The sequence below is a fragment of the Panthera tigris genome, chromosome C2 (assembly GCF_018350195.1).
Source record: "Panthera tigris isolate Pti1 chromosome C2, P.tigris_Pti1_mat1.1, whole genome shotgun sequence".
Taxonomy (NCBI): Eukaryota; Metazoa; Chordata; class Mammalia; order Carnivora; family Felidae; genus Panthera; species Panthera tigris.
In genome coordinates, this window is record NC_056668.1 from 157287924 (window position 1) to 157432102 (window position 144179).

The window sequence follows — 144179 nt, forward strand, 5'->3', positions numbered from 1 at the left end:
AGATGAGGTCAAATCTTACACCAGAAAGTCAGAAATGACTGGTTCCTGGACTATAACCTGAAGAGACTTTGTGGCATTATAGCTTGAGAAGCAGACACAAAACAGTATAAAGTTTAATTTGTACATATGGTTATGAAGCTGGGCATCTGGTTCCTGGACCTGCTTTGAAAGCATAAGCAGAACTATAGTTATATCATTGCATTATTAATTTAGCTCCATGTTTCGTTTGGTTCTCCACCTAATTACCTCTTAACCTCCTGCACAGTCATTAACTTTGCCCTTTTCACTTCTACTCCTTGTTTACCTACTGATTTATTCTGACATACCTGACATACCAGGTCACATATGTCACCTCATTGTTCAGAAGAACACATACCTCCAGATTATTTCAAGGCATCCCCGCTCAAGGCTTCAAGGAACCCCTCACCCTCCTCTTATGTATTCACCTCCTTCCCCAAACATATGTAAGCTATCCCTAAGCTCAACAGGGTGAGGCAGCTTTGGGAATGATCCTCTGCCTTCTCATTGGGTTGCCCTTCTGATAATAGTTTTCTTTGCTTCAAAACTGGTGTCTCAAACATTGTCTTACTAGGTATTGATTGGGTGCACAGCAAAATTTGAGTTCAGTAACAGTTATAGCAATTATGGTTTTTACCATTTTTATCTTACCTTTTTCTTAAGAGTCCATATACCAATTGGTAAATAGCTACCCTGACCCTCCCTCACCCAACTGTGGTCCTCCTGAATCATTTACATGATCCAACAACTAAAGGGTTAATGCCATCAAGGGTCCTTCAGACTTACTTTTGTCCACTCAGGCTGGTACAAATTGTTAATATTCTAAATATCACCCCTGTTGCGACCGGCGCAACAAACACCGAGATCAGGGTCCTGAAGGTAGGGGAATGTAAGAAAAAAAAAGAGAAAAGAAGCCAGTTTGGGAACAGGAGGGTCCCCTGGGCTGATGGCCCAAGTGACGGCTTTATTGTTGCTGTACACAATCTTTTATATCAAGACTCTTATGGATCAGGTCATTCTAAGAATAAACAGGTTTCACATGATCGCTGCCAGCCAAAACATTTAGTTCTGTGTACCTTGTGAACTTTCTAAATGGGTCACAACAAGACCTTGTTGATAGATTGCTAGCAAAACACAGTTCCCATATTTGTTTCTATTTGACCCGGGGTAGAAAAAGGGGGGTAACATTACTGCCAACACCCACAGACCACAGGCTTCAGGAATTAGATTTCTCAGCCTTGACAAGGCTTTAGTATGCCTTTGTAAGTGGGGGAATGGGAGGGGGAACCACCGGGTTGGCTGAGTCAACAGGGAGCCATTGCTCGACCGGGTCTCAGCCTAGCACTGGGTCCAGCCTCCCACACACCCCTGAGGGGAATAGAGACCTAAGTAGCCCTTTCAGTTCTGTCTGTGGACTGGGAGTCATTGAAGGGGCCAAAAATCCCTCCATCCCTGCAACTGGTAGAATGAGACCAGGTAGAAGAGACCTCCTTCAGCTCCTCTCCCCATCCCCTAATTAATCCTTTCATTTAGATCATATATATGATTCAGTGTTGGCATGATTATCGAGCAATGAAAGATGAGGTGGATTCACAAGGTATGGCCAGCTGGTTTCAGAGTGCCATGGTGTTAAGGACCTCTTCCATTCTTAACAATGTTCTCTGCATGGGTGGGAGATGTAGCAGTGCATGCTAGGATAGCTGGATGTGTTTCATGCTCATGGCCTCCTACATGACCCGGTTCTGGTTATCTTACTTTCTGGACCAGCAGAAGGTATAGATTCTCTCGTGTGGCCTGGCTGCCAGGGTGTTTGCAGGGCTAAGAGTATATAGAGCAGGATTATATAGTAGCCATAATTGTTCTGTTGAGCATGCTGGAATATAAGAAGTTGGATGCAAACTTGCACGAGGCAAGATGAGAAGACCAGGGGACTTATTAGGAAGATGTTCTCAAATATACAGTTGATACTTCATACACAAGAGTGTACAGTGTGGTCATTGATCAGTGGAAAGTGGGCAGAGAATGGGTAAATACATAGTCAAAAGGCCTCAACTCTTTTTTCCCAAATCGGGAGATAGACTGCAGACAGTAGTCAGAAATCAACTGGCTGGGGAGGTAAGTCATGGAGGCGGAACATCTCCATGATGAACAGGTGGGCCATAACTGATGGGGACAGGGGACTCATATGAAGAGTGTCAATGCTACCTGCTGTCACCATATGAGGGACATAGGTCAGTGATGAGGTCTGGGATAACCCATCTGAGGTTGGTTTGGGTTCTGGAAGAAGTGTTATAATCCCTAAGGGCTTTCAGACTTAACCATGGCCAAGATGCACATTTCATGAGTGGAAGAACATGGGTGTGGGGTGCCTGGGTGGTGCAGTTGGTTAAGCACCCAACTCTGGATCTCAGCTCAGGTCATGATCTCAGAGTTTGTGAGTTCAAGCCCTGCATTGAGCTCTGAGCTGATGGCACAGAGCTTGCTTAGGATTCTGTCTCCCTCTCTCTCTGCCCCTCCCCTGCTTGTGCACATTCTCTCTCTTTCTTTCTCTCTCTCTCAAAATCAATAAATGAACAAAATAAATATATGGGTGTAATTCCTGACAGGAGTAGTGGGTGCTAAAGGCTGACATCAAGATCTTCAAAAGAGGCAAGGGTGGAATGGTGGTATGGATGGAGCAATGGGGCTGCTGCTGTCTTTACAGCCCATGGAGGAACAACACAGTGTTGTGTTTCTCAAGTATGTCCACAACTTGTCGCTACTCCTCCCTTCAAGAGGTAGAACTTAATTCCCCTCCCCTGGAGTGTGGGCTGGATTTAGTGACTGTAGTTTTCCTGCCCTACAGGGCCAGTGATGATGGGAAGAGATATCCAGCTGAGGGAGCAGCATGCAAAGGCCCTAAGGTGGCCATGAGTTTGGTATGTCTGCACACTGAAAGATGGCCAACATGGTAGGAAACTTCCAGAGAAAAACAAATCTACACTTCGTAAGGAGAGACTCTTATTCAAAAGAACTCAGAAGGGGGACTATTGCAACAGGGAGAATGTGACCATAAGGCCCACAAGTGTCTCAAAATCAAACAGAAAACAGGCAAGTATCTTCTTGTGGTCAGCCGATTCCCAGGAGAAGCTGAAAAGGGGACATGTTCCACATTTTTGTGCTTGCTCTACTTTGGGGGCAAGCAGAGTTCAGGGAAGGTGTATAGGGAAGAGAGAAGCCTGGCTAAAATTTGGCTAACAAGCGTTTTGTTCCAGTTGATCACTAGGATAAGCAGTACAGCTAATGGGGTACAGAATGGACATTTAGACAGGCTGTGTCTGGTTTTGTTGTAAATGAAAAAGGAGGGCACCTGCAAATCTTATCTAAACTGTATGGGGAAGGGTGGTTCTTTGCAGTAAGCTGTTTTCTTGAACACAAAAGAGTAAGGGGATTTCTTAACCATCACTGTTTACTAGGATCACAGGTCTCAAGCAAAATTCAACATAGCCACAAAAGAAAATAACCATGGCTTCACAGAGGCTATTACAAATCCAGGAGCTGTTCATGAATGACACCTTTACAGATTACCTTTCTTGGGCAGGAGAACAGAAGAGTTAGAAAAACACAATTTAGTTATAGAAATGCCTTGCATTTTCATACCAATAGCTACTTTTTTCCATATTTGTTAAAGATATGTTTAAAGGAAGATTAAAATGGTACAAATTTAACTTGTACTTTGAAATTACACTTTATCAGTCTCTGCTTAACTCAGTACTGGTTTTCTTTTCTTGCTGTCTGAAAAACCTTGGGCTTACTACATTGGTGTCACTTGCCCACAGCTTCCAGTAGCTGCCTATTTCTGCCTGTTTCAGCTGCAGAGTCCTGTCCTCTTACTATCCATTTGCAGGTTATTGCAGATGCAGGCAATTATGTTGCATCTCCTGTTCTCAAAGAAATGTTGGACAGGAAAACTTCCCAAGGAGGCAAAATAGGTAAAGTTAATCAAATAGAGGTTGAAGGCTTTAATTAGCTGATGGGCATCTGGGAGCAACTCAAAAGTAGGTAACTCCCTAAGCCAAAGAAATATTGGAGTTTTTATAGACAAGGAGAAGAAGTGGTACATGTGTGTTCCTGGCTACAGTTTTCTCTGTAACTGCTATAAAACTTGTGGATGGAATAGTAGCATGTATTTGGTTTTTCATGTTCTTTCTCAGGATCTTTGGTGCAATCTCATTTTGGCAACTGTCAGAACAGTTATTTGGAGAGCTTTCTTTGTAAATCTTGTAGGTTATCTGTTAATGTTTTTAGGTTCAGGGGAGGAGAGGATGGAAAAGAAAAATGAGAGAAAAAAAGAGAGAAAAAAGAAAGCAGGCAAAGATCTGAAGCAAGGAAAACTGAGTCTGTTTTTGTTCTTCTACAAAACAGAGACATTCTCGAGAGGCATGTTGGGCCATTTGGCCTCTGTCACTGCTGAATGCCAGCCACCTGAAGTGCCCAGCTCCAGGCTCTACTCTGTTCCAATGTGGGGACATACAAGTGGGGGGTGGGGGTGGAGGGGCCACGCGGGGAACCATCCCCTAGTGGCATTATATTGGTGGCATGGACACCTACACCATTAGGGCTCCATGGTATAAATGTAAAATAGGGTTCAGGAATAGGGGAATGGGGCACAAACACACAGAGGAATGGAGCTTACACAAATATCCTGTGGAGCTTACACAAATATTCCTATCATTCCCCACAGAGCAGGGCTTAAGCAGAGAAATACCATGATTTCACCTGTCATAGGAAAGGTTCCCAGAGAGGTACCCTGCCACCACAATGTGCTATGTATGAGTAGAGACCAGGGAGATGACTATGTGAATGGGAGCATCCTAGGAGAGTATGGCTTTTGTTAGAAACAGAGCCTTACATCCCAAGGCTAGTGTCAGCCTGTTCTTTGCTAAGTTGATTCAGACCTGCTGAACCATTTCTCTATGAGGGGAGGAAATAAGCCCCCTGAGCCAAGTGGATTTCTCTCTCCATATGGATTTGTGAAAGGATTACCAGTGACATGTCAAAAGGAATGAGGGGTTGATAAAGGGCTGGCAATTTAGGTCCAGGTCTCACTGAAGAGAAAATGGATATAAGGGTAATGAAGGGGATGGGGGGTAGCATAAAAGAGTTTCTTTATGGTAATGGAAGTTTTATATACTGATCATGGTGGTATTTACATGAATTGATACATTTAATAACATTTCATACTATACACTGTGGGACCCAGAAAAGAGGAATAACTGAAATACAACAAAAGCATTTATTTGATTTCTCAGAATTGAAATTCAGGGAGCACTGATTTGGGTAGCAACCCAAACTGTGTCCCACTGAGGAGTAAAAGCCAGGCTTATTTATCAGCAAATTGCAGAGGTATCAGGAAACTTACACAAGTTGTTTTCCAAAGACTGTGATTGGAAGGTACAATTACGTTTGGCCATCCATTGGTTTTCTGAGTACAGTGTGACAGTGACTAGGAAAACATTTTTTTGCAGAGTGTCCAATTTTTATCCAGAATGTGAGTGTAGCAGTCCTCTGTTTAGTCATATGGTTTTGTCCAGTTCAATATCCTGTTTCAAAAACAGAAAGAAGTTTTAGCTCAAATATAGTCTCTCACGCTCAGAGGTTTTACACAGGTTCACAACACCTGATATTGGTTTCTTGTGGCTGGTATAACAATGTATAACAATGGCTTAAAACAGAAATTTACTCTTGGGGCACCTGGGTGGCTCAGTCGGCAAAGCACCGACTTCAGCTCAGGTCATGAATTCACAGCTGGTGGGTTTGAGCCCCACGTTGGGCTCTGTGCTGACAGCTCAGAGCCTGGAGCCTGCTTCAGATTCTGTGTCTCCCTCTCTCTCTGCCCCCACCTCCCCTGCTCACACTCTGTCTCTCTCAAAAATAAATAAACATAAGAAAGAAAGAAAGAGAGAGAGGGAGGGAGGGAGGGAGGGAGGGAGGGAGGGAGGAAGGGAGGGAGGGAGGGAGGAGGGAGGGAGGGAGGGAGGGAGGGAGGGAGGAAGAAAGAAAATTTATTCTCTTACATGTAACTTCCAGACACTAGAAGTCCAAAATCAGTTTCACTGGACCGAAATCGAGGTGTTAGCAAGGGCTGTACTCTCTTGGAGGCTCTGAGGCAGACTGTTCCTCGCTTCTCCCAGTTTCTGGTAACAGTCATTATTGGTTTGGTGGTTTGTACCACTGGCTTTGTGGCTGCACCACTCCAATGTGCCTCTGTGTTGACATTACCTTCTCCTCTTCAATATGTGTCAATCTTCTGTTGTCTGTCTCTTAAAATGATATATGTGATTCTATTTGGGGCCCATGTGAATAAACAAGGATAATCTCCCTATCTCAAAAATCCTCAATGTAATGGCATCTGCAAAATGTTGCCACGTAAGGTAATATTCACAGGTTCCAGAGATTAGAATGTAGATATCTTTAAGGGAGCCATTATTCAGGTTACACCCAAAACCCTCCCATAAAAAGATCGCATGTAAAATCTGGTGAAATCCAAATGAGATTTTTGCTTAGTTGATGGTGTTGTGTCAGTGTCAATTTTCAGGTTTTGACAATGAATTCCAACTATACAGGGTGTTATCACTGGGGGAAGCTGGCTGAAAGGTCTATGAGAACTCTCCATACTATTCGTATAACTTCTTATGAATGTTAAATTCTTTCAAAATGGGAAGCTATTTTTAAGTGGTATCTGTTGACATAGGAGAATGAAAATTACTGTAATTGTCTTCCAATCTATTTACTTTTATAAATAAACTTCTGAAGGTACTAGACTACTAAGATTGGTCAGTGAAATGTTGAAATCTGATGAAAACAGAGAACTGAGGATTGGAAACATTGTGGGTGAAAGATTAACAGAAATAGTTCTTTTAACCATTTCAATTTTATTCTATAAGGATTTCTTTCACATGCCCTTTTTTTTTAAATTTTTTTTTTCAACGTTTTTTATTTATTTTTGGGACAGAGAGAGAGACAGAGCATGAACGGGGGAGGGGCAGAGAGAGAGGGAGACACAGAATCCGAAGCAGGCTCCAGGCTCCGAGCCATCAGCCCAGAGCCTGACGCGGGGCTTGAACTCACAGACCGCAAGATCGTGACCTGGCTGAAGTCGGACGCTTAACCGACTGCGCCACCCAGGCGCCCCACATGCCCTTTATAAATAGTCAGAGATAAACAGACACCCTGCTCTGAAAGTGTTTGTTTGCAAAATGACTACCTGTGTACAAAGTTACAAGAATGTCAAAAATGGCAAACCGACAGCACAGATGCTGCCCCCTGCCCGTGCTATGAATGAGGCTGATCGCGGCAATTCATCACATGTTCTTTGTTCTCACTTGGTACAGGGCTTCAGCTGCTCCTGCATCTCTTGTAACATACTCTTTGCCATACTTTCCTCAAATATTTTTGATATTTAACTTGGTTAGGGAAAAACATTTTTGCTGGCTGATTTCACTTTTGGTGGATTTGGCACATGGTAAAGTAAGATATTGGCTTTCCATATATACTCCCACAGGCCTCTGAAAAATAGGAGTCCAAACTCTCTCCTGAAGCCTCCCACACACTTTTTCTTGCTTGCTGGACAATTTACTTGGATGTCCCTCGGCACCATAAAGTCAACGTCTAAATTTCATCTTCTTTTCCTATAAAACTAATCCTCTTTCCTCACGCCACAGTTCCAACGTTGGCATCCTCACAACTACCTCTCACAACTGTGATCCCCTCCTCCTTCCCACAGACCATTCCTTGAGAATGCCTCTTATATCCTCCCTTTACTTCACGCCACTCCAGTCCAGGCAGTAATCGTCTCCTATCTACTCCACTGCACTAGCTTCCTACTAAGCTTCCCTGTTTTTGGTTTTCTTACCAACTTTTACTATATCAAGGAGCAGAAAGGAGGAATGTAGGAGAAAGCATGGGGTGTAACAGACGCTAATGTGGTGGCACAAATTCCAAAGGTATCAGCTGATCTTAATGTATGTAAGTACATTAGAAGATATTGTAGGTTGGCTTACTCATCTTTTCCAACCCCTTTTCTCCTTGACTTCTTTTATTTTAAAGCTGTAGCTATACAATATGGTAGCCGCTAGGCATACCTAGCCACTAGGTAATTTAAATAAAATAAAATTCAATTCATTTCTTCAGTCATACTAGCTAGCTACATTTCAAGTGTTCAGTTACCACATATGGCTGGTGGCTATCATATTATTAGAACAAATATAGAATACTTCCATCATCACAGAACCTTTTATTGGATAGAGCTACTGCTCTAGAGGCAAGAAAGTGAGAGTAATCAGTCTCCTCACTTCTCTTAGAATTAAGGGTGACCATATGCATAGTTCTAAGATATAAGAGAAAGTTCTGGTGAAGTTGTCTCTTATAACATAGTTTTTTGAAAGCCTCCTGGGCCCACAATATATGCTCAACTAATCTTAAACAAAGCAGGAAAAATATCCAATGGAAAAAAGATAGTCTCTTCAACAAATGGTGTTGGGAAAACTGGATGGTGACATGCAGATGAATCAAACTGGACCATTTTCTTACACCATACACAAAAATAAATTCAAAACGGATGAAAGCCCTAAATGTGAGACAGGAAAACATCAAAATCCTAGAGGAGAAAACAGGCAACAACTTCTTTGACCTTAGCTGGAGCAACTTCTTACTAGGCATGTCACCAAAGGCAAGGGAAACAAAAGCAAACATGAACTATTGGGACTTCACAAGATAAAAATCTTCTGTGCTGTGAAGTAAACAATCAACAAAACTAAGAGACAGCCTACAGAATGGGAGAAGATTTTTGCAAATGACATATCTGATAAAGGGTTAGTATCCAAAATCTACAAAGAACTTATTCAACACTCAAAAAACAAACAACCCTCATAAGAAATGGGCAGAAGACCCTCAACAAATACAAAAAGATCAAGATCATACCATGCATATTTCCAGACCATAATGCTATGAAACTGGAAATCAACCACAAGAAAAAATTTGGAAAGATAACAAATACTTGGAGACTAAAGAACATCCTACTAAAAAATGAATGGGCTAACCAAGAAGTTAAAGAGAAAATTAAAAAGTTCATGGAAGCCAATGAAAATGATAACACCACAGCCCAAAAACTCTGGGATGCAGCAGAGGTGGTCATAAAAGGGAAATATATAGCATTCCAGGACTTCCTAAAGAGGGAAGAAAGGTCTCAGATACACAACCTAACCTTACACCTATAGGCTCGAAAAGAGCAACAAATAAAGCCCCAAACCAGCAGAAGATAAGAAATAATAAAGATTAGGGCAGAAATCAATGCTATTGAAACCAAAAAAACATAGTGGAACAGATCAATGAAACCAGAAGCTGGTTCTTTGAAAGAATTAACAAAATTGATAAACCACTAGCCACTTTGATCAAAAAAAAAAAAAAGGAAAGGACACAAATAAATAAAATCAAGAATGAAAGAGGAGACATCACAACATAGCAGAAATAAAAACATAATTAGAGAATATTATGAGCAATTATATGCCAGTAAAATGGGCAATCTGGAAGAAATGGATGAATTCCTAGAAACATATAAACTACCAAAACTGAAACAGGAAGAAATAGAAAATTTGAACAGACCCATAACCAGTGAAGAAATCTAATTAGTAATCAAAAATCTCCCAAAAAACAAGAGTCCAGGGCCAGATGGCTTTCAGGGGAATTCTACCAAACACTTAAGGAAGAGGTAACACTTATTCTCTTGAAGCTGTTCCAAAAAATAGAAACAAAAGGAAAACTTCCAAATTTTTTCTATGAAGCCAGCATTACCTTGATTCTAAAACCAAAGACTCCACTTAAAAGAATTATAGACCAATTTCCCTGATGAACATGGATACAAAAATCCTCAACAAGATTAATATCTTAATAAATATCATTAAAAAATTATTCACCACGACCAAGGGGGATTTTTACCTGGGATGCAGGGCTGGTTCAATATCCACAAAACAATCAATGTGATTCATCATATCAATAAAAGAAAGGACAAGAACCACATGATCCTCTCAATAGATGCAGAGAAAGCATTTGACAAAATACAGCATTCTTTCTTGATAAAAACCCTAAAGAAAGCAGGGATAGAAGGAGCATACCTCGAGATAATAAAAGCCATATATGAAAGACCCAACACTAATAACATCCTCAATGGGGAAAAACTGAGCTTTCGCCCTAAGGTCAGGAACACGACAGGGATGTCCACTCTCACCACTGTTATTCAACAGTATTGGAAGCCTTAGCCTCAGCAATCAAACAACACAAAGAAATAAAAGGCACCCAAATCAGCTAGGAGGAGGTCAAACTTTCACCCTTCACAGATGACATGACAACTGTATATGGAAAACCCAAAAGATTCCACCAAAAACCTGCTAGAGCTGATCCATGAACTCAGCAAAGTCGCAGGATATAAAATCAATGCACAGAAATCGGTTGCATTCCTATACACCAACAATGAAGCGACAGAAAAAGAAATCAAGAAATTGATCCCATTTACAATTGCGCCAAAAATCATAAAATACCTAGGAATAAATCTAACCAAAGAGGTGAAAAATCTATACACTGAAAACTATAGAAACCTTATGAAAGAAATTGAAGAAGACACACAAAAAAGGAAAAATATTCTATGCTCCTAGATAGTAAGAACAAATATTGTGAAAATGTCAATACTACCCAAAGCAATCTACATATTCAATGCAATCCCTATCAAAGTAACACCAGCATTCTTCACAGAGCTAGAACCAACTACCCTAAAATTTGTATGGAGCCACAAAGACCCCTAATAGCCAAAGCAAACTTGAAAAAGAAAACCAAAGCAGGAGGCATCACAATCCCAAACTTCAAGCTGTATTACAAAGCTGTGATCATCAAGACAGTATGGTACTGGCACAAGAACAGACACTCAGATCAATGGAACAGAATAGAGAACCCAGAAATGGGCCCAGAAACGTATGGCCAACTAATCTTTGACAAAGCAGGAAAAAAATATCCAATGGAATGAAGATAGTCTCTTCAGCAAGTGGTGCTGGGAAAACTGGACAGCGACATGCAGAAAAATGAACCTGGACCACTTTCTTACATCATACAGAAAAATAAACTCAAAATGGATGAAAGACCTCAATGTAAGACAGGAATCCATCAAAATCCTCGAGGAGAAAGCAAGCAAAAACCTCTTTGACCTCAGCTGCAGCAACTTCTAACTGAACACGTCTCCAGAGGCAAAGGAAACAAAAGCAAAAATGAAGCATTGGGACTTCATCAAGATAAAAAGTTTCTGCACAGTGAAGGAAACAATCAGCAATACTAAAAGGCAACCGATGGAATGGGAGAAGATATTTGCAAATGACATATCAGATAAAGGGTTAGTACACAAAATCTAGAAAGAACTTACCAAACTCAACACCCAAAAAACAAATAATCCAGTGTAGAATTGGGCAAAAGACATGAATAGACACTTCTCCAAACACGACATCCAGTAGGTGAACAGACACATGAAAAAATGCTCAAAATCACTCATCATCAGGGAAATATAAATCAAAACCACAATGAGATAACCACCTCACACCAGTCAGAATGGCTGAACTTAACAACTCAGGCAACAACAGATGGTGAGGATGCAGAGAAAGAGGATCTCTTTCGCACTGCTGGTGGGAATGCAAACTGGTACAGCTACTCTGGAAAACAATATGGAGGTTCCTTAAAAAATTAAAAACAGAACTACCCTACAACTCAGCAATTGCACTACTAGGTATTTATCCAAGGGATATAGGCGTGCTATTTCAAAGGGGCACATGCACCTCAATGTTTATAGCAGCGCTATCGACAATAGCCAAAGTATGTAAAGAGCGCAAGTGTCCACTGACAGATGAATGGATAAAGAAGATGTGGTATATATATAGAAGGGAGTATTACTCAGCAATCAAAAGGAATGAAAACTTGCCATTTGCAACTACCTGGATGGAACTAGAGGGTGTTATGTTAAGTGAAATTAGTCAGAGAAAGACAAATATCATAGGACTTCACTCACATGTGGAATTTAAGATACAAAACAGATGAACATAAGGGAAGGGGAGCAAAAATAATATAAAAACAAGGAGGGGGAGAAAACATAAGAGACTCTTAAATACAGAGAACAAACTAAGGGTTATTGCAGGGGTTGTGGGTGGGGGGATGGGCTAAATGGGTAAGGGGCATTAAGGAAGACAGTTGTTGGGATAAGAATTGTTTGTTATACATAGGGGATGAATCATTGGAATCTACTCCTAAAATCATTATTGCACTATATGCTAAGTAACTTGGATGTAAATTAAAAAATAAATAAACAAAAATTTAAAAATTAAAAAATATATTAAAAATAAATAAATATTAAGATATAGTTGGGCTATTGGGAACATAAACTCAGACAAAAGGGAAAATTTTGATCCAACATGTCTTTCTATTCTCAAAGGAAAAAAAAAAGTGCTCTTATTGTGGTGAGCCCTGAGCAATGTATAGAAATGTTGAATCTTATATTGCATACCTGAAACTAATATAGCACTGTATGTTAATTATACTTTAATTTAAAAAAAACCCCAAAAATATTTTTAAAAATATTTTTTTTTTAAAAGAACAGGATCAAGAGACATTATATTATGGTGGTTTAGGGGCATAGAGATTTTACACATAAAAACTAGAGATTGCATCACTTTTTTGTTAATTTTCTACAGCTTATAACAGGAAATAGCCTGAATGGAAATAATGATTACCCCCCTCCTTAAAATGTGTCTCTCTCAACATTTGATCATGTTGTCTCCTCTCCCTCAACATCTGTCCAAATCCAACTTCAAGGCTCAACTCAGTGCTGTTTCCTTTGAGGCTGTCTGTGATCCCTTTCAAGATCAAACCTTCCCTTGGCTCTCTGCATTTCTCCTATGTTTGGTTTCACATATTGCCTTTTGCTAGTCATCTCTATCTGCCTTGATATTTTCAAGGTCCAGTCTTACTCCCCTATCTCCCTCCTAGAATCTGACGTTTCTTACATAGATGTTTGTATAGGACATGCCAAAGCTCACAACTTACCTCACTTAATCCTCCTAACTTGGAGATGTCAGCAGGCATCGATTTTTTTTTTCCATTTCACACATAGAGACTTAAGACTAAATGGATACATAAGTTGTCACAAATCCCAGATGGTAAGTGGCAGAGCTTAGGTCCGTCATACAGGGCTGGAAAGAAATTCCAGTCTATGTTTGAGACACTTCTGGAAGAACTTGGATTTCAAATCTGAGGTCCAACAAACTCAAAAACTGAAATATTATAACCAACAGTGTCAAGTTTATTATTTCCAAGACCAAATGGTGCTTCAGGAGAATCAAGGTCATGGACATTGGCTCAGAAAAAGAGACATCTTTGGAATGAGAGGCAGGAAATTTTGGCTCATATCGCTTGTGGTCCCATTTCCCCACCTGTAAAATAAGAAGGTGGTGGCCACACCCCCCAAAAAAATAATCCAGTGAAGAAATGGGCAGAAAACATAGACACTTTTCCAAAGAAGACATCCAGATAACCAACAGACACATGAAAAGATGCTGAACGTCACTGATCATCAGGGAAATACAAATAAAACCACACTGCTATACCACCTCACGCCAGTCAGAGTGGCTAAAATGAACAAATCAGGAGACAATAGATACTAGAGAGGATGTGGAGAAACAGGAACCCTCTTGCACCATTGGTGGGAATGCAAACTGGTGCAGCCACTCTGGAAAACAGTGTGGAGGTTCTTCATAAAATTAAAAACAGAACTATCTTATGACCCAGCAATAGCACTGCTAGGAATGTATCCAGGGGACACAGGAGTGCTGATGCATAGGGGCACATGTACCCCAATGTTTATAGCAGCACTTTTCAATAATAGCCAAATTATGGAAAGGGCCCAAATGTCCATCAACTGATGATTGGGTAAAGAAGATGTGGTTTATATATACAATGGAATACTATTTGGCAATGAGAAAGAATGAAATCTGGCCATCTGCAGCAATGTGGATGGAACTGGAGGGTATTATGCTGAGTGAAATAAGTTGGTCAGAGAAAGACAGACACCATATGTTTTCACTCCTATATGGATCTTAACAGAAGATCATGGGGGAGAGGAAGGGGAAAAAAAAGTTACAGAGAGGGAGGGAGGCAAACCGTAAGAGACTCTTAAATACTGAGAACAAACTGAGGGTGGATGGGGGATGGGGGAGAGGGGAAAGTGGGTGATGGGCATCGAGGAGGGCACTTGCTGGGATGAGCACTGGGTGTTGTATGGAAACCAATTTGACAATAAATTATATTTTTAAAAAAACCACTTTTTTAACAGGAAAAAAAAAAAAGGTGGTGGCCAGACTACCGACTCTAAGGATCCCTCGTGCAATCCATTGGTCCTTGCCAACAACCTTGGTGGCTGGGAGCTGTGGGTAGGATGAGACCTGAAAATGCTCTTTGCACTTTGCAGATTTGCAGCAGGAAGGGCCAGAGGGTGAGCTGGAGGTAGGCTGAGAAGGCTGAGGTCAGAATGACAGGCCTGGAGCAGGGATTTAGCCAGAACAGAGTACAGGGGGTATAGCCCCTGCTCTCCTAAGACTACTGGGTTGGATTCCCAGAAAGGAAACACAGTGAGTTGGGATGGTACTAGGCATGGAGGCAGAGGTCAGCATTCCCATTAAATGCCTTTGCTAATGTGCTGGGATCCCTGCATCGTCCCCACCGCTTTCTGGGTGGGTATCCCCATCTATGTCAGTTGTGAGGGTCAATATCAGCACCAAAAAATGGGTGGACACAATCCAAGACTGCAGCTCCCACTGCAGGGCTCCGAAATGGCACACCCAGCCCAGCCCAGCCCAGCCCAACCACCACACTACCAGCAGTCACCTGGTTAGAGTCCTGAACCAAGGAAGCACCGGGAAGTGATCCCTTCATGTTCTTCGGGCCCCTGAAGCAACTTCCAGTTCCATGTAGGCAGCTCAGAGACCTGCTCATCTCCTTGGTCTTCCTGCCTGGGATTTGCTTCCGGTAAGTAGGACTGTGGGCCTCCCTGAGGCCTCTACTCGAGGAAAACAGTTCATGCAGCGCCCCTGTGTCTACCTCAAAGCTATGTTTTGTTACTGTCACTGCTCCCCCCCCCCCGCCCCCCACCATGCTCCTAACAGGACCTGGAACTCCATTAGCAGGAAGGAATAGAGTAATAAAGAACAGGAATGAATGAGGGTCAGAGAAAGATAGCATCTTGCAATAGAAAGAGGAGGGGATGACTATAGACCTGAATTCAAAGTCTTCCTTGCCCTTTTTAGCCGGTAAAATATTTCCCAGATAGCAGGACGTTTGCCAAGCCTCACCTGCAAACTAACGATTCTATCTTACAAAGGCACTGGAATTGCAAAGCAGATATAAGGGATGTTCCTGTCTCTTTCCCTCTAAGCCTCTCAGTATAGCTGGCAATCACAACCCAGCCCTATGATTTTCCTTCTCTGATTAAAAAGTCTTCCACAGCAAGCCAGATCAAGGACATATTTCTTAGTGGTTAGACCAGGCTCTGTGCTGGACACCAGGGAAACAAAGGTGGCCTGACCTTTTCTTCCAACCAAGAAGACAAATACTAAAACCAGCCAAGCCTGGAGTTTGTGCCTGGGGACTCAACTATGAACATGGTATCAGGTCACATAGGGCTTACTGTACAGTGCAGGAGGCTGACAAGTAAACAGTGTTAACACAGTGTTACAAATATATGGCAGGCCATCACAGGAACACAAAGGAAGGGGCACCTAATCCAGGTGGAGAGATGGGATATAGGGGAGTCTTCCTGGAGAAAGGGATTTCTCGGGCAAGTCTTGAAGAACAAGTAGAAGTTTTCAAGGTAATAGGAGAGTCTCTCTGCTCTTGGGCCCCATCCACTCCCATTCAAGCACAGTAGCTGGATGTTCCTGCCCATGTTTCTAGGGACACACCTTATTTTTAAGATGTATAAGAGTTCTTGGCTATTGAAAAGGAGACTGTCCACATAGATAATGTGACAAGGTCTGAGCAGTTTAGGGACAGAGAATCTCCAGACCTGACTGTGCTCCTCTTTTTGTGGTCTCCTTAAATCAAAAGGTTGTTATTGTCATCGCTGTTGTTGTTGTTACATACAAATGGATCAAAGACTCAGCAGGCCTTGGCAGTAATCTGGATACAGTGGATGAAGAAGTGGGAGGAAACATACTAGAAAACACCTATTATACCTATAATCTGCCAGGCACCATTCTAAGTGCTTTTTATATGTTATCTCATCCAGTCCTGTTATTAACTCTATGATTTAGCTACTGTTATCTTTATTTTAGAGATGAGGAAGATGCAGCACTGTAGCACAGAAAGGCTAAGTAACTTGGCTATGGTCACCTAACCCATGGTATGGCATCCAGGGTTCTGGTTTGGGGTTCTGGGTGAATGACAGTGTCTTTCACGGTGATGGGAACATTCGTGGAGCTTCAGAGATGATGAGTTCTGCTTTAAGCATCTAGAATTTGGGTTACATTTTCTGTTAGCTCTCATAACAAAGATAGTGTGATGGTTTCTCAAAGAGGTCAGGGTAGTGTTCCCTCAGATCTCCCGAGTTTTTTGGCCCAAATGCAAGTGTCCAAGATGCTATATGGGAGGCAGCATGGAGATGTCTTCCTCACTGGGATTCAATCCAGTCATGGTATATCAGTCCCACACTGCTGGCTACAGAGGGACCTATGAAGTTTAGACACACTGTCCTGATAAAGCTGACTAGGAAAGCCAACCACCTGGGCATGAAACAGCTCTGAGGAATAAAAGAACTCAATCTTGTTTTCCAGATTCTTGAGTCTCCTACACACTCCTAAGCAGCCAGAACTGCAGGACAACACATGGTCAGGGAAACCTGAAAACTGAAGCTGACGCATTTGGTCTGGAATTAAGAAATTTCTTGTTTAAGAACCCTGAGTCTCTGAGGACTTAATGGACCAATGGGCCACATCCAATGGCAATGCCAGGCAGAAGCTAGGATGAGATGGCCAAGTCCTCCCTGTGAGGTTTCCAAATGTAGAGGATGATCTTGATATCAGAAGGCCACTCTAGGCCAAGTGGGCAAAGACTACTTCAAAAGACTTCCTTTAGACTTTGCAAAAACTCTGCAGTAGGTCTTCTGATGTCTTTTTCTGTTCTGGCTTGTTCATGGAACTGAGGGACTCATATCGAGTCCAGACATGGGCCCAGAAACTCTTGAGATATTGGTGACGCTTGGATAGCCCAGGAGACTGTTACTTTGCACCCTCTAAATGACCCACCTGTTGGGCTACAATAAGCTACATAAGATATAGCTAACTATATGGGAAAGGGCCTGATCTTATCTTCTGCCCCTCACCCATGGCCATTACACCTAGAGATTGTGGCTTCAGGGCCTACTCAATCATGTTAGCAGCAGGACCTGTTCACAACCTGCTTCTATTGCAAACCATTCTTCCATGTGAAGACCACCTGGGTAACTCCTGCCTCCCAGATGCTAGACTAGAGAAATGCATCTATATTATGTTGTCTCCATACCTTTCCACCTTTTACCTGCTGCTCCACACTCCCTAAGGACCTTTCCATGGACATAGATTGCCAGGACTGTTTTAGGAAAGATTAACCACTTCCATAGACCAAAATATCATTCACTGGGCCTGTTTCTTCATTAGTAAGATGGAGATGCCCTGTTGCTCACATCAGTGAAACTCAGATTGGGTGAAAATGCCCTGGGTATCACATATAATGTAATAATAACTGAACGCTCAGGAAACGCCAGGCCGTTTGCTATGTAGTATCTGTATGTTACTCCCGTCAGCACTCCTAGCCCAGTGAGGCACACTTTACGCTCTACATTTTTCGGATGACAAAAAGTCTCAGAAGTTGGGTCTATTTCCCAAGGTCAGCAGAAGGGGTAGGGGCAGACCCGGGATGAATACTCTGAGAGGAGCAAGTGCGCAGCCTGAGCCCTCATTTGAGTCTCCGCCCTCTCTCCCTTCTAAGGTGGCCCGGCCTGGCCCGGGAGCAGCTTGTACTGGCGACCACGGTCCCGCCACGCCTCCCCCCCCCCCCCCCCCCCCCCCCGACCCTTCCCAGCCCCCCTTCTCCGAGGGCAGGGAAGCGGGCCCACCTTCGCCAGAGAGATTTCCGGGATCCTGGAGGGGCCGGAAGTGGGCCTTGTTCTCGCTTCCGGCTCTGCCATTGTTTTCGCTTCTGCGGGCCACGGCTGTGTCCCGCACCCAGGGGTCGCCGCCACACTACCCCGGTGAGCGGACCAGGGACGGGGAGGGAGGTGCTGCCCGGGCCGGGGTCGCTGGGTTGGAGCCGCGGCCGCCCGCAGCACTGATCGGCGACGCCGGCCCGGCCCACGCTTCGCCCCCGCGGCCGGCGGCGCGTCCCTGTGACGGGAAGCCGCCGGTTATAGAGCCTCCTCTTTGTCCAGTGCCCTTGATCAGCCGTGCCTGGCCAGGAGCCGGGCACCTGCCGGTACAGCGGTTGAAAAGGGCAGACGTGGCCAGGTGAGCGGCGCCGCAGAAACCCTGGTTTAACGCGAAATGTAGGTGGATGTTTTCCCAACCTTGCATTGAAAGACAATAGGAAGCGTCAGAAGTGAGAGACAGTCTCGAAATTTCAAACGTCAAGTGACACTTGGAGACTCAAAAGTGCAGACGAGATTAGCTGCTGAGCATTCGGAGCTGTTAGAGAAGTAGGAAAATGATCAGAACTTTCTACAGGTGTGGGATTTCAGAGCGGAATTAACGGATTGTTTTAAAGTGTTTTGTTTGTGTTTGTTTTTTCCTTACAGGAACTGAAGCCTAGAGAGAAGTAGCTTACCGAGGTTCCTGAGTTGCGTGGTGACTAGCCTAGACGCTCTGGTTACAATGAAGGTGCTGATTCTCAGAGTTTTGCATATATAAACTGGATACAACTTTCCCCCCCACTTCAGTATCAGCTGAATGAGTCACATTCATTTGTCTAGCAAATGTTTACCACTGTATGCCCTGTACGCACACCTATATACAAAGAAGACTGGGAAACAGCCTTGCCGTCTGAGTCCTTCCACAAAGTGGGGAGACAGCAATGTAAACCACAAACACAGTGTGAGAAGTGCTCTAGCAGAGGTTTGAATGAAAAAGGTGCTGTGGGCCCACTGAGGCAATAACGACACTTAAGCCTCGAGAGATCAGGAAGGTTTTCTAGGGGAGGTGGTTGAGTAGAAAAAGGTCTGGCATTTTCTGACTCCGTTCGGTTCCTTTCCTTTGGTGGCTATCTAGCAGGAGGGTGTGAGTGACGAGTTGTGCATAAACTAGTTAAAACAGCAGTGTTTCAGTGAGAAGTAGAGAGAGGGAGGCTTCCAGCTCTCTTCCTGCATGGGACAATCAGGAAAGCACTCAGGAGAAAATGGTATTTGTTTTGGGTCTTGACAGATGAGCAGGAGTTTATCAAACGTTGAAGAAGAAAAATCCAATCAGGGTAAGAGTATATGTGATTCTAGCTGTGTCTCTGGAGCGTTAGTCTCAATCTGTTGTGCATTTCTGTCACAATAAAGAAGAGATTTGAGCATTCACTTCCAACATAGGTTCATTTACTTCCAACATAGGTTTACTTACAAATTAAATATATGTACTGTTTTGCGAATTTCAGTACACATAAGACATGCTAAATAGGAATTAAATAGCAACTTACTATGTTCTTATATACTCTTTGCATCACCTTGCGTATTCCTCATTTGGAGATCATTACAGCCTTTCTGGTCTGGGCATTGGAGAGAGTGTTAGAGGGTGTGGCTAGAAAAGAGGCCCAAGGCCAGGTGGTAAAGGGCTGTGAATGCTAGTCATAGACATTTAGGTTTTATCCTGTAGATGATGGGAGCCACTGAAAAGTTTAAGAAGGCAAGTCACTTGGAGAGATGCTTAGAGAGACTGCCCTGATTGTGCCCTTTTTTTCCCCCCGGAGCTTTGGGTTTGAACTGTGGATGGTCTGTCATCAGCCTGGGACTGAACACTTTGGGACTCTGATTTCTCTCTTGGTGTTTCTGTAGGTGACACCCCATCACCCTATACCCCCAACTCTGAAAAACAGTTCCTGAAACCTGAATTATAGAGCATCATTTTAATTGGACAAACTGCAGCTGAAACAAGCTTCTCTTTGAGGTCACAATGGCCACCCAAGGCAGGGGAACTTTAGGCCTCATCCCTAGGGGTGCGGTTCTGCAGAAGCAGGAGTGGCGCCAGACCATGAAGCAGGAGCCAGGGAGCCAGACCTGGGGTCAGGCCTGCAACCTCCAAAAGAACCACCCTCCCGTCTGTGAAATTTTCCGGCTCCACTTCAGACAGTTATGTTACCATGAGATGTCTGGGCCTCAGGAGGCGCTGAGCCGGCTCCGGGAGCTCTGCCACTGGTGGCTCATGCCAGAGGTGCACACTAAGGAGCAGATTCTGGAGCTGCTGGTGCTGGAGCAGTTCCTGACCATTCTGCCTGGGGAGCTCCGGACCTGGGTGCAGCTGCATCAACCTGAGAATGGTGAGGAGGCTGTGGCTGTGGTGGAGGATTTCCAGAGACACCTCAGTGGACCAGGAGAGGTGAGCGGATGAGTCTAGAATGGCCTCTGGAACCATTCTTCAGTGCTTGGGCTAACCTGGGAATAGTAATTCTCCATTCCCTAAGATCTAGGCTGGTTTGCCCAGAGGATTCCTAAGCTAGTTCCATGGATACAGAGGAAATAGTTTTTGTGCTTCAAGCCAAAAAACAAAAATGCACATCCCAGCCAAGTTCTGTGCATCAGTTTGTGAAATACTGTGTCGTGAGCCTAGCTTCAGCCTAGAGATCCACACAGTACTCCTGGCAGGTAGAAGATCAACACGCTGGTTAGAGTGGGGGAGTACGGTAGGGAGAGGTAGTTTTTGGGGTGCGTTGATCACATGGGCCTTCATTTGATAAGTTCTCACTGCTCACTTCCTCATACTTTTCAGAGTCTGTTATCTCTCTTGCTGTCTTTTAGGTTTCTTATCAGAGGTGATATTTCAGGGCATCATAATCATTTATTTCTTTTCTAGCTTTCCAAACCCAACTGAGGTCTCTCTCTCCTTTTTTTTTTCTTTTAATTCTAATTTTGGTTTATCCTATTTCCTAGGGTTCTTTCAAATTTAAAGCCAAAGGAATTCAAATCAGAGGAAAAGTTGGAGAGTCAGCAGTGTGTCAACAGTGGAAAATCTGGCTTCTAGGACAACAGAGGGAACTAACTCTGTGACGATGTGTATCAGTCAGGGTTTAGCCAAAGAAGCAAAACCAGTAGGAAGTTATATATATTATATACTTACATTTGTGTATATAGTTACATTATTGCCACAAAATGGCTTATGTGGTTATGGGGACTGGCAGGCAAGTCTGAAATCAATAGAGCAGACCATCAGGAAGGGCCAGCTGGAATTCAGGCACAAGCTGAAACTGCTGTTTACATGCAGAATTACTTTTTCATGGAACTTCTAGCTGTGATTTTAAAGTTTTGCAACTGATTGAATCAGACCCATCCAGATGATCTAGGATAATCTCCTTTACTTAGAGTAAACTGAGTGTGGATTTTGATCACATGTACAAAATACCTTCACAACAACACCCAGATTAGTGCTAAATTGACACATTAAAAGACTATCACACATGGTAAGTTAGCTCTTATGAGTCTAAAATTGCTCTTATAACTAACTGAGTGGGGTGGATTAGGTTCTCCTCTACTTTTACTCCTTTGTACTTTACCAGGGAAAACCAGTATATGAAAATTCCCAAGTACCCAGCATATCATTGTATTCATTGCTTTAAAAAAAAAAATAGTTACAATATTTAGGCCTAGGGAATCAATTCCAGTTGATTGGAGTCTGAGGACTAGACTTTTTCCCAAGAGTACTGGCCATGCCCATTTGGCATTAAATCCGTTGTCAACCATTATTTCTTTGGATACGGAAGTAAACGCAGGGATAAATCAGCCATCACCAGGATCTAGAGAGCAACTAGGTTCAACCATGGGCAGAGACTAGTGGCTGAAATGTTCTGAGTGCCATTTAGTGAGGAGGGTGGAAGGAGATTTTCCCTCTTTCCCACCTTCATATGCTTAAGCTGAAGAGAATGTTCCTTCCATCAAAACTTAATCTTTTATCCAGGGAGCCTCAGAAAAAGGTGACTAAGTCAGAAACTCAAGAGAGCAACTTAGAGTTGACAGGGCAGCTGAACACTCTTGGCTCCTGCCTAGGAGTAGGCTCTTTGGACTCTTATTTCTTACAGCCATTATTGTTGGCTTGTTCTCTGACAGGGAGGACATGAAAACGGGACTGTCTTGGGGTGCCTGAGTGGCTCAGTCGGTTAAGCATCCGACTTCGGCCAGGTCATGATCTCACAGTCCGTGAGTTCGAGTCCCACGTCAGGCTCTGTGCTGACAGCTCAGAGCCTGGACCCTGCTTCAGATTCTGTGTCTCCCTCTCTGCCCCTCTCCCTCTCCCACTCATGCTCTGTCTGTCTCTCCTTCAAAAATAAATACTTAAATTTTTTTAAAAAAAGAACACGGGTCTGTCTTTCCTAGCATAGGCTCAGAAAATGTATTTATGGCTAAATGAGTAAACAAGCTTTTTCATGGCAGTTTGCCAGGAGGAGATTAAAGAATATCAGGGCAGATCAGAGTCATTCTGCTCAGCAGGAGTGAGCATGTGCAAATGTGCACTTTGAGGCTGAAGAGGGTTGTAGGGTAGTCCTTGCTGGGCTGTAGAATCGTGCAATTTACAAAATGCTTCTATATCCTGTATCTTATTTCAGCTCCTAGCAGGCTTAAAAAATATGCAGAGAGTAATCATCTCCATTTGACAAGTGATGCAAGGACAGAAAAGTAATTGATTCATCTAAGATGGCAGAGTTAGTGAATGTTCTCTTTGTCCATGAGATTTAGGCGAAGTGTGGTTATTGCTAATTACCATCGAGTGTGGGAATCAGAATTTTCCAGCTCCCTAGGTTCTAAGCCACTAGTTTTTCCCTAGTATCTTGCTGTTGAATGCCATCTTAGAATGAAAATTGGAATGGGGTTTTCTTGCCTACAAAGAAAAGAAACTTAGGAGTTTCTGAGTCCTATATAATAAACAGGAACTGGACCAGTATTTTATTGTTGGTGAATTTCAAGACTGTGTTATCACAATGCAGTTAGGTTCTGTCTTCTGCCAGTACTCAGCAATTGTATGTAAGAGCTGGAACTCCCATTTATAAGACTGCCCAGTGGAGAACCTGGGCACCACAGACTCCAGGGAGCCTCTTGGTTCTGTCACTATGCTGGAGAGATACACAATAAAGGAATGGGTCCCTTCATATTTCAGCAGATGTAACCCAGTGGGGCAAATCCAGCAGGGTTTGTGAAGAAGTTATTTGCACCTATGCACCTAAGCTGTACTATGTACGTGTTAGTGCAAGCAGGTGAACCTATAAACGTCATTCATTTAGATAGTGTCTTAGGTTTTCTGCCCCAAATGCTGGTGAAAAAGTAACCATGAGACTGTGCGGAGATGGTGTGATGACAATAAGCAAGGGTTAGAAATACCTATGATCTGAGGTATTTTCAAGGTCTCTAAAGATTGGTGCTATCTGATCTTATTTGACTTTTTATATAAATTATTTTGGAGGCATAGTACATATTGACAACTGGGTTTGCAGGTAACTTTAAAAACTAGTATTAAGTATTGAAAGGGAAAAAAAAGTATTAAGAGACGGTCAGCAAATATTAACACCATCATTAGGCCAAGAATTGTTCTAGGGGCAAGTGATCAACACAAAGTTCTTACCCTCAGACAGCTTATATTTCATTGGGGGATAAATAGGCAATAAAGGCATAAATAAGATAATTTAAGGATTAAGACATATAGAAAATGTAACCAGGTTATTTGAGAGATAGTGACTACCCTTGCTTTGTCAGTATGGTCAGAGATGGCCTCTCTAAAGAGGAAACACTTTCACTGAGAGAAATTAGAAACACTGTCATGGTTTGTCAGCACTGTTTTGGGCCATTGCTTCTGCTGTCAGCTTCAGTAGCATTATATATGCACATATATGTACATACATCTATCATTTTTTATTCTCTAGGTACTTTTTTTAAGTTTATTTGTTTATGTTGAGAGAGAGAAAGGGAGCAGGGGAGGGGCAGAAAGAGAGAGAGAGTGGGTCCCAAGCAGGCTCTAAGCTGTCAGTGCAGAGCCTGACGTGGGGCTCAAACTCAGAAATTGTGAGATCATGACCTCAGCTGAAACCAAGAGTTGGACACTTAACTGACTGAGCCACCCAGCGCCCCAATTTCCTAGGTACTTCTGATTGGCCTTTTCTGTAGGCTAAGGTCACAGGGAGTGTACAGAATTACTCTCCTGGCTCCTTTTTCTAGATTGTTCTTCGTAAGCAAATTTGTGTGTGAAGAATTGACAAAATGGAAATGGTTTTATAATCTGGTCTTCAAGCTCCTACTGACAGGTTCAACAGAGGGATAGCAAGCAGAATTGCATGCTATAGATTGCGCTTGGACAGTTTTTCCCCCAGAAGGCTGTACTGTTGGGGCTGGAAGGACATTGGCTGTTCTTTTCCTGGCTTTCTTTTGGGGATGTTTCTTAGAGGTTTTGGGTTCTATACCTTGAAGGGCACTGTTATGAATCCAATTATAATACTTTGTTCCTAGGTTTCAACTCCTGCACAGGAACAGGAAATACATTTGGAGGAGACCACAGCCCTGGGCACATCAGAAGAATTTCTTCCTACCTCGCCCCTCAGTGAGGGTTCAGCCCCTGGAGCCCACCTGGAGCCTCCTCAGGACCCAGGGACATACCTCCTCCACAATGGGCACTCTGGTACTCAACTCCCCAGCTCTGGCCTCAAGTGCTGCCTCCCTTTTCTCCTCAAGTCTCCTTTCCTTTATTTCCCTATCTCCCACCCTGTTGGAATCCCTCAATGTCCTGCCCTCTGTCTTTCTTCCCTAGTAACTTTGTCTGTTCCTATTGCTTATTCTCCAATCATTCATGTATTTAGCAAGTTTCAGTCAAGCACATGTCATAGGTTAGGCACTGTTGGGGACCAGAGAGATATAGTACACAGTCACTGCTTTCACAGAGCTTGTTATCCAGTTGGCAGAGAGTGAGTCATAACTGCAAGAAGAGGCATTTTGTAAGATACGTTGAGTGACATCTATCCCCGGGCATTTGATGCCATGAGAGTGAACATAATGGACATCATAAACATTGAGAAAAATCGCTGTGGGCTGGAGCAGATAGGAGATGCTTATTGGAGAAGGAAGCAGTGGGATTGAACAATGAAAAATGGGGTAGCATTTGAAGGGGAGGGAAAAGTGAGAGGCACCAGAGCAGAGGATATAAACAAAAACTGTAAATGAGGGTTCCTTGGACCCCAGGGAAGTGTAATGAGGAAGGACTATTTTTCAGCGCCCAGGGTCTGCTTATACAGGGCCTTAGGGTTGACGCTAGGAAAATTTTGGTGGGCAAGAGTTGATGTGTTAGAAACAGTATTTCAAGAGGACTATTCTGACATGTAACCATTGTGGATTGAATGGTAAGACCAATGGCTTAGAGCATCTGTAAGAGGCTAGTGTGCCAGAATGGATGTGAGGCAATTATTGTCTGAGCAATGTTGAGTGGAATAGAAATTGACTGATGTGACACACATATGAAGGAAGAATCCAAGAGACAATGGAAAGGAAGAATTAGGGGGTTTGGCCAGTGTTTGGATTCATTGACAGAAAGAGGGAAGTCAGGAAAGGAAGATGGTCAGAATGTCCATTTTTTATTTTGAATTTGAGGTGATGAGGGACACCCAAAGGAAACGTCCTGTAGGTAACTGGAAACTTCTGATAGGAGTCTAGGAAAGAGCTAGGAACTGCGAAAGCAGCATTAGAGCATTGATAGTCGGTGAGATCTCTGACAGAGCAAAAAGAGATGCTCTGAGGTCTGAGAGCCTCCAGTGTCCATAACGAGAAGGCAAGAGAAGGAAGTGAAACCAGAACGAGGGGCCAGAGATGTGAGAAGAAAAGCAGGCTGGGCTGATGCTAGGGAAGCCATGGGGAGAGAAAGCGGGCAGAAGTATAGCTTCCTTCATAGAGGTTGAAGCGAGTGAGGGCTGGGAGGAATGGCCAGTTCTCAGTTTGACCAAGGACCCTCTGCACCCTCAGAAAAACGCCTGCCTGGAAGAGGGATGAGAGGCAGTGTGTGGAGCCGCCTGGGTTCTCTTGAATCCACTCACTGGGACACAGACCTTACTGGAGCCAAGGCAGGGCTGTCCTCATAGCTTTCTTTCCTCCGTCAGGTCAGTGTGCTTCCCAGGTGCCTGCCGTTTCCCAAGCTGGGAAGTCAGGAGACCAGGCAGCAGCAACTGTGCTTCGGATGGTCAGGCCCCAGGTGAGCTTGAGTCTGTCTTCCCTGAGTTCCCGTGTGTGGTGCAGGAACAGCTAGCACTCATCTCCGGGCCCTGGCCCTGGCCCATTCTGAAAGTGCTCCTGTGGTTTCCCAGCCTGATCGCACCCTCTGGAACTGGGTCCTGCCTGCTGAGTTCATGAACTCTGTTTCATCCCAGCTTCTCTCCCTCCAGCACCCCTTTGCCCACCAGGGCCCCACCCTGGGCTCTGGGTACCCTGATGTCTCTGCCCTGATGTATTGCCGGGAATATCCCTGAGCAATAGAAGCTTGTCATTCCAGGGTTCTGCAGCGTACGAGTTCCTGTCTGTGGACTATACCGAGAGGAAGTGGAAAGGTCCGGCACTCAGTCAGAGAGCCGTGTACCGGAGCCTCATGCCGGAAAATTATCGCAGAGTGGCCTCATTGGGTAATGATTCTGTTCCCCAGTAACGTAGTCTGCATTCTATACGTTTTCTTTGCTATGTGCTTCTTTTTCAAGTTTTTATTGCAGAAAGCTGCAAACGTAAGACAAAGTACAGAGAACAGTGTAATGAACTGTCACGCACCCATCACTCAGCTTTCGAATTATAAGCAGTGTCTTTATTTCATTTTCAATTGAGCTAGGTGGTTTGGTTAGAACTTGTAGTTGTAAGGAATAGGGAACCATTCGTGTTATTGTAAGTCCTGAGTTGTGTTACTTCAGTAAGGCTGAAGGAATGGAAACCCTGATCAAACCTGCCAGCTAGACCATCCTTTGGGAAATGGGGCCCATGGAAACTGGGCCCTGACCCAGAGCAGCACAGGGTCCTCAGCAACAACAGCAAATAATTTTTATGCCAGGGAATGTAGTAGTTGCTCCCTGCTTACCTGTTTTCTCCTTCCACGGCTACCTATTTTCTTCACTCCGAACCTTTTGTCCTCTCGTGGCATCTTCTTGATTAGACTTTCTGTTCCCTCATAATTTTTGCATGCTGTGGCTCCTAATGGCTTGGCTTCTCTCCTTGCCTCATTTCAGCTTAGAGCTCCTACTTGTTTTTAGTTTCTTTATTTTGCCCCATTTCCAGTTGCAGATTTACTTAGAGAGGGACTCCAAGGGTGGTTCAGCCATTAAGTATCATCTCTATTTGGGCAAACTTTGCTCCTGGCCACAGCAGAGGCTGATGTGTAAGGTACGGAGAAGCTACCCTTGGGCCTGGTGCCCTGGTCAGTCGTGGTCTGAGATGTAATGAGACCAGTTGTCATGAGGCACAAAGCACGGCTGCCTCAGCTTCCCCTTCAGGAACGACGGAGGCGGGACAGCTTCCTGGAGGGGGATGTTTTGGGGGCAGGTTCTCTGGATGGCAAGTCTAGGACAGTAGCCAAATCTGAAGAGGGTGGGTGGGCTTAGGAGCCAAGGAGCCCGATGTCTATAACTTTCCGTGTGCTAAAATGCCATGATGGGTTGTGGCCCTGCTTAAGATGTGATTAAAAGGAACCAACATTTTTGTGGTTAGCCATGACTGATTGCCTGCTTCTTCCCATCTTTTCTAGATTCCAAAGGAAAGATTGAACTGTTCAGTTTCCTATGATTCCAGATGACCAAGATACCAAAGACATATTTTGAGTCATATTTCAAATTATCGATCCCTTTCTTAATTTTCGTAGGAATGCAGTACTGCCTTCTACCAGTTCAGTGCTCCAGGGACTAGAGGACCCCCACTTTTAGAGCTCTGCTGTCCCCTGCATGCTTTTCTGAACGCATGGCTTCTCTGAATCTTGTCATTGTCCTCACACGTGAGAATCACTTTTTTTGGTCCGTTTGTTTCCTAATTGTGCTTGCCTACACTGTTTCTCATATTTGACTTGAGGTATTTGCCACTCCTTTCTCCCCTCAATATCTTTGCTGAGAACCGTGGAAGCAGACAATGGCATGGTTGGAAAGGATGTTAGAGTTCATCATTTTACTAAGTGACTTCTGTAAGATCACCCGTCTGTACAGTCTGTTCTCTTGCCCTCCAGTTGCTCTTTTTTTTTTCCTTTTAAGTTTATTTATTTATTTTGAGAGGGAGAGAGAACGCAAGTTGGGGAGGGGCAGAGAGAGAGGGAGAGAGCATCCCAAGCAGTCTCTGCTCGGCGTGGAGCCCAACACATGGCTCGATCCCACGACTGCAAGATCACGACCTGAACCGATATCAAGAGTCAGATGCCTAATCGACTGAGCCACTCAGGTGCCCCTGATTGCTCTTTTGAATTGGGTAATTAATTGGAGCAATTAAGAGCTATCAGGACAGAGCTCTGTCCACTCTCCCCCACCCCATCGTCCTTTCCCTCTTCATCTTTCTGTCCATGAAGAAAAACTTGAGCTAGTTCCCACTTTTGTCCTGTTCTTACTGTGTCGCCTCTTAATGTGTCCCCTAATGTGAAGGTTTTTTCAGATACGTAGATCCTGATGATTCTGTTTCCTTAATAGGATGCAAAATGAATAAAAGTTGTTTTCTTCTCTCTTTTGGCAGCAAATGAGGCTAGGATGGAGTGTCCAGATTTGCCTGCAAAGCAGGAAGTTTCTAAAGGACTGGGGTCATCTGATGGGACATCAGGAGGCCTCTGTGGGGTGGTTTCTGGGGAACCAGAGGCAGGAACTGCCTGTGAAGGTGCTTTAGAGAAGCTGGAAGGGCAACCCTCAGATGAGGAAGGGAGCAGACTGGAAAGTGACTTCTTCAAACTAACACACAAGGATAAAGGTAAATCCACAAAAGATGGATGTGATGAATATAAGGATCCAAGTCTGTCCTCTAGTGCTACAGAACATCAGAGAGTTCTCAAGGGACAGAAATTTTACCAGTGTGATGAATGTGGTAAAGCTTTCAATCGGAATTCGCACTTCATTGGGCACCAGAGAATCCATACTGGAGAGAAACCCTATGAGTGTAATGAGTGTGGGAAGACTTTCAGGCAGACCTCTCAGCTCATAGTTCATCTCAGAACCCATACAGGGGAAAAACCCTATGAGTGCAGTGAGTGTGGAAAGACTTACCGACACAGCTCCCATCTTATTCAACACCAGAGACTCCATAATGGCGAGAAACCATATAAATGCAATGAATGTGCTAAAGCCTTCACTCAGAGTTCCCAACTAATTGACCACCAGAGAACCCATACTGGAGAGAAACCTTATGAATGCAATGAGTGTGGTGAGGCCTTTATTCGGAGTAAAAGTCTCGTTCGACATCAGGTACTTCATACTGGTAAGAAACCTTACAAGTGTAGTGAATGTGGGAAAGCTTTCTGTTCTAATAGAAATCTTACTGATCATCAGAGAATCCATACTGGCGAAAAGCCTTATGAGTGTAATGAATGTGGCAAGGCCTTCAGTCGGAGTAAATGTCTTATTCGACATCAGAGTCTCCACACTGGGGAAAAGCCATACAAATGTAGTGAATGTGGGAAAGCCTTTAATCAGAACTCTCAACTTGTTGATCATGAGCGAATTCATACTGGAGAAAAACCTTTTGAATGTAATGAATGTGGCAAGGCGTTCAGTCTCAGTAAATGTCTTATTCGACATCAGAGACTTCACACAGGTGAAAAGCCCTATAAATGCAACGAGTGTGGAAAATCCTTCAATCAGAACTCACACCTCATTATACACCAAAGAATTCACACTGGTGAGAAGCCTTATGAATGTAATGAGTGTGGGAAGGTCTTTAGTTATAGCTCCAGTCTCATGGTACATCAAAGAACCCATACTGGGGAGAAACCCTATAAATGTAGTGATTGTGGGAAAGCCTTCAGTGACAGCTCACAGCTCATTGTACATCAGAGAGTTCACACTGGAGAGAAGCCCTACGAGTGTATTGAGTGTGGGAAAGCTTTCAGTCAGCGTTCCACTTTCAATCACCACCAGCGAACTCACATCGGAGACAAACATTCAGGTCTGGCTCGCTCAGTTTCTTAAGGCATGATTTTCCAAGGAACTTTGAATTAAGCTTTTATTTATAAGAAGGATGCTCATCCTGATCTCTTAAAACTGCTCCTCAAAATGTGCCATTCTCTGCATACTGTGCATTCTCTGCATTCTGGTGGGTCATGAAGGTAGAAAAGTGGGAGTCACCGTGTAATCCTTTCTCAGTCTTGGTAAAGTAAGGACTACACATTTCATGTACTTATAAGTTCATTTATTCGTTTGTCCATTCTGTCATTGGATTTGTTGAGAAATCCAGTTTCTTAGTTATGTATCCCATAATCAGATTGTGTGCTTCTCAAGGACAGAGATTCTATGTTTCTTAGTGTGCTACATCTCCTCCATTTTACCATCTGCATAAGTCACTTTCCAAGTCAGATTCATCTTTTTCTTTACTCTTGGCAAAGGTTCTCCCTATATAGATTTTAATTTTTTTAATGTTTATTTATTTTTGAAGGAGAGAGATAGGGCATGAGCAGGAAAGGGAGAGGGGCAGAGAGAAAGGGAGACACAGAATCTGAAGCAGGCTCCAGGCTCCGAGCTGTCAGCACAGAGCCTGACGACGCAGGGCTCAAATTCACGAGCTGTGAGATCATGACCTGAACCGACGTCGGGTGTTTAAGCAACTGATCCACCCACGTGCCCCATCCCTATAGATTTTAAGCTTCCACAATAATCCAGACCTTCATCACCTGTGTTCCCTATCTATAAAACCTTTTCTTCCTGTTTGCTAATGTATGTCCCTTAGATCCTTTCAGATCCCTCTAATCACTAAAAGGCTTTCTTGAAATCCTCCGTCATCCTTCTTAAACATCTATTTTTTTGACCTTACTGCTTCCAATTAGCTGGTGCTACAGCTGGTACAACTGTTGTTAAACTACCTTGTCAATTATTCTCAGTGTGTATGTGTATACTTTCATATCAACTTATTGTAGGCCCTTTGAGGCTAGATATGATATGTATTTCTTTTAGCATATAGATAATTTTCATATAGTAGTAGTTTAATAAATAATTTTTAAAAACTCTGTTCTCTAGGTGGACCATCCTTAAATTGGGCCTGATATCCCTGTTCTCACCCCAACTAGGGTAGAAGCTTCTAAAGATGGAAGCAGCATCTCATTGTGGAATATCACAAATGGGGGCCTTATTGAGAACTTCCCCATGTATTCTGGACATCTCACCACCATTACTTCCTTGTTGGTTTCTGGTACTTTATTGTGTTTAGGAAGTTTCCTTCTATTCCTGTTTTAGAAGAAGCAAGATAGTACAGTAGTATCCTACTCAAATCCTAGTATCCTAACTCAAATCCTGGCTTACCACTCATCTAGGGTATGTGGCCCTGGCCAAGTCACTTAGCTTCCTTGTGTGTCAGTCCTTCCATCTGTAAATTAAAGCTATGGTTGTGAGGATAAAATTAGTTCATTAGTAAGTATAAGGCATTTAGAACAGTGCTTGGCACATAGTACCCACTATAGCAATGATTACACTTAGAGTTGCTAAATTCTATCAAGTTTTTTAAAAATGTGTTGGTGTATGTCATCTATTCTTTTTGTAATTCATATTTTTTTGACAACCTTCCAAATAATTGAAGTTTCCTGGAAGTCCTGGAATAAAATCCATTTGTTTGTGATGATTTTTTTTTTTTTTTTTTAATGTAGAGAACTAGATTTAATTTACTAAGGTTTGGCTGGCTTTCCAAAATGTATATGGAAAGTTTATTTCTCTTTTGATTTCTGAAATAGTTTGCATAATGTGGGAATTATTCATTGAAGGCTAAAAATAGTGGCCAGATCCTTTTTTGAGGAGGAGGTAATTGGGAGGGACATATCTTTAGCAACATTTTGATTCTTCAGTGGTTGTACTCTTTAGATTTCTCCCTCTGTAAATTTTGGTAATATATATCCAGAAATCATTTTTACTGGACTGTTAAGTAGTGGCATAAAGGACCCCCACTTTATTTTTAAAAATTAGTGTGAATTTATACCCAGGAGATAGTTTAAGTGGTCAGATATGACAGTAAAGGTGCTAGGAGCTGGACACTTAATCGTCTTACCTCATATGCACATTATCCTCTTACCTCTTATGCACAGAAAGAAAATATTCCAAACCTATACTCTACATCCCCAACCCTAATTGTTCTGCTTTTAAATCTAGTAGGAAAGGTCAAGAGACTATGGGTACTAAAAAGTTACTGAGTTAGACAATACTCAGTACCCATTTCTGTACTAAATGGGAAACATTTCTGTCAAGGCATTGACCTCCTGCTATGAAGGATACTTTCATGAAAACTTTCACTTCATGAAAACCTCTAGTTGTTAGGGACAAATTGTGAGTATTCACAAGGTAGCTTTTGCTTAATGGAAAATATCATCCTCTGATTCTAACGTTAGGACATTTTCTAGCCTGATGGGGCCTCATGGAAGCACTTGTTCCAGCTGTATAAAGAGAAGGTGTCATGTCAGCTGGCTCCAGGTAACTAATGGTACAACTATTTGATCTAGAATAGGACAATGTAGATACTCCTCACTGAACCACAATAGTCTTCCCACTAATGTATGCACAGGGCTACGTAAGATGAGGTACAGACCCCCTGTTAAGGCATGTGAATGCTTTACATGAAACCACAGTAGGAAAGAACTGTATGATGACCCACCCCTTTTCTGACCTGTGGGTCTTCCTCAAGTGTTGCTTAGTTAGGAATTGTTGGCTCATTAAAAACAATGATAATCTGATAATCTAACAGGCTTTTCCCCCAGATCCCTTCCAGTTGCATTGTCTTCTATATGGATGATACATTTACAGATACTCAGTTTCCCAACTGAATGCCAACTTGGTGCCATATGGATTGTGGATGGAGATGAACAGAGTCAATAGTTACCCAATATTTGGCTATGGTGAGATTATTAGACAAAGTAATCACAGGACAATATATATTCCCCTTAGACTGAAGAGGGAGTGGTAACCTCAGCTGCATGCTCAGGGCCATGGGGCACAAATGTACATGGTCAGCCTTTAGATTGTATACATTAATTATATACTTTGAGTCCCATTTTGGAAAAAATTGAAAAATGTTATATCCCCTTACTGAGACTCTATGTTGCTGTCTATGTCTGTGACTGTCTATGTTGCTTCCCAAGGGTGGAGGGGCCAAAACAAATGCAATTACATCATAACTGTAGCAGCCCTGGCAAGTCATAGAGCATGTCCTGATGTCAAGAAGACACCACCAGTGAAACTCTCCAGTCAGCATTCAGGCTGCTTTGGCAGTGAGCAAAAATTGGTGACACTCAAGCTTTTCTTTGGGAACCACCACACTGGTGCCCTTAGGATTTGGGATGTATGCGGTCTATTACAGGGGCCATTTATGGAAAAGGTGGTCATGGCAGCTGCCATGGTGCTAAATATTAAACCACTAACAACTGTATTCTCTGAGCTGTATGTTTATTATGGACATCTATCCTAGTGAGCACTGGAGCAATGATAGTTGTGGTTTTTCTTTAAGAGACCTTAGAGAGCCACGTGGGAAAAACTAGACAATTCACCTCGTCTCCGGGGTTCCCTAAGTTTTCTTCTGAGAGTGAACATGTGGGATACTTGAACAGTAGGATCAGGAACAGCTGGGCAATTCCCAACCGTCTGCAGGAATAAGAGAAGTTGCACATCTGGCCAGGGGCCTCTGATTTGTCCAGAGCAATATGCTAGAGTCAAAGTTAATGAACAGCTTGTATTGGGGCAGAGGTAAAGGTGTGCCCCTACCTGCCCTGTCCCAAACAAGAATCTTTATGCATTCATCTATCAATAGCACGTTTATTTATTCATCTATCAATGGACACAGATTGCTTCCATATCTTGGCTATTGTATATAATGCTACAGTAAATATAGGGGTGCATATATCACTCGAAGTGAAGTATCCTGATCCTTTCTAACAGCCTGAGAGACCTATATTCAAATAGGCTGAATTTCCAAAGGGAAGCATTGCATTATCACTATTTTGACCAATAAAGTAAGACCTGAAAAACTGGATATTGACTTCATTTACCCAAATATGAGTTGGAATTTCTTTAGCTGGCAAATGTCATGATAAAGATGGAAATGCTGAATATTTAGGCAATTGTAACCCTCAAAATACCCTGATTCTGAACAGTGATGTCATTTTTGGACCGAGTGAATAGATTTTTGTCGGAAAAAAAGAATACGCTTATAGATAAAGGCAACAAATTGAATGAGGGGCACTGAAATTTGTATTTAAGTTTATTTATCTTAGAGAGCACACACTAGCAGGGGAGGATCAGAGAGAGAGAGAGAATCCCAACCAGGCTCCACACTGACAGTACAGAGCCCAAGGTGGGGCTTGATCCCATGAACTGTGAGATCATGACCTGAGTTGAAATCAAGAGTCAGATGCTTGGGGTGCCTGGGTGGCTCAGTTGGTTAAGCGTCCAACTTTGGTTCAGATCATGATCTCGTGGTTCATGAGTTCAAGCCCTGCATCGGGCTGCCTGCTGTCAGCACAGAGCCCACTTCAGATCCCCTGTCCCCCTATGTCTGCTCCTCCCCACTTCTCAAAAATAAACATAAAAAAAAAAAAGATGCTTAACTGATGGAGCCACCCAGGCACCCCTGGAACTTGTATTTTTAACATGGGTCCAACTGATTCTTATGCTTTCTAAAATTTGAGAACAACTGGGCTAGAATATTAAGGAGAGTAATCATTACCTCCTGGGACCAAATGTAGAGTTACCATGTTGAATCAGAATTAATGACCCCTCCCTCAAATAAAAGAATACATGAAAAGTTAGACTTAATTGGTCATAACTGTCTTAATGTACATGAATATTTTTCTTAAGTGTTTCTTGATATTGTGACAATAGTGTCATGGACCTGAGTTTTACGTCCAGGATCAACTAGGGGGCATGAACTTGTGTAAGTCTTATCATTTCTCTGAATCTCTGTTTCTCAGTCTCCTTCTTGAAATGTGGCAGGGTTGCTGTTTCACCTACATGAGCTAATGGATAAGAGAGCTCCTGGTACACTCTTATTCCATCTGCCTGTTTGACATTTTCACTTGGATGTCTAGTTGACATCTTTCACTTAACACATCCGAAATAAAACTATTGATCCTTTTCCCTAAAACCATTCTTCTTTCAGTCTACTCTATTTCTAAAAGGCAAACTTACTCTGGTTGCTCACATCAGTGACTGTAGAGTCATCCTTAACCAACAACCAATTCATTAGCAAATCATGTTGACCATGCCTTCAAAATATAGTTGACCCTTGAACAACACAGGTTGGAATGGGTCCATTTATATGTGTTTTGTTTTGTTTTGTTTTTTTTCCCCAGTAAATTTACTGGAAAAACTCGGAGATGTGGGCAATTTGGGAAAACTCACAGAAGAACTGTGTAGCCTGGGAATACAAAAAAATTTTAGGAAAAAATTGGTATTATTGTAAGAATTCAGTACATAATACATATAACCTACAGAAGTATGAATTGACTTATCTGTAAGGCTTCTGGTCAACAGGCTTAACACTAGCTAAGTTTGGGGGGAGTCAAAAGTGATATGTGGATTTTTTACTGCACAGGGTCAGTGACCCTAACCCCTGCATTGTTCAGGCATCAGCTTTATACGCAGAAGCATTTCTCATCACCTCTCATTTCTAAACTAATCCAAGCCTTCATCGTTTCTCATCTGGAATACTACAATAGCCTCAACCTCCCAGCTTCTACTCTCACCCGCCTACAGACTATTCTCAACAGAGCAGCTAAAGCAAAAATTTTAAAACGTTATGCCATCTAGTGAAATGTCCATGTCAGGTTTTTGTCAGAATGACCAGGGACTACCAGCAAGAAATTTGCAGAATTTGTGGGAACAAGTTTCTTGGCTTCTTTTGTATCTAATAGCTAATAAACCTTGAATATGTGGCAAGAAAAGAAAAAGGTAAGATCATGTCACTCCTTGGTTCCCAAACCCTCCAATATTATTTGTGGCACATCCAAAGTCCTTATGGTCTATAAGGACTGAAATGTGTGCCCCACCTCCCTCCTGATTACAAGGCCTTTGCTCCTGATTGTTCCCTTTGTTAGGAATACTCTTCCCCCAGAGGTATTTATTTATCATTGCATCCCTTGACTCGAAAGTAAGCCTCACGAGGCAGCGAGTTCATTTTCTTCACTACCTCATCTGCAGCGTCTAAAACAGTGACATAGTAGGCACGCAATACGTATTTTTATACGCTGCGGGTAAGCGGTAACTGCACCTGGCTTGGAGGCTGAAAGGCACGGGATCTGTGGAAGGAAAGATGAACGTGACTTCGGGGAGCCTCTCGGGTAGAGAAGGGCTTCCCAGTTGATTGGTTCCTCTTCCCGCCCTAACCACGTCTCTCCCTGGCTCCACCCCTTTTGGAGCCCTCGAGAGTTAATCTTCCGCACTCCCCCAGCCCTTGCATCCTCCCAGCCGATGCCCGGGCAAAAACTGCGGGAGGCGGGGCAAGAGGTCTCCTGAGGGGGCGGGAGGCTCCAGCCTCCGGGACACAGAGATGCGGAAACCTCCAGATGCCTAGAAGGGCCGGAGGGTGAGGGTGGGGGTTAGCGGGGAGTCCGTGACGCAGTTCCTTCTCCGCTGTGTTCCAAGATGTGGGTCGGGCGCTTTCGGTGAGGGGTATGTGGCAGGCTGGCGTGGGGGTCGGTCCGCGTTCGGGGAGTGGGTGGGGCCACCGCCCGGGAGCCGGGCCTCCTTGAGGGCAGCACGCTCGGCGACAGGGAGGAGGTGTCTACTTGGGTAGTTGTGGGCCTCTCCGTGGGCCTCTTCCTCCCCGCGTTCGGTGCTGCCCCTTTGTCCGGGGTCTCCTTTCTCACTCCGCGTAGCTGCTCGCTCTGACCGAGCTGATAGTGGTGACAGAACTTTGTCATCCCCGCCCCTAGTCAGCAGGCTGCCCTGGTCACAGCAGTCGAGATCCCAGCCAGGCTCAAAGGACTCCACCACCCGTCTTCGACACCGGTTTGAATCGGAACACCGGTCCGTTCCCCGCTGTGTTCCCAGGAAGGAAAGGAACTCAGGAGGACAGGGTTTTCCCGAAGGTTGCTCGCTCATCCATCCATCCATCCATCCATCCATCCATTCATTCATTCATTCAACAAATCCTCATTGAGTACCTACCACTAGATGCTAGGTCCTGTGGTTACAGTTGTGTACAAAACAGAGGTATTTTCTGGTAGGGAAGAGATGGAAGAAGCTTGAAGGGTTAGAAGCAGAGTCTGGGAATCTGGAGAGGTTGAAAACAAAACGAATTGTGAGGGCCGGTAACTCTCAGAAATAGGTAATTGTTAAAAAAACAAGAAACAAGAAAACATTCTCCTCTTATCCTCCCTTTAATTAAGGGCTTAGTTTTCTCTTTAAAGATATTTGACTCAGCAAGGTTCCCTTCTCATCCCTCTGCTGCAGACGTCTGCTGGAAAAAGTTGGGTTGCAGTTGGAATTTATTTTGCGGTTAGAGAAGAATCTGGGAATTTTTAGATATCAAACAGAACAAGTGAAAAGCAGCAACTGTAGTTTGATAGAATGAGGGTTACCTTCAGACGCAGATTTGCCTCTCACCTGCTGCACAACCTTTGTCAAGTCACTCAGCCTCTGGGAGCTTCATTTCCTCATCTTCAGAGTGGGAATTATCACCCTTACTGCTCACAGTTCTTTGGGAAAGGAAGGTGCCCAGGATGTGACACTGCCCTGAGTGTCCACTGGGAGTTGAGCTCTCCGAGAACTCAATCGTTTCTGTCTGTTTACAGTGATTCAGCATCCCATTAGGAACTTCCACACCAAACTCAAGGAAGAGATCAGGCAAGATCTGTGCTGGGCAGATCTTTGGAGTGAGGCTGTCTGTGCTGGGCAGGTGAGACCTGTGCTGTGAAATTTGTTATCTGGGGACAGGAATCCTACATGCTAGAGAAAGGGGACCACAGCTGAAAGGGAGCGTTTCTGGATGGCTATTTACTGAGGAGGAAAGAAGCAGAGAAGTGGGAGTGGGGCCTCTGGACCTTGAGGAATAGAGTTTGGGGATGGGAGGAAAGGTAATATAGTTGAACTCAACTTTGGGCGTCAGGAGACTTGGACTTGAGCCGCAGCTTTCCTCTAAGTTTCGGTCTCCCCATCACGGCATTTTAATATAGGACACCAGGAGGTCTGGACGATCTGTTCTAGCTCTGACATTCTGAGAATCTCTGCCTAGGTCAGTTTCTCAGGGAACTGGGGCCCCTGGATGGCCCCGTTGCGACAGCATTGCTGAGACTGCAAATATACTGTCACGGTGTTCAGACAAGTATGAAGGACTAAAGGGATGAACAAGTGGAGGTCAGATGCGATCCTCACCGTCCCTACACCCAGATTGAATTAAAATCTTAAATTTGTTTAACATTTCAAATCATACAACATTTACTTAGCCCTCTTTGTGCTAGGAACTTTGTGGGATCCACATATGAATACCATGGGCCTTGCTCTTTGGGGCTTAGAGCTGAGTGTGTACTTGTGAGGCAGAGTGACACAGGCATACACCCAATTAATTCTAGTATAAAGCAACTCTAGTTTATATTACAGATTTGTTAAGGTGTTTCCTCGAAGTACAGAGATTTCTATATGGTAAAATCTATCCAGTTTGGCCATGACGTCAGGCTTTGTTTTATGTTTAAGGCACAGGCCTTTTTCTTCCTGAGGTCAAGTAGTTCCTCTGATATTTTCTCCCAGTTCTTTTATTTTTTTTCCTTTCAGTTAAAAAAAAAATTGTTTTATTTATTTTTGAGAGAGAGAGTGGGGGAGGGGCAGGGCAGAGGAGGACAGAGGATCTGAAGCAGGCTCTGTGCTGACAGCAGTGAGCCTAATGCGGGGCTCAAACTCACAAACCATGAGATCATGACCTGAGCTGAAGTTGGACGCTCAACTGACTGAGCCCCCAGGTGCTCCTTCCTTTCGATTTTTTTGAAATTTATTTATTTACTTATTTATTTATTTGAGAGAGAGGGTGCAAGTGAGTGAGAGGCAGAAAGAGAGAGGGAGAAAGAGCTAGACAGAGAGACCCATGAAGGGCAGAGAGAGAGATGGGTGGGGGGGAAGCAGGGCTCACCTGAAGTGGGGCTTGAGCTCACTGGATGTGGGACTTGAATTCATGAACCGTGACCCCATGACCTGAGCTGAAGTCAGATGCTTAACTGACTGAGCCACCAGGCACCCTCATTTTTATCTTTCATTCATCTGTCTGTCTGGAATATTCAGGTGTTCCCTCTTATTCCTCACCCCATTGCAGCCAATCAGTAACCAAGGGCCATGTGACCACTGCTCAGAGTGACCTGAACAGGCAGGTGATGTGGCGAATTAAGGGAATACAACATCCCAAGGTAAAACCTCTTTGTCTTTCTCTTTCTGCTCTTTGTGAATTTCTCACAGCCTGAACTGAATGGTGGTCCTGAGATCAGAACACTCACCCATCCATCTCAGGGATTTGTGGGTCAGAAATCTGGGGGGCCTCATTGGTTCTCATCCGTTTACCAGTTGTCTGAGAGTGTGCTTTTATGCACAGTTGCTTGGGTATCTCTAGTGTCCTGCTGGCTCTGTGGTCTCCTCTATCCCTGCTCCTACTTCTCCAGCCAAGAGTTCACTTTCCCTCCTAGTTTTCTGAGGGAATTTTCCATCCAGTCAGGCAGAGGACAAATAGTTAGGTTTCCATTTGACCAGTTTCTCCTCGGATTGGCCCTCCCTGATCTGATAAGTCTTGCTTCCTTCTCCGGTCCCCCAGAACTGCCCTGGGTTTCCTTATGCACATCCTTGTGCATTTCTCTTTCTCCCTTCCTACTCTTCTAATCCAAATCCCAAATCTCCATCTCAGTGAGCTTATACTTTCTCATGACTTCCTCTGTCACCTCTTATTCTTAAATTTGCATTCCTGACATATTCTTCCTCTTCTTATCTGAAGTGTTTTCCTACATCTTCATCTTTCTCAGTGACACTACCATTATAGATATTTAGACCTGGATCTGATAACCTTGAATTCTCTCTTTTAGTCATCCTCTGTATCTAGTCTGATAAAAGTGTATGCTTTCCTGGAAACAGCTGGACTTCATTGTTCTCTATCCTGTATTTATCCTGGACTGGGGTCTGACTATCTCATTCATTTGTTCATTCATTCAACAAACATTTATTGGGCACCTAGAAAGTGGCAGACCCTCTAGTGGTCACCCATACTGCATTCCTAAAGTTGTCTCTCAACTCATTTCCCTTCCTCCATTCCTTTTTTTCACCTCTAACCCATCCAGGCTAATCTTCCTAAAGCATTTTTTTTTTTTTTAAGATTTTTATTTGAAGTGTAGTTGACATACAATATTATACCCTAAAGCATTCTATTCCCAATTTCACTTTTATGTAGGATGATAGAAAACTTACTGTTCAAACTTGGTATACTTTTGTTAGTTAAGGGGGCTGCCGTTAATGATGCTGGAATAGCAAGTATAAACCAGCACTGTTCTGGGACAACCAGGATATATGAGCACCCTACTCCTAGGTAGCGTCTCTTGGATTATTTCTTTTTATGTCCCTCAAATGCGACTCATAGGATACCCAGCTGCCTCTCTCCAGTTTTCTACTTCATGATGCTGAGAGAAATATTAATGTGCTGGGATGTGGAGGGAAGTATGGGGACGAGGGACAATGAATGATCATGCTTGAAAAACTGTATTCTTGACAAGTGAGAGTGAGAGAGAACAGCAAGGTAGAAAAAGAATATAGAATCGGGAAAGAAAATGAGAATGGTTGGTACTCGTTTCAAATTATATATCAAATATATAATATATATTAAATTATATCCATATATACCCCATAATTTCAGCGTTCAGGCTCATATGACTTCAGGCAACGTAATTTTTTCATTCCTTTATTTGTTCGTGAAAAAAAATTTTTTTTTAGTGCCTACTATATGCCTGGAACTGTGCTAGATGCTGGGAAGACAAAGGTGAACAAAATGGACAGAATTCCCGCCATCGTGAAGCTATGTGATAGTGTAATCTCCCACCTATTTCTAAGTACACTGGCCCTGTGCAAGTCATTTCCCATTTCCTTCTGAGGAAACAATTCCTTCCTCTTCTGGGGCTCAGCCAAAGGTTTGCCTTTTTAAGGCACCTTTCTCCGAGCATTCCTGGCCCCAATAATCACTCCCTTCCCTAGCCCCCTTCACCTCCTAATTGGGTACTTCATAAATTTTAATTTGGTCTCTTAGTTTTTTGCCATTTATTCTATTGTAAGCTCCTTAAAGGTAGGTGTGATACTTTATGCTTATATTAGTGTGCCCAAGCTGCCGTAACAAAATTCCATAGACTGGGTAATTTAAACAACAGACATTCCTTTTCTCACAGTTCTGGAGCCTGGAAGCCTAAGATTAAGGTGATCACCTGATTCAGTTTCTGGTAAGGACTTAGGACTCTCTTTCTGGCTTATAGATGGCCACCTTCTTACTGTGTGCTCATATGGCTGTCCTCAGTTTGTTGGGGGGAGGGGAGGCAGGAGTGGAAACAAAAGTGAGCTCTCTCTCATGTCTTACTGAAAGGACACACTAATCCTGTCAGATCAAGGTTCCACTCTTATGATCTCATTTAACCTTAATTACCTCCTTAGAGGTCACATCTTCTAATACAGTCATATTGGGGATTAGCCATGTAAATACCTGGCTATTAACATTTTCCATGGATACCTCTTTCTTGAAAGCCACAACAAGATCTTTTCCATAGCAGCCTTGAACAATAGAATAGTTATGTCACTAGCTAACTGGGAAGCTTCAGATCAGTCATGCCTAGAAATGAGACATACTGGCTTCAAGGCATTGTCTCGTTCTGAATCTCTAAAATCCTTTGTTCTAGTAGTTATGGGAATCCATTCCTCTAAAGTCATTTCCCAACTTTTCCTAAGTAATACTTATAAAAAGATACTTATTAAAAATACAAGTTAGCAGAACACAGTTTGCTTAGCAAGATTAGAGCCCTCAATAGCGGTAAATATATAAACTTACCCACTTCTTCATCCATCCATTCATTCATACTACCGAGAGTGTGTATTTTCTACTTTTAGTTTGTATTTTTCTCCTTTTCTGCAATAATGCTTTTAAAAATTTTCCCTGTTAGATCCAAAACAGAGATTTGTACAAAGTAGAATGCTCAGTAATTACTACTTTAAAGCGTGTATGAAGAAAAGTTTCAGAGAAGATTACAAATGAAAAAACAACTCAAAAAGAACCATCAACTTTCTCAGAGAGAATTTTGGAAGTGGCTTCACTTACTGTCTGACTCTGCTTTGCAGGCCTCTAGCTTCTTACAGATTTTCTTCCTGTTTGATTAGGAGGGGTAGCGGCAGCTGGATGTGAGTGTGCTTCAGGATCCTGACAAGAGTCCGCCCCCTTACCATCATTTTCTCTGCCTCCCCCTTATATCATCGGCACAAGTTCGTATGTATGTGTCCCTGTATGGCATCAGTGGCACCTATGTTCCTGAGATATGAACTCTAACCTCAGTTGGAGGTTCTCATCCTTCCTCGCTTGTCTTCAGCACTCACCATTGGACATGCTTCTCCTTCAGAGAGTGTGACTCAGTTTATCACAAAGCTATGAGACAATGGAAACTGGTCAAACTTTTATGAAAGGCAAAGGCAGTACTGCAAAACAATTTCATTTCTTCTGACTCAATAACTCACTTGTAGAGCTTTTATCCTAGGAATATATTTCAGTAGGAAGAAAACTTTGTTTAAGTGATCATGATAGGGGCTCCTGGGTGGCTCAGTCGGTTAAGGGTCCGACTCTTGGTTTCTGCTCAGGTCGTGATCTTACGATTTGTGGGATTGAGCCCCAAGTTGGGCTTTGTGCTGACAGCGTGGGACCTGCTTCAGATTCTCTCTCTCCCTTACTCTCTGCCCCTTCCCCATGCTTTCTTTTTCTCTCTCAAAAATAAATTAATAGACTTAAAAAAAAGTGATCATGATAGCATTATTGACAGTGGTTAAACCTCAGGGAGCAACAGAAATGTCTGACACTAGCAAAATTGTAGGTAAATGATAATGAATTCAGTTGGCAGTGTATTATATAGTCATAAAATGATCTTATGATTAAATAGCAATGTGGAAGATTACGTATGAAAACTTGGAGAAGTAGGATACAAAATTATATCTACCATATATTTGTGATTATATGACTATAAATATGGACAAGTCTGGAAAGGAACATAGTAAAAGGAACATTAATTATGTGTTCGTATCATGCAGTCATCTTTCTGTTTTCTTTTTATGACCCAATCTTCTCCATATTTGAGATATGCAAGGATTACCTGTATGTCCCAAGTTTCATGTTAAATTCTTTGGGAAGTTCCTGCTCATTCCTGACATGGGTTTCATGTATTGGCCCCTTTTGGTTGTGCCGTCTCCTACTTTCACCCTTTTGCCACTATTAGATACTTTACCATTGTATCATGCAAGGTCTTATCAGAGTTTCCCGTGCCATATTTTAGCTAATCCTGTTCCCCCCCTCAGCCTCTGAGTTTCACACTGTAGATTTAGTGATAGCTTGTCAGAGTGGTAGCTTGATGAGAAGCGGAATGAGCACATGTGGCTAGATTCAGCTACAGAGCAATCCCTACAAAGTAGGCTATGGTGTGACTAGGCTCCAGTAGGCTCTGGTATTAGAAGAACTGTGTTACCCCTTATTAAGACAGGTCTTAAGAACAGAGATGTGTATAGGGGCCTCATACCTGGACTTAGACCAAAACATGAAATCTTAGTCATACCCCAAGACAATCTCAGTTGCTGATCATTGAAACAATTCTTGAGCATCTGTTTTGTGCCAGCCACTATATCATTGGTATTAGGGGAATCGGTCAGCAAGAACTAAAAGCCAAACTATTTTGAAGAGCTGGTAAACTAAGGATCTTTCAGTTCATTTTGTCTAGGGACCAGATGAGGAGTTAGTTAGATGACTCCAATTCTGGGAGTAGAGTATAAGATAGGAGGAAACCAGGGTGGATTTTATATTACTCATTGCTGATCCTGATCCTGGACCTGTTGGGTTCCTGTCCTGTCTTCCCTTAAGCCTTTACCTCGGCCTCTGGGTCTACCCTTATTTTTCTCATCTTATTTGTAATCAGTTCTCTCTTCCTCTTCCTTGTAAGGCCCTGTGATCTACCACATCTTGTTATCTTTGGATAATTCTCCTTCCTCTAGTGTAGAGAATGGGTGATATGTGCAATTTCTCTTTCTCCTGTCAGATGGTGAAACTGGGACTGAGGAGGTGTTGATTCCAAAGTATCATTCCTGAAAAGTCAGAATCTCACACTTTGAAGAGAACTCCACAGAGGTGTTGCCAGGGAAGTCAAAATTTAGAAAGCTCCTCTGAAAGGAAAGAGAAGACTCAAGAGGCCAATGTGATGCTTCAGGCAAGAGAAAATGAGGAGAAAGACCAGAAACTTCAGACATAAGACAGTTAAAGACAATAAAACACTTACAGAAGTGAGTGAGCAAGAATCTGAAAAAGATGGTAGTCAGTGCTTGGATACTGCAACAAACATGAAAATCCATGCTGGAAAGAGACAGTATGTATGTACTGAGTGTGGGAAAGCCTTTAGTCAGAGTGCAAACCTTACAGTACATGAGAGAATCCACACAGGGGAGAAACCCTATAAGTGTAAAGAGTGTGGAAAAGCCTTCAGTCATAGCTCCAACCTTGTGGTTCATCGGAGAATCCACACTGGACTGAAGCCCTACACATGCAGTGAATGTGGGAAATCTTTCAGTGGTAAGTCACACCTCATTCGGCACCAGGGAATCCATAGTGGGGAGAAAACTTATGAATGTAAGGAGTGTGGGAAAGCCTTTAGTCGGAGTTCAGGTCTTATTTCACATCACAGAGTTCATACTGGGGAGAAGCCCTACACTTGTATCGAGTGTGGGAAAGCCTTTAGCCGTAGTTCAAACCTTACTCAACACCAGAGAATGCACAAAGGAAAAAAAGTTTACAAGTGTAAGGAGTGTGGGAAAATATGTGTCTCTAATACAAAGATTATGGACCATCAAAGAATTCACACAGGGGAGAAGCCTTACGAATGTGATGAATGTGGAAAAGCTTTCATTTTAAGGAAGACCCTTACTGAACATCAGAGACTTCACCGTAGAGAGAAACCTTACAAGTGTAATGAATGTGGGAAAGCTTTTACTTCTAATCGAAACCTTATTGATCATCAGAGAGTTCACACTGGCGAGAAACCCTATGAATGTAATGAATGTGGAAAAACCTTCAGACAGACTTCTCAAGTTATTCTACATTTGAGAACCCACACTAAGGAGAAACCCTATAAATGTTGTGAATGTGGGAAAGCCTACCGTTATAGCTCACAGCTTATTCAACACCAGAGAAAACATAACGAGGAGAAGGAAACCTCATAAATGACATGTATTGTGGATAGTAGGCCTAACTGCTACTTTTTGGAAAAACAGGCTTTCATTGTTATCAACCTTAATTCAATTTCTGAGACTCCATACGGGGGAAGTTACCAGAAGTAGACAAAGATTAACAAAGGGATATTCATGCCAGCATCATATATAACTGAAGGAAGAGAACTAGATTTTCAGTAACACTGGGTTTAAATGAATAATGGTCTATCCACATGATGGTTTTGCAGCCATTATAAACATTTTTAAAGAATATTTAATGCCATGGGGGAAATTATTTGTATAAAATGGAAGATAAAGAAAAAACAAGTTTGATCCAAATTTAAAAAAAAAAAGATTTACGTATAGGAGAAAAATGAGAATGAAATAATACCAAACCAAAATGTTAACAGTGATTACCATTGGGTGATAGAATTATAGGCGAATTCTATTTTCTTCCATATACTTTTCTATGCTTCTTAAAGACTTTTGTACAATGAGAATGTACTACTTTTATATTCAGGAAAGTACAGTATTTTTTTAATTGCAATGAGTATACATGCTCATTTTCACTCAGCAGTGTTAGGAAGGTGTGTAGAACATAGACCCTAAACTCATGGGATTCCACCTTAATACTGGCACTTAGTAGCAGTGGAACCATGAGGAGGTCGTTTCCTTTTAGAGCCTATTTCCTGTTTATTAAGTCATAAACACTAGATATTGATCTTTTGCAGTTTTAGAATAAGCTGACTTTACAGGCTGTCAACATGGTGTATAATCCACTTAATCACTGTTAGGTTAAAAGAACAGCAAAAATTCACTATATTCTTTCCCACAGTTGTTGAAGGATCTGCAGATAATAGAGGCTTCATTTTTTCAACATATGTCTACAAAACCAGAAAAAAATGTCCTCTTATGAAACTGAAATTGCAAATTGCAGGTTCCTAACCTGTAAAGATGCAGTCAGCATAACCTAAAACTAGGGAAAGACACTGCCTTCTCACGTTATGTACAATTTAGTAGTTAAAAGCACAGACTTTGGGATCAGAGACATGTTCTGATCCCAGATTTGCCACATACTAGCTTGTCAATTTTGGACAAGTTATTTAACTGCTCTGAGCCTTCAACTTATCTGTAAAAAGGGAATAACTACCTATCTCACAGAGTTGTGATGATTTAATGAGATAATGCACGTATTGTGTGACAAGGCTAGCACATAGTAAATGAAAATAGCTTAAGTATGGGACATTGGAGCATTGTTTCTAAACACGTAGAGTGATTCAGGAAAACCCTTACGTAAGGTAGCATTTAGGACATTTTCGGGTGTAATGAACACAGTATCAAGTACTAGTAGCGAAAACCTTAAGAACATTGATTGTTTACTTATGGGGAAGGCTAGAGGTAAGCAGTTCCAAGTTTGGTTTGGCAACTGAGCAATTCACTAAACTTAAGTCTTAACTCCATAATTTTCAGCACATTGGCTTTCATTTTTGGAGCCTCCTGGTAGTAAGATGTTGGCTATAGCTACAAGCTCTTCTCTTCACACAACTCTGTTTCAAAGTCAGGAAGTGAGGAAAGGAACTGAGGTTTTCTGATCTGTTTGCTTTCTTCCTTTTATCACCGAGAAAAACCTTTCTCAAAAGAAGGGCGGGATGCTATGCAGTCAGTACTACAGGCGTTTGCTAGCTTCCTCTGCCTTTCTTTATGTCTGGTCCTTTGAGAAGGCCTTAATCCATTTTCAATCAATATATAAACCTTTAAGTCCTTAGCTCAAAATCCATCTGGGAATACTTAGAATCTGCTCATTCTTAAATGTGGTCCTCCTCTTTCTTTGTATGCAGTGAATCCCTAAGCCTAATGCCACTTGTCTTATGCACATAGTGAAGTATTGTTATCCCATAACATTTGTACAAGAAAATTGAGCCTCAGTGAGGTTAGGTGACTGCTAGTTAGTGATTGGAATGAGGGTTTGAACTCAGATCTGAGTGTTAAGTCCACGCTTTCTTCATTATACCAAAGTACCTCTGCCTGCCATGGTGGTTCTGTACATGAGTGGGAGGCCAGTTGGGATTCTCCTGAGTGAAAGGTAATTGTATCTGGATAGTTATTTGACCATGGTTTCATGAGGAAGATGCTATCTATCTCCTCTGAGTTTGATTTATGGTTTATCTCTGCACCTTGTAATCTAGTTTAATGATTATATATTTCTGCCTTTCTCTTACTGGAGAAAAAGAAGCAAAGGTTGTGAAGGGTATAGTTGTGTGAAAATGGATTGTTTGGTTTTGTCCTATTTTGATAGGATAGTGGCTTATGTGCAATTATGTGATGTAATTGTCCCTCTTGGCACAGTTATTCAAAGCAAGGTTTGGAGGCTCTGGAATGGATTTGCTGCATTCCAGGGATAGAACTGTTGTATCACCATTGGGTAGGCACTTCCCTGAGAGTCTGGGCGGACACAAGAGTAGAGTAACCTACATGGAGCAGTGAGTTACACTACTAGAGCAGTAAGGGTCCTTCCATCATTTTTCCCTTGTCACATGTCCTTTTAATATTAAAGAAGGTGTTTGTAATTAGTATACTTTGCCTTTTGTCACGTCAGCCATCCTCACCTGCTGATTACCTATGTGGAAACTCCCCATGACTAATGTCTATTGGCTGTCGAAACTAAGAAAACAGGCAGTTGCCTTCTTGTGTGCCTGTCAGAGGTTATTTTTTGAGCACTAATTATTACTGAGCAGAGTTGTTGATGCTTTTTATATGTTACTGAGCAGGTAACCTCTGACCAAAACATTTTCCTATTACTGTGTCATAGTGCCTGAGATTCTTTCGTCCTATAAGCTTTCTTTTTCATCTTAAAAGACTTTTGTGATCTTCAAGAGGAAATGCCTTCTGGAAGGATACTGTGTCATCTCAAACCCAGCAATCTGAATACAGATCTTCACATTTCTTGTCCCAGGCAAGCTACAAGAATAGACCCTCACCCATTTTCTAGGCTGATACTTGTCTTAGGCTGCAGGAGTACATGTTGATAAGCGGTCCCCATACCCTTTCAGATAAATATTCTGCAATATAATCTGAACTGATAATCCACCTTCCTCCAGGGACTTTTTCAAGACTGTCAGCTGTTTATTTCAGTCAGAGTTTAATTATGAAGTTCTTACCACACTTTCAGGCCTTTTCATGATACACTCTAGATTCAGAGTCTGTGTTTTTTCCAGCTTCCGGTACTAATGGAAACCTAGTTGTTGCTTAATAGCAGTGCTTCCTCTGCAGCCCCTCAATTGTTAGTTTTTGTCTCCCTCAATCCATTTACCTGTCTTTACTGCATTTCTTCTCTATTCTCCATTAAAAAAAACCCAGCTGTTTTGAAATATACATCATTAGACTACTGTGTATTACCCATCCCTGTTTTTATTATCTACTGGCTTCCTGTGCACTCACACTTACTCATGTGTTTAGTATCCAGAATATTCCTGAGGAATATGAAGAGGTGATATTTTTAGCCACAGACATCCCAGTTGTGTAGAATTGCTCTTGTGTGGAATTGAAATATATGTATCTCCTTTTAGTTGAGGAAGTATGGAAATAAAGTTTCATTTTATATAGCCTTGGTTAAAGGGAAATGTGAAAGATAAAGAATTCTGCATACAGAGGAGAGAATCTCCCTAGGCTTAGAGATATTTTTTATTGATGGTGTATACTATATCAGGGCTTACTTGGAACAGAGAAGAAAATCAAAACCCAAAACGGCTTTAAATAACTGAACAATTCTGTTGCATTTAAATCTCGTAACACCAAATTTCATGTTTGCTCTATATTCTCAGTGATAAACTTCCTTTTTTAAAAAATTTTTCCACTTAATATAAACAATTCCATTTAATATAAATAAAATAGTATGCTCATATTATTAGATTGTTTTTAGAAACTAGACTGTCTTTAATCACCTCTGATGTTAGAAAACTTTTTGCAGGACATACTTATAATTCCTCCAATAAATCTGTTGTTATTTGCTTGTTTTAAATATCACTGATTTTTTTTTTTTCGTGTTGTTTCCTTTGTTCAGAGTGGGAAGAAAACAGTTCAGTTTGCTTTTCTAAGCATCTGTTTTTGGAATGAAGTGATTTGACTTGTGTCTGATTTAAACACAACATGAAGCTTATTATTTTCGTACTCATATTACAGAAATGAGAGCTCTCTAGCCAATATAAAGTGTCCTTTCTCTGGCCTCATCTGTGTTTCAAATCTGTACTATTATGTAGACCTCACATGGGTGTATAAAACCAGCTATGTTCCTTGAAGTCCATTTCTGCTCCAGAAAATAAGCTCATGAGGGGGTAAAAAGGTGATGGCAGACTCCTTTCTGGACAACACAGATGCAGGACCTGACTAGTTCCCACTCCTACTGACCGTGTAAATGCACATGGCACAATTTGACCACAGGGATTGTGGACATGCAAAAGGTGTAACCAGTCTCTGAAACTAAGGCCAGTGAACTCCAAATCCGGGAGTTAACATGAGTTAACAGCACACATACAGATCAGTGTCCCAGGCCCACCAAACCTGGAGCAGAGTCCAGGAATCTATAGGAAATAACACTTTCACAGTGGGAATTGAAAAACATTTTTCATTAGGAGCCTTGACTCTTTACATGACTACTTTTATAATGATTGTCCATTTTTCCTTCAGAAGAACCTATAAATTACACAATGGTTGAGACATATACCAATGTTTGTATGATCATGACAAATTAGCAACCAGTTTACTGAGTATGAAATAAAATGCTGTCACATTTGCAGTGTTTGTTTTACCACAGAATTGAGCAGAGATTCATGTCTTTAAAAAGTATAATAGAACAGTATGGCAAACCAGATAATCATAAAGCCCTTTGGCTACAAAACAAAACCTAGAAATTCTGGGTAGAATTTAAACATCCTTTTAAAGGGCTTTCAAGAAGGTGAGATAAATCCACAGAGCCTAAAATGAAGAGGAAGTGGAAGCCAGAAAAATAAGTGGGTGATGATACCTTGGGTGCTGTGAGGCAGTTTGGTGACCTCAAGGAATGTAGATTTTTATCTGGTTTAAGGGTGCAATTTGAATCTGTGGGGTTGTAAGAGCTGGAGAATTGGCACAGATTTCCATAGGAAGCCCAGATGTTTATAAGTGTACACCCTCAGTGAAAACATGCATTAGAAGTCATGCAGGAGTAGAGGGGCGCCTGGGTGGCTCAGTGGGTTAAGTGTCCAACTTTGGCTCAGGTCATAGTGTCGGGGTTCACGAGTTTGAGCCCCACATCAGGCTCTGTGCTGACAGCTCAAGAGCCTGGAACCTGCTTCAGATTCTGTGTCTCCCTCTCTGTCTGCCCCTACCCTTCTCATGCTCTCTCTCTCTCTTTCTCTGTCTCAAAAATAAACATGAAAAAAAAAAAAATCAACCAGGAGCAGAGAAAAACATAAGTTGTGAGACTTGTCATGGGCTTTAAGTGGAAAATAAAAGTCTCCCTGGGGGCCCCTGGGTGGCTCAGTCGATTAAGTGTCTGACTTAGGTTCAGGTCATAATCTCACAGTTTGTGGGTTCGAGCCCTGCATCAGGCTCTGTGCTGACAGCTCGGAGCCGGCTTCAGATTCTGTGTCTCCCTCTCTCTTTGCCCCTCCCCAGCTCACATTCTATCTCTCTCTCTCAAAAATAAATAAACATTAAACAAACAAACAAAAAAGTCAGGTATTACCTCATGGTAATTTAGGGTTCAAATTTGGGAAACACCAAACCAAGAAAGTAATATAAAATTAGATATGTGCTTTTCCAAGTATTCATGGAACAGTTATTTAAAAATTAACAAATTTTTTAAAAATGAGTTATGTGATTGTTACAGGTTGAGCCTTTTAGGAAGTATACATAGATAAAGAATAACATGCAGCAAATTTGTTGGAGAGTGTTATTGGGATTAACACCCAATAGAGAAGGGGAAGAGAGAGGGGAAAGTAGTGAGAGGAGAGAAAACCAGATTAGTAGTAGGAGAAGTCATCTATGTTGCAGATGCAGTTACCTGTGTTGCCTTATTGCCTTCAGACTTAGACTGGGCTGGACTTTCAGAATGGTCCAGACCTGAGGTGAGAGGTCTGGGCCCTTGTACCCCTTCATCAACAAATCACTGAGTACAAGCTCCATCACACCATCCTAATGGGAACCATGATCTTCAGTGAGGTAGATTTCTTTAGCTGAGGATAGTTGCTGAAGAGAACTGACAGTTGAGGACTTTTAGCCTGCCCCTGTAGTGAGCTGGAGGGCAAGGGGACAATCCAGGGAAATACAGACAGTTTAACAAAATGTCTTCTACACTGGTCATAATGCAATTAGAATAGAAATTAACAAAACCATGTACACTTGGGACTTAAACACAGCATTTCTAAATAATTCATGAATTAAAAAAGAAAACTTAATGAAAATGAGAAAATACCTAGACATGAATAAAACTAAAGGAGAGACTCTCTCTTCTGGCCATATTGGAGTTATAGGGACCAGAACTGCATTCTCACCTGACACAAAAACCCCAGATAAAATATATGAAACAATACTTTTTAAAAAGTTTATTTATTTTGACAGAGAGCCAGCATGAGCAGGGGAGAGGTAGGCAGAGAGAGAGAGAGAATCCAAAGCAGGTTCCACGCTGTCAGTGAGGAGCCTAATGTGGGTCTAAATCCCATGAGATCATGACCTGAGCTGAAATCAAGAGTCAGATGCTTAACTGACTGAGCCACCCAGGCACCCAATGAGACGATGATTTTTAAGACATTGACCTCAGCAACAAAAAACAATGATCCCTGATAGATGGAAACAAGTGAGGTGAGTCCTTATGTGCCCCAGTTTATTGCCTTAAGAAAGTCCACAGGCAGTGACATAGGGAGAGGGAACCAGGTGAAGTATGGTGAAATTGTTGAGTTGAAGAGAGCTGAGAATCCAAGGAGACTAAGGCAGGTAGGGTTCACAAGATAGTACTGGAGGAGAGAGAACTACACAGAATTTTGGGGATCTGTGAATGGTCCCTGCAGGATATTCAGCAAAGTACTGAATGAAGAAACATCTAAGGTTGGGGGGGGGGGGGCATTCCATAGGATTTATGTGAACACTTCTAGGCACAAAAACAAGACCAGGAATAGTGTCTTCCCACAAACCAGACTGAAAAAAAGCAATTCCTTTGTGCATTGGATAAAGTACTCAAAGGGGCTTACCTCAGCAGTAGAAAATAAGCCATAGAATAAATCTGAAGAAAACTACTCCAAGGTACATCATAAATTTCTTAAAACCAGTCAAGAAGAGAAAAATTATAAAAACAGCCAGAGGAAAAAAACACATGTGCACAGGAAGAAGATAGGGATTACAACAGATTTCTCATTGTATTCCATGCAAACATGAGGACAATTGAGCAACATCTTTAAAGCACTGAAAGAAAAACTTGCCATCCTGGAATTCTAGACCAGTCAATATATTATTCAAACGCAAACCAAAACACATCTTCAGACATTAAAAAGCTAAAAGAACTCATTAGTAGCAGACCTGCACTACAAGAAATGTTAAAGTAAGTCCTTCAAGAATAAGAAAAATGACATCAGATGGAAATATGGATTTTTCAACCTTTGTCTTACATTTTTTTAAACTTTATTTAAGTAATCTCTACACCAAACATGGGGTTCAAACAATCCCAAGATGAAGAGCTGCACACTTCCAACTGAGCCAGCCAGGTGCTTCTCTCTTACTGACATTTTGGACTGGAAAAGTCACTTTTAGGTTGTCCTGTGCATTATAGGACATTTAGCAGCATCCATGGCTTCTAGATGCCCTCAGTTGTTTCAAAAATATCTGTATCTATAGATAGTGCCCCCAGGGGAGAACCCCTACTAAACAAGTTGAGAACCACTGTTATACAGAAAGTGGTATAATATCACTTGAAGGTAGACTCATAAAGATACATACTATAAATCCCAAAGCAATCATTAAAATGACAAAACAAAGTTATAGTTAATAACAAGTTAAAGTTGCATAGAATCATATACCCACAAATTAGTATATACAAAATTGGTGAAATCTGAATAAGCTCTGTGGATTGTAACATACAATTTGTGTGGTTGTGATGTTGTGCTCTGGTTATACAAGATGTGACCACTGGGGGAAACTGGGTGAAAGGTACACAGGAACTCACTATTGTTTTTTTTTTTTAACTTCCTGTTATCCCCCTCCCCAAAAAACAGTTCAACAAAGAAAAGAACTAAATAAGACTGATTGCAATTTAATTCCATCCTATATATGTTATGCGCATATATAATTCTACATTGAAAAAAAGCTATTTGGGAAGGTGGAGTGGCATGGAAGTTTTTTTGTTTGTTTTGGTTTTTGCCTCTCTCATCCCTGAAATGCAGCTAGGTAAACACCAAACCATCTTTCACACCTAGAAAACTGATCTGAGGATTAACACAGTAATCTGCACAACTTGAGCCACAGAACTCAGCAGGTACACAGTCTGGAGAGGTGAACTGGGGGAGAGAGAGGCTGTGGAGGGTAGGGAACTATTTTTGCTTGCAGAGAGGAGGGAGATGGGGGGAGAGTACAGGAAAAGCACCCCCTTGAAAGCAGCTGGAGAAAAAGAGAGAGTGGAAACACCTGCAAGGGACTGAAAGAAAGGGAGAAAAGAGAAAGGAGAGGGTTTAAATACCATTAATGACTCTATGAACAGGGGAGTGCAGAGTCTGAAACCCCGCAGCTTGATACCTGGCGGAGCTCCAGTGGGAAGGGCAAATCCCTAGGAGCAGAGTGAGATCCGAGGGGTCCTTGGACCACACAGAGAGAGGCAGCTCCCCTGCTGGGAGGACATTTGGTAAAGACTGTGCAGCCTCCCCACAGGCAAAAGTCTCAGCAGACCCCAGAGTATAGCCATGTTCACTGATGTTGGAACCAGGATGTTGAGGGTGAAGCCTGGTGCCAGATGTGTATTGTGATTTACCATAGTCCCTGAAATGCTGCTGCTACATGATTGCATGAACTTTTTCAGGGGTGGGTTGGTACCCAGCTGCAGTCTCTAGGTCTCTGCAAAGGTGCAGTCATACGAACCTTCCTGGGAGCAGGTCACCACCCGGCCTCAACCAGAGGGTCTGAGTGGGTCAAAGATGCAGGCCCCTCAGAAGTGAGGGGTTTGGAAAGACAGCCCCATCTGAGATAAAACTCAGGAGGGAGGTGCTGCCTGGCAGGCTGACGGCTTGGTCATGGACAGCACAGAAGCAGGCAGTGGACGGAAGCCAGAGACAAAGGAGGGGTGCTTGATTGCCAGTTGGGGAGAGCATGGAGTTCTGACACTAGAGACTGGGTAGCTGGGTGATTCCATTTTCATCCCTTCCATGCATGCGCATACATGCCTACAAACGCCACAACGATCCACCCCAGTAACTACGCAGTGCCATCTAGTGGAGAACGGAGACATTACACCAAGTCCCATCCAGCAGGGCCAACCATGCTCTAGAGGAACACCAGAAATTTCTCTGCCTGCTTAGTTTACAGGCTATAAAGTGCTTCATAGTTTGACTTCTAGGGGAAACTGGATATAATTTCAAGAGGAACACCAGAAATTTCTCTGCCTGCTTAGTTTACAGACTATAAAGTGCTTCATAGTCTGACTTCTAGGGGAAACTGGATGTAATTTCAATCGTATTTCATTCTGTTTACTGGTCTACCTATTCAAGTTTTTTCTTTTTCTTTTCTTATCTTATTCTTGAATACAGAAAGAAAAAAAACTTTTTATTTTCCGTTTTTATAAAAAAGATTTTTCTTTAATTTTTCCTACTATATTTTTTACTTTTTTGTAATTTTTTAAATTCTATTTTACTTTCATCACTTATTTTTATTCTATTTTATTGTATTCATTTTTAAATTTTTTCAAACAATTTCACTTCCCTCCTTTTATTCTTTTTTTCTATTCCCCTTTTTTCCGTATTCTATCAAACTTCTTTCAACAACCAGACCAAAAAATACCTAGGATCTAGCACCCTTTATTTGATTTTTTGTGTTGTTTATAATTTTTAAATTTTTAGTTATTTTTTTATTTTATTAATTCTTTTTCTTCCTTCAAAATGACAAAACTAAGGAATTCACCCCAAAAGAAAGAACAGGAAGAATGACAGCCAGGGATTTAATCAACACATACAGGCAGGATGTGTGAACCAGAATTTAGAATCATGATAATAAGAATACTAGCTGAGGTTGAAAAAAGCATAGAACCCCTTTCTGCAGAGATAAAAGAAGTAAAATCTAGTCAGGATGAAATTAAAAATGCTATAACTGAGATGTAATCTCAAATGGCTGCCATGGCTGCAAGGATTGATGAAGCAGAGCAGCGAATCAGCAATATAGAAGACAAAATTATGAAGACTAATGAAGTAGAAAAAAAAAGAGAGAAAGCAAGGCAAAGGAGGATGATATAAGAATTAGAGAACTCAGTGACTCATTAAAAAGGAATAACATCTGAATCATAGGGGTCCCAGGAGATGAAGAAAGAGAAAAAAGGGTAGAAGGTTTATGTGAGCAAATCATAGCAGAAAATTTTCCTACCTGGGGAAAGATACAGACATAAAAATCCAGGAAGCACAGAGAACTTCCATTAGAGTCAACAAACACTGACCATCAACAAAGCATATCATAGTCAAATTCACAAAGTACACAGACAAGGAAAGAATTATGAAAGCAAAAAGGAAAAAGAGTCCGTAACCTACAAGGAAAGACAGATTGGATTTGCATCATACCTATGCACAGAAACTTGGCAGGCCCGAAAAGAGTGGCAGGATGTATTCAATCTGCTGAATCAGAAAAATATGCAACCAAGAATTCTTTATCCAGCAAGGCTGTCATTCAAAATAGAAGGAGAGATAAAAGTTTCCCAGACAAACAAAAACTGAAGGAGTTCGTGACCACTAAACCAGCCCTGCAAGAAATTTTAAGGGGGCCTCTCTGAGGGGAGAAAAGATGAAAACAAAACAAAACAAAACAAAACCAAGCAAAAAAGACCAAAAGCAACAAACACTAGAAAGGACCAGAGACCACCAGAAACTCCAACTCTACAGGCAACCTAATAGCAATAAATTAATATCTTTCAGTACTCACTCTAAATGTCAATGAACTAAATGCTCCAATCAAAAGATAGGGCAGGGGTACCTGCGTGCCTCAGTCGGTTGGGTGTCTGACTTCTGCTCAGGTCATGATCTCGTGGTTTACCAGTTCAAGCTCTGCAGAATCATCTATCATGCTAATGGTCGCCAAAAGAAAGCTGAAGCAGCCATACTCATATCAGGTGATCTAGATTTTATAACTAGATTCAATAATTACTAGAAATAAACACTGTAACAAGAAATGAAGAAGGGCATTATATCATAATTAAAGGTTTCACCACCAAGAAGATCTAACAATTGTAAACATTTACACTCCAAACGTGGAATAACCCAAATATATAAATCAGTTAATCACAAACATACAGAAATTCATTGACAATAATACCATAATCATACGGGACTTCAACACCCCACTTACAACAATAGACAGATAATTTAAACAGAAAATCAACAAGGAAACAATGGCTTTGAATGACACCCTGGACCAGATGGACTTAACAGATACATTCAAAACATTTCATCCTAAAGCAGCAGAATACACATTCTTCTCACGTGCACATAGAACAGTCTCCAGAATAGATTACATACTGGTAAACAAATCAGCCCTCAACAAGCCCAAGAAGATCAAGATCATATCGTGCATATTTTCAGACCACCATGCCATGAAACTTGAAATAAACCACAAGAAAAAATTTGGAAAGACAACAAATACCTGAAGACTAAAGAACATCCCACTAAAGAATGAATGGGGTAAAAAAAAACAAAAAACAAAAAACAAAAAAACGGATGAGGGTAACCTAGAAGATAAAGAGGAAATTAAACAGTACATGGAAACCGAAGAAAATAATAATACTACAGCTCCAAACCTCTGGAAGGCAGCAAAGGTAGTCATAAGGGGAAAGTATATAGCAATCCCATAAAAGGGAAGTATTTAGGCCTTCCTAAGGAAGGAAGAAAGGTCTGAGATACACAACCCAACCTTACACCTTAAAGAGCTGGAAAAAGAACAGCAAATAAACCCAAAACCAGCAGAAGATGGGAAATGAAAGATTAGAGCAGAAATCAATGCTATAGAACCCAAAACAAACCAAAAAAAGAAAAACAAAAACAAAACAAAAAAAGCAAAAAACAAAAAACAAAAACAGTAGAACAGATCAATGAAACCAGGAGCTAGCTCTTTGAAAGAATTAACAAGATTGATAAACTCCTAGCCAGTTTGATCAAAAAGAAAAAGTAAAGGACCCAAATAAAATCAAGAATGAAAGAGGAGAGGTCACAACTAACACTGCTGAAATACAAACAATAATAATAGAATATTATGAGCAATTATACACCAATAAATTGGGCAATCTGGAAGAAATGGATGAATTCCTAGAAACATATAAACTACCAAAACTGAAACAGGAAGAAATAGAAAATTTGAACAGACCCATAACCAGTAAACCAAATTAGTAATCCAAAATCTCCCAAAAAAACAAGTGTCCAGGGCCAGATCGCTTTCTAGGCGAATTCTACCAAATATTTAAGGAAGAGTTAACACCTATTCTTTTGAAGCTGTTCCAAAAAATAGAAATGGAAGGAAAACTTCCAAACCCATTCCATGAAGCCAGCATTACGTTGATTCCAAAACCAAAGACTCCACTAAAAAGGAGAACTATAGACCAATTTTCCTGATGAACATGAATCCAAAAATCCTCAACAAGATACTAACCAACCGGATCCAACAATACATTAAAAGAATTACTCACCATGACCAAGTGGGATTTATACCTGGGATGCAGGGCTGGTTCAACATCTGCAAAACAATCAATGTGATACATCACGTGAATAAAAGAAAGGACAAGAACCACATGATCCTCTCAATAGATGCAGAGAAAGCATTTGACAAAATACAGCATCCTTTCTTGATAAAAACCCTCAAGAAAGTAGGGATAGAAGGATCATACCTCGAGATAATAAAAGCCATATATGAAAGACCCAACGCTAATATCATCCTCAATGGGGAAAAACTGGGAGCTTTCACCTTAAGGTCAGGAACACGACAGGGATGTCCACTCTCGCCATTGTTATTTAACATAGTTTTGGAAGTCCTAGCCTCAGCAATCAGACAACACAAAGAAATAAAAGGCATCCAAATCAGTCAGGAGGAGGTCAAACTTCCACTCTTCGCAGATGACATGATACTCTATATGGAAAACCCAAAAGATTCCACCAAAAATCTGCTAGAGCTGATCCGTGAATTCAACAGTCGCAGGACATAAAATCAATGCACAGAGGTCAGTTGCATTCCTATATATCAATAATGAAGTCACAGAGAAATCAAGGAATTGATCTCATTTACAATTGCACCCAAACCCATAAAATACCTAGGAATAAGCCTAACCAAAGAGGTGAAAAATCTATACACTGGAAACTATAGAAAGTGTATGAAAGAAATTGAAGAAGACACACAAAAAATGGAAAAATATTCCAAACTCATGAATTGGAAGAACAAATATTGTTAAAATGTCGATACTGCCCAAAGCAATCTACATATTCAGTGCAATCCCTATCAAAAGAACACCAGCATTCTTCACAGAGCTAGAACTAACAATCCTGAAATTTGTATGGAACCAGAAAAGACCCCGAAGAGCCAAAGCAATCCAGAAAGAGAAAACCAAAGCTGGAGACATCACAATCCCAGACTTCAAGATGTGTTACAAAGCTGTAATCATCAAGACAGTATGGTACTGGCACAAGAACAGACATTCAAATCAGTGGAACAGAATATAGAGCCCAGAAATGGACGCAGAAAAGTATGGCCAACTAATCTTTGACAAAGCAGGAAAGAATATCCAATGGAATGAAAACAATCTCTTCAGCAAATCGTGCTGGGAAAACTGGACAGCGACATGCAGAAAAATGAACCTGGAACATTTTCTTACACCATACACAAAAATAAACTCAAAATGGATGAAAGACCTCAATGTAAGACAGGAAGCCATCAAAATCCTAGAGGAGAAAGCAGGCAAAAACCACTTTGGCCTCAGCTGCAGCAACTTCTTACTGAACACATCTCCAGAGGCAAAGGAAACAAAAGCAAAAATTAACTATTGAGATCTCATCAAGATAAAAAGCTTCTGCACAGTGAAGGAAACAATCAGCAAAACTAAAAGGCAACCGATGGAATGGGAGAAGATATTTGCAAATGACATATCAGATAAAGAAAGGGTTAGTATACAAAATCTAGAAAGAACTTAGCAAACTCAACACCCAAAAACCAAATTAACCCAGTGTAGAATTGGGCAAAAGACACGAATAGACACTTCTCCAAACAAAACATCCAGTAGGTGAACAGACACATGAAAAAATGCTTAACATCAGGGAAATACAAATTAAAACATCACTCATCATCAGGGAAATACAAATTAAAACCACAATGAGATACCACCTGATACAAGTCAGTATGGCTAAAATTAACAACCCAGGCAGCAACAGATGTTGGTGAGGATGCAGAGAAAGAGGATCTCTTTAAACTGCTGGTGGGAATGCAAACTGGTGCAGCCACTGGGAAACAGCGTGGAGATTGCTCAAAAACTTAAAAATAAAACTAACCTATGACCCAGCAATTGCACAAGTATTTATTTATCCCAGGGATATAGATGTGCTGTTTCAAAGGGGCACATGCACCACAATGTTTATAGCAGCACTATCAACAATAGCCAAAGTATGGGAAGAGTCCAAATGTCCATCAACAGATGAATGGTTAAAGAAGATGTGGTATATGTATATACAATGGAGTATTACTCGGGGAATCAAAAAGAATGAAATCTTGCCATTTGCAACTACATGGATGGAACTAGAAGGTATGATGCTAAGTGAAATCAGTCTGTCATTGAAAGATAAATACCACATGACTTCACTCATATGAGGACTTTAAGATACAAAACAGATGAACATAAGGGAAGGGAAGCAAAAATAATATAAAATCAAGGAGGGGGACAAAGTATAAGAGACTCTTAAATACAGAGAGAACAGATGGGCAGATGGGCTAAATAGATAAGGGGCATTAAGGAAGACACTTATTGGGATGAGCACTGGGTGTTATACATAGGCGATAAATCACTGGAATCTACTCCTGAAATTATTATTGCACTGTATGCTAACTAACTTGGATGTAAATTAAAAAATAAATGAATACATACATAGAATTAACCACAAAAAATGCTATTTGGTAATGGAAAGTTTTTGGTATCTATAGTGGTCATTTGGGGTGCCTGGGTGGCTCAGTCGGTTAAGCGTCCGACTTCGACTCAGGTCATGATCTGGAGGTCCGTGAGTTTGAGTCCCATATTGGGCTCTGTGTTGACAGCTTGGAGCCTGGAGTCTGGTTTGGATCCTGTGTCTCCCTCTCTCTGCCCCTCCCCCACTCAAGCTCTGGCTCTCTCTCTCAAAAATAAGTAAACATTAAAAAATTATAAAATAAAGTGCTCATAAAGATTATTCCATGTAAATCCAAAACAAGTTAATGAAGTTAGTTTTTTCCATGCTATCATAATGAGTTAATAAAATGTATGGTTTATACACAAATAGGTCATTTCCTAATGAAAAGGGGTCAGTTCATCAAGAAGACATGATCTTAAACATTTATACACCTAAAAACAGTTTTAACATACATGAAGTGAAAACTGATCCAGCTGTAAGTAGAAATAGGCAAACCCACATGCATAGTTGATTTCAATACATCTCTCTCAACAGATGATTGAATAAGTAGAGAGAAAACAAGGATAAAGAAAATTTGAGCAATACTGCCAACCAAGTGACCAATGGACACTTAAAGAACACTCTAGTCAGCAACAACAGAATATACCACAATGGAATTAAAATTAAATCAATAATAGAAAGACCCTGTAAATCCTCAAATATTGAAACTAAACACACTTTTAAATAAAAAATGAAATCTTTATTTCAAACATAATATAAAAAGTATATTAGAAAGTATTTTGAATTGACTCAAAATCAAAATTTATGGAGAGTTGTTAAAGCAGTATTTAGAGGGAAATTATAGCACTAAATGTGTATATTAGAAAGGAGGAGTGGTGCCTGGGTGGCTCAGTCGGTTAAGCATCCAACTTTGGCTCAGGTCATGATCTCTCGGTCCATGAGTTCGAGCCCCGCATCGGGCTCTGTGCTGACAGTCACAGCCTGGAGTCTGTTTCAGATTCTGTATCTCCCTCTCTCTCTGACCCTCCCCCATTCATGCTCTGCCTCTCTCTGTCTCAAAAATAAATCAACGTTAAAAAAAATTTTTTTTTAAAAAAGAGGAAAGGTTAAGAAACTAGAATCAGAAGAGCAAATGAGGGTCAAAATAGGAAGAAACGAAATAATATGGTCAAAGTGGAAAACTAGAAAACAAACAGGAAAAGTATAGAGAAAATCAATGAAACCCAAAGTGGTTATTTTAGTTTAGTTTAGTTTATTCATTTTGAGAGAGAGAGCGTGCAAAGAGGGGAGGGGCAGGGAGAGAGGAGAGAGCAGCAAAATCCTAAGTAGTTTCTGTGCACTGTCAGTGCAGAGCCCAATGCAGGGCTGGATCTCACAACCATGATATCATGACCTGAGCCAAAATCAAAAGTCAGATGCTTAACTAACTGAGCCACCCAGGTGGCCTCCAAAGTAGTTATTTCAGAAATATCAATAAAATTTATAAGACTTAGTAAAGATGAAAAGAAGACAGAAAGTACCTTTATCAGGATTGAATGAGATGATATTAATTAGATGAGATTCCACATCAATTAAAGGGATAAACTGTTGTGATGGTTAACTTTATATTGAACTTGACTAGGCTAAGAGATACCAGATAGTTGATAAGATATTATTTCTGGGTGTGTCTGTGAAGTTATTTCTAGAAGAGTTTAGCATTTGAATTGGTAAACTCTGGGAGTTTGTTTCATTGACTGGCTGAAACACAAACCAAAAGATAGCCCCCTGGGAGTGAATTGGAAATTCCCAATCTCCCTTTGTTTAATTTAGAGAAAGGATTTTTTTTTTTTTTTTAAATGTAGGCTCCAACTCCACATGGAACCCAATGTGGGGCTGACACTCACAACCCTGAGATCAAGACATGAGCTGATATCAAGAGTTGGATGCTTGGGGTGCCTGGGTGGCTCAGTTGGTTAAGCGTCTGACTTCTGCTTGGGGTCATGATTTCACCACGTCGGGCTCTGGGCTGACAGCAAGAACCCTGTTTCGGATCCTCTGTCTCCCTTTCTCCTCCACTGCGCTCTCTCTCTCTGTCTCTCTGTCTCTCTGTCTCTCTCTCTCTCTCTCTCTCTCTCTCTCTCGTGTGCACGTGCACTCTTTCAAAAATAAACATTAAAAAAAACCCCAAAACAACAAAACAAAAAAATGAGTTGGATACTTAACTGACTGAGGTGCCACTAGAGGAAAGGAATTTAAAGGCTTAGAGAGACTGCAATGTTCAGAGTGAATTTTTCATTTAAGATGTACTCACTGTAAGGGCAAAATTGTAGTGTAGGGCTAACCTGTAGCCTTGAGAAATAACAGCTTTGTTTTGACACTGTAGGCTAAGAGATAACAGCTTTGTTTTAAAAGTGGCGCCAGAGGCAGGGTCAAGGAGGTCAACTGGTTGCAGTGGCAGAACTGTTTCCATCCCCATCTGGGAACTGTTTCTTTGTTCTGTTCCCAGGTGATGACAAGATGATGTGGTCGACTATAAAAACTCCGTACCCGGCTGTTCGAGGCCACACTCTGATCAAAAGCGTCGGCCCGATTGGTCGGCCTTGCCTTTCGTTGCAATAAACTTTGCTGTGACTGTCACTGGTGCCGTAGCATTCTGTTTCAGGACTTGTGTGGATGCAACACTTACTCACCCTGGGAGGATCCATAAGACTTCCTTGCTGTCTTTCAGCTTCTTTAAAAGACATAAAATTACATAAGGGTATAATTATAATAATAATAGCACAAAAATGGGGGAAAGAAAAGAGATATGCAGGAACTACACAGTTTTGTATCTCACTGGAAGTTAGTATAAATCTGAATTAGATTCTCATCACTTAAGATATATATTAAGAACAAGTAAGTAATAATGTAAAAAATACAGTGAAAAAAATCATTAAAGGAATTAACATATTATATTAGAATATTCACTTAATGCAAAAGAAAAGTAAAGGAGGACAAGGCATGAGATGTGTGAAAAACAAAAGGTAAAATGGCAAACATAAATCAAACTACACCAATAATCACATTAAATGTGAATGGGTTAGGAAATCAAATAAAAAGCAGAGATGCTCAGACCGGATAAAGAAACAACATACAACTATATATTTCTATAGAAGACACACTTTAGTTTCAAAGATACAAATAGATCAAAAGTAAAAGGATAGGGGTGCCTGGGTGGCACAGTTGGTTAAGTGTCTGACTCTTGATTTCAGCCCAGGTCATGATCTCATGGTTGGTGGGATTGAGCCCTCAGTCAGGCTTTGCACTAGTAGCACAGAGCCTGCTTGGGATTCTCTCTCTTCCTCTCTCTGTCTTCCCCTCCCCTGCTCACACGCTCTCTCTCAAAGTAAATAAATAAACATTTTTTTAAAGTAAAAGGATAGAAAAAGATATATCATGCAAACAGCAACCATAACAAAGCTGGAGTGGTTATACTAATATCAGACAAAATAGATTTTGAAACAGGAAAAAAGTCATTAGCGATAAAGAGGTACATCTGATAATGATATGAAATGGGATGAGTTAATCCATCAGGAAGATGAAACGATTATATATGCGTCTAATCAAACACCCCCAGGGATGCCTGGGTGGCCAAGTTGGTTGAGCATCTGACTCTTGGTTTTGACTCAGTCTATAATCTCACAGTTGATGAGTTCAAGCCCTGCATTGGGCTCTGTGCTGACAGTGTGGGCCTACTTAGGATTCTCTCTCCCTCTCTCTCTGGCCCTCCCCTGCTTATGTGCTCTCTCTCTCTCAAAATAAATAAATAAGTAAATAAACAAACAAACAAACTTAAAAAAAGACCCCCAAAATATATGAAGGAAAAAAACGACAGGAATGAAAGGAGAAATAGACATTTTAACAATAGTTGGAAACATCAATACCCTATTTTCAAGAATAGATAGATAAATCAGGGTTGCCTGGGTGGCTCAGTCGGTTAAGTGTCCGACGGTTTTGGCTCAGGTCATGATCTCATGGTTCGTGAGTTCGAGCCCTGCATTGGGCTGACAGTGTGGAGCCTGCTTGGGATTCTCTTTTTCTCTCCCTCTATCTCTGCCCTACCCCTGCTCATGCTTTCTCTCTCTCTCTCAAAAATAAATAAACATTAAAAATTAAAAAAAAATAGAAAAATCAGAGATTAACAAAGAAATAGAGGACTTGAACACTTTTAACCAAAGAGACCTAATGTACATCTCTAGGACACTGAACCTAAGAACAGCATAATATACATTTCTCTCAAGTGCATATGGAATATTCTCCAGGATAGACCATATAGTAGATGATAAAACAAACCTCAATACTTTTAAAAGGATTGAAAGAATGCAAAGCATGTTCTCTGACCATAATGTAATTACTTGTATAACTCTCTAAAAAAAGCTCAAGAATATTCATAGGAACAAAATATATCCAGACCCCAACAAAGTAAAAATCAAAATATCTGGCATACACTTACTATCAGGCATGTAAACAAACAGGAATTACAACCTGTATTTATAGATATACACGATCAGTCAATCAAAACTGACCCAGAACTGATATAGATATTAGAATTAACCAACAAGGATATTAAAACAATTATTATAACTATATATCACATAATCAAAAACTTAGAGGAAAGGTTGAACTTTCAGACATGGAAGAAATAAAACCACCCAAATTGAACCTCTAGACATGAAAATTATAATGTCTGAGATAAAATATACATTGGGTGGAAAGTTCTGCCTGACAGTTTTACCACACTCATTACACTCTTAAGGCTTCTCTCCAGTGTGGATTCTCTGATGCCCATTGAGGGATGAGCTCTGATTGACAGATCTGCCACATTTACCACATTGATAGAATTTCTGTTCCTTCAGAACTCCTTGATGTTCAGAAGGACATATTAGGATGTTCCTTATGTTCAGCATATTCATCTTTTTTGTGTGTTTTAAACATTCCTTGTTTATTACTCCCAAGAAATCACTTTCCAATTTACCTCCTTCTCCATGTGAGGGTTGGCCTTTTAGTTCCTCTGAAGTATCTTTACAGGCCTATAGCTTCTGATCCCTCAGGAACCACCACACAGGATCCTCCTGATGTCCCATTCGATGATTCTGACCTTTTAGAAATTTCCTTCTTTGGAGTCAACTCTGAACTCCGCATCCCTGTTCTTATCATCTGCCAAAATAAAGAAGAAAGCTGATTTTACTAGTTTATTTTCCTGTGGTTGAAACAGAATCTCTAAGAAACCTATACCTCAAAACAAAAACAAAAACAACAAAACCCTTCACATATGGGTAAGGAATGAGGTGACACATTGAAAACAGGAGGGGAAATTGGAAATAGCTCATTGTTTTTCTTCAGGGACAGAAAAAAAAAAAAATAGAGAAGAGGAAGTTGATAAATTCAGGAGAGTAGAAGAGATACCAAGATAGACAAATGGTGAACCATCATAGTCAAGTTAGAAGGGCAGTTGAAAAGCAGACAACTTTGAAAAGCAGACAGAAGTAAGATCCTTAGTAAAATGATTAACTAAGGTCCTTTCCAACCATCACATTGTTTGGTACCATGGCTTGTGGAGAAGATGTTGAGGAGACAAAGAGGTGGCAAGCACCTCAAATCAAATATGGGAGAAGACAGAATAATCATGATCATGATTGCTAAACATGAAAATGTTGATTACTTTCAATCAAGTTGTAACCAGGGCCACAAACTATCATGCCATTTTAGTATGTGAGAAGTTGAAGATGTCAGAGTTCCTGACTTTTAAGCCCACCTTTTCCATAGTTGACTACTGTCCTAGCCTAGTCAATCACAGAACCTGCCTTGCCAAAATCATCTTCCAGGAGGCTTCCCTGGTCCAGTTTTGGCTGAGAGGGAAGCTGAGGTAACCATATTTTGTTCCAAGTGACCCTACTTAGTCCATAATGGACTACAGGTGACTGGACCAGGGTCAGGCACTTGACCCATGTGAAGCTTATCTCTAGGTTAATTATCAACCTCTGCTATGATTTGGGTGGGGCAAAAGCTCTGCCCAAACAGAGATGATATTTAATGGCTGATCCAACTGGAATACCTCTCTATGGAAATTTTCAATTGGAAACAGGACAAAAATAAGGCAGTTAAAAGCAGGAACTGAAGATGAAATGATGTATGGAAAGAGCATTAGGAGCCACAGCAAATAAAGTATGAGAGAACAGAAACTAAAATGAAGAAGCTATAAGGGGGACAGATGATTCTTCTTCACAGCTGAGCAGCAGTGGAAAAAGTAGAGAGAAAACAGATATACAGGAAACAACTGAGTTACATTCACAGTGAAACACTAGGGTAAAGATTCATTTATTTTTGTTGTTGAGGCTCCCAGACTGTCATCCATCAAGGTACATTCTCCATGAGGACCTGTTTCTCATAGTCTCTTCTAGCTAGTTGGGCTTGGATCCCTTTCCATGTGGTAAGAAATTTTAACCATAGACCCCTCTTTGACCAGGGATGCTTCCTTTTCCTCATTACTGTACCATTCAGGAGGATGAGATGTGTTAAAGCTTGCTAATCCATGTCCCTATAAAAGTCCTATCTAACCTAGAAGTTAAAGAATTAGCTCCTGGATCCTCTGGAACAAGATAATTAGTCTCCAGCCAGACTGATACATGGGTTTTCACAAAATTGGGCATTGATGAAGGCACATTTTTATTTGAATCTAAATTGTTGATTATAAGTTTAGGTTTCTCCAAAAGCATAACTTGAGATAAGGACTTAGGGATAGATAGATAACTGGGGGGAGGGGGGGAGGGGGAGAGGGGTGATCCCAAGAAGCAGAAGAGAGAAGCAGGGAGAATAAGACAGACAATAGAGGAAAAGCCAATAAAGTGTGAGATATTGAGTGGTCCCAGTCTGAGCAACTAAGGCTCAATCTCACTTGGGTCCCCCTAAGAACCCATGTGGGACATAGCTGAGAATTTTTTGGTCAAAGCACAGGAAGCTTGGGTATTTATGTACCAATTCTTATTTGTCATTCTTCTGGGTTGCCCTTGGGGCTGTTATTCTCACCACTTCTTCCAGGCAGTACCTGAGAGGGGCTGGAAGAGAAAGCCCTGAGGCAAAATAACCAGAGATGTCATGGTGCCCACTGGAGATGGAAGAATGTTAAGATGGATAGAACCATTCCTCAAGAGTTGCACAAAATTCACAGGTAGGCCAAAGTGATTATGGTATATAGAGAACAGATGGCATATACTTCAGGTCACAAGCAGAAGGTGCTTTTAATACCTGACTCAAATAATTTAGTATGTAGAAATAATCTCTTCATCTGTGTAGTAACTACTAACATTTTTCAGTACCCAAAAGTATCTGCACAATCTCTTGGACTGGGAAGGGCCTGAGTTACATTTTGTTCTGCTCCCTAGCCACTTTTTTTTTTTTTTTAATGTTTATTTTTTTTTTTTGAAAATTTTTTAACGTTTTTATTTATTTTTGAGACAGAGAGAGACAGAGCATGAACGGGGGAGGGGCAGAGAGAGAGGGAGACACAGAATCGGAAACAGGCTCCAGGCTCTGAGCCATCAGCACAGAGCCCGACGCGGGCCTCGAACTCACGGACCATGAGGTCGTGACCTGAGCTGAAGTCGGACGCTTAAACAACTGAGCCACCCAAGCGCCCCTTTAATGTTTATTTTTGAGAGGGAGAGTGCAAGCGGGAGAGGGGCACAGAGAGAGGGAGACACAGAATTCAAAGCCAGCTTCAGGCTCTGAGCTGTCAGCACAGAGCCCCACTCTGGCCCGGAACCCATGAACTCCGAGATCATTACCTGAGCCGAAGTCTGACGCTTAACCGACTGAACCACTCTGGAGCCCCTCCCCAGCCGTTTCTAAGGCTAGGAGACACTAGATTGATTTCAGGACTACCGCTTTTGGGTCTCTCCAAAGCACAGTGTATTTCAAGAGCTATGACCTTCTTCATACAAGTCCAGGTGGTACAAGCTAAGATAGTAGGTTCAGCTCCTTTAGGAGCCAACAAGTGTCCCGAGGGCCCGGGCCATATTATTCACCGTCGCATCCTTTACGCGTGGGATGCACAGCTTCCATCAGTTCGTTCGGAGTAATGGAAACCCAAGCGCCCGGAAGCTCGGCCGGCATCTTCTACTCTGGCGAAAACGAATCATAGAGATACGGCTTGCCAGAGAGCCAGGGATGGGAGGGGTTGGCGAGCAACCGGAAGTAGCGGTACGAGCGGGTCAGCCATTATTCTGGTCCTGGGCCGCAGTTGCGTCCTGTTCCCGTGTCATCTCTTGGAGTTCTGGTGCCCAGGCGGCGGTGCCTGAGGCCGGAAGCGCAGCGGGAATCCCGGGTGAGCGGGGTAAGCTGGGGTCGGGTGGGCGGCCGGAGAGGCGGGCATGAGCTCCCTAGGGCAGCGCCCACCCAGCCGACCCCTCCTGGCCACCGGCCCCCAGCACAGCCCCTACTCAGTTCCGTGTTGGCGTGGACGCCGGGGCTTGGACTGGGCGGATGGCGGCGTGGGGAAGGCAGTGAAGACAGCACCTCGGAGTCTTTGTGTGTCTGTGGTGCTCGAGTCAGACAATGAGGACAGCTGCCTCGGTGGCCGGGCCTTTCTGCTTTTCCCCAGTCTTTGCTGAGGCTGGTGGAGACAGCTTGGGAGTTCTAGAGCCGTGGCAACCAGACTCCTGGGGACTTTTTTGGTTTTTGTTTTTTGGTAGGGATGGATTGATTTTTATCTTTTAGTTTTGTGTTATACTGGTGTTTAAAAAGCATACTTACACCACCCATGCCGCCATTATTTAGTATATAGATTCATTCATTTATTTTGAGAGAAAGAGAGAGAATCCCAAGCAGGCTCTGCTCTGCGTTGTCAGCGCAGAGCCGGATGCAGTGCTCCATCTCAACAACCGTGAGTGAGATCATGACCTTAAATGAAATCAGGAGTCTGTTGGCTAGCCCACTGAGCCACCCAGGTGCCCCAAAGGAATATATTTTAAAGCTAAATACTGACACTGTAAGCTCGGAATAAATGCCATCCTTTGCAAGAAAGGTCATTGCCAACCTCTGTTAGTCACTGTGTATAGTTACTGTATTTTTTGTTTTACAGTTTGCCAGATTAAATCTTTGTAATGAACTGGTGTTTGGAAACTGTTGCTTTAGAATGGATGTTGTTTGGCTTTCAGAAGTCTTTTAGATGGAAGTATTTTGGACTTTTGGAATTAAAATCCCTGATTTCAGAATTTACTCCCACATACAACCAGTCAAATAGCCTTGAGTGAATTACTTAGTTCTTCTGAGCCTTCTCTTATTCTTTTTTAACTCAGAGCTCACAAATGTTTTGTGGGAAGTAAACAAAATGTATGTTGTAAGATGTATTTATATCTGTGAAGGAAGAGTAGAGTTCTAATAATTTACTGTAGAAGATCCTTTTTTCCCCTTTTGTTTATTTTTCTCAAAATAAACTTTAGTTTTTAGAGCAGTTTTAGTTTCACACCAAAAGTGAGCAGAAAGCACAGAGATTTTCCATATACTTCCCTCATTCATGCACAGCTTCCCCCACTTACAACATCCCCCATAGACTGGTACATTTGTTAAAATCGATGAAACTACGTTGTCATGTCATAATCACCCAAATTCTATTGTTATTACGTTAGGGTTCACTCTTGGTGGTATACATTCTATGGGTTTGGACAAATGTAAAATGACATATATAATGTATCCACCATTATGGTATCGTGCAGAGTGGTCTCACTGCCCTAAAAATCCTCTCTGCTCTGCCTGTTCATCCCTCTCTTCTCCCACCCCCTGGCAACCATTGATATTTTTACTGACTCTGTAGTTTTACCTTTTTTTGAATGCCATGTATTTGGAATTGTACAGTAGATTGTCTCTTCAGATTGGTTTCTTTCACTTAGTAATGGGCATTTTAAGATTCCTCCACATCTTTTCATGGCTCGATAGCTCATTTCTTTTTGGTGCTGAATAATATTCTGTTGTTGGAATGTATCACATTTATCCATTCACCTTGTGAAGGACATCTCAGTTGCTTCCAGATTTTGGCAATTATTTATAATGCTGCTATAAACATTTGTGTGCAGATTTTTGTGTGGACATAGGTTTTTAACTCCTTTCACAATAGATACCAAAGGGCATGACTGCTGGATTGTATGTTAAAGAGTATGTTTAGTTTTGCAAGAAACTGCCAAACAGTCTTCCAAAGTTGGCTGTACCATTTTGCATTCCCGCCAGTAATGAATGAAAATTCCTGTTACTTCACATCCTCACCAGCTTTTGGTGGGGTTAGTATTCTGGATTTTGGCCGTGTTGATAGGTGTGTAATGGTATTACACTGTTGTTTTGGCTTTCATTTCCCTGGTGGCATATGATGTGGAGCATCTTTGTATATTCTTGTTTAGAATGTGTATATCTTCTTTGGTGAGGTGTTGGTTAAGGTCTTTGGGCCATTTTTTAATTGAGTTGTTTGTTTTCTTATTGTTGAGTTTTAAGAGTTCTTTGTATAATGTATAAAAAGGTTAACAGTCCTTTATCAGATTAAGTGTGTCTTTTGCAAATATTTTTCCCAGTTTATGGCTTGTCATCTCACTCTCTTGATATTGTCTTTCACAGTGCAGAAGTTTTTAAATTTTATCAAAGTTCAGTTTATTATTTTTTTTCACGAATCACACTTTTGTGTTGCATCTAAAGAGTCATCACTATACCCAAGATCATTTAGGTTTTCTTCTGTTATCTTCTAGGAGTTTCATAGTTTTGCATTTCACATTAAAAAAATTTTTTTTGGATGTTTATTTATTTTTGAGAGAGAGGGAGAGACAGAGCACGAACAAGGGAGGGGCAGAGAGAGAGGGAGAAACAGAATCCAAAGAAGGCTCCAGGCCCCCAGCTTTCAGCAGAGAGCCTGACACGGGGCTCGAACTCACGAACTGTGAGATCATGACTTGAGCTGAAGTCAGATGCTTAACCAACTGAGCCACCCAGGTGCCTCTTGCATTTCACATTTAGATCCGTTTTGAGTTATTTTTGTGAAGGGTGTAAGATTTGTGTCTAAGTTATTTATTTATTTACTTATTTATTTAGTTAGTAAGTCAGTAAGTAAGTATGTGGATGTCCAGTTGTCTTGGTACCATTTGTTGAAAAGACTATCTTTATTCCATTGTATTTCCTTTGCTCCTTTATCAAATAACAGTTGACTATATTTATGTGGATCTATTTATGGGCTCTCTATTCTGTTCCATTAATTTGTTCTTTCACCAATACCACACTGTCTTCATTACTTCATGTTGTGTGGTGTCAGTCCTTCTACTTTGTCCTTCTTTTTGAATGTTTTATTGGTTATCCTGGGTGTTTTGCTTCTTGTGTAAACTTCAGAGTGAGTTTGTTGGTGTCCACAAAATAACTTGCTGAGATTTTGATTGGCATTGCATTGAATCTGTAGATAAATTGCAAAGAACTGGCACTTTGGCAATATTGAATCTTTCGGCCTGTGAACATGGAATAGAAACCCTTTTTGAAAGTTCCTTTCCATCACCCGCACCCAGATCAACTGCCAAGAACTGCTCAGCTTTTCTCAATCGTTTTATCCTTACTGCTGATTAGTGTAGAATTTCATCATTTGTTGAGACTATTGCAAAAACGTTACTGGCCTTCCTAAGATCCAGTCCTCCCTCCCCCATCATTCCTCCTATATAGATTTCTGACCTTGTGAGTTAGTACTTCCTTCACACTTAGAGTGGGAAAATCCTTTCTAACTCTGACACAAAACCCAGAGCCATTAAAAAAAAAAAAAAAAAAGAATGATTGCATGGTGAAACAAATATAAACAAAGTCACATGAGATATATGGCAAAGACATGACAAAGGAAAAATTTGCCACTCCTATCATAACAAAGGACTAATTTTCCTTTTAAAAATACACTCATTTACTCAAAATGCAAGTTAGATTTGGTGAAGGAGTGAGGAAAAAGGTACTCCCATATCGCTCATGCTGGAAGTGTAAATTGTAAATTAGTCCAGGGCCAATGAAGGGCTAATTGGCAATATCAAAATTATAAAGTCACATAAATTTTGATCCAGCAATTCTGCTTCGAGGAACTTTTCATGTATATGCCTACCCACATGCAAATTGATAGATGCCCAGAGTTTTTCATGAGAATATTGTTAGTTAGAAAAGATTAAAAACTGCCCATCTGTGATAGAGTGGGTAAATAAATCATGATAAACCCATACAGCGATACTATGCATCGGTAAAAAGACAGGAGGAGCTATGTGTGATAGGAAAGATCTCTAGGATACATTTTTTTTTTTTAAATAGATTTTATTTTTAAGTAATCTTAGGTAATCTACATCCAACCTAGGGCTTGAACTCACAACCCCAAGATCAAGAGTTGCATGCTGCACTGACTGAGGCAGCCAGGCATCCCTAAGATACATTGTTAATTGAGAAAAGGAAGATGCAGTACATGACTCATGGTGTCCTATCATTTATGAAAAAATATATATATTATACATTGTTTTATATATATATGCACATATACACATAATAACTGTAAAGATACATAAGATACATAAGAAACTAGTGGGAAGAGGGAAACTTTACACAGTATGTATTTTATAATTTAAAACTTTGAATCAGTATTACCTATTTTAAAAAATAACAAAAAATATAAAGTAAAATCTCTCTGTTGGTTGCTTATCACATATAGTATGTGATCACCTCTTTGTTCTGCCTCTTAAGAGCCTTTAGAATTTGACTTCTGTTTACTTCTTGACTCTACTCCCATGGCCTTACCTCCAGAGTTTACTTTACTTCTCTGGTTTGCAAAGTACATTATTGTTTTGTTTTGTTTTGTTTTTCCTCTTTCTTTTTTTCTTTTTTTTTTCAAAGCACATTTGTAATAGAGCTATACTGTCATCCCCATGCTTTTGAAAATATAGTTTCTTTATTCCTGGAATGGCTTGCCTAATACTCCAGTGGTCTTTATTTTTCTTTAAAGCCCAATCCAAAATTACCTTCCATGAATTCTTTCTGTGCTTGTATGACCTCCTATTAATTTTACTTATACATTATATTGAAATTGTGTTTACATTTCTGCCTCCTCTGTTCAGTTATACACATGCTCCTTAAGGGTCCGAGTGTTAAATAAAATTAGTGAGAGTGCTTTCGTATGTCATTGATAGTGTTTTAACCGTTATGACTTTAAAAGCTTAAAACTATTCTCAGCTTCCAGCCCAACAGTTTTTTTTTTTTTTTCTGGGAATTTTTCCTGAAAAAATAAGCAGAGGTATAACCAAAAATTCATCAGCAAAGATGTTCATTGTGGCCTAATTTATAATAAGAGGAAATTATAAATAATTTAACTGTTTAACAATAGGGGACTACTTAAGTATGCATAGTCTCATGTGCTCCTAAAATAATGATAAAGACTATGTGATGTCATGTTCCTGAGATAACATGTGAGAAGCAAGTTACAGAGCTGTACTATTGGTTCCAATCATGTGATCCAAATCAGTACAGGGAGAAATGATCAGAAGAATATAGTACAAAACAATAGCAGTGATTATTCTCTGGTTTTGTATGTCTTTTCTGATTTTACAAATTTTATGTTTTGTAATGAGAACAATAAATGTTATTTCTAAAAAAAGAAGATTTTTAGAGAGCAGCAAGCCTAAGTTTTGTATAATAAAAGTCAAATGTATCCAAATATTTTGATTAATGGGTAAACAATTTTCAGAGAATCCAAAGTATGTACAGTAAAGCTAACTTAGTTCAGCTTTTCTTTGTTAATTGAGAAGGTGTTAGGGTTTTGTCTTCTGTGTATCAGGATTAAGACCATACTTGTTAGGGGCGCCTGGGTGGCTCAGTTGGTTGAATGTCCACCTTCTGCTCAGGTCATGATCTTGTGGTTTGTGGGTTCAAGCCCTTCATTGGTCTCTGTGCTGACAGCTCAGAGCCTGGAGCCTGCTTTAGATTCTGTGTCTCCTTCTCTCTGCGCCCTCCCCTACTTGTGCTCTCTCTCTCTCAAAATAAACATTAAAAAAAAAAAAGAAGACCATACTTGTTGACTGCACAGAACATAGGAAAGAGTGCTAATTAAAGAAGGATAGTAACTAATTTTTGAGTCCATATACCAGGCACTGTCCAAAACTTGAAATGCATGTAGATATCAAATTCTTACACCAGCCTCTGAGATAGGAACTGTTATTACCCCTATTTTGCTGGTTAAGAAACTGAGACTCAAAGGGGCGCCTGGGTGACTCAGTTGGTTAAGCGTCTGACTCTTGGTTTCAGCTCGGGTCATGATCTCACGGTTCATAGGCTCAAGCCCTGTGTCGGGCTCCGTGCTGACAGTGTGGAGCCTGCTTGGGATTTTCTCTCCATCTCTCTTTGCCCCTCACCTGCTTGTGCGTGCTCTCTCTCGCTAGCTCTCTCTCAAAATAAATAAGCTTAAAAAAAAAAAAAAAAAAAGAACTAAAACTCGGAAGTGAGGTAACTTATTCAGGGTCACACAGGAGTAGCCAGGATGCCCATTGTTAGAGTGGTAGATAAAGGATTTATTGTAATTAGGTGGAGGAAACACTGTGAATGCAGACTAAAGGAATTTGGGGGCATGTGGGTGGCTCAGTCGGTTAAGCATCTGGACTCAAGTCATGATCTCAGGGTTTGTGAGTTCAAGCCCCGCATGGAGTTCTGCACTGTAAGCAGAGCCTGCTTGGGATTCTCTTTCTCCCTCTCTGCTCCTTCCCTGCTCGTGTGTGCGCACGCGCGCCCTCTCTCAAAATAAATAAATAAACATTAAAAAAAAGACTAAAGGAATTTCATGTCTTTGGTTGTAGCAGTCGTCTGGGTAACATGAGTGTCTGTGTCTACAGAGCCTTGGGCAGGGGCTTCTGTCAGAGGAAGCACTGCTCAGCACCTAGAAACTTGTGTTCAGGGAGGTTCTCTTCATCACTAGAAACTGGGGGCTCAAAAACTTGGTTGTTCCTTTGGGTTAATGTTATCAATGACTTCTTGAGGTCTTCTAGATGATGTTCTCCAAGCTTTAAGGAAGAAATCAAGCAAGGATCGAGGGGACCCGGAGAGGAGCCTTTCTTAAATGACAACAATGACAAGAGAAAATTGGGGCCACAATGCTCTGAGACAAGAGGGTCTTGTTAAAGGGAAGGATGATACTTGGAAATGGGGAACCAGCTTCCAAGGAAGCAGCTCCTCTGTTTGGGAGACCTCCCACCTGCACTTTAGACAGTTACGTTACCATGAGACATCTGGACCCCAGGAGGCACTGATCCGGCTCCGGGAGCTCTGTCGCCGGTGGCTGAGGCCAGAAGCACGTACCAAGGCCCAGATCCTGGAGCTGCTGGTCCTGGAGCAGTTCCTGAGCATCTTGCCTGGGGAGATTCGGACCTGGGTGCAGATCCATCGCCCTGGGAGTGGTGAGGAGGCCGTGGCCCTGGTAGAGGAGCTACAGCAAGACCTCGATGGACCAGCACTGAAAGTGAGAAGGGGGGAGGGGAGAGAGTTTGGGATGGAAGGCAGGAGAGAATTGAGCCAGGGCAAGCTGTGCTGGAGGGTGATCCTGTGATTTTCATAAATAATTAATAGCACATTAGCCACCCTAATGCTTATTACAGCAGGTTCATGAGCTATTTCACATCATGGCATATCTGCAGAGAAGTGGATTTATGACTGGGGCCTTGGGCCCAATTCAGAAGTAGCACAAAGGCATTAACTGTGCTTTGTCCTTCTGGGTGATGCTTGCTAATGCTGAGGTTTGGTTCAGTAATCTGAAAAACATAATGTTTCTAAGTATTTCCCTAAACAGAAGCATAGGTATTGTTTGTATTAAGTCTGGAAAGGCAAGGGGGAGCAAGACTGAAGCTTTCTTAATCTGGCAGGATCTCCCTATGTGTGCCCCTAGGGATTCTCTGACCCAGGGAATCTTACTTCTGGAAAGATTTTATATTCTTGACCATGAAATTGGGATCTTAATATATTTCCTAGTGTGTGTTAGATCTCTTTCTGTCAATCTGTAGTCCACTAGAAACATTCGTATGTGAGGAAGTCTGAACTTAACTTAAGTTCAGACTCAAGTTAACTTAACTTAAACTTGGGAATGGCGCCAGGGATGGGCTTGTTTATTTTTATCATAAAAATGAAGAATTTTAGAGCTAAATATTTCATTATAAAGCACTAATCCATCCTCATTTAAGAGATAAAAAAATGGAGACAGAAAAAGTTTCACTCAATTGCATTATGTCAGATAGCTAGCTAGCAACAAAACCATGTGTCGACTCTAGTGTTCCTTCTCTTGGGGCAAGAAGGGATAACAAAGGGGTAAATAGGTAGAAGAGTATATTGAACCTAAGTCTGATCTAAAACCAGGTCTAGAGCTAAAACCCATTCCTTTGTGACTTGTTACTTCCCATTTGATTCTTAGCCCACACCCGGGTCTGCCTTTGTTTCCACCATTCTGTTCAGTCTCAGTGGGAGAGAGGTCACCAGTGCCATGAGTGGAGCTAGAGGGCCAGCTCCATTGTTCTCAAGGCAAAACTGTACTGCTGTTTTGATGCTCTGTACTTGAGGTGGGTCTCTGATCTCATAGTTCTTTCTAGACTGTGGGCAGAAAGAGGTCCATGGTGGTTAGGTGAGTCCATTTTCTGGAGGTACAAGAAGAGTTGGCTTATTTTGTTTTGCTTATTCTCAGGTTCCAGTTCTTGTTCAGGACCAGGACATTCTCCAAGAGGGGATGAGCACTCCAGGAGCAGCAGTTCCTCATGCACCCTGTGGCAGCCACATAGCTGAAATTTGCCAAAATCCTTTTACTGACCCAGTGGTGTTCAATCTCCAGGATCCTCAACATGGTACTTGGTGGCCCTGGCTTTGGACTTTCTCAGAATCTTTATTATGGCTCATCCCTGTACTCCCAGTTAGTTGCTTCCTCTCCTGTCTTGTATATGAAACCCTTGTGGTACCAAGTTCTTTCTGCTCTTCCCTACCTGTCCTTTCCTGGGTCCCTCTTACCTTTAATTTTTTTTTTTTTAATGTTTATTTATTTTTTTTTTTGAGAGAGGGAGAGAGACAGAGTGCAAGCAGGGGAGGGGCAGAGAGAGAGAGGGAGACACAGGGTCACTCAAAAGGTTTGTAAGTCATTTTATAGCCATCATTGTCTAGCCCTGGGAGTTCTGGGTCTTTCTGAATTCTTTGTTTGTCAAAGATACAGGACTTGGAGTAGTGGGCAGGAACAGCAGTAACTTCACATGTAGCTTTTTCTCCTTCCTCAGATTCTCCTGCCCCTGAAGCTTCTGCCCTTTCCCAGGAAGAGAATCCAAGAAATCAATTAATGGCCCTCATGCTCCTAACAGCCCAGCCCCAGGTAAGGTTTGCATTCTCTTTCCTTCCTAAGGCCCTCTCTGCACTACCAAACTGGCTGAGGTGCCCTCTGTCATCCTAATGTTTGGGGCCCAGTCAGTTCTTGTCTCTAAATCACAGTCCAAGCGTTTGGAGGGTAGACTTTATGTGGGGTTTCATTAGGACTCTTTGATCGTTCTTGTTCATCTCAGTAGGGGAGCTCCAGGGCACGGAGAATCTCACATACGCCTGTTATTTCAGGAGTTGGTGATGTTTGAGGAGGTGTCAGTATGCTTCACTTCAGAGGAATGGGAGTGTCTGGGCCCAATTCAGAGGGCCTTGTACTGGGATGTGATGCTGGAGAATTATGGAAATGTGACCTCCCTAGGTAAGGACTCTTTCTTCCCATCATTCTTACCTTTATTTCATTAGTCTTTGTTCTCTGATTATGAAAGTAGTATATTTTGGAACACATAGAATATTAGAAAGAAGAAAATATAACTTTCTTAAACCCACTGTAGACAACTACTATCAAAATTTTGACATATTACCTTTGTTTTTTTTCTATATGAGTTTTTTTATTGGCTACATAATTTGTGCCATAATTCAGCCATTTCCTTACTCTAGATAATTCTCTAATAGTCTGTCTCTATACCTAGGGTCTTTCTTTGTTTCTCATTATTTTTTAGAAGTAGAATTACTATGCTTAAGTTTGAATTGTTATACGGTTCTTGCCTCATACTGCCAAATTCCTTTCCATAGTGATTTCTGGGATCCCCGCGGAGTGTTACATAAGAACACTTCTTTTGCTCTGCCTTTATTGGTACTGTGTAATCCCATTCTTTTAAATTGTTGCTGGTAGGATTTTCTAAAGTTATATCTTTATACTCTAGTGGATTTTTCTGACTATTAATAAAGTAAGAACATTTAAAAGTACTTAGTAGGCATTTGTGCTTCCAATAGACATTAAAATATCTATCATGTGGTGGAAATGATGTGATTTTGCCATTAGCTTATCATGGTTTGGGAAATGAGCATAGAGAGAATAAACAAAGCAGAGTAAAATAATTGGTATAAGAGTGTGATAAACCTTTTCAGATGGAAATGAAGGGGACAAAGCACCCAGTACCGTATCTGAGATTAGGAAAGGCCATAAAAGAGGTAGCTTTGGGGGTGCCTGGGTGGCTCAGTTGGTTAAGCATCCAGCTTTGGCTCAGGTCACGATCTCATGGTTCATGGGTTAGAGCCCTGCATCGGGCTCTGTGCTGACAGCTCAGAGCCTGGAGCCTGCTTCACATTCTGTGTCTCCCTCTCCCCCTATCTTGCTTGTGCTCTTTCTCTTTCTGTCTCTCAACAATAAATAAATGTTTAAAAAAAAAAAAAAAAAAAGTAGCTTTGTGCTGGACTTTGAAGAAAAAGGTAAGATTTTGTTTGGAGAAATAGACATTAAAAATTGAGGAATCAACTAATGCACTGATCTAATTTATACTGAAATACAGATTTATAATATCAGTTTAAATAGCTGCATAGTAATGTAGAATTCCATTGTTTATGTATCATGCTTTACCTTGACAGCTTTATGATACTGAATTTCTGTTTAAGAACGTTACATGCTTTTCTATTGGTTAAGCACTGTGTTTATGTTTCAGGCCTGTTTAAAATTGTCTTCATCTAGATCTTGTATATTTCAGGATACATTGGTTCTTTGGAATTGGAGTCTTTTCTGATGTTTTCTAATTAACTATGGTTTACATATGTGAAAATACTGATTTTTTTTTTTTTTGCCATGTCGCAACCTTACTATTTTATTGTCTACAGTAATTTATACTGTATATTTTTACAATTAATGAGGATATATCTTTTATGATCTCAAATGTACTGATAGTGGGCCCAACATTCTGTAGATTTTATTTATTTTTTATAAATTTTATTTTTTTAATGTTTTCTTATTATTTATTTTGGGGGGAAGGGGCAGAGAGTGAGGGAAACAGAGCATCTAAAGTGGGCTCCGCGCTGATGGCAGAGAGCCTGATGTGGGGCTCGAACCCATGAACTGTGAGATCAAGTTGGATGTTTAACAGACTGAGCCACCCAGGTACCCTAAGTCCCAGTAAATTTTTTTTTAAATGTTTATTTATTTTTGAGAGATAGAGACAGACAGAGTGTGAGCAGGGGAGGGGCAGAGAGAGAGGGAGACACAGAATGTGAAGCAGGCTCCAGGCTCCGAGCTGTCAGCACAGAGCCCAACATGGGGCTCAAACTCATAGACCATAAGATCATGACCTGAGCTGAAGTCTGATGCTTAACTGGCTGAGCCACCCAGGCGCCCCTAGATTTTATATTACATGTTACCAAACTGCTTTCTACCAGTGATGTACCAATTTACATTCCCATGAAAAGAGTAAGAGAGGGCCCATTTCTCTTATACGTGCTTATGATTTGATCATTGTTTTAAATCTCTGCTGGGTAGATGACAAATACTATTTTTCTGGTTGTCATTTCTTTGATTATTGTGTGGGGAAATCCTTTCACATGTTTATTGGTTGTTTCACTCCTATTCATATACTTTCTACATATTTCTTTTATTTATTAAACTGCTGACCCTTTGTCAAGTATTGCGTATATTTTTCCCATTTTTTTGCCTTTTAATGTTATTTATGAGTTGTTTTTTTTTAAGACCTAGAAAATCTTTTATGATAGCATTAAACTTAGCAGTGTTTTCCTTTATAGTCTTTGTTGTCTTCTCAGTAAAATTGTTTTTTAAAAAATAACTCGTATTTTTTTCGGATACTTTTACTGTTTCATTTTTTTTTCAATGTTTATTCATTTTTGAGAGAGAGAGGGTACAAGCAGGAGAGGGACAGAGAGAGGGGGACAGAGCATCCAAAGCAGGTTCTGCACTGACAGCAGAGATCCCAATACAGGGCTCAAACTCTCAAACCGTGAGATCATGACCTGAGCCATTCGGACACTTAACTAACTGAGCCACCCAGGTGCCCCTACTGTTTCATTTTTACATGATCTAAAATTTATCTTGATCTACAGAATGACATAGGAACCCAGTTTGTTTTTTTAACCCAAATGACTTTTAGTAGTTGCAATGCTATTTACTCAATAATCCATCTTTTCTAAGAGTTTTTTAAATGTTTTATGAGTAAATTGGTGAATTTTATGAACACTCACCATGGATCCGTATAACTCATGCTGTAAGCCAAAATAAATTCTAGATTAGTCTAAGAGTTAAACTAAAGAAGAAGGAGAAGGAGGAGAGGAGGAGGAGGAGAGGGAGGAGGAGGAGGAAATGGAATTGCTTATTCTAGCTCTTTGAGGAAAGAGAAGTTTGAATCAACTTTATTAAATAAGATAATCTTTAACTGCCGTGTTGTTGGGGCTTTAGCAAGCAGATACCCAGGTGTTTATGCCCTTTGACCTAGTGATTTTCATTTGAGGAGGATACCTTAAGGAGATTGTTCAGAAAGAGGAAAATAAATAATATGTCTAAGAATAGTGCCAGTAAAGTATTTATAATGGTTAAAAGTTGAGCACAAGCAAATTCACCAAGATAGAGAAAGTACTAAGCAAACTGTGGTGTTTTGACTTGGAATTATACTATGACATTATCAAATATGACAATTCTGTGCACTCCGTTTCCATGCATGGATAAACTGGTAGAAAAGCAGATTCTCGGATGGCTTGCATACACTGCTTCAATATGTAAAAGATTTGTATACGTTTATTTAAAGGATTGGAATAGAATTCGAAGGAAATTAAAGAAATAGTACTTCCTGTGTCAAAGTTAGCCCCTGCCTTCAAACATTCAAATTGGATTGGTAGACATTTACACTAATAATTACAATACCCTGTGGCAGATGCTATATAGTAAAACGTGCACAAGCGTGGGAGCCCATAGGAGCTTGGGATGGTGGAGGGACTGGGAGAGTGGGGGCAGGGGTGGGTGGCTCAGGGAAAGATTTATAGAGGGGGTGACTTTTTATTTTAATAACAGTTTTATTGAGATACAATGTACGTACCATGTGGCTCACCCAATTAAAGGTTACAGTGCTTTAATTAGTATACACACAGAGCTGTGCGACCCTCACCACAATTAATTTTATAACAGTTCATCACTCCAAAAGAAACCTTATATCATATAGCAGTCATATTCATTTCACCCAACTGCCCCTCCAACCCAGCCCTAGGCAACCACTGATCTGCTTTCTGTCTCTCTAGATTTGCCTGTTCTATGGACATTTTATGTAAATGAAATCACACAGGTCTTCTGCAGCTGCTTTTACTTGGCATAATGTTCTCAAGGTTCATCCATGTTATAGCATGTATTAATACTTTATTCCTTTTATCCGTTTATTTATTATTATTTTTGAATGTTTTTATTTATTTTTGAGAGACAGAGAGACCGAGCATGAGTGGGAGACAGAGAGGGAGACACAGAAGCCAAAGCAGGCTCTGGGGTCTGAGCTGTCAGCACAGAGCCCAACATGGGGCTCGAACTGGTGAACCGCGAGATCATGACCTGAGCCAAAGTTGGACACTCAACTGACTGAGCCACCCACACACCCCTACTTTATTCCTTTTAATGATATTCTCTTGTGTGTATATGTCACATTTTCTTGATTCATCCGTCAGTTGATGGTCATTGAAAAATGTTGCTTCCACCTTTGAGCTGTTGTATAAATAACACTGCTGTAAATATTTGTGTACAAGTTTTTCTGCGGATGTGTATATTTTTATTTCTCTTGGAAGTATACCAGGGAGTGGAATTTCTGGGTCATATGGTAACTCTGTGTTTGATCATATAAGGAGCTGACACTTCCAAAGTTGCGGCACCATTTTACACTCTCACCAGTAGTGTATAAGGGTTCCAGTTTCTCCAGATCTTTCCCAGCTCTATTATCACACTTTCTGATTTAGCCATCTTAGTAGGTCTAAAAAGATCTCATTGTGGTTTTCATTTGCATTTCCCTAATGGCTAAAGATGTTGTGCAACTTTTCACATGCTTATTGGCTGTTTGTATGTCTTTGATGCAATGTTTTTTCATTATTCTTTGCCTATGTTTTAATTGGGTTGTCTTTTTATTGTTGATTTGTAGGAGTTTTTATATTTTAGATACAAATACCTTACCAGATATGTGACTTTCAAGTATTTTCTCCCATTCTGTGAGTTGTCTTTTCACTTTCTCAGTGGTGTCCTTTGAAACACAAACGTTACTAATTATGATGAATTTCAGTTTACTTTTTCTTTTGTTGCCTATGTTTTGGTGTCATCTAAGAAACTATTGCCTAATCCAAGGTCATTAAAGTTTATGTCTATGTTTTCTTCTAACAGTTTTATAGTTTTAGTTCTTATGTTTAGGTCTCTTTGAGACATTTTGAGTAATTTTTGTATATGGTGTGATTAAGGTCCAACTTCATTCTTTCCATGTGCCTATTTCATTATCTCAGGACCATTTTTCCCCATTGAATTGTTTCGGTACCCTTTTGAGGATCAGTTAACCATAAATCAGTCCAGCTTATTTCTGGACTCTCAGTTCTATTCCTTTGATTGTATGTCTATCTTATGTCAGTGGCACCCTGTCTTATTACTGTTGTTTTGAAGTACATTTTTTTTAAAGTTTATTTATTTATTTTGAGAGAGAGAGAATGAATGTGTGTGTGAGTGGGGGAGGGGCAGAGAGAGAGGGAGAGCGAGAATCCCAGTATCAGTGCAGAGCCTGATGCAGTGCTTGTTATCTCACATCATGACCTAAGCCAAAATCAAGAGTCCAACCCTTAACCTACCGAGCCACCCAGGTGCCCTTGAAGTACATTTTAAAATTAGGAAGTATGAGGGCCACCTGGGTGGCTCAGTCGGTTAAGTGTCCAACTCTTGGTTTTGGCTCAGGTCATGATCTCACGGTTCGTGAGTTTGAGCCCCACGTTGGACTGTGCACTGATGGTACAGAGCCTGCTTGGGATTCTCTCTCTCCCTCTCTCTGTCCCTCCACCGCTCACTCGCTGTTTCTCAAAATAAATAAACATTTAGATAATAAAATTGGGAAGTATGAGCCTTTCAACTGTGTTCTTCTTTTTCAATATTGTTTTAGCTGTTCTTGGCCTGTTGAGTTTCCATATTGATTTTAGGATTAGTTTGTCAGTTTCTGTGAAGAAGCCATCTGGGATTATGATAGGGATTGCACTGAATTTTTAGATCAATGTGGAGATTATTGCTGTTTTAACAATGTTAAGTCTTCCAGTCCATGAACATGGGATATGTTGATATGTTGATATGTTTTCATTTATGTAGTCTTTAACTTCTTTAAACAGTGTTTTGTAGTTTTCAGAGTATAAGTTTTGTACTTTTTAAAATTTATGCCTTTCTCATTCAGCAACCTTAAAGATTTAAGGGGCAAAATTTTTCAGGGGTATATGATGAGGGAGCATAAGACAAGCTGATACCCTGCAAACACCCTCACCCCAGGTGAGATAATGTGTGACATTCCTCAGGCATTCAGGCTACCTGGAAAGGGAAAAATAATGGTTAACTGATAGAGACCAGTCATGCAGGATATGAGTCTTCATCAGTTTATGAATGTCTTAGTAAATTATAAGAAAAAGGCAATCTTATTAATAGCCTAATCTCCAGAAACCATAGCCTCAGTTTCCCTAACATCACCCTTCCCTCCAATAGTGGTGTGGGGATCAAAGGCAAGAAGGAAATGGCAGATAAGATTAAATTTCCTTATAACCTGCAGCCCGTTGACAGATACTTGAGACAAATACGGAATATAACATTTCTCCAAGAACTCCCTACTGTCTTAATGTTAATGCCTTACTGGAGGAAAACCAACCTGAGTTTGACAATAGCTAGACCTCCAGTAGCTTATGAGTCCTCTTTAGCATATGAAAGTCCTTCTGGAGGCTTCCCTTTTGTCTTTACCTTCCCCACCTCCAGTGTATATAACCAGTCACTCTTCACAACCCTCGAGCAGCTCCTTCTGCCTAATAAAATCACCTTTTTGCACCCTTCCCCTAAATCAGTCAATCAATCAATCAATCAATCAATCAGTTTATTCCTAAGTCTTTTATTCTTTCTTAGGCTGTTTTTCTTGATTTCCCTTTAGGATGGTTCAGTGCTAGCATGTAGAAATCCCACTGATTTTTGTTTATTGATCTTGTGTCCTGAAATCTTGCTGTACTTATTTAGTTCTAACAGTTTTTTTTGGTAGATTCTTTAGGATTTTCTTTTTTTTTTTTCTTTTTTAAATGTTTATTTTGTGAGAGATAGATCGTGAGCAGGGGAGGAGCAGAGAGAGAGAGAGAGAGAGAGAGAGAGAGAGAATCCTAAGCAGGCTCCGCGCTGTCTGTGCAGAGCCCTACATGGGACTCAATCTCACTAACTATGAGATCATGACCCGACCCGAAATGAAGAGTTAGATGCTTAACTGACTGAGCTAACCAGGTGCCCCTTTAGGATTCTACATGTAAGATCTTGTCATCTGCAAAGAGAATAGTTTTACTTGTTCCTTTTCAATCTGGATGACTTTTGTTTTTTTCTCTTGCCTAATTCCCTTGCTAAAACCTGCAGTATATATTGCATAGAAGTGGCAAGAGCAGAAATCCTTTTCTTGTTACTGTTCTTAGAGAGAAAGCATCAGTTGTTCATCATTAACTATGATGTTAGCTTTCGATTTTTTTGTAGGTCTTTGAACTTCCCTTATATTCCTACTTTGTTATTCATGAAGGGTTGTTGGATTTTTACCAGATGCTTTTTCTGCATATGTTGAGATGATTATGTGATTTTTGTCCTTCAATCCACTGATATGATGTATTACATTAATTGATTTTCCAAAATTATACCAACACTGCTTTCCTGTGATAAATCCCACTTGGTCATGGTGTATAATTTTTTTCATGTGTTGCTGGATTAAGTTGGCTAATATTCTGTTGAGAATTTTTAGGTCTGTATTCATATATTTGTAGGTTTCTTTCTTTTCCTTTTTCTTTTTTTGTGATATCTTTTTCTGGTTTTGGCATCAGGGTAATACTGATCTCATAGAATGAGTTGTAAAGTGGTCCCAACTCTTCTGTTTCTTGGAAGAGTTTGTGAAAAATTGGTATTAATTTTTTTTTTTTTGGTATTAATTTTTTTTAAAGGTTGTTAGAATTCATCAATGAAGGGACGCCTGGGTGGCTTGGTCGGTTAAGCGTCCGACTTCGGCTCAGGTCATGATCTCACGGTCCGTGAGTTCGAGCCCTGCTTCGGGCTCTGTGCTGACCGCTCAGAGCCTACAGCCTGTTTCAGATTCTGTGTCTCCCTCTCTCTCTGCCCCTCCCCTGTTCATGCTCTGTCTCTCTCTGTCTCAAAAATAAATAAACATTAAAAAAAAAAATTAAAAAAAAAAGAATTCATCAGTGAAGCATTCTGGGCCTGGGCTTTTCTTTGCAAGTGTTTTTTTTTTTTTTTTTTTTTTTTATTATGGAGTCAATCTCTTTTTATAGATCTATTCAGATTTTCTGTTTCTTTTTGAGTCCCTTTTAGTAATTTGTGTCTTTCTAGGAATTTGCCCATTGCATCTTAAATTGTTCAATTTAAGCATTTCTAGTATTCCCTTATAATCCTTTTTATTTCTGTAATATTTGGTAATGTCCAGAGAGGGTGATTTTTGAGCTTAAGGGTGTAGGTATTGGGCTTGTAGTGAATTGAGAAGAGGAAGAACGACAATTCAGGAAGAGAAAAAAGCATGGGCACTGATAGGAAAGCAAAAACATGACATGTTTGGGCATCTGCATGTAGTTCTTTCTGGCTAGAGTCTAGGGGCATAAAGAGTACTGGTAAAAAATAAAGCCAGAAAGATAGGCAGGAAGTAGATGAGGGCATCTCTTGGGCTATGCTGGTTATTTGTGCTTTATCCTGTAGGTAGTTAAGAATCATTTGTTTTGAACAGGTGAGTGACATGGTCAGATTTACTTATTGGAAAGATAATTGGCAATGGAGTGGACATGGATTAAAGAGGGGAGGCTCGGAAGTAGGGAAGCCTGTCTGTTTCTTGTAGGCTTCATTCAAGATTGCAGAAAGTAATCAGGTTCCTCTATCAATCTGACATTTTTCTACCAAGTCCTCTAAAACTCAATAGGCCTACAGGTTGTGTGATTTCCATACTGAAATTTCAGATAGTTTAACTAGCAAATTACTGTGTATACAAGAATTGGCTGATTTCCCTTTTTTTTTTTTTTTTTAAGAATTTTAATCATTTTTTTCCTTTCAAGACATTTGGAATATTGAATATGAATTTTAAGGCATTTCTGTCTTTTTGTTTTCAAGTAAACACTGTGCCCAAAGTGGGGCTCAAACTCATAACCCCAAGATCAAGAGTTGCATGCTTGGGGTGCCTGGGTGGCTCAGTTGGTTAAGTGACCGACTCTTGGTTTTGGTTCAGGTCATGATCTTGCAGTTCGCGAGTTCAAGCCCTCCTCTGACTGCGCTGACAGTGTGGAACCTGCTTGGGATTCTCTCTCTCTCTCTCTCTCTCTCTCTCTCTCTCTCTCTTTCTCTCTTTCTCTCTCTGCCCCTCCCCACTAGCTTTCTCTCAAAATAAATAAATAAACTTAAAAAAAAAAAGACTTGCATGTTTCACTGAATGAGCCAGCCAGACGCCCCAAGAATTGCTAATTTCTTAAACAATCTTTCATCTCAGTTAACCACTTACAACACTTCTACTTCCTAAAAGCACTTCTACTTCTTTAAAACGCTTCTACTTCCACTTAAAGAGAATCTTCCTGAGACCAGCATCCTGCTTAAACTGTGAAACCATTCCTTCATCCAATCACTGTGGATAAGGAAACTGGAGTACCAATACTGGATAGGACACATGCTCATCCCTGTAGCCAGATGAAATAGTTTGATTGACAGCCCTGCCTGAATCCTGGAGAAAGGGGCAGTCGAGATGAGATAGGAAAACCTGACCTAAGGATGTAGTTTAAGTTAACATTTATTGAGTATTTTCTATCTTTACCATCTCATAAATTAAAGAAGTTTATAATGAAATAAAATGGCTACTCCTTTCCTATGTCTTTTCTCTCTATTTAGGTAGAAGAACAGTGTTGTTCTACTCTAGTAGAAGATAATATTACTGTTATTCACATTACTTTACTTACTAGGTAATTTGGGGAACTAGTTCATATTTTTTCCTCACGTTTGTGAGGAAAAATGTTTGTAAAAACATTTTCAAAAATGTAAGTTCACATTTTATAATATTTGAGAACATCAGAGTAGAAAGGGACTTTGGCAGTTTACTAGTTCAGCTGCATCATTTTGTAGATACGTTTATGTTTTTAAAATGTCTCTATGTTTTTTTCTTTTCATTCTGTATTTCTTCTAATATGAGTCTTAATCAGACCTGATGTTTCTGTGAAATTTTAAAATTTCCATTTCTCAATTTTAAAAGGAGTAGTGGGAGTTATATATGAATTCTAAGCATTAAGTTGCTTTTTAGTGGATTTTTTTCCCTGTAGTTTACTTGCTTTCGAGCAATTAAAAAATGTTTATGCCCTTGACTCTTCAAAAATTAAAGATTGCCTTTAGGGTTCTTAGGTACATTTTCTCTCCGTTAGAGTTTCCATCTTCCTAGCATGAAGAAAATAAAAAGATAATTCTTTATAAGCCAAATGATTCTCCCTGTTCAATCTGACTTCCTGAGCCTCATGTCTGAACTGCCTACACATGATCTCATGTTATCTCTTTGGTTTTTTCTTGCATCTATTTACTCAACATCATTTATATTTCTCCATCTGCTCCCTGAAGACAAAATGCTTAGAAGTGTCTGAGTGAGTTCTGTGTTAATCCACTGTGTCAGCCTTGTCAGGGTAGTATGCTGCCTCGTACCTTCATCTCGTGAAAAGTTCTTTTTGTATCCATATAAAAGTGTACCTACTGGCTTGTTTGAAAATCATTTGAAGATCTTGTTCTTACTAACATAGGGATGTGGTAACATTTGCGTTTTTAATTCCTTTTACCAGAATGGGAGACCATGACTGAGAATGAGGAGGTGACACCAAAGGCAAGCATTTCTCAAAGAGCAGATTCTCAGAAAGGAACATCCAAAAGACTTCAAGGAAGTGTTCCCCAGACCCTTGATTTTGAGGAGGAATGTGAATGGCAAATTGTGGCAAGTCAGTGGGGGACTGAAACAGGCGAAAGAGATACGCTGAGAAAAGGTCCCCTCTGTGAACGAGATACAAAGAAAAGGGCTCTACCAGAAAAACAAGGCCAAAAGTGGAAGGAATTTGGAGAAAGCTTGACTCTAGGTTCAGCTCTTTCTGAAAGTTTAATAGGTACTGAAGGAAAGAAGTTTTATAAATGTGATATATGTTGTAAACATTTCAATAAAATCTCCCATCTTATAAACCATCGGAGAATCCACACTGGTGAGAAGCCTCATAAATGTAAAGAGTGTGGAAAAGGCTTTATTCAGCGCTCAAGCCTTCTAATGCATTTACGCAACCATTCTGGGGAGAAACCTTATAAATGTAATGAATGTGGGAAAGCCTTCTCTCAAAGTGCTTACCTTCTAAACCATCAAAGAATCCACACTGGAGAGAAGCCTTATAAATGTAAGGAGTGTGGAAAGGGCTTCTATAGGCACTCAGGCCTTATTATACATCTAAGGCGCCATTCTGGGGAGAGACCTTACAAATGTAACGAGTGTGGGAAAGTTTTCTCTCAGAATGCTTACCTCATTGATCATCAGAGGCTCCACAAAGGGGAAGAGCCTTATAAATGTAACAAGTGTCAGAAAGCTTTCGTTCTGAAGAAGAGCCTCATTCTACACCAGAGAATCCACTCTGGGGAAAAACCCTATAAGTGTGATGAATGTGGGAAAACCTTTGCTCAGACCACTTACCTTGTTGACCATCAGCGACTCCACAGTGCAGAGAACCCGTACAAATGTAAAGAATGTGGAAAAGTTTTCATTCGAAGCAAAAGCCTTCTCTTACACCAGAGAGTACACACAGAAAAGAAGACTTTTGGTTGTAAAAAATGTGGGAAGATTTTCAATTCAAAGTCAAACCTCATTGACCATAAGAGGATGCACAGCAGAGAGAAACCATATAAATGTACTGAATGTGGGAAAGCCTTTACTCAGAGTGCTTACCTTTTTGACCATCAGAGACTCCACAATGGAGAGAAACCCTATGAATGTAATGAATGTGGGAAAGTTTTTATTTTAAAGAAGAGCCTCATATTACATCAGAGGTTTCACACTGGAGAGAATCTCTATGAGTGTAAAGACTGTGGCAAGGTCTTTGGTTCTAACAGAAACCTCACTGACCATGAGAGACTCCACAATGGGGAGAAGCCCTATGAATGTCGAGAGTGTGGGAAAACTTTCATTATGAGCAAAAGTTTCATGGTCCATCAGAAACTACATACACAGGAGAAATCCTACAAATGTGAGGATTGTGGGAAGGCTTTCAGTTACAATTCAAGTCTGCTCGTACATCGGAGAATCCACACTGGGGAAAAGCCCTTTGAATGCAATGAGTGTGGAAGAGCTTTCAGTTCAAACAGAAACCTCATTGAACATAAGAGAATCCACAGTGGTGAGAAACCCTATGAGTGTAATGAGTGTGGTAAGTGCTTCATCTTGAAGAAAAGCCTCATTGGACATCAGAGGATTCACACAAGGGAAAAATCTTATAAATGCAGTGACTGTGGGAAAGTCTTCAGTTACCGCTCAAACCTTATAGCCCATCAGAGAATCCATACTGGTGAGAAGCCCTATGCATGTAATGAATGTGGGAAAGGCTTTACTTACAACAGAAACCTTATTGAACATCAAAGAATTCACAGTGGGGAAAAAACCTATGAATGTCATATATGTAGAAAAGTTCTTACCTCTAGTAGAAATCTTATGGTACATCAAAGAATCCACACTGGAGAGAAGCCATATAAATGTAATGAGTGTGGAAAAGACTTTAGTCAGAATAAAAACCTTGTTGTACATCAGAGGATGCACACCGGGGAAAAACCATATGAGTGTGAGAAGTGTAGAAAATCTTTTACTTCTAAGAGGAATTTAGTTGGCCACCAGAGAATCCATACAGGGGAGAAACCATATGGGTGTAATGATTGTAGTAAAGTTTTTAGGCAGAGAAAAAACCTTACTGTACATCAGAAAATTCATACAGATGGAAAACTTTGTGAATGTGATGAGTCTGAAAAAGAATTCTCTCAGACTTCAAACCTTCACCTTCAACAAGAAATCCATACTGTGGAGGGATTCTCTTGGCTCCAAAATGCCAATGAGTCTAAGACAGAGATTCAGAAAATCTAGTGTCATATGTAAAATGGGATAGAATTCCAACCTACCTAAATAACTGTTAGACAAATGGCAGTATATCATTCTCGCAAGGAAAAAAAATCATGATTGACTCTTTTGTAAACCAGTGATTTGCATGTGGAAGAAAGCTAACGTAGACTTTCAAGACTGCAACAACGTAAACCAAATTCTAGTTAAAGAATACTTTGTTCCAGACCATTTGTTATGACTCTAGAAAGGGACCTTAGAGCAATTAGACTCTGAAAAAAATTTATGAGATGTAATAATGTAGTTGTAAATGATAGCAAAAATATTTTTGTATTAAAAAATGGACATTGTTTCTGAAAGTGTGTAAATTATACATTTTAAAAATTGCATCACTGCTACAGAAAGTCTCTGTGGACAGTATGATCGAGACATGTCAGACATGGATGTGGGTGGGCAAGAGTCTGCTGTTTGAGGGCAACTTAAGAAGAGTGCTGTATTTGGAATTAGAAGACCTAGTTTTAGGTCCTGGCTCTTTCTCTTACTAGCTATGTGATGTTGTTAAGTCAGTTTCTAGGCCTCAGTTTCTCTGTCAGTGAAATGTTGATATAATGCCTACCTCACAAGGTTTGAGGATTAAGTAAAGGATGTTTGTGAATGTACTTTGTGAAATAATTTAGTTGTCAATAAAGTTGGATAAAAGAGGTATGGTCAAAATACAGAACATGGCATAATGTAATGTTTGTTCATTACATCAATGAACAATTGAATCCAGGAGCCTCAAAAACACTCATTTTTACAGTAAGAGGAAGTATGGTGGTAGATGGCTAACTTTGGATTTTAATAGTCTAAGAAGACTTTTTAAAAATACAGCTTTCAGAATGAGTTAATAGATAATATGTGTAGTTTGTTTTGATAGCAAAGTATTGGCGTGTTATGGAAAAGCAATATTCTGTTCAGCTGTTAACACTGAAGCCAAGGAGAAGTATTTTTCGACCTTCAAATTTGAAACCTAGCAGATGGTGTATTTCAAAATGGAAGGACAGTCCTGTTGCTTTCCTTGTTCATAGGGAAAAATCCTTAACCCCAACCCCTGAGCTAATGATCCCTGCCACTTTATTCTCAGTTCTGATCAACATTTCACCATTGCTGACATATGAAAGGTTGTTACTCAAGAAACAACATCCTGTTCCAGTACTCAGTTTACTACATAAGGTTCACAAAGAGCCGAGTTCTTAAAGCTCTAACTAAATCAATTCAGAATCTACCTCTGAGTAATCAGGCCCATCACTCCTTATGAACCAATCTTAGATCTAATTCATCCTGTATTCTTGAGTTGCTAATTTTATACTGTAATTTTCAAAATTCCCAATTCTGTAACTGGACTATAAAAAACCTTAATATCAAGATTGTGTTTCTAATATTAGTAGTATTAAAGTGGTGTGTTGATAAATGATACTAATTCAGCCCCAGAGTTCCTTGAGGTCTGGTTCCCCATTAGACTGAAAGGTACACAGGAGTGAAAAGTGGAAGGAGCCCAAGATTTAAAGTCGTAAGGCCTGGATACAAGTCAGTTTCTGTCACTTGCCTTGGACAAATGCCTTCATTTCTTGAGCCTTGATTTATCTGTTAAACAGGAAGGTGAAAATCTACCTCACAAAGTTGTTACGAGGTAGTGAATATAAAGCTGCTTTCTATTTGTGCTACAGGAGAATCACTACTGATTGTATAATAATTACAAAGGGAAAGAGGTACTTTTAACAATGGAGAAGCTGGCATTCACCTCTTAACCACTTAAAATACAACATCATTAAGACTGAGGCAACCTACATAATGTGCCTCCTCATGTGATGCAGTAAGCCAAAAGTATAACCTGGATTTATCAAGCTTCTTAGACCTATTGCCAGTTTACAGGAAATAAAGGAGGCAGAGGAACAAGATAAATGGCACTACAAGAAAATTTAGAACACAGGATATTGTATAAGAAAACTGCACTGGATTCTTCAAAAATACGATGAAAAAGGCAGGAGGTGATAATTGTTGAAGCTGAATGAGTATTGGGAGTTCATTGTACTGCTGTCTGCTTTTGTATATATATTAACATTTCCAGAATGAAAAGTATAAAAGTGGACAAGGGAGGTTTTTTTTTTTAATTTTAACTTTTTTTTTTAACGTTTATTTATTATTGAGAGACTGAGAGACAGAGAGACACAGAGCATGAGCAGGGGAGGGGTAGAGAGAGGGGGAGACATAGAATCTGAAGTAGGCTCCAGGCTCTGAGCTGTCAGCACAGAGCCCTACACGGGGCTTGAACTCAAACTGCAAGATCATGACCTGAGCCAAAGTTGGTCGCTTAACCAACTGAGCCACCCAGGCACCCCAAGGGAGGTTGTTTTTAAAAGGTATTAAAGAGCCATAAGACAGAAAGAGACTCATACAAATGCCCAGTTGATTTTTGGCAAAGGTAGAAGAGCAGTTTAGTAGAGGAGAGAGAGCCTTTTCAACAAATGCTGCTGGTGCAATTGGATATCCATAGGCAAAAATACATACATACGTACATAGGAACTATGACTAAGCAAAGAACTCTTAGACTTATATCAAAAGCAGGGTCCATAAGAAGAAAATGATAAATTAGACCTCATCACAATTAATTTTCTGTGCAAAGAAACTTTAAGAGTGCCAAGACATAACGGACTTGAGGGGAATAATTGCAAACCATATATCCAACAGGAGTTGTTTTTAGGCTGTATAAAAAATCTTAAAACCCACCAATAATAAATAGATTCAAATAGAAAGTGGGCAAAAGACATGTAAAGACATTTCACCAAAGAATAGGTAGCAAATAAACAAATAAAAAGTTGTTCACTATCATTAGCCAGTAGGAAAATAAAAGTTAAAAATCACTGTACACCTATCAGAATAGTTTAGAAAAAGGGGACAAAATAATGTTACTACATGTTGGCAATGATGCAGAGTAACTGGATCTCATATGTTGCTGGGGTTGTTAAATGGTACAGACACTCTTGGAAACAGTTTGGCAGTTTTTTTTTTTTTTAAGCCTCCCCCCCCCCCCCCCGCCCCCTGCCTTTTTTTGAAGAGCTAGCATGTTGAGCGGGGGAGAGGTTGGGGGCGGGGGGGGGAGAGAGAGAGAGAGAGAGAGAGAGAGAGAGAGAGAGAGAGAGAGAGGGAATCTTAAGCAGGCTTCATGCTCAGTGTAGAGCCTGATGCGGGGCTCAATCCCATCATCCTGAGATCATGACCTGAGTCAGTCAAGAGTCAGATGCTCAGTCAGCACCCTGTTTGGCAGTTTCTTACAAACCCAAACATGCACTTACGATATAACCCAGTATTTGTACTCCTGAGCATTTATCCCAGAGAAATGAAAACTTATGTTCAGAAAAACATGTATACAACTTCATAGCAGTTTTATTTGTAATAGTCAAAATCTGTAAGTAACCCAAATAGCCTCAATAAGTGGCTAAAACAGTATTATATCTATACCATGAATACTTATTACTCTACAATAAGGATGACCTAATGCTGCAATGACAAGTGAATCTCAAAATTATGCTGAGTGAAAAAAAATCCAATCTCAAAAGGTATCTGTATGATTCTATTTATATAATCTAAAATGACAAAACTATATAGAGATGAAAGATTAGTGGTTGCCAGAGGTTGGGGATGGTGGGAAGGGACAGCAGGGAGAGGGAAGGGTAACACTTAGGAAGGTCTTTGTGGCGTTGAAAGAGTCTATCTTGATTGTGGTAGTGGTTACACAAATATACACGTGATAAAAAGTAGAAGTATACACAATGTACAAGTGTCAATTTCCTGATTTTTATACTAAACTATACTTATGTAAGTTGTACTTGTTGAGGGAAACTCAAGTTGAGGGGGGAGGGTATTATTTTTCCAACTTGCTGTGAGTTGAACTCAAAATGTAAGGTAAAACAAGACCCTAAAAAACCATGACCAAATGTACTGTGTGAAACTGATTTGGAAGAACAAAATTATGAAATATATATTTTAGGGTGGTTGGGAGACTTTAATATGATTGGATATTAGATGATATTAGGGAATTGTTAATTTTCTTACCATTATGTAATGGTGGTATAACGTTTGGAGAATATTATGAAAGAATGCATATTGAAGTATTTGGAATGAAGTGTTTTGATGTTTACAACTTTCAAAAAAATTTTTTCAGTATACACAGAGAGATAAGGCAAACGTAGGCAAGTGTTGAGTCCAGATGGAGGATACAGGTACTCACTGTACCATTCTTTAAACTTTTCTGTACTGTTGATATTTTCAAAATAAAACGTTTGGCGCAAAATTATCAGGACGTTCTACAGACGAATGCTTTGTAGCTTCAGGCTCCTGCGTACACGCCTCGCCCAACCACTGCCGAGCCAGGGGATGTCCCCTTTCCTGAGGCTTTAGGGCCACAGTCCACCTGCACCCTCCTACGCACTTTTACTCCCATCCCTGGTCCGCAGCGATATTGGACACCCATCGAGAAGACAGCACCTCCGACATTCCTAGAGAGGCCGGCCTGGGGACTTGGGAAGCCGGAAGCCCGTCTCCAGGCACTTCCTGTCCGGTCATTGTTCTCGCACCGGTAGGCGCGGGGCGCATGATGTAGCCTATGTTCTGCTGCAGAGCCCGCGAGCTCTGGCCGGGCCTTTCCGCGGTGCACGGTGAGTGGGGTTGGCGGGATTGGGCACGGACCTTGCAGGCGCGGAAGGGGCCATTAGAGCGGCGCACCGCCGCGACCTTCCCTTGGGGCCTAGGCCTGTCTATCCCCGGCGGGCTCCGCGTCCCTCTACTTCGGGAACACGGCTGCAGCCTACCGGGGGTCTGGCCTGGGGGAGCTTGGACACTGACAGCCCCAGGGGCCAGGCTTGCTCCGGGAATAGGGCTTACGGTATGGAGGTGGGGGAGGTAGGTTGCCACGTTTGGAAAGAGGGAAAGGACACTGAAAGGGAATCCCTTGATAAGGGACTCTGCTGTGTGGGGCTGGAGGCGGATTTGAGTTTGGTCAGCAGGCCGGTAAGAATACTCACAGTGGGCGGTCTTGCTTATACACTGGTGAAATGAATGTTAAGGGCCTTTCCGCCTGGTGGAATTCAGCTAGTCATAGGAAAAATAATCATCCAGATCGAGATTTGTTACAGGAGTGAAAGTACTATTGCGTTATTCAGGAAATTGAATGTGCACACTACATTGCTAATAAGTTGACATAGGAGAAAGTATGTGATTACTTCAATAGTAGCAAAAGGAGACTTAGTAAAATTTGGCATCCCCCCCCCCCGCAATAAAACATCTGAAGGGGAATAGACAAATTTTAATCTATTCGTAATAAACTAAACTAGTAAGATTGTTTTTCTCACATGTTCAGCAAAGACCGCTGGCTTGGGTGTGATAAAGGGGTATGGTTAAGTTGGTGGTGGTGTGATTTGATGTGGTCCTTTTAGAAAGCAGTTTAGTGCTATATGTCAATCCTTGAACTAGTATCCCTCAATTCTAAAGGAATAATTCAGCAGAAGAAAAGGCTATTTGCACAGAAAAAAAAATTAACATTAATTATTAAGAAAATATATTGGATCAGAATTCCTTTTACCAAAGTAATGGCTTATAAATAGTATTGGTTAAGGAAGTTATAATATATTTAGAATACTATGCCAGAATGAAGTAACTCTGTATGTACATATATTGAAAGATCTAACACTGTGGAATACTATGTGAAATAAAGACATTGAGTTCAAAAAACAAAATGCAAGTTGCTGAAAAATGTACAAGTGTGTTCTAATTTCTGTTTTGGGAAAGTAAGCAGTATGTGTAAAGGTGTACATATCTGGAAATGCAGAGAAACCACTGATAACTACCGTGTGCGTGTGTGTATGTAGGGCATATATTTGATTCTATGTATTTTTCTCTTTCTTGACTCTTTTTGGATGAGAATAATAAACAACAGTAGGTTATTGTATACCTACTAAAAGTGATAAGTATGAAGACTGGCAACATAAAACGTCTTTTTTTTTTTTTTTAATGTTTTTATTTATTTTTGAGAGAGAGAGAGTGTGAGCGGGGCGGGGGGGGGGGGGCGGAGAGAAAGGGGGGCAAGATCTGAAGCAGGCTTCAGGTTCTGAGCTGTCAGCACAGCCCAACACGGGGCTTAAACTCATGAACCACAAGATCATGACCCAAGCTGAAGTTAGATGCTCAACCGACTGAGCCACCCAGGTGTCCCAAAACATCTTTTTTTAAAAAAATCTTAAGAGTAATACAAGACATTTGGAAGAAATGGAAAAAGTAAACATCAAACAAGAATCTCAAAACTATCTGTAATTACATTGCCCAGAGGTGACCATCTCTAAATGTTGGTGTCTAGACTGTCAAACTTTTTCTTCAGTTTCTTTAGTTCATGCTTTTGTGTATCTTTGGCAATTAAAAAAGTTCTTTGTGTTGTACTAGTCCTTCTTAAAAAAAACAACAACAAAACAATGATGGTGGGGTGCCTGGTTGGTCCAGTCAGTTAAGCGTCCCGCTTTTGATCTCAGCTCAGGTCATGAGTTCAAGCCCTGCATTGGGTTCTGCACTGGGCGTGAAGCCTACTTAAAAAAAAAAAAAAACCCATGGTGATAATTGTGAAAATATATATATGCCCATAGTTAAAAACAAGAAGTTTATTAAGTCATAATTGTTAGTGTGGTTGAAGGTTTTCCCTTAAAAGAAGTGTCTTAAATTCTGTGCTATACAGTGGTTACCTTTTTGGAGGTGGAGTAGGGTTGATTTTTTTTTGTTATTTTCTGTATTTTTCAAGTTTTATAATAAAAATACGTTAACTCTATAATCAGGGGAAAAATCAGTAAACATTAAATAAAGCTGTTTGTAATGTGATTATGATGGGAACAAATTACATGTTTGCCGTTGAACCCTTTCTATCCTATGAGGGAGGAGCAGAGCAGACCCTTGCTGCTGTGGCTACTGTGTAGGCACTGGGCAGCAGTAGGCTTAACGGCATCCAGGCACACCTCTCCTTGATGCTAACAATGTTTTCTGGTTTTCAGTAGACAGTATCATCCTGGCCCTGAGAAGAAACTCAAGAAGAAGAAACTTAAAGATTAGATGGGGCTTGACCTCTGCTGGGCAGCCCCCAGCTATAAGAGTTCCCCTCCTGAGCAGAGACGATGACTGCAGAACTGAGAGAGGCCATGGCCTTAGCCCCCTGGGGCTCAGTGACAGTGAAAAAGGAGGAGGAAGAGGAAGAAAACTTCCTAGGTCAGGCATCTAGCCAACAAGTGCACTCGGAGAACATCAAAGTCTGGGCTCCTGGGGAAAGTCCCCAGACAGGCCTTGTCATATCAGAACAGGAGGAAAAGGTAAATAATAGTCTTGGAGGAGGGAGGAAAGAGAGACCTGAACACCTCAAGTGGTTTCAGAGGGAACTATGTTCCTCTGCTTCCACCTGGAGTATTATTTTCAGGGTAGGACTCAAGTCTGTTGTCCTTTGGTATGTAATAGAAACAGTCTCTTGTGATTGATGGGACATTTAGTGCTTTCTGTAAGTCAGTGGTTCTCAAATTTTGCTGCACAGAATTACCTGGGGAGCTTTTTATAAAGTCATGATGCTCATGCCATACTTGATTCCAGTTAAAGGAGAATCTTGGTCTGGGACCCAGACATCTGAGATTTAAAAAAACAAAAAACAAAACCCTCTTCAGGTGACTCTAGTCAAGGTTTGATAGCTCTAACATATGCTTCTCAAATTTTAATATGCATAGGAATCACCAGGAGGTCTTGTTAAAATGCAGATTCTGATTCAGGAGGTCTGGGTTAAGATTCTACACTTCTCACAAGCTCCCAGATGATAGTGATCTGTGGATCACACTTTGAGTAGTGGGGCTATACACTATACAGTGGCCCTTGATGTTTTCAGAAACATTCCTTACTATCACTAGCCAGATGAGCTGAGGTTCCCCAAAGATCATAACCTTGCTTCTTTGGTCTTTAGACCTCAGAAAACTCTATCCTAGAACATCTCCCCATGTGTTGCTCTTTTGTCATGTACCCACTACCAAGTCAGGCTTGGATGCCAGAGTGGCCAGTGAAGTGAAATCAAAGAGATAGAGAAGAAAGTCACAGGCTTGATTCTCTGCCCAACTCACCTTGGGGATCAGAGAAGACTGCCTTTATTTTCTGTTTTTGTTGTTTTATTAAAAAAAAAAAAAGTTTAAAAAATGTAAAAAAAAAAAATATCTTTTATGGTGTTCAGGAATAGGTACTTTTATGTTCTCATCTTTAAAACTAATCATACTGCTTCCCATTGACAATTTTCTCAGAAATCCACCTGTGCTTACTTGTCTCTAGGATCCAAACATGTTCTGGAACATGGCTGTAGTCCTGAAAGCAACACAGGAGGCACCTCCTGCCTCAGCCCTTGGCACCTGCTCATTATCAGGGACTCTGGCCAAGAGTGAGATACTGGAGACACATGGGAACATGACCTCTCTAGGTAAGGTTCAACCCCTGATTCAGAATCTGACCATTGGGGTTTCTCAGAATCCATTCAGAGACTGGTGGTCTTGTCTCCCAGCTTGAAAAACATAAGAGTATTGAGGTATCGAAACCATCAGGGAAAGCTGGATAATAGAATGCTGAAAGATGCCTATGCATTTGTCACAGGAAATGCCATATTTTGCATAGAAAATATGCATAGGAATAGAAATAACTGGAAAAAGGCTAGCATTTCTGAATTTGTTGTTACATTCAGTGCTCTGCTATATGCAGCCCTCGTGCATTCCCTTTTTCCAACACTGCCCATCTTATCTGAATGATTGTGACGGGAATGTCATATTAGTGTTGTCTTAACCAGGCAGCGAAACTGGACTGTTTCCCTGCCCCCCCCATGTTGCTTTCTACCTCAACATGCCTGTCCCAGTCACTCATCTCATAGATTAGAGAGTTGCACTGGTCTCTGCTGGTGGGATGTTGTGTAGATGCAGGATTGACCAGCTGCAGTTGCTTCATGAGCTGCAGCTCACAGCTTTCCTGCTCACTTCTAGGCTGACAGCACCAGTGGGAGCACCTCCCTCCACTGCAGGCTTGCCTCCCACTGCTGTTTGCCCTGGTTTCATGTGCCTTGTCTGGGTGGTGTTTCTGAGTTTGGTATATTTAAAGTTCTGTGAAGGGTTCACTCTACCAACACTAGGTTGCATGGATGGACATTCCAGGACCAAGAGTGGTAGGGGTGGAGAGGAGACAAAGAATTATGGTGTTGCTGACTGCAGGACTTCTTTTCGACACCATTAGGGTTCTGAGGCAATGTGGAGCAACCAGAAACTAGTCAGAGTTTTAAAACTTCAGGAAGTTTTGGTGTTTTCATGATAATGGCATAATGGAGCAGGCTATACCATGACTCAATCTTAGGAAGGTCAGCTTTCCTTGACGTAAGGCTAAGCTGTTTGTTTAATACAAGGATTCAGCTGTTACTGTTCACATTGTTCTTTAGTCCCTTCTAATGTTGCCATCTGTCACCGTAACAACTCCTCTCCTCTAAGGTTCATCTTTGCTCCTGGGCCCCAACACTTAGACTCACAGCACTACTAGTCAGGCTCAGAGTCACTGCAGACTCTCACAGAGCCACTTCCTATGCTCCATGGCTGTTCTCAGCCATTACCATAGAGTAACTCAGTTAGTCTCATGGTCTTATGAGGTAGATACTGTTAGTGTCCCTATTTTAGAGATAAGGAAACTGAGGCACAGAGAAGTTACCAGCCCAAAGTCCTGCAGCTGGTAAGTGGCAGAGCAGGGATTTGAAACCAGGCTGTCTGGCTCCAGAATCCATGTTCTTAACCTCTGAGCTGCATAAACACTTCACGTTTCAGGTGCTCTTAGCTGCGCTGGTCCTTTTGGCATCCAGCGTGACCCTCTCTGTCCATGCTTATCCTTTCTTTGATATCTAGCTTCGTCTGACACAGAAATCTAAGTTGCATAGATCTTCATTCCCAGGGAGGGACTCTCCTTAATTAATTGGTGGGTTGTAAGCAGATTCACACTAATTGGCTAAGGTAAGAAGGCCTTACCTTACCTAAGAAGGCCTGGGGAGAAACTAGTGTTGTTCATAACTGGTCTTACAATTAAGACAGCCAGGAGACATGTCGGAAGATGACTTTCCTGGCATGAGGCATTGGATTAGATGTCTAGTTGAGGTAAGTGGAAGTGCTGGAAAGACCATGAAGTAGTAGATTCTGCTCTGGGTGTGGGAGAGGGCATCGACCTGGCAAAAGAACCTACAGAGGAGAGGTGATGCGTGGGGGAATACTTTTCCTTTGATGAAGCCATTTTACATACGCTGAAGTCACATACTTCCTGACGTTTATCACTTCGTGATCCTGTTCTTTTTATGGGCCAGAATAAGCTGACATTTGTACTTTCTGTTTATTGTTTCAGGTGCTGAAACCAAGAACCCACAGTTACTGGTTCCAAAAACTGAGATATGTGATGAAGCAGAAAAACCCTGCATAATGCCAGGAAGAATCCAGAAAGTTAATCCTCCAGAACCTGAGTTAGGAGAAGCCTGTGAAAAAGGGAACCTGTTAAAGAAGCAGAGAATCAAGAGGGAAAAGAAAGATTTCAGACAAGTGACAGTGAAGGACTGTCATGTACCTGAAAGCTTCAAAGTAGAGGAAAACCAGAAATGTCAGGAACCTGGGGAAAGGTATAGCCTTAGTTCTAGCTCTGTTAAAAATCAGAAAAGCCAGCCTGGACAGAAGCCTTTTACATGTAGTGTGTGTGGAAAAGGCTTTAGTCAGAGTGCAAACCTCGTAGTGCATCAGCGAATCCACACAGGGGAGAAGCCCTTTGAATGTCATGAGTGTGGGAAGGCCTTCATTCAGAGTGCAAACCTTGTTGTGCATCAGCGAATCCACACTGGACAGAAGCCGTATGTTTGTTCAAAATGTGGGAAAGCCTTCACTCAGAGTTCAAATCTGACCGTACATCAAAAAATCCACTCCTTAGAAAAAACCTTTAAGTGCAGTGAATGTGAGAAAGCCTTCAGTTATAGCTCACAACTTGCTCGGCACCAGAAAGTCCACATTACAGAAAAATGCTATGAATGTAATGAGTGTGGGAAAACATTTACTCGGAGCTCAAACCTCATTGTCCACCAGAGGATCCACACTGGGGAGAAGCCCTTTGCCTGTAACGATTGTGGCAAAGCCTTCACCCAGAGTGCAAACCTTATTGTGCATCAGCGAAGCCATACTGGTGAGAAGCCATATGAGTGTAAAGAATGTGGAAAAGCCTTTAGTTGTTTTTCGCACCTTATTGTGCACCAGAGAATTCACACTGCAGAGAAACCTTATGATTGCAGTGAGTGTGGAAAAGCCTTCAGTCAGCTCTCTTGCCTTATTGTGCATCAGAGGATTCACAGTGGAGATCTCCCTTATGTGTGTAATGAGTGTGGGAAGGCCTTCACGTGTAGTTCATACCTGCTTATTCATCAGAGAATTCATAATGGGGAGAAACCTTACACATGCAATGAGTGTGGCAAGGCCTTCCGGCAGAGGTCGAGTCTCACTGTGCACCAGAGAACCCACACTGGGGAGAAGCCCTACGAGTGTGCCAAGTGTGGTGCGGCTTTCATTTCTAACTCGCACCTCATGCGACACCACAGAACTCATCTTGTTGAGTGACAAGTACTTGTTACTCCAGGCATTGATCATAATCCACTGCCCCCTAATTGGACACGTCTTTGCTGTTTTTGTTTGTAAAAATGAGGCCCGCCGTGTTACAAGTAACAGTTTTCAAGAATGCAGCACAGAACACAAGACAAGCATTTCAGAGGCTGACTTAAAGAAAGTGAAAGCGTCTAAAGGCAAGGACTGTGTTTTAAACTGTGCCCTCAGTAGTCCTGTTTGAAATGGAATGTGGCTTTCTTTAAAATGGGTCGTGCAAAGCTAAGTGATAAAGATCCTGTTTGAGGAAAGGTATTTTTAGCTTAATTTTGTTTTTTGAGCCTGGTAATTTCTTGAGCAACAGGCAGGTTGTTGGTATAGGTCTGCCTGGTGCAATTCTGGAGCTTTGAACCTTGTATTCTAGTATTTGGGTTAAGCAGTGATTAATTAAGGAAATCACTTGGGGTAGCACTTCACCAACAACTCACCTATGAACATTGATTAGCTTTCCATTCCTTAGGTAATTTAAACAAAAAACACCCTATTAACTGTCTCCTGGTCCTAAAATGGATAGAAGTAGGAAACAGCTGTTTCTCTTATCTGTGACTCGTGAACCTTGGTGTAGTAAAGCTCTGGGGACCTCTGATGAGTCTTTTCTTCCCAGTGTGCAGGGCCAAACACTGGAGGGTTGATGGAGACAACACACTGGGGCCACAAATGTGCTGGCCTGTATTCATTTGCTAAGATCAACAACTCTAAGTGACCCTAACTCCCATTGTACTCCCATCGGAGTAAGATGCCTGTAACACTCCCCAGATAGAGGAGTCAAAGAATAAAGCTTGCCGAGAGGCATAGCCACGTTGTCTATGCTCATTCTGCTTAGGCTCAGCCAGGGGGCTCAATTTGGGTGTTATTCTCACTTTCTGGCTGGTCTTTAGAAGAACTAATGGAGTCCTAATTCTGAGAGGGAGGAGGCAGAATGGGACTCCTTAGGTCTTAATTTGGTTTTTTTTTTTGAGAAGTTCAAAGGTATTGGAATATGAAAACTTAGAAGGATGAAGAAACTGGCTAAGGTAAGAACCTTTGTTACCATTGAGCCTTTATTCTTAGTAAAATGATTTATAAAACTATGCAATAGGTAGTTATGTAATATTGCCTTGTATTTATATAGAACTTAATTCTTTGTTTAAATTTGATTATGCACCTTCATGTATAAGAACAAGATTCCCAGCACTTCTCTCATGGTTTCACATAGATCCTTACCTTAATCTTTAGAACACTGAAAGAGCTGTTTGCCCCATTTATCTGAGAGTGGTCAAACAGCAAATAACAGCCTGCGTTCAAATCCAGGACTTAAATCCGGGTTCTCTTTGTTCTGCCATGCTGTGTGTCTAACCACCTGTAATCCTCACCTGGGTCTGTGCAGAGCCTGAGAAAGGGGTATATGGTCTCATTTTCAGGTGAGGAAGCTGAGTGACAGATTTGGGGATGTGCCTTAGGCAGAGTAACCAGTAAGCAGCAAATCTGAGACTAATTTGAGTTTCCCAAATTCTGGATCTCTCTCCTCACCCCATTCAGCAAGCAGGTGCATATCGTAAGTGCCCTACCTGTTGATAAGTGATCTGGTGTGACTGTCAGTAGAAGTCCCACCATTGGGACTCATACTGGCTCATTTGTTTTGTATTTTACAGAGCACTTTTAATGTACAGAAGGCATATGTATAAACAGGAAAGCTTGTTTATTTTCTCTTCCCCCTTCTCTTCAACCATGGTGTTTTATCCAGGCATGTGCACCTTCTTTTCCCAGTTGCATTGTCAGTCATACACAACTGTAAGAAGTCAGTAGAATTCGAAAGTGAGAATCAAAAATGCTCATGTCCTCACTGACCCTGACAGTCCCTATTCCTGTCCCCTAGCTAGCAGTGGAGAGACCCAAAGATAAGACCTCATGCTGAGAATAGGAACAAGCTTAGGTTTTTCCCTCTGCAGGATCAGGAAGCCCAGAAGAGAGGGAGAGCAGGTCTGATGATTTGGGATAAATTGGTGATCTAGAACTATCAAGAGACCAAAAGTACTTTCCTGAAAGGTACCAGCTGGGACTTATGACCATTGGGGCAGTTAAATTGTTTTAGTTCCACATTGTGTGTTCATCCTCATAATTGGATGCTCATCATGGGTGATTGTAATTTCCTGGCTAAAGGTTGCTATTCATAGACAATTCAGAAAAGGCTACTCAGGTGATTGTAATGTGAAGGTAAAGGTGAAGCTTGATTTGGGAATCAGACCCAACTTCTCAGTGAAACAGTGGTTTTCACTTAGCTGCATGTTAAAATCACCTAGTGTGCTTAAGAAAATTTCCAGTCCCAGGGCCCAGTATTTTTTTAGTTCTGGAGGGGAACCCAGTGTGTAACCAAGGTAATGACCACTGTAGTCAAATAAAGTCTGCAGGCCACAAATACATGTGATCAAAGGTGGAGTGGGGAAGCCCTAGAATAAAGATCTGGATGTGTGTGTGTAGAGTGTTCTGTGTGGTTTCAGCAAAACAAGATGCTAACGACATTGGCTGTACTGGGTGTCCTGTACCTTGGCGGTGAGGATTCTGTGACTTACTCTGTTTGTATTTTAAGTGATACACCACACTTTTTATTTATATGAGCAAGCCACGTTTTACATAACATACTTTTATATTCCTCATTCAACAAAATGACTTTTTACATTTCTACTGTATTTCATTTCAGGGTCTGGGTTTCCACAAACCTTCACCCACGTTCAGGACCTCCAATCCTTCACAAATCATGGGAACCTAATGGATTACTAGATAGACCAGATCCTTACCCAACTAACAACTCTTCCTTCCAGTTCAACTCCAGCCCTCAAAATAAATTACAGCCCTCCTTTTTCTGTATGGTTCCTGATAAATGAGAAGGGACTGCTCCTTATTGTCAGAGTTGGCTTAGCTTTTCCTTTTCCCAGAGGTCAGCTCCTTTCTCCTTTTGCTGTTACTTCTAGAAGTGGATGGGAACTCTGAAGCCCTGCTTCTTAAGTTGCCAAGAGCTATCAAGGAGCCAGACCAGCTGAGCCAAGAAGTCTCAAATGAGACCAACAGTTATGTATCAGGTGGAGCACAGTGATGTAAAAGTGGTAATGAAATCTTGTATTTTGCGGGGCACAGGTGAGAGACTCTTCATTGAGACACACACACAGACGCACACCCCTACGTCCCTCAAACATTTGCCCGTGAATTCCTCTAGGCTCAGGAGGAGGTGTTTGGGGCAAGGCTAATATTCTTCTATGTTCTGGGTCCCCTCCCTTCCTTGCCTAGGTAGTTGCCCTCCCACATCTGTCACTTCACTTGCTCCATTCTGCGCTCAACCTTTCACAGCCCCTTTGAGGATCTAATGGAGGTTGAAGATACTCTTCCAGAAAGATGCAGATAGCACATTCAGTTTTGCGCTCATTTGTGGGGGTGCAGATAGGCTTCCTAAGGCCAGTTATTGGCTCCTTTAGGGTGTAAAGTCACACTTGGGAATGCACTACATAATTGCTATTGACTTTTATTTTTAACTGATTTTATTTTATTCTTTTTAATTGGGCTCTACACCCAGCATGGAGCCCAATGTGGGGTTTGAACCCTGAAATTAAGACCTGAGCTGAGATCCAAGATTCAGTCACTTAACTGAGTCACCCAAGTGCCCCATTACCAGTGACATTTTTAAAAAATGAGGTTGGGGGTGCCTGGGTGGCTCAGTCAGTTAAGCCTCTGATTCCCGATTTTGGCTCAGGTACTAATCACAGTCATGAGATGGGGCTCTGCACTGGGCATGGTGCCTGCTTAAGATTCTCTTTCTCCCTCTGCCCCTTGCCCACTGGTGTATGCTCTCAAAAAAAAAAAAAAAAAAAGTCAGAATCTCTCGATGTTGCCCAACTTTTTAAATCTTGCTTTTCCTGGATTCCTCCTTCAACAGATGGCAGCATTATGCAGCACCCCAACTGGAAACCCATGATATTTCTGGTTTCCCACGTGTCATTCTCTTATTATAACAGTACTTACTATTCACTCTCTTTGTGGCAAACATGGTGCTAGTTCCTGGAGTGCAGAGGCAGACAAGGTCTATCAGAGCCTCTTCTGATGTCTCCTCAGAAACCTCTGGATTCCTTCACATGATTTATTAAGCTCTTCACTTCCCATGCACCTTTTACTGCAACCTGGAGGCATGTGCTTGCCCTTCTGTGTGCCTTTGCTCACACTGTCCCCGGTGCTTATTACTACCACTTCCTACCCTACCTCTGTCTACTTTACCGAACTTTAGGTTTCTTTTACATTGATTCCAGTCCCATCTCTGAGAACCCTCTGACTCCCCTATAGCAAGGATACATTTAGAAGTACAAAGAGCATATGATATGTATCCACTCTGTGTTTTAAAGTGAAAAACAACAACAACCCTGGATTCATAATTATGTATATAGTACAGTTCTCATTTGATGTTACATATACTATTGTAACATACATATGCTATTAAATAATAAATAAATTACCTGAATGAAATATAAGAAAATGATATAAGTGGTTAAGTGGCTTGTTCACAGCAATACAGATAGTAACTTGCAGAGCTTAGGCTCAAACCTGGTCCATATAGATTATAAAATTATGGGTGATTAAAAATCTTTTTTTTTTCTTTTTAACTAATTTCCGTGTTTTCTACAAGGAACAAGAATTTTATAATCAGAAAAAAATTATTATATTTACATATTTAGTTTGAATGTATTAACTATAAACAGTACTTCATTTCCGTATTTAAGATGTGGGATATGCCCTGCCATTTCTTTCTCTTTCCATTCTCATGTCTTTGCCTCTGACAATGTCAAGTCTGATAATTCTTGAACTCTATTCTGTCTTCTATGCTTTGTTTATTGATTTATTTCAAAAGTTTAAAATAAACAGCATGAATGTTATTCTGAGCATGTAAATGTTCACTGCAGATCTAAGTAGCTTCCTACGACTATGTATGTTTTGAAACAGCATTTTGTTTTACTGGAGTTTCTATTTGCCCTTCTTTTCCTCTTGTACTGATTGCTTTTAGCACACTCAGTTATTTTCAGATTCTCCATACAGTTTGATACTCTGTAGAATCCCCCTTTTTTATTTAAGAAACCTCCAGCCTCCTGCTCTGGTCTGTCCTTGATGTTTTCCTGCCCACTGTTTTCTTGTTGTACTAGGCTTCATTGAGTTCTGAATTGTACATGTTGCTGTTTGTTCATTTACTCTCTCATTTCACTGCAGTGTATCTTCAGGTCATTTGCCAAGAAAGAGTATATGAAAGACAAAATGTTGAGTGCTTAATATATCGAAAACATCTTTCTCTGCCCTCAAGTTTGATTGGTGCTTTGGCTCTGAAATTCTACATGGAAAAATTTCCCCACAAGTTTGTGGAGTCTTATTCCTGTCAGATTCTTATTTCTTTGACAATCAATAAATACTATTTGTATTACTGTGGTCTGTTCCCCTACCCCCATGTCCGGAAGCTTTTAAAGTCTCCTCTTTATTCTTGGTGCACTCAATTCCCCAATGTACTCAGTGGAATTTTTCAATCTAGCAACTCAGGTATTTTTATTCTTGGAAATGTTCTTGTGTTACCCCTTTCCATGTATTTATTTTTCCTGTTTTTCTTCTTTCTGGAATTCCTGTCAATCAAATGTAGGACCTTGTGGGTTGATCCTAAACTATTTTCTGTGTTATTTCCATTTCCTTGTTTTGTGCTATTTTCTTGGAGAGTACCTTCATTATTTTTCAACCTGCCTAGCGAATTTCTTATTTTGGCAATAATTAATTTATAAAAAGTCTTTTCTTTTTTTGTAGCATACTATTCTCATTTTAGAGATACCTCTCAAATCTGTTCTGATTAGAAGGTTTCTAATTGAAGGTTTCTCTGTCATCTGATATCTCACCGTTTCATGCCCTTGACCCTGGGTCCTTTTTCTCTTTGTTTCTCTTACTTACTCTCATTGGAGACTTTCCTCAAATATGTTGTGCTTCTTAATGACACACACAAAAGTATCAAAAGTCCAGTTGAGACCTCTGTGTGTCGGAGTGGAGAGCGAGCTCTTTCCCTGGAAACCTCTAAATTCCAGAATGCTGAAATCTTTTTTCTGGGGCTCATCTGCTGCTTTAGCAGGAAATCCTCTGATATTTTTGTCTGAGGTTTGGATGCTATAAGTGTTTCTCTAGGAATGGGAGAGAAGAGAATCAAGTGTTATTCTAGACCTTCAGTTAATGCCCTTATTTTTAGCCTCACTTCTTCCTCCTTAATGTACCTGAGATTTCCAAGTCCCAAATTGTTTTGGGGCTTGGCAGGGTAGATCTGCTACCTCCTTCCATTGTATTGCCCTCAGCAAGTATCTCAAGCTGTTAATCTGTCCATGCAACTTTCTCAGTTACCAGTTCATCCATTTTACATCTTATAGAAATTTATTTGCCTTATCCCATCATTATTTATACATTTTAAACCATTTTAATCCATTATCATTTTAGGGGAAGTTAAACCATTTAAAAAGAATGTTGAAATTCTTTGATATAGTATACTACCACTTAGCTATCTGAAAAATGAATATTTTGACACTTATATACTTGTCAGTGTTATTATTTTACAAAAAATGGAAACAACCCAAGTGACTAACAATAGGGGAGTGATTAAATTATGATACGATGAAATATTATGCACCCACTAAAATATTCAAAAGACAGTTTAGTGATATAAAATGTTTATGATATTAAATGGAAAATGCTAAGTACCAAATTAAATGGTGGAAACAGAGAGCTCAGTTTTCTTAAATATACATGCATAGAAAAGACTGAAAGAAAATAAGTACACTGGTGATTAACAGTGGTTAAATCTTACTATGTTGTCTCTATTTTCTATAATAAGCCCTAATTACTCTTATCACCAGGAGGGAAAAGGCAAATCAAAAAGATCATGGCTTGTACAGAGTAGTGAGGCATTTTGAGGGACTGTGATCGTGGGGAGCAGCAGAATAAGGGACTGGGGAACAAAGTGCCCAGTTACCGATGACTTCATGCCGGGTGAAGGAGTTCAGTCAGGGAATATATGTAACCTCAGTGTTTGTGACGGCCAGTTGTGGCTGGAGGGTGGTGAGGGGAGAAAGGAATCCTGGAGACCATACAGATAGCTTTTGTCAGACTCCAAGGGAGATTCTGACCCAGGCAGTGGCAGGGGGCAAGAGGAGAAGGGACAGATGGAATAAGCAGGCCTTAGGGGTATGAAAGATCAAGCAGCAAATCCCCAATCCAGAAATCAGCCTCCACACCCTGGTGAAACATGACTTGTGACAAATGGGGCCTGACCCAGACTTGAGAAGCCCTGGTTTCCTTGTGCCTCTCTGGGGCCACCGTGTGTTCACAGTGGTTAATACTTCTGTGGTGTTGGGTGGGGATTTGGGGGAGGCAACCCAAGTCCTAGCAGGCTAGTAGTAAGGTAGTAACCACCTCCTTAGTTGAGGGGTTCCTGTGTGGGAAGCTAAATGCCAGATGTTCTTTAATTCATTTAGTCCTTACCTGAGGAGAGAAGTTCTCTTACAATCCCCGTTTTCAAAGCCAGTAGTCATGGTCAGGGTTAGAATAGCTCTGAGGCCAAACAAACCCTGTGTCGCTTTCTCCCAAGCTGCTTTCTGAGTGTCCCTCCAGAGACCCTTCTCATCAAAAGTACAAAAGCAAACAATGAAGAGTAAGTCCTCCAAGCCCAGAGTACCCCAGGTTATTAGTACCCTGGAGATAACTGTTTAAAATTTTGTGACCCTTCATACAGAGTCCATGCATTTACAATCATATGTATCCCCCTCTGAAACACACAAACAGGAGCTTAGGGTACACACTTTTTTCATTTAGTGTGTCGTGGAGATGATTATATATTAGCCTATAAGATCTACCTCATTCTTTTTTTCTTTGCCGTGTGATACTGAATAGTATGGTTGTACCATGACTCATGTAGCAGTGTCCTGTTGGTAGTCGTGTAGGTTCTTTTCTATCTTTTGCTTTACAAACAATGCCATGCTGAATATCCCTGCACACCTTGTGTGTGTGACTTTGTTTGCAAGGTAAATTGGTAAAGAGTATAGGTACGTTTGGTATTTTGATAGAAATTACAAATGCGGTTCCCAGTATGTGTATGAAAATGTCCATTTCTGTGAGTCTTATATAAAAGTATTGTTTTCTGGTCTGGTAAGTGAAAAATGCTCTCATGTTTTATTTTTCACTCAGTTATGAGTGAAACTGGATATCGTTTTAGGTGTTTAAAAAGTTTTTCTTTTTTCTGTGATTTGCTTGTTCATATTCTTTAACAGTTTTGTGTTGGGTTGTTGATCCTTTTAAGAATTGGGTTATATAGACTCTGCTGTAGTAAAGAAATTACTTAACTGCCATATGTGTTGCAGTTATTACCCAGTTTATAGTTAGTCCTTTAATTTTTATGGTTTGGATATTTAAGATGTAAAGTCAAATCATAGATTTCTCCTCTTCAAATTTTACATTCTCCCATGATTTTGCCTAGTTCTTTGAGTTAGGTCATTTGAAATTCATTTTGGAGTAACAGGACTGAGCTGGGTTCTGGCCTCACCCCCTGTCCCTTTTCCTCTGGATCAAACAGGAGGAACCAGCTGGGAGAACCATAAAGATGAAGACCCCTCCTGTTTTCTTAGAGCTGCTAGGTGAAAGCCTACAGCCCTATACTTCTGCCCTGGTGGGTACACTTCAGAGACCCGGCCCTGAGGTCCACGCTGGGCCCAAAGGTGCTGCCTCCTTGCACTCTGGTTAATGGAGGGCAGAGGTCATGGGAGGGGGTGGCATGGGGAGGAGGTGCTGAAGGTAGGGGAGGAGAGGCCATATTCATGTGCAAGGGAGAGGAAGGACCTTGCAGTAGTCCTGCTCTGGGAGGGGCATGTTGAAGAGAAAGTGAGGGGTGGGCTGCAGCCTAAGGTCATCGAGGTGATAGAATAGTCTGCAACTGGGGTGGGGGGAATGGAGGTGAGGGCCAGCTGGGGAGAATCAGCAATGGATGGAAAGAGCAAAGACATGGAGGAGGTGGTGGGCAGGGAAAGAGGTGGCGTGGGGGTTCGGGGGTGGGTGGTTGGAAAAAAGAGAGGCTCAGTCCAGGGCAAGCGAAGTTGATTTCTCTGGCCTTGGGTGGGTGGGGAATCAGGCCATACCACTGGGGACAAGATGATTCTCTCAAATGCATTCTCTAGAATGCCTCTCACTTACCTGGAACCCAGGACAAATTCCTAACCTCTCCCAACATAAGTCTTCCCTCCACTTCTTCCAAGATGAGTGTGAGGCTGGGGTAAATGAGGGATTTGAAAAGGCATTGTAACCAGTAGAAGGTTGCTTGGCTGCACAAGCCTGGCATGTTCCTGTTGGAGGACAGCATGGCATGGAAAAACAAGCCTTACCTGAGTGGCCAAACAATTTTACTTTAATAGTTAAGCATAGGATACAGTTCACACTGACAGCCTTTTGCATAGGTGTCAATGCGAGGAGTCCTTGAGCAGTCTTTTTTTGTTGTTGTTGTTGTTGCTTCCTGGTAGTGGTGGGCCCTGAGCTAGGCAGAGACTAGAGCCAGCAAAGGGCTCAGCCAAGCATAATCTGGCCCTTGGAGCTGAGCTGGATTCCCCATCCCTGCTGCTGGAAGAGTTGTTCCAAATTTAGCAAAGCTTAGAGAGTAATAAGCAGAGACCTTGGTTGATGAGAGGACAGAAAATGAGGAAAGATGTGAAGTCCTAACTCAGGTACCAGAAAAGAAGTACAATGGAGTCCAAGGTGCCACTCTCTGCTGAGGAAGAAGCCAGATGGTTCTGAGGCCAGAAGGAGCTATAAGAAGATAGATAGCTCAGGAAGTAAGTCTGGCAGGGTCTGGACCTGAAGCAAGAGCAGAATGATGGTCCCTGGTCCCTGACAACTATGGGGCTGAAGTGGCTTCCAGAGGTTGGGGTAGGCTAGAGCACCTTTCTTTCCTAACATCTTCCTGGGCACCACCAGGCCTTTGGAATAATAGGTGCCCACTGTCATAGCCTGTGTTCAGGCAGATGACCCTCCTGGGATGGGCCACATCTGTGGTGAAGAATGTTTATTGTCCTTTTAGGTGACACTCTCTGAGCCCAAAGAAACTACCATAAGGAGCAAATCAGGGCTTCTCTGCTGTCACTTGGGGTTGAAAGAATGTAATACACACAAATGAGGACAACCTGAACGTGGAGGAGTGCTGGGCCCATGGCTCTGGACTTAAGAACACCACCACCACCACAGCTGAGGGTGGACGTTTTGCAATGGAGTTCAGTTGTCCACAACTGAAAGTGAGAAGTAGAAAGATGGGCTTGCCCTAAAAGAGGGTGGTTAAAGGATCAGGGGCTTCTGGGGTATGGGTGAGACTCATCTGGTCTTCTCATAAGCCATTCTTTGTTTCCTGGTGGGGCCTGGACCCTTGATATGTAAGCCCAGATGTATGGGGCTCAGTTTTTTATTAACTTATTGTCCAAGTGGCTAGTTAGTATCAAAAGCCGTGCACCAAGCATCTATGAGGGGCCTTTCAGGACCTGCTCTGCCTCTGACCAGTTGAGTCACCTCAGGGAAGTCACAAAACTTTTGAGTCAGTTTTCTCACCTGTTTTGATGAAGCAGCATTTCCTACCCTGCTAGCTTCACAGGGTGGTGTGCATCAAAGGAGACTGCAGCAGGATAGGGCTCTAAACTGTTCAGTCATATATAGTATTGCTGTGAGTATTAAGTAGGGTGAATGCCTTGTCCAAGAATAGAAGGTATGCTCTTTGGGAGGGATGCGTCAGTGAGCTGTATGGTGCTTGTATCCCCTCCTGGAGATGACTCTTTGGTATATGTCTTTTTTGCCTTCCAGTCCCAAACCTTCCCAGAAAGTTTACCATGTCCCATTGCCCATCAGCCAGGGAAGGGGAGAACATTTCATATTTAGCCTTAACTTCTCCATGCCAAATGTAGGCTTTTCTCTGACATTTCTTTCCAGGTCTCAGACCCAGCCTGGCAACAGTAGCATAAGATCTCGGAGAAAGCCACCCAAGAGCAAGGCCAAGGCCGCCTCTGCCTTGAGCCCTCTGAGGCCACCTGCTGCCCTGCCTGGGACCCATCTGGTTCCTGCGCTGAGGGCCACTGCTGGGGTAGTGCTGCTGGGGCTGAAGTGGGGCATGTTAAGCTGGGTAAGGCTGCTTTCCACTGGCGTTGGCCACCACCTCTCTGAAATGAGTGTGGTACTCTGATACTCTCAACTGTGTGGGCCTCTTGGGACTCAGGCTTCATGGCCTGGCCTTTCCAAAAAGCTGCCAAACAGGGTTCATGTGTCACCAGAAAGGCTGTTTCCCCCCTGGCCAGTTAGCAAATATCTCTTTGAGGATTACATGAATGTGCTGAGCTGTCAGTGGAAGAAAGTACCAGAGAATGTGGCCCACAGCTCTGTGAGCAGACCTGGCTCTAGAAGCCAGTCCAGGCTGGGGGCCACAGGACTTGTGTTTACCAGATGCTATCAGCCCATTATGGCATCATGATTTCACATTGATTAGACAGGTTGCTTTCCTGGGCCACAAACCCAAATGCTTTATAACAACCCCAGTAAACAAAGAATCTGTTACAGCAGTTTTTCACCCCTTGCTTAGTTGTGACGGCCTGGCAGGCATAGTGGCCCCCAGGATGACTTTCACTCCAAGGCTGGTCATTCAGAGCCTTCCTGAGCATTTCACCAGATGTGCACTAATATTGAGTTTTCTGGGGCCCAAAGGAGGCAGGACAGAAGCACTCTTTATCTCCTGTCACTTCTGAGGGCAGAGACTGTGCCCCCAGCATTGTGTTCTCACAAACACTTGCCACAAGTACACCAGGTAAAGAAAGGTATAGGCATAATAGCATTAGGCTGCTGCCCTGCAGAAACTCACAGCCTAGTTGGGAACCTGGGATGGACACATGGGAAAGAGAAACCTAGTTCACCAAAATATATTGAGGCCACTGTGAAAGAAATGGGGATGTATGGCAGAGATGGTCAAAAGTAGAGGAGGGGGCAGTCACTGAGAACTGTGGGAATGGGGGTCAATGAAGACTTCCTGAAAGAGGTGTGACCTGAGCCAGGGCCAGATGATGGGTGGGTAGATGGCTAGGTGGGTGTGTGAATGGATCGTGGATGGGTGGAGAGTGGATTAATGGATGGATAGATGGGTGGGTGAATGGATGGATGAATAGTTATGGTAAGTAGACAAGGATTGGGTGCTCCAGGCCATGAGGAATATGAAAGAAAAGACACAAATACAGGAAATCTTTCTTGGAGAGCATGGGTATGACCAGAAAACTCAGGGAAGTTGATAAAGGGAATGGAGAATGGGATATAAGATCAAACTGAGGGCTAGGACTGGAATGAGGCAGACCCTAGCCATCTCTGTCCTTGGAACAGTTATCTGCTCTTTGAGACTATGCTCAAAACAGAGAGGTCACACCTTTCTGGGTGTTGTGCTTGAGTCTTTCCCTTCATGCTCTCCTATGCCCAAAGAGAGGAGCGTTGGCTGCTCTCCTAAGGAGCTTCCCTTAGCATTTTCACATCCCCTTGCTTCTCTAGCCATTTTGGAAGCATAAGCTTGTGTGCCTTCTGGACTTCTCATTTCCTGTAGTTTTGGGGTAGAAAGGGAGCTTTGTGTGTACCTGCCCAACACTTTGGAGGATCAGATTCTCTTCTGTCTCTTCCTCCCTAGACTAAGCCTATGGGTTGTGAGGCTGGGGATCTACATCTCTCTGCCTCTTCCTTTGCTAGGCCTCAGCACCCTTCCTTCACATAGTACCCTTCCCTCCATGTAGCACCCTTGTTCTCCCCTTGTCTCCTTGATCTCATGGGTCCCTGAGCTTTCTCTCAGGAGTTCTTTTCCTGTCTCTTTGGCTAGCAAGGGGACCTGGCCAAGCTCCTTGACCTCCAGAAACCTATTTTCCATATCCAAGCCCTTCTCTGACCACCCACTTGCTGCTTTGGCCAGTTCCCAAGACACTCTGTGTCTCTTCTCCTGGCTTAGCAGTCTATAGTTGTAGGCATTGCCTTCCCTCAGCAAATGTCTAGTGGCAGTACCGTTCCTGCCTCTTCCCCAGAATGCATGCTTTCCTTTACTGCCCTTTTTTTTCTCATTTTTCTTTACCCATACTCCAAAACCATGGTGCATGTATAAGAAAATTACGAATTTAAGTACTCTGCTCCCCCACTTTCGATGTTTCAGGAGGCTCACTGGTGTAATACTTGTGGCCTTTCTCTGGCTTGGCATTCATTCTTGACCCAGGACAAACACAGATTGGATTTGATTGCTGAGTTTGGAAAAGAAACTGACTTTGAGAAGGCCAGTCCTCCTCCTTTCTCTCTCTCGTTGTCCAGTCTGTGCACAGAGACTGTGCATTTGCCCTCTTCCTCTTTGCTGCAGGTGTTACAGGAGCAAATCCATGGTAGTCCAGGGTGCTTAATGCTCTCCAGTCCTGGGATTTAGTGTTAGTAACCCCACTTGCTGGCAGCTGTCAGCCACATTTGCCAATATCGGCTTTCCAGTAGTAAAGATTATATATTGGTCTCCCCATATCTTATTTCTCTAGTGGAAAATTACATTAATAGCTAATATATAGCACATTAATTAATTTAGTTCTTACAATGTTGGCATGAAAGAGGTATTAGCGTTAACCCATTCTAAAGATAGGCACAGAGAGGTCAAGTAACTAAATGGTCATGGCTGAGGCAGGAATTGGCTTCATGGAGTCTGGCCCCAGAGACCACACTGTTGGACTCAGTACTATATTGCCCCTTAAAGGGAGATGTTATTTATTGGGTTTCTTCAAGTCCCAATATAGTCTCCTTTCCTATCCTGAGTATAAAGCTGTATTTTTATTTGTTTATGTTATAGATTATTTATTTTTGTCCTCTATGTTTTGTCCAGATATTGAGACCAAAGTTAAGAAGGAGAATGTGGTTCTGAAACACAGTGAATCTAAAGGGAGAATTCTCTGGAAGACTCCAGGGTGAAATTTCCAGAGGTCTGTGCATTTGGGGAAGTCAGAGGAGGCAGCAGCAGGAGGGCAGTGCATTCTGAACAGCCTGAAGACAAGCAAGTCAGTCAAGATGAGCCAAGCACCAGCCAGGCCCCAGCAAAAGAAGAGAAAATGCTTCCCAGGAGAGAGAGAGGCCGCAACTATATGGGACTCAGGGGATGTGATTGCAGTGCCAGTCCGGCAGCCCCCAGTAAAAATCTCTGTTCATATGCTGAGTTTGACAAGGCATTTGGCTAGAGCTCCACCCTAATTATAGACCAGAGAATCTATACCTGGAGAAGCAGTACAGGTGTAGGGAGTATGGGAAGGCCTATGCTTGCAGCTCCCACCATATCCAGCCACCAGAAGGTGCACGTGGGGGAGAAGCCCTTGTCTGCAACATGTAGTAAGGCCTTAAGCCAGGGCTGAAGCCTCATCATGCACCAGGGCATGCACATGGGGGGGAAGCCCTATGAGTACCCAGAGTGCAGCAAGGCTTTCACCTGCAGCTCCTACCTCCTGGTGCACCACACAAGTGAGAGGCTCTAATGATGCACACAGTAAAGGAAGGCCTTTGGCCAGAGCTCCCACCTCATCTTTCAACAAACTACTCATGCCCAGAAGAAACACCAGCCAGCCTCCCTGGTCAGAGCCTACCCAGTGTGATGGAGTCAAGGTTTCAGGTCCAACACTGGATCTAACTAAGAGGAAGCTGAGCCCTTGTCATCAGGCTTGCTTTTTGCCAGGTGCTGCAAATAAGGCTGAGGCAGGTTCCCATGAAGACCTTCATTGTTTTTGGAGACGGATGTACACACACATAAACAGAAATCACTGGAGGACATTAGAAACAAGACATCATTAAATGCTGAGATGTGTGCCGAGAAATCAAGGTCCACATGGAGGGAGTGCTGATGCGGCCTTATGGGAGAATGGGTTTGGCACTGGGTTGATGGGGAGGAGCCCAGGGTGGGTGGATATGGAGTTACTGGGACAAGCTTGGTTGTATATGGGGAGGTAGGAAGACTCGGGTCAAAAACCCTGATGTGTGGATGGTACAAAGCAAGGTCAAGCCCCTCCCCATAGGATTTGGCTTCCTACACCAGTGTGACCTTGTGCAAGCCACTGAGGAGGCTGAGCATCATTTACCATGGTCCAGTGTAGGAGTTGGATGTGAGGGGCTTTGAGCTAGCTTCTCACTTTGACACCTGTGGTTTCCAGAGGTATGAAATGTTTGTCAGAATGGGGACTAGTGGAGAGGGAGGTGTGGGGAGGATAAAGCTGGTGGTGACTGAGGGTAGACAGGTTAAGAAACGAGGAAAAGGGGACCACATGGGAGGCAGCAAGGGAAATCTGTTTAGTTTGGGCTGAAGGAGCTCCCAGTTCTCTCTTTAGTTAGTGTCCATTTAGCCCTAAGCTGAGTGTGCTAAGGAATCCACATGAGAGAGACCTGGTCCTTAAGAATGAAGTCCCACAGGGGAAGTAAGAACAACACAAGGCAGAACATGCTGGTGGCAGGACAGCCAAGGATCATTATGGGAAGTTGGGTGAGTGGAGTGTGAAGAAAGCAGACTTGAAGGGTGGGTAGGATTTCAAAACTTGATGGGGGAGGAGTTCCTATTAGAAGGATTTGTTGGAAAGCGAGGAGTATGTGGGGATGCTGTGTATGGTCTTGGCTTGAGAGACAAAGACGGCATGTCAGTTATGCTCTGGATGCTTGGAAATGCTTGTTCTTTGTGAGTTGGAGTCTAGGAGTCTGAAATCCTTTCCAGCATTAGCTCCTTTTGTAGTGTGGAGGTTTTATGGACAAAGAAAGTGTCTGTGCTTCCACTGTCACTAAGCAGTGTTTAGCATGAAATGCTGATGGTGCATAATCTAGTAAACAATCCAGCATGCCTGATGTTTTGGTTGCCAGCAATATCATGGAGCCCTTCAGGCAGCAGGGAGTTTAATAAAGGCTGATTTACAGAGGCATGGCAGGGGATGGTGACACACCAGATACCAGCAACAGCTGGAGCCTGTGTCACTCCTAGCTTGAAGGCACTAGAGAAGAAATGTGTGTGAGCCAGGGGAAGGAACCTTTCCCCAGGAGTTATGGTTATAGGGGGATGGCCACTACCAGAGTCATGGTGTCAGAGCAGGAAGGGAGCAGACATGAGTACCCCATCCCTTTCTCCTCCCTCCCTCTGACCTAGTGGTGCCTCCTACCAGGACCAGGAAGCTGGAGGTAAGATAAAGGGAATCAGGTTGATGCCATCTACTGGGACCTGTGCCCCAGGGCAGAGACGCAGAGGATGGATGTGGGGTACAGATAAGAATAAGCAGCACTGAGTAGTGCTTTATAGCACTATAGAAGAATTATAGAAGAAGCCTTCCAATGGCATGAAAAGGGATCTAAACCCAGGCCCAGAGTCTGGGCTCTGGACACCAGGAGGGGACTTGCCTCATCTTGGAGTGAGTCAGTGAGGAGGGAAATGTCAGGCAGAACAACAATCAAAACATCCCAGTATCCCTGGTTTGGAGAGGGTGCCTGAGGTCCTCCTGGTGAACAGAGGTGGGGATGTCTGGGGGTTGGGGGGGGGGGTGGGGTCCTTGAGTGGAAAGCACATTTTCCTGTGCAACTGTGCCCTCTATGTGGACAGTTTTTAAAAAGGTCCTTGGTGCTTTCCAGAGCACACAGTCTCTTTGGGACTCACTGATTCCTCACACTCCCGTCTTTCAAGAGGCTCTATTTCCCCATCTCTAGTCCTTTCAGTCTGACATCTCCCATGGCCTGTTAAGCTCCATGAGAAAGAATTGCTAGCATTTCATGTGGCTAAAGCCCCCAAACACCTGCCTCTGCCACATCCCAATCTGTCTTCCTCCCCAAGATATTCCTTTCCCCTCTGGGTTAATGGTGGTGGTGCTCTAAGCACTTGGGATAAGATTTCTGGAATCACTTCTCTCTCCTTGCTCTGCACACTCAACTAGTTGTCATATTCTGATAGATAGACACACAGGTCACCTCCAGCGGGTCTCTCCCATGGCTGCCTCCACTGTTCAGGTCTGTGCTTGACTATCATGCCTACCACCTCTGCACATTGCTCCCCTACTATGGTGCACATTCTTTAAACAAGGGGAAGGGTAGGAATTGTTCGGGGAGAGCTGTTAAGAGCCTCAGAGGTCATATCAACAACTAGGAACTAATGCCAGGAGTGACTGAAGAAACCCATACCTCCAAACCATGCCCTAATCTACGGCTCTTGATGGCAATTCATATCAGTTAAAGGCAGGGTGTGAACTCAGGCAGTGTACTTATGTCCTTCTTTGACTTCTTTGAACCGGTTGTAATATTGGTTCCCTCATTATTAGCAGGTGAAACAAAATCTTTAATGATTTTACCTTTTTTTTGGTTTTGTTTTTAATTATATTTAACCAACCTCTCCTAAATTCCTTTGTGGACTGTTGGAAGTAAGCCTTATCCAAACCAGCAAAACCCAAGGCATGGCTGAGTGGACACTGACCCCTGTCCATCTGCGGTAGACTATATTGCTATTGTTTTTCTTGCCTAATGCACTTTCTCATTCCCTTCTGGTAACAGACTCTGTACCCTGCTCATGGGGGAAGTACATGCTCCTGTTCTGGCCAGTGGCAATACCTCATTCTCTTGGCAACTGTACTTGATTCATAGGGTAGCGTGGTGCATAAATATGATCAATCAGAATTCTGTTCCTGGGAGTAAAGAATTGCTGGGGAAAAAAGGTTGGTTGGTTTCTACAGGTTTGCCTTATCATAGGCTCCCTATAAAAGAGTCTGAGGCAAAGCTTACATTGGAAGATGCAACCCCAGGGAAGTAAGAGAAAAAGAAAAAAGGTAAGTCATGTGGAGATGAAGAAAAAGTAAATTCAAGGTAATGTTTTATTAAGCTGGCTCCAAGAAAACCCAGCTGGTTGTACAGTCTTTTAGAAGAACCTTGCAGAACTACCAGGTCTGGGACAGTCTGTCAGGTAAGGGTGGGAAGACAGGAATGGAGTTTATCTGCTAGCTCTTGTCTCTCAGTGAAGTTCACCAAAGGGACATCAAGTCCCTCACACTGCAGGGTTTTATTTCTTGGTCTCTCGGCAGTTGTTGAGGAAGCTAAATCTTGGATCCCATAGTGTGACAGTCTATATCACAAGTGGTGGAAGGAGGCATCCCAGGTTGAGTTGGACTGGAACTGGGGAGTGTGTCTTGTCTTGGGTGCTGAGAGTTCTGGTTCTTATGGATTCTGAGTTCTCTCAATACACTCCTACTTCCATCATCCAAGAACTATCTCAGCCCCTGTTGTATACCAGGCATTATTCTAGGTGTTGGGGATACAGCAACAAGCAAAACTGTCTCTGCCCTCCTGAACTTAACTTCTAATGCACTGGGCAGACTAACAAATGAAAAGGTAATATGTAAAATGGTGATAGGTACTATGGAGAAAATAAAAGAGAAGATAAGTGTTGGGCCCAGGTGTGCTATTATAAGAGCACGAAAGAAATAATTTCTGATAAGATGGTTTTGTGTGTGTGTGTGTGTGTGTGTTTCTGTCTGGCCCTGCATGCTCTTTTTAATTTTAATTTTATTTATGCCAGTATAGTTAACATATAGTGTTACATTGGTTTCAGGTGTCCAATATAGTGATTCAACCATTCCATACATCATCCAGTGCTCATCATGACATGGGCACTCCTTAATCCCCATTGCCTATTTCACCCATCCTCCCGCCTCCCTTCTGGTAACCATCAGTTTGTTCTGTATAGTTAAGAGTCTGTTTCTTGGTTTCTCTCTCCCTCTCTTCCCCTGCTCCTTTGCTTGTTTATTTCTTAAATTCCATATATGAGTGAAATCATATGGTATTTGTCTTTCCCTGACTTATTTTGCTTAGTATTATACTCTCTAGCTCCATCCATGCTGTTGCAAATAGCAAGATTTCATTCTTTTTTAAGCTGAGTAATATTCCATTATGTATATAGATAACACATACCTTCTTTGTCCATCAGTTGATGAACACTTGGGCTGCTTCAATAATTTGGCTGTTATTTATAATGCTGCAAAAAACATGAGGGTGCATGTATCCTTTTGAATTAGTGTTTTTGTATTTTTTTCTTTTTCTTTTCTTTTCTTTTCTTTCTTTCTTTCTTTCCTTTCTTTCTTTCTTTCTTTCTTTCTTTCTTTCTTTCTTTCTTTCTTTCTTTCTTTCTTTCTTTCTTTGGTAAATACCTACTAGTGAAATCTCTGTATCATGGGGTAGTCCTATTTGTAACTTTTTGAGGAACCTCTATACTGTTTTCCGTAGTAGCTGCACCAGTTTGCATTTCTACCATCAGTGCAAGAGGGTTCCTTTTCCTCCACATCCTCACCAACACCTGCTGGTTCTTATGTTGATTTTAGCCATTCGCACAGGTGTGAGGTGATACCTTGTGGTTCCCATTTGCATTTCCCTGATGATTAGATGTTAAACATCTCTGTGTGTCTGTTGGCCATAAGGACTTGGGGGGGGGGCTGCTTGGGTCCTCTGCCCATTTTTTGATTGTAGTATTTGAATTTTTGGTGTTGAGTTGTATAAGTTCTTTATATATTTCATATATTGACTCCTTATCAGACATAACATTTCCAATATCTTTTCCCATTCAGGAGGTTGCCTTTTTGTTTTGTTGATGGTTTCCTTCGCTGTGTAAAAAGCTTTTTACTTTGGTGAAATCCTGGTAGTTTGTTTTTGCTTTTGTTTCCCTTGCCTGAGGAGACATATCTAGAAAAGTCTTTCTATGGCTGATGTCAAAGAAATTACTGCCTATATTTTCTTCTTGGAGTTTTTTGGTTCCAGACTCACATTTAGGTCTTTAATCTATTGTGAGTTTATTTTTGTGTGTAGTGTAAAAAAAGTGATACAGTTTCATTCTTTTTCATGTAACTGTCTAGTTTTCCCAGCATCATTTGTTGGAGAGGCTGTCTTCAAAGATTGTATATCTTTCCTCCTTTGTCATAGATTAATTAACCATGTAAGTGGGTTTATTTCTGGGATCTGTGTTCTGTACTATCAATATATGTGTCTATTTTGTGCCAGTATACTCATACTGTTTTGATTATTATTGTTTTGTATATTTTGAAATATGGGATTGTGATACCTCCAGCTTTGTTCTTTTTTCTCAAGATTGTTTTGTCTATTTGTTTTTTGTTTGTTGTTTTTTTTTTAAGGTTTCATACAAATTTTAGGATTATCTGTACTAGTTTTGTGAAAAACACTGTTGGTATTTTGATAGAAATTGCATTGAATCTGTAGATTATTTGGGATAGTATGGACACTTTAAGAATATTAAGTCTTCCAATTCATGAGCATGAAACACCTTTCCATTTGTGTCATCTACTTTTAACTTTTTGAGGAATATCAATACTGTTTTCCAGAGTGGCTGTGCCAGTTTGCATTCCTACCAACAATGTAAAAGAGTTTCTCTTTGCTTCCTCTCCAACATCTGTTGTTTCCTGTGTTTTAATTTTAGCCATTCTGATAGGTGTGAGGTGGTATCTCATCATAATTTTGATTTGTATTTCCCTGATTATAAGTGATGTTGAGCATCTTTTCATGTTTCTGTTAATCCATCTGTATGTCCTTTTTGGAAAAATGTCTGTTCATGTCTTCTGCCCATCTCATAACTGGGTTATTATTATTATTTTCAAGTATTGAGTTTGTTAAATTCTTTATAGATTTTGGATACTAGCCCTTTATCTGATATGTCATTTGCAGGTATCTTCTCTCATTCCATAGGTTGCCTTTTAGTTTTGTTGATTGTTTCCTTTGCTGTGCAGAGGCTTTTTATCTTGATGAAGTCCCAGTAGTTCATGTTTGCTTTTCTTTCCCTTTCTTCAGGAGACTTATCTAGTAAGAACTTGCTGTGGCTGCCTATGTTCTCCTCTAGGATTTTGATGGTTTCCTGTCTCACATTTAGGACTTTTATCCATTTTGAGTTTATTTTTGTGTATCGTGTAAGAAAGTGATCCAGTTTCATTCTTCTGCATATTGCTGTCCAATTTTCTTAACACCATCTGTTGCAGAGACTTTTTTCCCACTGGATTTTCTTTTCCTGCTTTATCGAAGATTAGTCGACCATAGAAGTCTGGATCCATTTCTGGGTTCTCTATTTTGTTCCATTGTTCTATGTGTCTATTTTTGTGCCAGAACCATACTGTCTTGATGAACACATCTTTGTAATATAGCTTGAAGTCAGGAATTGTGATGCCTCCAGCTTTTCTTTTTTAGGATTGCCTTTGTTATTCAGGGTCATTTGTGGTTCCATGCAAATTTTAGGATTGTTTGTTCTAGCTTTGTGAAAAATGTTGGTGGTATTTTGATAGGGATTGCATGAACTGTTCTAGGTATCTTGTTTTTTGGTGCACTTGTACATGGGATCGATTCCATCATTTTTCTTTCTGCTGCTTCATTATTGGTGTATAGAAATGCAACAGATTTCTTTAGGTTGATTTTATATCCTGTGACAATGCTGAATTCATGTATTCTAGCAATTTTTTGGGTGGTCTTTTGTTATAGACTCTGGGTCTAGAGTTTTTTTCTCGTATAGCAAGAGGGATGCAGGATTAAAATGCGAGAGATGGCTGGCTAATGTCTGGGAGAAGACAAGAGCCGCGAATAAGGGTTCTTCCTCCGTATGTATTAAGATCAGAAGGTTTACAAATGTGATGGGCATGTACAAAGAGACAGTCTGTGAACTTTAACTCATGGGCATGAGGGAAAGGTGGTTTTGAAGATACATGGTGTTAGGGGTTTGGGTCAGTATAAACCAAAATCCTGGTGCCAGACAGATGGATGTTAACAGCAGACATGAGGCAGTGAGGCACCAGGTCTGTTTATCTTAGCTAGCCTAGGGGATAAGAGCATGTGACATCAGGGTCAACAAGGCACTTTTCTTTTGCTAATTAGCTCCACTCTGGGCATCTTCACCCCACAGTGGTCTATAGCCCTGTTTACCTGTTTACCTAATTTGGTGCTTCCTTCCTGTGAAAGCAGCTTTCTGCTATAGTACTACATTGGGGGGCATATCTACCCTGAATACCTAATCTTATTTACCTCATATACCTTTGTATTGGGGCCTTTGCCCCACCCTCTCTATACTTATTTACCTAGTCTTGTTTACCCAAACTTGGCAATGATCATCCTATGGCTTTGTAATTCTTTTTGCCTTGTTAACCCATCAGTGCAGTCTCAGGGAATTCCTAAGCTTATTCCCCACAGTCTTTCAGGTTTTCTACATATGGTGTCATGTCATCTGCAACTAGTGAAAGTTTGACTTCCTTGCTGATTTGAATGCCTTTTATTTCTTTTTGTTGTCTGAGTGCTGAGGCTAAGATATCCAGTACTATGTTAAATAGTGATGGTGAGAGTGGGCATCTTTGTCCTGTTCCTGACCATAGGGGAAAGGCTCTCCGATTTCCCCATTGAGGAAGATATTAGCTGTGGGTCTTTTGTATATGGTCTTTATGATGTTGATGTGTGTTCCTTCTATCCCTACTTTTCTGAGGGTTTTTTATGAGGAATGGAAGCTGGTTTTTGTCAAATGCTTTTTCTGAATCTAATGAGAGAATCATGGTTCTTACCCTTTCTTTATTGATGTGGTATCACGTTGGTTGATTTGTGAATATTTAACCAGACTTGCAGCTCAGGAATAAATGTCACTGGATCATGGTGAATAATTCTTTTAATGTACTGTTGAGTTCCATTGGCTGGTATCTTGTTGAAATTATTTCATCTATGTCCATCAGGGCTATTGACCAGTAATTCTCCTTTTTAGTGGGGTCTTTGGTTTTGGAATCAAGGTAATGCCTCATAGAAGGAATTTATAAGTTTTCTTTTTCATTTCTATTTTTTGGAACAGTTTGGGGAGATTAGGTATTAACTCTTTAAATGTCTGGTGGAATTCCCTTGGGAAGCCATCTGGCCCTGAGTTTTGTTTGTTGGGGGATTTTTGATTACTGTTTCAGTATATTTTCTGGTTATGGATCTGTTCAAATTTTCCATTTCTCCTTGTATCAGTTTTGGTAGTTGTATGTTTTAGGAATTTTTTATCTATTGCTTCCATATTGCCCAGTTTTTTGGCATATAACTTTTCATAATATTCTGTTATAAATGTTTTTTATGTCTGTGGTTTTGGTGTGATCACTTTCCTTTCATTCATTTGGGTCCTTTCTCTTTTCTTTTTGATAAGTCTGGCTAGGGGGTTGTCAGTTTTGCTTATTCTTTCAAAAAACCCATCTCTTACTTTCATTGATCTGTTCTCAGGTTTGTTGTTGTTTCTATACCATTTATTTTTGCTCTAATCTTCATTATTTCCCTTCTTCTTCTGACTTTAGGCTTTATTTGCTGTTCTTTTTCTAACTCCTCTAGGTGTAAAATTAAGTTGTGTATTTGGGACCATTCTTGCTTCTTGAGATAGGCCTGAATTGTAATAGAGTTTCATCTTAGGACTGCCTTTGCTGCATCCCAAAGGGTTTGGACTGTTGTATTTTCATTTTCTTTCATGTACTTTTAAATTTCATCTTTAATTTTCTGGTTAACCCATTCATTTTTCAGTAGGACACTCTTTAACCTCAATGTAATTGTGGTCTTTCTAAAATTTTTCTTGTGGACTTCAAGTTTCATAGCATGTTGGTCTGAAAGTATGCATGGTATGATCTCAGTCTTTTTGTACTTGTTGAGGGCTGATTTGTGATCCAGTATTTGATCTATTCTGGAGAATGTTCCGTGTTCACTTGAAAAGAGAATGTGTATTCTGCTGCTTTAGGATGAAATGTTCTGAAGGTATTTGTTAAGTCCATCTGGTCCAGCATGTCATTTAAAACCATTGTTTCCTTGTTGATTTTCCTTGTTGATGTTCTGTCTCCGTTGTTCTAAGTGGGGTGTTAAAGTCCCCTACAATTAGTGTACTATTATCAACGAGTTTCTTTATGTGTGTTATTAATTGATTTATATATTTGGGTACTCCTAAATTTGGCACATAAATATTTACAGTTGTTAGATCTTGATGGATAAGCCCCTTAATTATGATATAATGCCCTTCTTCATCTCTTATTGCAATCTTTGGGTTAAAATCTAGTTTGTCTGATATATGTATGGCTACTTCAGCTTTCTTTCGGCAAAACCATGATAGATGGTTCTCCATCCCCTCACTCTCAATCTGCTGATGTCTTTATATCTAAGATGAATCTTCTGTAGGCAATATATAGATGGATCTTGCTTTTTTTTTTTTTTTTGCATTCTGATACCCTGTGTCTTTTGATTGGAGTATTTAGTCCATTTACATTCTGATGATTATTGAAAGATATGAATTAAGTGCCATTGTGTTGCCTGTAGAGTTGGTGTTTCTGGGGATGTTCTCTGGTCCTTTCTAGTCTTGTTGCTTTTGGTCTTTTGTTTTGTTTTTTCTCCACTCATAGAGTCCCAGTTAAAAAATGGGGCACCTGGGTGCCTCAGTTGGTTAAGCGTCCGACTTCAGCTCAGGTCACGATCTCATGGTCCATGAGTTTGAGCCCCGCGTTGGGCTCTGTGCTGACAGCTCAGAGTCTGGAGCCTGCTTTGGATTCTGTGTCCCCCTCTGTCTCTGACCCTCCCCATTCATGCTCTGTCTCTCTCTGTCTCAAAAATAAATAAACATTAAAAAAAATTTTTTTAATGTCTTGCAGTCTGGTTTAGTGGTCATTAACTATTTTTTGTTTGGGAAATGCTTTCTCTCTCCTATTCTGAATGACAGCCTTGCTAGATAAAGAATTCTTGGTTACATAGTTTTCCCATTCAGCACATTGACTATTTCCTGCCACTCACTTCTGGCCTGTCCAGTTTCTGTAGACAGATCTGCTGCAAACCTGATTTCCTTGTAGGTTAAGGACCTTTTTTTTTTTTTTTCCTTGTCGCTTTCAGGATTCTTTCATCTGAGTATTTTGTGAACTTGACTGTGAAAAGCCTTGGTGATGGCCAGCTGCTGTTGAATTTAATGGCAAGTTCTCTGTGCTTTTTGGATTTTAATGTCTGTGTCCTCCCTAGATGGGGATTTTTCAGCTATAATTTGCTCACATAAACCTTCTGCTCCCTTTTTTCTCTTCATCTTCTGGGACTCCTGTGATACAAATGTTATTCTTCTTTAGTAAGTCACTGAGTTCTCTAAGTCTTGTATCATGATCTTTGGCCTTTGTATCTCTTTTCTTTCCAGCTTCATTATTTTCCATAATTTTATCTTCTGTATCACTGATTCGCTCCTCTGCTTCATCCATCCTTACAGTCATGGCATCCATTCAAGGTTGCATCTTGTTTATAACATTTTCAATTTTGTTTCACCTACACTGTAGTTCTTTTATCTCTGCAGAAAGGGATTTTCTGGTGTCTTGTATGCTTCCCGCCCCCACCCCCCCCCCCCGCCCAAGCCCAGCTAGTGTTCTTATAATCGTGGTTTTAAATTCTAGTTCTGACATCTTATGTCTGATTAAATCCCTGGCCACGAGTTCTATTGCTTATTCTTTTGGGGTGAGTTTCTCCATCTCATCATTTTGTCCAGAAAAGAAAAGAGCAAAGAAGAAAAACAAACAAAACAGATCCTGGGTGCATTTTGATCTCCTTGTTAAAATAATCTAGATCCAAAAATAAATAAAATAATTTTTAAAAATAATAAAAAAATTGAAGAATATGTATATATTAAAAGTGTATATGTAAAAATAAAACATACAGTAGTAAAAATGAAAGGTTTTGAACAAAATAAAATAAAAAATAAGAAATAAAGAATAAAACTAAAACGGAATTTAGATCCTATTTCCCCAGAGCTGAAGCTTTGTGACACTTTGATCCACAGACTTGGTGCAAAGGAGTTGTTTATGCTGGTCTTTTGGGGGAGGAGCTTGCTGTGCTGATTCTCAGGCTGACTTTTGGTGGAAATGCACCTCTGGAGTGAAGAGGGTGGGGCTTGGTGTAAGTGGCTCCAGTCTGTACTAGGTGGTGCTGTTTTGCTCCTAGAAGGCTTTCAGCTCTGAAGGGTAGAATGAATATGGCTGCTCCCCACTCCACAGCCAAGGAGCTGGATGTTCGCCCCCGACCCACCCACTCTTAAAGGAAACCTCACAAAAGAGCAATTAATCACCCCTCTCGAGGCCCCTGTCTTTGCCAGAATGGTGTTCAGAATGGTTTGATAACTAGCTGTATTCAAGGGATGAGACAAGCTTAGGAGCTCTCCTTGCTCCTCCACCATCTTAACTCTTCCCCCCTCTTCTAAGCTTCTTAATCGTTCCCCACACACAGCTTAGGTGTTCTGTAAGGACCTGAGGAGAACTTTTAAGCATATTCTAAATGATTCTTCATTGTGAATTTTTATCTTACATTAGAAATTTCTCCTGAGGTATTTAAGGATCAGGTTGTATTTTCCCTACTCTAACCCTAGCATCAACCGTTTCTCCAAAGAATACTGGTTCATTAAAAAAAAAAAATTATTTAAGGAGTGGGTGATTCAGTTGTTTGAGTGTCCAACTTAAGCTCAGGTCATGATCTCATGGTCCGTGAGTTCAAGCCCCACATCAGGCTCTGTACTGACAGCCTGGAGTCTGGAATCTGTTTCGGATTCTGTGTCTCCCCCTTTTCTGTTCACAGTCAGTTTCTCTCTCTCTCTTTCAAAAAACATAAACATTAAAAAAAAAATTAAAAAATTTGTTTAAAAACCAAGATCTGGTAAGGCAATACATATTCTTATTGCTACTGAACTGTCATTATAAGCAATACATATTGCTACTGAAGTGTCATTATTTCTAGGTTTTGTGCACTGACTGGCCTTCAAAACATGCAATCCTATGCACACACACACACATCTATGTATGTATGTATGTAAGTGTTTATCATTTATCAATCATGTTGTCACTGTCTTTATATCTGTCCATCCATCAGAAAGCACAAATTTATACTGATACCTCGGATTCCAATCCAACACAACAATGTTCATGCTACTCTTCTCTCTTTCCTTGGTGTACTATATTTATTTGATTTTAGAAACTGGCTTTCATTACATTATATATAGTTTATCAACCTTAGTATACACATAACATAGTTTCAGAACTGGTAATCAATACCCTTATGAAGAACACATCTTTGAAATAGTGTAGAAAAGAATTTTTTTTTAAATTCAGCCTTGTTCAAAATATAGTTTTCCAAAGTAAATTTGGGTTTCTCTTTACCTCCTATATAGTTATGTTGTTCATTTGTTATACAGCTAGGTTTATTTTGTATGTATTCCATTTTGCATTCACCACACTAAATGGAATTTTTTTTCTATTTTCTAACACTAATATTCCATCTTTGTTGTATACAGTTTTATAAGTTCTGGAAAATGCATAGAATTGTGTATACATTAACTGTTGATTGAACATGGACAATGATCTCAAATATATAGTTCAGTGCATTTTGACAAACGCATACACCTATGTAACCTATACTCTTGTCAATGTACACAATATTCTCAGTTGGTCAGCCAGTAGGAGAGGTGATCTGGAGGCTGAGCAGGGAGTAATGATAAAGAAACAAGTACTGATGGTGGTGTGGAAGGAGCAGGTAGTGTGGGGTGTTCTAGGGCACACCCCAGGTAAACACAAATTCCCATGCTGCAGGCAGCCATGTGTGTGAAAGGGCCAGAGGTGTGATTCCCACCACAATCACCACCACTGTCCTGCCAATGAAAACAGTAATAGACCTCAGAGTCCTTGAGTTACAACCTAGGTGCAGGCCAGCATCCCCAAGCCCCAGCACAGACCCATGGGTGGCAGGATAGTAGTGAAACAGGCTGAGTCTTGTAAAGTTTGCTGTGAAGGAAATTCACATAAGAAACAGCCTGAAATTGGAAACATCAAGAGAATTTGTTGTCTGTATCCTGGATGGATTTCATGGCAACTTAGGTCCATGGAATCTGAATTGACTCTAACTCGATTTGCTCAAAGTCTGGGGCTAAATTGGGACTCAAGGAAACATCTGGGGAAGCTTACAGCCTTGAGGCAGACAGCACTTTTTCCATCAGGGCCATCTTTTCAGTCTGAGACTCCTGAGAACAGTATTACTTTTATTCTGTTTCCCTTCTACAAATTTTGATACCCTTGGCCCTCGAGATTTGTACAGCTTGCCACCTTGGACCTCAAAATATGTAGATGAGCTTTCTAGAGGTGCTGTGCAAGGTGACATTGGCATACATACCCAGTTAGGGACAGGTATCATTTCTAGAATTGTGTTCTAATCTCTTAATTGTGCTGGTTGCTTCCTCCAACCCCACTTAGATCATGCAGACCTTCAGCTTCTATTATTTTTGTAATATTTTTGAAAAGTTACCGTTTTTCGAATTGCACTTCTGTCATAATATCGAGATTAAAACTATTTCAACACATTTTGAAGAATCAGAATGTTCACTTTTTTGCACAATATATACACACATATATTATATACCTTTTTATTGGCAACTTCCAAGTGAATACACTTAATTAAATTTGGATATGTTCGTGATGAATGTTCTTGATATGTTCTCACTGAATCATGGAGTTCATGACTTTTTGCATCTCACGTGTTACTTTACTGGTGTTGAGTACCTCTCATCTGCAGTTCTCATATGTTACTGTGATCTACTACATCCTTTCTGTGTTAGGTAACTATTTCCAAGTAAATAGCAAATGAATTTTAATTGCAGGAAGATCCTAAGTAGTTTTCTAATAGATTAAGAAGATGTAGAGTTTGAAAAACTTGCAAATTAGAAAGAAATTTTGTACTTAAATATTTTTGACTTTTTGAAAGTAGGTTTTCTTTCTTTCTTTCTTTCTTTCTTTTTTTAATTTTTGACCTCAGAATTATATTGTGTTCTTCCCTTTATGTTGGAATAAAGGCAAATGTTATTGATGACAGTACCTTAAAGGGATAGTGAATTTAATGGTTATAACAGCTTCACCTGAGATAACAGATCTTCACTCTACTCTTTTTCCTACTGCAGATTATCATCATTTTCCTCTCTAGGAGGCTGAAGCTGGGTCTAAGACCTGAGGCAGTGGCGAGCAGGTGACAAGATTCTAGCGTGGTATGCTGAAAAGCTTAACCTTGAGGCAGAATTAACCTCTATTACTGATCATAAAACATGGGGATGGGATGTCTAACAATAATGTAAGCCATTTTTGAATGATTCCAAAGCTCAAAGAGTTCTGTGAATGAATTCTCTGTCTCAAAACTGAAAGAAGGTGGTCCTCTAAATCTAGAGAATATCAAAAACTGTTTTTTAAGTTTATTTATTTTGAGAGAGTGTGTGTGTGAGTGGGGGAGAGGTAGAGAGAGAGAGAGAGACAGAGAGAGAGAATCCCAAGCAGGCCCTGTGCTGACAGCATGGAGCCCAACATGGGGCTTGATCTCAGGAGCTGTGAGATCATGATCTGAGCTGAAATCAAGAGTCAGGAGCCCCAGATATCAAAAACTTATGTGTCACAAATGTGAATTAAAGCCACAATGAGATATTGCCTCACACCAGTCAGAATGGCTAGTACCAAAAAGACAAGAAATAACAAGTTTTGGCAAGAATGTATTGAGAAAAGTGAACCCTCCTGCAGTGTTGGTGGTTATGTAAATTGGTGCAGCCACCGTGCAAATATGTATGGGAGATTCCTCCCCAAAATTAAAATATAAAGGATAATTAGTGAAGACACTAATGGGAAAAGCTCTACCCCACCCAAAAGCAGCTGGAGAGAAAGAGGAAGAGTAGAAACAGCCAGAAGGACTGAACAAAAAAGGGAGAAAGGAGAGGGTTTAAATTCCATTAAGACTGTATAAGTGGGGAGCACAGAGTCTGAAACTCCACAGCTCGATAACTGGTGGTGCTCTGTTGGGAAGGGCAAATTCTCAGGAGCAGAGGGTGAGGTCTGACGGGTCATCAGGCCACACGGGGAGAGGCTGTTCCCCTGCTGGGAGGACAGTTGTTAGAGTCTGCAGCCTCTCCACAGGCAAAGGTCCCAGTGGACCCAGGAGAACAACTACATTTGCTGGTGTTTGAACGAGAACAGTAAGGGTGAAACCTGGTGCCAGATGTGTGTTGTGATTTACCAAAATCCCTGAAACACTGCTGCTACATGATCATGTGAACATTTTCTGGGAGATGCTGGCACCCAGCCACAGTCTCTGAGCATCGGCAGCAGCATGATTGTGTGAATGTTCCTGGGGGTGGGCCAGCACCTGGCCATTGCTTGGCTAGACCCTCCCCCAGAAGGTCTGAGCGGGTCAAAGCCACAGTCTCTCAGAAGTGAGGGGTTTGGAAACAGCCTCATCTTAGATAAGACTCAGGAGGGAGGTGCCACCTGGCAGGTTGATGGCTTGGTCATGGTCTCCACACACACACTGTAGAAGCGGGGAATGGACAGAAGCTGGAGACAAAGGAGGAATGCTTGATTGCTGGTCAGGGTGAGCACAGAGTTCTGATACTAGAGACTGGGTAGCTGGGTGACACCATTTTCACCTGTCCCGGGCAAGCGCATACCTACCTACATGCGCCACAACAATCCGCCTCAGTAAGCTAAGCAGTACCATCTAGTGGAGAATGGAGCCATTACACGAAGCCCTGCCCAACTGGGCCAACTGTGCTCTTGAGGAACACCACAAGTCTCCACCTTCTTACTTTATGGACTATAAAGTGCTTCATTGTTTGACTTCTAGGGGAAATGATGTAATTTCAATTTTATTTCATTCTGTTTGCTGGTCCATCCATTTTTTTTCCCTTGAATACAGAAAGAAAAAAAATTATTTTATATTTTAATAAAAAAGATTTTTCTTTAAATTTTCTACTATATTTTTTAACCCTTTGTAAATTTTTTAAGTTCTATTTTACTTTCATCATTTCATTTTATTGTATTCATTTCTTCAAACTTTCAAATGTTTTCCTTTCCCCCCCTTGTTTTTCTTTTCTTTCCATTTATTCTGTAATCCATCAAGCTTTCAACTACCAGACCAAAACGCACCTAGGATCTAGCATCTTTTATTTGATTTTTTGTGTTGTTTTAAATTTATTTTTATTTTTTTTACTTTATTCCTTCTTTCAAAATGACAAAATGAATTCACCCCAAAAGAAAGAAAGAACAGGAAGAAATAACAGCCAGGGACTTAACACAGATACAAGCAAAATGTCTGAACCAGAATTTGGAATCACGAGAATACTAGCTGGGGTAGAAGATAGTATAGAATCCCTTTCTGCAGAGACAAAAGAAGTAAAATCTAGTCAGGATGAAATTAAAAATATTATAACTGAGCTGCAATCTCAAATGGATGCCACAATCACAAGGGTGGTGAAGCAGAGCAGTGAATCAGCAGTATAAAGGACAAATGGAGAATAATGAAGCAGAAAAAAGAGGGAGACTAAGGCAAAAGGGCACAATGTAAGAATTAGAGAACTCAGTGATTCATTAAAAAGGAATAACATCCGGGGCGCCTGGGTGGCCCAGTCGGTTGAGCGCTGACTTCGGCTCAGGTCACGATCTCGCGGTCCGTGAGTTCGAGCTCCGCATCGGGCCCCTGTGCTGACAGCTCAGAGCCCGGAGCCTGTTTCAATTCTGTGTCTCCCTCTCTCTGACCCTCCCCCATTCATGCTCTGTCTCTCTCTGTCTCAAAAATAAATAAACGTTAAAAAAAAAAAAAAGGAATAACATCCAAATCATAGGGGTCTCAGAAGATGAAGATAAAGGGGTAGAAAGTTTATGTGAGCAAATCATAGAGGAAAACTTTCCTACCTGAGGAAAGACAAAGACATCAAAATCCAGGAAGCACAGAGAACTTCCATCAGATTCAACAGAAACTGGCCATCAACAAGGCAGATCATAGTCAAATTCACAAATACTAGGCAAGGAAAGAATCATGAAAAGAGCAAGGGGGAAAAAAACATCCTTAACCTACAAGGGAAGACAGATTGGGTTCACAGCAGACCTATCCACAGAAACTTGGCAGGCCAGAAAGGAGTGGCAAGATATATTTAATGTGCTGAATCAGAAAAATATGCAGCCAAGAATTCTTTATCAAGCAAGGCTGTCATTCAAAATACAAGGAGAGAGAAAAAGTTTCCCAGACAAAAACTGAAGGAGTTCATGACCACTAAACCAGCCCTACAAGGAATTTTAAGGGGGACTCTCTGAGGGGAGAAAAGATTAAAAAAAAAAAAAAGACCAAAAGCAAAGACTAGAAAGGATCAGAGAACACCACCAGAAACTGCAACACTACAAGCAACATAATGGCAATAAATTCATATCTTTCAGTACTCACTCTAAACATCTATGGACTAAATGCTCCAATTAAAAGACATAGGGTAAGAGAATGGATAAGAAAACAAGATCCATCTATATGCTGTCTACAAGAGACCCATTTTAGACCTAAAGACACCTTCAGGTTGAAAGTAAGGGTATGGAGAACTATCTATCATGTTAATGGTATTCCAAAAAAAAAAAGCTGGAATAACCATACTTATATCAGACAATCTAGATTTTAAAATAAAGACTAACAAGAGACGAAGAAGGGCATTATATCATAAGTGGTCTATCTACCAAAAAGATCTAACAATTGTAAACATTTATCCTCCAAAATGGGAGCAAAATATATAAATATATTTATATTTTTAAAAGATAAATATTGTAAATATATAAAAATATATATGTATAATATAACATAAAAATACATAAATATATATAAAACCCAAATATATAAATCAATCACAAACATAAACTCACTGATAATAATACCATAATAGGGGACTTCAACACCCCACTTACAACCATGGACACATCATCTAAACAGAAAATCAACAAGGGAACAATGGCTCTGAATGACACACTGGACTGGATGGACTTAACAGATATATTCAGAACATTTCATCCTAAAGGATGCAAATACACCCTCTTGAGTGCACATGGAACATTCTCCAGAATAGATCACATACTGGGTCACAAAACAGCCCTCAACAAGAACAAAAAGATCGAGATCATACCGTGCATATTTTCAGACCACAATGCTATGAAACTTGAAATTGACCACAAGAAATATTTGGAAAGATAACAAGTACTTGGAGACTAAAGAACATCCTTCTAAAGAATGAATGGGCTAACCAAGAAGTTAAAGAGGAAATTAAAAAGTATATGGAAGTCAATGAAAATGATAAAAGCACAGCTGAAAACCACTGGGAAACAGCAAAGGCATCATAAGGGGGAAGTATATTTAGGCCTTCCTAAGGAAGGAAGAAAGGTCTCAGATACACAACCTAACCTTACACTTTAAAGACCTGGATAAAGAACAGCAAATAAAACCCCAAACCAGCAGAAGATGTGCAATAATAAAGATTAGGGAAGAAATCAATGCTATAGAAACCAAAACAAACAACAAAAAAACCCCACTAGAACAGATCAATGAAACCAGGAGCTGGTTCTTTAATAGAATTAAGAAAATTCATAACCCCCTAGCCAGTTTGACCAAAAAGAAAAAGTAAAGGACCCAGATAAATAAAATCAAGAATGAAAGAAGAGAGATCACAACCAAAACAGCAGAAATACAAACAACAAGAGAATATTATGAGCAATTGATGTCAATAAAATGGGTAATCTGGGAAGAAATAGACAAATTCCTAGAAACATATAAACTACTAAAACTGAAACAGAAAGAAATAGAAAATTTGAACAGACCTATAGCCAGTAAAGAAATAGTGATCAAAAAGCTCCAAAAAATAAGAGTCTAGGGCCAGATGGCTTCAGGGAAATTCTACCAAACATTTAAGGAAGAGTTAACAGCTATTCTTTTGAAGCTGTTCCAAACAATAGAAATGGAAGGAAAACTTACAAACTCATTCTATGAAGCCAACATTACCTTAATTCCAAAACCAAAAACCCCACTAAAAAAGAGAATGACACACCAATTTCCTGATGAACATGGATACAAAAATCCTCAACGAGATACTAGCCAATCGGATCCAACAATATATTAAAAGAATTATTCACCACGACCAAGGGGGATTTATGCCCAGGATGCATGACTGGTTCAATATGCACAAAACAACCAATGTGATACATCATATCAATAAAAGAAAGGACAAGAACCACATGACACTCTTAATAGATGCAGAGAAAGCATTTGACAAAATACAGCATTCCTTCTTGATAAAAACCCTCAAGAAAGTAGGGATAGAAGGATCATACCTCAAGATCTTAAATGCTGTATATAAAAGACCCACTGCAAATATCATCTTCAGTGGGGGAAAAACTGAGAGCTTTCCCCCTAAGGTCAGGGCACAACAGGGATGTCCATGCTCGCCTCTGTTATTCAATATAGTATTGGAAGTTCTAGCCTCAGCAATCAGACAACACAAAGAAATAAAAAACATCCAAATCAGCCAGGAGGAGGTCAAACTTTCACTCTTCACAGATGACATGATACTCTATGTGGAAAACCCAAAAGATTCCACCAAAAAACTGTTAGAGCTGATCCATGAATTCAGCAAATTCGCAGGATAAAAAACCAATGCACAGAAATCGGTTGCATTCCTACACACCAACAATGAAGCAACAGAAAGAGAAATCAAGGAATCAATCCCATTTACAGTTGCACCAAAACCCATAAAATACCTAGGAATAAGCCTAACCAAAGAGGTGAAAAATCTATACACTGGAAACTATAGAAAGCTTATGAAGGAAATTGAAGAAGACACAAAGAAATGGAAAAATATTCTATGCTCTTGGATTGAAAGAACAAATATTGTTAAAATGTTGATATTACCCAAAGCAATCTACACATTCAGTGCAATCCCTATCAAAATAACATCAGCATTCTTCACAGAGCTAGAACAAACAATCCTAAAATTTGTATGGAACCAGAAAAGACCCTGAAGAGCCAAAGCTATCCTGAAGAAGAAAACCAAAGCTGGAGACATGAGAATCCTAGACTTCAAGCTGTATTACAAAGCTGTAATCATCAAGATAGTATGGTACTGGCACAAAAACAGACACTGAGATCAATGGTACAGAATATAGAACCCAGAAATGGACCCACAAACGTATGGCCAACTAATCTGTGACAAAGCAGGAAAGAATATCCAATGGAATAAGGGCAGTCTCTTGAGCAAATGGTGCTGGGAAAACTGGACAGTGACATACAGAAAACTGAACATGGTCCACTTTCTTACACTATACACAAAAATAAAATGGATGAAAGACCTAAATGTAAGACAGGAAGCCATCAAAATCCTCAAGGAGAAAGCAGGCAAAAAACTCTTTGACCTCGGCTGCAACAACTTTTTTTTTTTTTTTTTTTAATTTACATCCAAGTTAGCATATAGTGCAGCAATGATTTCAGGAGTAGATTCCTTAATGCCTTTACAAATTTAGCCCATCCCCCCTCCCACAACCCCTCCAGTAACATTCTATTTGTTCTCATATTTTAAGAGAAAACATATGTTTTGTCCCCCTCCCTGTTTTTATATTATTTTTGCTTTCCTTCCCTTGTGTTCATCTGTTTTGTGTCTTAAAGTCCTCATATGAGTGAAGTCATGTGATATTTGTCTTTCTCTGACTGACTAATTTTGCTTAGCATAATACCCTCCAGTTCCATCCACCTAGTTGCAAATGGCAAGATTTCATTCTTTTTGATTGCCGAGTAGTACTCAATTGTATATGTATACCACATCTTTATCCATCCGTCCATCAATGGACATTTGGGCTCTTTCCATACTTTGACTATTGTTGATAGCGCTGCCATAAACATTGGGGTGCATGTGCCCCTTTGAAACAGCACACCTGTATCCCTTGGATAAATACCTAGTAGTACAATTGCTGGATGGTAGGATAGTTCTATTTTTAATTTTTTTGAGGAACCTTCATACTGTTTTCCAGAGTGGCTGCACCATTTTGCATTCCCACCAGGAGTGTGAAAGAGATTCTCTTTCTCCCCATCCTTACCAACATCTGTTGTTGCTTGGGTTGTTAATGTTAGCCATTCTGACAGGTGGTATCTCATTGTGGTTTTGCTTTGCATTTCCCTGATGATGAGTGATGTTGAACATTTTTTCATGTGTCGGTTGGCCATCTGGACGTCTTCTTTGGAGAAGTGTCTATTCATGTCTTTTGCCCATTTCTTCACTGGATTATTTGTTTTTTGGGTGTTGAGTTTGATAAGTTGTTTATAGATTTTTGACACTAATTGGCCGCAACAACTTCTTATTCAATACATCTCCAAAGGCAAGGGAAACAAAAAGCAAAAATGAACTATTTGGACCTCATCAAGATAAAAAGCTTCTGCACAGTGAAGGAATCAATCAGTAGAACTAAAAGGCAACCGATGGAATGGGAGAAGATATTTGCAAATGAAATATCAGATAAAGGGTTAGTATAAAAGATCTATAAAGAACTTACCAAACTCAACACCGAAAAAACAACCCAGTGAATAAATGGGCAAAAGACATGAATAGACACTTTTCCAAAGAAGACATCCAGATGGCAAACAGACGCATGAAAAAAATGCTCAACATCACTCATCATCATGGAAATACAAATCAAAACTACAAGGAGATACCACCTCACACTGGTCAGAGTGTTTAAAATGAACAAATCAGGAGACTATAGGTGCTGGCGAGGATATGGAGAAACGAGAACCCTCTTGCACTGCTGGAATGCAAACTGGTGCAGCCTCTCTGGAGAACAGTGTGGAGGTTCCTCAAAAAATGAAAAATAGATCTACCCTATGACCCAGCAATAGCACTGCTAGGAATCTACCCAAAGATACAGGAGTGCTGATGCATAGGGGCACATGTACCCCAATGTTTATAGCAGCACTTTCAACAATAGCCAAATTATGGAAAGAACCTAAATGTCCACCAACTGACGAATAGATGAAGAAGATGTGGTTTATATATACAATGGAATACTACTTGGCAATGAGAAAGAATGAAATCTGGCCATTTGCAGCAACGTGGATGGACCTGGAGTGTATTACACTAAGTGAAATAAGCCAGGCAGAGAAAGACAGATACCATATGTTTTCAATCATATGTAGATCTTGAGAAACGTAGCAGAAGACCATGGGGGAGGGAATGGGGAAGAAAAAAAGTTACAGAGAGGGAGGGAGGCAAACCATAAGAGACTCTTAAGGACTGAGAACAAACTGAAGGTAGATGGGGGGTGGGGGAGAGGGGAAAGTGGGTGATGGACAGGGAAGAGGGCACTTGTTGGGATGAGCACTGAGTGTTGTATGGAAACCAATTTGACAATAAACTATATTAAAGAAAATAAAAAAGGTGCATGCAAGGACTTCAGTCTTTTTGTATTTGTGGAGATCTATTTTGTGTTGACTGTGATGTGATGTGTTCATGTGCACTTATAAAGAATGTGTATTCTACTGTTTTCAGATGGAATGATCTCCATATATCTGTTAAGTCCATCTGGGCAGTGTGTCATTCAAAGCCATGTTTCCTTGTTTATTTTCTGTTTAGATGGTCTGTCATTGTTGTAAATGGGGTCTTAAAGTCCCCTACTAGTATTGTATTCTTATCAATTAGTTCTTTCATTCTCTATTAAGTGTTTAATGTATTTGGGTGATCCTAAGGAGGGTGAATATATATTTACAATTGTTGTTTCTTGTTGGATTGTCCCCTTTATTATGAGATAGTGTCCTTTTTGTCTGTTGTTTCAGTCTTGGTTTTAAAGTCTATTTTGTCTGAGATAATAATCGCTTCTCCAGGCTTCTTTTGACAACCATTTGCATGACAAATGCTACTCCATCCTCTCACTTTCAATCTGCAAGTGTCTTTAGGTCTAAAATGGGTCTCTTGTAGACAGCACATGGATGGGTCTTACCTTTTAATCCATTCTGCCTCCCTATGTGTTTGATGGGATCATTTAGCCCATTTATAATCAAAGTAATTATTTATAGATACCATTTTATTACTTGTTTTGTGATTTTTTTGAAGATGTTCTCTGATCCTTGACGTTCTCTCTTTCATGTTTTGCTGATTTTCTTTAGTGATATATTTGGATTCCTTTATCTTAATTCTTTGTGTATTTATTAGTGGTTTTTGATATTTGGTAACCTTTAGGTTTGTGTATAAACTCTACTACAGATAGCTGTCTACATTAAGTTAATTGTCATTTAACGGAAACCCTTATTTTTCCTTTCCTCCACACGTTTGAGATATATGTTTGTATGTTTTATATCCTTTTTTGTGAGTTCTTTGACTTGTTTATGTACAGAAAATTTTATTTAACTGCATTGTGTTTTCTACCTCTATACTGACACTTTTTGTCTGTCCATTCCACTGAAAGAGTTCCTTTTCATATTTCTTGAAGATCTGGTGTAGTCATCATGAACTGTTTCATTTTTGGTAGTCTGAGAAACTCTCCTCGTATTCTGAATGATACTCATGCTGGATAGAGTATTCCTGACTGCAGAACCTGACCCTAAGGCTGACCCTCACACTAACAAACTGTCTCAACTGAGCCCTCCAAACAGGCCTTTACAATTTTCCATGAACTACTCCTAACCCAATCCATGGCTCTGATCCTAATAGGGCTTAAATGGTAGTTCTGAGGAAACAATGGATTTGGGATACATGACTGTTGCAAGATGACTCAGCCAGGAACAAAACAGATAATGGTGCCATTTGCAATGACCAAGATATAGCCAAAGAGTAGGATTCTGAGAAAAATCCTAACCCTGGACCACAAAATCAGTCTAGCCCTTGTACCTTAAACCAAAGCCTGTCGCAAATCCTGACTTTTGCCCTCAACTCAACCCTCTGTGGGGCGTTCTGCACTGTGGGTGGATAGACCACTACCATCTGCCAGGCCCTAAGCCTAACCCTAATCATGACTCAGTTTCTACCCAGGCCCGAATACCAGGTCTGGCCAAACAAGGAATTTGGGAAACATGAATAACTCAACACTACTCAGCCAGGAATGGAAAAGGAAGTTCTGCTGTTTGCAATGACCAGGATGGAGCTCAAGCGTAGGATTGTGGGCAAGCACCTAACACTAACCCGCACCATCACCCTAGCACTGAACATGATCCATAAGCCTGAACCTCACCCTAACATTCGCCCTCCTCTCAGACCTTTGGGAAGTGCTACACACCATTGCCGGACAGGTTGCTACCATCTCTCGGTGCCTAAAGCTAACCTTAGCCATGGCTCTGGCTCTACCCAAACCTGAATCTCAGGTCAGAGGTAACAGCAGAAATGGAACACATGACTGATGCAAGATTGATTACTCAGCCCCAAACAGAGAAAAAAATCATTATGCCATTTGCAACAACCTGGATGGAACTAGACAGTTTGATTCTGAGGGAGAATCTTACCCTAACTCACACCATCAGCATAGCCACTGAACAGAATCCTAAGCATGACCCTCCCCCTATAACTCACCTTCATGTCAGCCCTCCAGAGAGGGCTCTGCACTGCTAGTGGATAGTCCCCTATCATCTAACAGGCCCTAATCCTAACCCTAGCTATGGCTCTGGCCCTCCCTGGTTCCAGATTCCAGTTCTGAGGAAACAATGATTTTGGGACACAGAACTCTGTCATGTATGTAGTAGGAATCAATGCTGTCTCCAATGACTGGATCAAGTGAGAGAGTAGGATTCAGAGTGAAACCCTGACCCTAAACCACACCAACAGCTTCGTCCCTGAATGTAAACCTGAAGACTGACCTTCACCCTGACCTTCGCCCTCAACTCAGTCCTCTGGGTAGGGCTTCTCCCTGCTGGCAGATGTGCCCCTACCATTTCCTGGGCCCTAACCCTACTTCTAGCATTGGCACTGGTTCTAACCTGGCCAAAATCCTATGTCTGAGGAGAAAACCAATTTTGGATATATGACCACTGCAAGATTATTCACCCAGGAACACAGAAGGGATCCGTGCCTCTGGCCAGGACTGGGATGGAGCAAAATAATATGATTCAGACTGAAAATATTACTGGACCACACACCATCAGCCCAGCCTCTGCACCCTAACACTATGGCTGATCCTCACCCCAACCCTCGTCCTCAAATGACCTCTACAGTAAGTGCATTGTGTCCTGCTGGCAGATAAGGCCCTATTGTCTCCTGGGCCTTAACACTAACATTTCCCATGGATATGGTCCTCCCAAGCCCACATTTCAAGTCTAAGGAAACAATGGATTTGGGACACAAGACAAACTGAAGTTGATACAGCCAGGGACACAGTGACAAACTGTACCGCTGGCCATGAGGATGGAGCTAGAAAGTATGATTTTGTGTGAAAACCTGACCCTAAGCCACCCAATCTGCCTAGCTCCTGAGGCCAGAAACTAAGCCTCACCCTTACCCTTAGTATTACTCTCAACTGAGCTTTCTGTGAAGGGCTGGGCATTGCTGGTGGATAGGCCCCTACTATCTTCTGGGTCCCAACCCTAACGCTAGCCATAGCTCCATCCCTATCCAAGCCCAAATCGCAGGATGAAGAAAACAATGGATTTGGGACAACTGACTCAAGATGGCTCAACCAGACCCATAAGAATAAATGGTGCTGGTT

At 41.1% G+C, this 144179-nt stretch overlaps 4 protein-coding genes and 1 long non-coding RNA gene across 40 annotated transcripts; 3 read left to right on the forward strand and 2 right to left on the reverse strand.

The window, feature by feature from the left end:
* Positions 1-5279: 5279 nt before the first annotated feature.
* Positions 5280-18680, reverse strand: LOC122241932. The gene is made up of 5 exons (XM_042998367.1): positions 18674-18680; positions 18227-18635; positions 14965-15136; positions 13129-13274; positions 5280-5600 (listed from the first exon to the last, which is right to left on the reverse strand). Exons 1-4 carry the CDS (start codon positions 18678-18680, stop codon positions 13206-13208), a joined length of 657 nt encoding a protein of 218 aa, XP_042854301.1. The 3' UTR covers positions 5280-5600; positions 13129-13205.
* Positions 18277-46191, forward strand: LOC102962917 (zinc finger protein 660). 31 transcript variants are annotated; one of them, XR_006207765.1, is made up of 9 exons: positions 18397-18614; positions 18902-18983; positions 20138-20678; positions 24785-24953; positions 26419-26510; positions 26808-26934; positions 29000-29731; positions 32838-33341; positions 33585-33671. XR_006207765.1 is itself a non-coding variant. In XM_042956993.1 (8 exons), the coding sequence occupies exons 4-8, from the start codon at positions 20256-20258 to the stop codon at positions 30439-30441; spliced, it is 2253 nt and encodes a 750-aa protein (XP_042812927.1). In that variant the 5' UTR covers positions 18320-18361; positions 18539-18830; positions 18902-18983; positions 20138-20255; the 3' UTR covers positions 30442-30934. The 31 variants fall into 31 exon arrangements, 29 of the variants coding, with proteins under 29 accessions (XP_042812926.1, XP_042812927.1, XP_042812925.1 ...); XR_006207766.1 differs by having other exon boundaries at positions 32838-32919; positions 33585-33668; XM_042956993.1 differs by lacking the exons at positions 32838-33341; positions 33585-33671 and adding an exon at positions 18320-18361 and having other exon boundaries at positions 18539-18830; positions 29000-30934.
* A 17232-nt stretch (positions 46192-63423) lies between these two features.
* Positions 63424-69359, reverse strand: LOC122230716. The gene is made up of 3 exons (XR_006207767.1): positions 69032-69359; positions 66223-66404; positions 63424-63939 (listed from the first exon to the last, which is right to left on the reverse strand). It is a non-coding gene; the product is annotated as an uncharacterized LOC122230716 (long non-coding RNA).
* On the forward strand, positions 68382-94046 carry LOC102962044 (zinc finger protein 197). 5 transcript variants are annotated; one of them, XM_042956989.1, is made up of 6 exons: positions 68382-68415; positions 76250-76728; positions 77938-78094; positions 78515-78606; positions 78843-78969; positions 89595-94046. In XM_042956989.1, exons 2-6 carry the CDS (start codon positions 76330-76332, stop codon positions 91910-91912), a joined length of 3093 nt encoding a protein of 1030 aa, XP_042812923.1. In that variant the 5' UTR covers positions 68382-68415; positions 76250-76329; the 3' UTR covers positions 91913-94046. The 5 variants fall into 5 exon arrangements, with proteins under 5 accessions (XP_042812923.1, XP_007099093.1, XP_007099091.1 ...); XM_007099031.3 differs by lacking the exon at positions 68382-68415 and adding an exon at positions 69462-69579 and having other exon boundaries at positions 76259-76728; XM_007099029.3 differs by lacking the exon at positions 68382-68415 and adding an exon at positions 69463-69579.
* A 1499-nt stretch (positions 94047-95545) lies between these two features.
* On the forward strand, positions 95546-104553 carry ZNF35 (zinc finger protein 35). Of its 2 annotated transcripts, none has more exons than XM_007099027.3 (4): positions 95546-96579; positions 98953-99264; positions 100253-100397; positions 102335-104553. In XM_007099027.3, the coding sequence occupies exons 2-4, from the start codon at positions 99073-99075 to the stop codon at positions 103579-103581; spliced, it is 1584 nt and encodes a 527-aa protein (XP_007099089.1). In that variant the 5' UTR covers positions 95546-96579; positions 98953-99072; the 3' UTR covers positions 103582-104553. The 2 variants fall into 2 exon arrangements, with proteins under 2 accessions (XP_007099089.1, XP_007099090.1); XM_007099028.3 differs by having other exon boundaries at positions 98956-99264.
* The last annotated feature ends 39626 nt before the right edge of the window (positions 104554-144179 follow it).

Coding starts and splice junctions, on each gene's coding strand:
- ZNF35 (XM_007099027.3), top strand. CDS start 99,073: ATGACTGCAGAACTGAGAGAGGCCATGGCCTTAGCCCCCTGGGGCTCA. Junction 99,265..100,252: donor TATCAGAACAGGAGGAAAAG/GTAAATAATAGT, acceptor ACTTGTCTCTAG/GATCCAAACATGTTCTGGAA. Junction 100,398..102,334: donor TGGGAACATGACCTCTCTAG/GTAAGGTTCAAC, acceptor TTATTGTTTCAG/GTGCTGAAACCAAGAACCCA.
- LOC122241932 (XM_042998367.1), bottom strand. Junction 15,137..18,226: donor CGGAAATCTCTCTGGCGAAG/GTGGGCCCGCTT, acceptor TTCCTCGAGTAG/AGGCCTCAGGGAGGCCCACA. Junction 13,275..14,964: donor TGGTTCAGGACTCTAACCAG/GTGACTGCTGGT, acceptor ATTTCTTTCCAG/CCCTGTATGACGGACCTAAG.
- LOC102962917 (XM_007099033.3), top strand. CDS start 20,256: ATGGCCACCCAAGGCAGGGGAACTTTAGGCCTCATCCCTAGGGGTGCG. Junction 20,679..24,784: donor ACCTCAGTGGACCAGGAGAG/GTGAGCGGATGA, acceptor CTTTGTTCCTAG/GTTTCAACTCCTGCACAGGA. Junction 30,413..45,046: donor AACTCACATCGGAGACAAAC/ATTCAGGTCTGG, acceptor CTGGAAAGAGAC/AGTATGTATGTACTGAGTGT.
- LOC102962044 (XM_042956989.1), top strand. CDS start 76,330: ATGACAACAATGACAAGAGAAAATTGGGGCCACAATGCTCTGAGACAA. Junction 76,729..77,937: donor TCGATGGACCAGCACTGAAA/GTGAGAAGGGGG, acceptor GCTTATTCTCAG/GTTCCAGTTCTTGTTCAGGA. Junction 78,970..89,594: donor TGGAAATGTGACCTCCCTAG/GTAAGGACTCTT, acceptor TCCTTTTACCAG/AATGGGAGACCATGACTGAG.